At 45.9% G+C, this 144,179-nt stretch overlaps 4 protein-coding genes across 6 annotated transcripts in view; 1 reads left to right on the top strand and 3 right to left on the bottom strand.

Annotated features, from left to right (window-relative positions):
* Positions 1 to 24,176, bottom strand: part of ITPRIP (inositol 1,4,5-trisphosphate receptor interacting protein) — a 24,973-nt gene extending 797 nt beyond the window's left edge. Inside the window, exons 1-2 of one of the 2 annotated variants that reach the window (XM_068257577.1) lie at positions 24,092 to 24,176; positions 1 to 2,138 (exon numbers count right to left, since the gene is read on the bottom strand). The exon at positions 1 to 2,138 is cut by the window's left edge and continues 797 nt beyond it. In XM_068257577.1, the coding sequence (XP_068113678.1) occupies positions 452 to 2,131 (1,680 nt within the window). In that variant the 5' untranslated portion in view covers positions 2,132 to 2,138; positions 24,092 to 24,176 and the 3' untranslated portion in view covers positions 1 to 451. Of the gene's footprint in view, positions 2,139 to 12,131; positions 12,212 to 24,091 lie in introns of those variants that run through there. The other variant, XM_068257578.1, reaches the window with a different exon arrangement.
* Positions 1 to 60,765, bottom strand: part of LOC137535707 (uncharacterized) — a 213,913-nt gene extending 153,148 nt beyond the window's left edge. The window contains exon 1 of the mRNA XM_068257570.1: positions 60,564 to 60,765. Coding sequence (XP_068113671.1) covers positions 60,564 to 60,594 — 31 coding nt within the window. The 5' untranslated portion in view covers positions 60,595 to 60,765. The remainder of the gene's footprint in view (positions 1 to 60,563) is intronic.
* Positions 60,766 to 77,486: 16,721 nt separating this feature from the next.
* HELLS (helicase, lymphoid specific) lies at positions 77,487 to 130,648 on the top strand. Its single transcript, XM_068255199.1, has 22 exons — positions 77,487 to 77,683; positions 81,368 to 81,486; positions 84,067 to 84,189; positions 96,326 to 96,385; positions 98,165 to 98,192; positions 98,290 to 98,351; positions 98,442 to 98,483; positions 98,591 to 98,815; positions 100,635 to 100,817; positions 105,503 to 105,646; positions 105,734 to 105,930; positions 106,529 to 106,625; positions 108,199 to 108,360; positions 109,784 to 109,929; positions 110,004 to 110,142; positions 111,398 to 111,481; positions 122,234 to 122,353; positions 123,245 to 123,361; positions 125,271 to 125,430; positions 128,765 to 128,861; positions 129,537 to 129,613; positions 130,273 to 130,648. The coding sequence occupies exons 1-22, from the start codon at positions 77,653 to 77,655 to the stop codon at positions 130,356 to 130,358; spliced, it is 2,499 nt and encodes an 832-aa protein (XP_068111300.1). The 5' UTR covers positions 77,487 to 77,652; the 3' UTR covers positions 130,359 to 130,648.
* A 9,374-nt stretch (positions 130,649 to 140,022) lies between these two features.
* The window catches only part of PDLIM1 (PDZ and LIM domain 1), a 99,398-nt gene continuing 95,241 nt past the window's right edge, over positions 140,023 to 144,179 (bottom strand). For both annotated transcript variants that reach the window (XM_068259408.1, XM_068259409.1), the window contains one exon: positions 140,023 to 140,440. In XM_068259408.1, the coding sequence (XP_068115509.1) occupies positions 140,254 to 140,440 (187 nt within the window). In that variant the 3' untranslated portion in view covers positions 140,023 to 140,253. The remainder of the gene's footprint in view (positions 140,441 to 144,179) is intronic.

Raw genomic sequence — 144,179 nt, 5'->3', positions numbered from 1 at the left:
ATGCACATACAATGGAAGACTTCCAAGCCTCAGGAAACCATGGGACAACTTCAGATATCACTTTTTCAGGTACCGAACAACTGAAATAAAATGTATCTGGAAAGAGATCAGAAGGCACAGGTACTTTTACAACACATCGATTGAGTTATAGTTTAAATGACCTGAGTTTGAGTGGATTACGAGTTTTCATTATAAACTACAGAACAATATTTTGTATAAACAGCAGCTGTAAGAACATATAAATAAAACCAAGCATTTTATGGCAAATATTTTCACCGGAGAAAATCAGAAAACAAAGTCTGTCCTCTGTGGAAACGGAAGAATTGAATTGGCCTGGCCAATAGTAACCCCCATTATTCCAGCTCAGCATTTAGTTCTATATCTGTAACAACTGAAACCCTTTGCGGGGTGGTTTGTACAAATTAAATTCAGGTTGAGGAACCTGTCGTTGCTAATGGGAGTTCTTGATGGATGTCCCTCCAGGAAGGTGAAAACTGTTCTTGTTGGCTGTCCCTCCAGGAAGGTGAAAACTGTTCTTGTTGGGTGTCCCTCCAGGAAGGTGAAAACTGTACTCATTGATGACAACTGAAGCATTCTTCAACATCTCATAAAACATGGACAATGTTTTCTGGTAAAGGTCTCTGTTGAGGACAAAAGATCGAAAGAGATTGAGAGGTTCCACTAGGCGGAAGTGTTCCGGGATGTTGACAGAGTTCGGAAGTTTGGGATTTCCAATCATAAAGTGTTGGAGCTTTTTCTCCAGCAGACATTTTTCCAGGTGCTTGAACATGTCCCGCAACCTCTCCTCCAGCATGACGTTGCACCAATCATAGCAGGCCCGGGTGAGCAGAAGGTGCAAGAGAACAGTCTTTAGGTGATAACTTGTGAGGCCACTAGGACCAGTTAGGTGACTCTGTTTGGAATGAAGAAAAGTCATAATCTGTAGGCAACTAAGGTGGCATGAACTGTCTGGTAAGCTTTTAGCAAACTCCTTAAGAAACCTTCTCTCATACACTGCAAAAGACAAGTTCCAGTAAATGCTGGAAGATGCTTCTTCTGACCCATTGTTATTGGGGAAATGAGAAATAAAGTAGAGATCAGAGTCTTCATACTGAACCACTGGACTAATATTGAAGCTGATGACTTTCCCAGATTTGAATTTGACTCTCAAAGCTCCAGGAGAGTCCAAATGGCTGAAAGTGAGTTCAAATTCATACTTGTGGGATATCCTGCCCCAGGCCTTGGTTATAGACCTCTGGAACCATTTCATGACCTGGTCGGTGGCCAGGTGGTTGCTGTTCTTGGCACACAGTAAATTGACATCTTTGATTACTTTCTTCTTGTTGTTGGGGTTGTGTAGAAGGCAGAGCATATCTTCTCCAAGTTTCTTCTTGTCACAGACACAACCTGATTCGTCATCGGGTCCACGGACATGAATTTCACCATAATTTTGCTGGTTGGGGGCAATGGGAGGTTGGCAGCGAAAATGGTAGGGTTCCGGAGGAGCAAACGGTACAATCAAATCACAGATCAACGGCTTGTTGACTCTCCAGTTTTCATACATACTTCCAATGCAGATGCTGTCTTCAACTTCCATATCAGTATCACGGTTACAGACACTCCTTAGAGCCTCCAACAAGTCGTCAGCAAAACCTTCTACAAACTCTTTAGTACGAGCCACATCATTGGTAGTTGTTCGAATGTACTGATCATGAAATATGGCCAACTTTGCCTTGCTTGGAAACGGAGCACCATGGCAGCTGCTTCCGATGAATGCAAGGTCATCCTCTTCTTTTGGTGGTTCATGAGAATTGTTGGAATCTAGAAAATCCTGCCGCCACACCTCAATCATCAGGAAGATGATCATGGACATGACACTCCAGAAGTCCCACAAGGACCCGTCCTCTGTTGTCTTGCTGTCGGCATTGGTTTCGTCTTCTTGGGTCGTCTCCGAGTGAGAGAGAAGCTGCTCGAGTTCCAACTGCTGAAGCTTTAGATTTTCCTCTCTTTCCTTTAGCTTTTGAGCAATCACTTCTTCGGGGACAGTGGAGCCATTGTTTGGGAAGAGAAGCGGGTGGTTGACGATGGCCGTGATGACCACAAGGCAAACCTTGAAAATCCCAGCTTGCATTGTGGTTCTGAAAGGCAAAAAAATAAAGAGTTAAAAGGGTGTCTGCAACATGCATACCAACAATATATTTGAGGACATATTTTCAGTTAGTCAGTTTCAGAGGTAAAAGTACCCTGACTTTATCAAGCTGGAAAGAAAGGGGGAGAACCGAGAGCCCGATATGGTGTAGTATGTTAATGAGGTGATGTCTGATGCAAACACACACAATGGTTATACTCACAAGGACGGGTCGCCTCCAAGGCAACCACTGGATAAGCAGGCGGGGAGAATTGTAACCTGACCCCACTCAGGGTTAAGAAGTCGCTCTCTGTAGATAGAAGGAGATGGGGATACACCCCTCCACCCGGGGTGGACTCAACAATTATGTGGTATAACAACAGAGGCGCCAAAGAGAGTAAAATTTGTTAAAATTGTTAAAAAGGGGGAAGTGGGTGGACTCACCTCCCTTCTGAAAAAATGGCCAGACAACGGGCAGGTTACTTCAAGTTTAAAGTAACATTTATTATGAGCTCCAAAAGTGCAACGCGTTTCACGGGTAACAGTCCCGCTTCTTCAGGCAAACAATTTTTGGAGGGAGCAAAGTCGGGTCTACAGAGGCGCTATATCTGGCTCTTGACCCGACTTTGCTCCCTCCACAAATTGTTTGCCTGAAGAAGCAGGACTGTTACCCGTGAAACGCGTTGCACTTTTGGAGCTCATAATAAAATGTTACTTTAAACTTGAAGTAACCTGCCTGTTGTCTGGCCATTTTTTCAGAACTAATTTTACTCTACTTGGCGCCTCTGTTATACCACATGCCTGACTTTATCAAGGCAGTAATATCAGCATGGCCTTTATTCTTTATAAAGACACTTCCTGAAAAAGATTTATATAAAGATGCTGGCCAGCCTCCCTGCTCACTGCACACTTTTTTTGGCAGTTGGACAGAGCAATTGAATTGCCATTCACTAAGTGCTTTTAAAAATAAAGAAAACCCTGAGAACACCCCCCTATGAGAAGATGGGCTAGTCCAAAATCTGTCGGTAACCTCAGAATTCTACTACTTACTGTAAGTTACAGCAACATAGGAGAAAAGTAATTTATGACTCATTTTACTCAGGAAGAAATGGACTTCTTATTTTATGTGTTTACAAGTATTTTAAATGTTACGATTTCTGCAACAGTGGTCCTTTAAATAGGTTGACAGTTTTCAGAATGTGCACTTTACAGACATACCTCTCAGCGACAACTGTGCAGCTCGTCCTGTAATATGGAAAGGGGAGAGGATAACAAGTGACAGTCGCACTCATTTAGTGATTGCAGAAAAACTATCAGCAATGTCACAGGACAGCTGCACCGGTGCTAGGTTTTAGACAAACATGAATGAGTGTGATGACAAAAATCTGTCTTTAGGGCCCTTTTCCACCAGCGCGTTTGCGCTGGCTGAATCGCAAAGTCGCGAACCGCTAGCGATTTTACAATCGCTACGGTTTGCTTTTTAACATAGGAATCGCGGTAGGTCATTTCCACTACCGCGATTCGTTTTTTTACGCGAACGCGCGGCGGAGCGATATTTGCCGCGATTTTGCTATGCAGTGCATAGCATAGCAAAATCGCGGCCGCAAAACGTCGGGGAATCGCCGGTTTTGCGATTCAGCAATCGCTAGCGTTCAGCGTGAACGCTAGCGACTGCAGGTGGAAAAGGGCCCTTACAGTCACAGAAGGGTGCTTTCTTATCAGTTCAGTGTTTGCTGAAGGGAAATAAAATTCTGACCTCTAAAGGTATGTACACACACACAATTAAAGTTGTCAGCAGGGATTGGGGTGCAATTTAGTGTACCTGTAGGAGAAAAAGGTGCCCTAAATGGATACTCACCTGAATAGAGGGAAGAGACTGGTTAAAGTGAACCTCCAGACTAAAAATCGACTCAGCAGCACTGAAAAGGCTTTGTGTTTCTTCAGTTTCACAGCATCAGAACTTTGTTTCTCTTATACAAACCTCATTTTTACCTGCACAAAAGAAAACTGCCCGGGCTTTTTCCCCCTGATGCTGTGCAAAGCATGATGGGATTTCTGATTTTGTTTTTATCGTTCTGCTGTTTTGGTGCAATTTTTTTTTTTTTTTACATTTTGAATTTGACATTTGAAGCCTAGCGTGTGCAGCTGGGAGGGGTAATCAGGACACAAGACAGTTGGAACTGTGTCTCCTGCTCCTTGTCACCTCCTTTCAACCAAAAAGATGGCTGCCCCTATGACAAAGATGGCAGCCCCCATGAATCACAAACATTTGCCTGTTCTTTTAAAACAGGGTGGGTAAGAGATTATATTACCTATCTATTGTAATTAACATAACTAATGTAACTTGATGACAGTATGTTTGTTTAGGCTGAAGTTCCCCTTTAATCTAGAGGCCTCCCCTATCATACTCCACCTAGCCATTCCAACGTTGTCCGCGCATGTGCAGTAGCACGAACCTAATTGGGCATCAGCAGAAAAAGCAAAACCTGGTCAGGCCTATGCTACTGCACACGTGCAAGCCATCTGCACAAGTAGCACGGACCTGATCGGCCTTGGCTTTTCCACCTAAGCCCGAGCGGGTCCGTGCTACTGCACAAGCTCAGTGCGGCCACAAGCTTTGTGGAACGACCTGGCGGAGGACGAAGGGGAAAACCTCTGAAGGATGTCCCGAGATAAGTATATAGCTTATTAGTTTTAATTTAATGGCTGCCTGTGCTGAGTGCCACCTAGCGGGTGCATCAGAGATGGATGAACCTCCTGATCAGCTTGTCGTTTCTACACAGAGAATACAACAATAGTAAACTGGACCTCTCTGTCTAATCTACTGATTTATGTGAATAGTTTATGATTAGGAGAAGGCGTACTGTCAGCTGAGTGTGGTGTCAGGTGGCTCTGCAGGTTTAGGTGCTGATCCTGATTGGTGGGGTTCCCCTCCAGTGCTGTGTTCTCTGTCAGCTGATGTAGAGAGCCGTGCTACGCCCAGCGTTTCCTAAGAGCTCACTGTACACATAACAACAGCTTCTCCCTCCGTCTCTAGGAAGGGCGAGGCCACACTATCTGCATAACACACCTGGCAGACAGGCAGCCAGACACACATCCATGTTCCAGGGCTGGGCTGCTCTTCAGTTCTATAATTAGTCATCAGACTCCTTCATGGCTTTTTTATTTTCTTCCAATCATACATCATTACTTTCCTAGGAGTTTAGAATCAGGATAATACCATTTATTGGTTAACTTGGAGATGAATAAACCTTTATTCCTGCAAGCCTTTATTCCTGCAAGTCCGACCAAGGCTTATTATTAGTGGAAAGGTTACGGTTTATTCATCTCTAAGTTAGCCAATAAATGGTATCATCCTGATTCAAAACTCCTTGAATTTACTTATGGTTAACACAGTACAATACTCTACTGCTTCTACTTTATCAAAAGTCTTGTTTATATATAAATTTACCACTATGGCAATTTATTATTGCAAGGTCAGTTTGCAATGTTATATAAAATTAAGGTGCGTACACACGTCCAACTTTACGCCTGACTGCTGTGTAAACTGGTTGTTTGAAGTCGTTCAGACGTCATGTACACTGACCAACAAAGCAGCCGATATGCTAGTTTACATGTCGTTTAACCAACTTGATAATGGACAATGGACTGGATACAACAATGGACTAAATTAAATGACTCATCAAACGACTTGTTTGAACGTCTATTAGTTGGACAAATGACTAAAAGTCATTTGTACACATGTACGGACCTAACGGTAGCCATACACTGGTCGATTTGCCATCAGATTCGACCAACAGATAGATCCCTCTCTGATCGAATCTGATCAGAGAGGGATCGTATGGCTGCCTTTACTGCAAACAGATTGTGAATCGATTTCAGCCTGAAACCAATTCACCATCTGCTGAGCTGCCGCTGTCGCCTGCCCCCCCGCATACATTACCTGAAGCCTGGTCCCGGACATCTTCTCCGCATCAGCTCCCGGCTGGCATCTTCTCCCACCACCTTCCGCATCACGACATCCGGCATCCGCGTATAACTTTCTGTCACTCCAGTGACAGCAGAAGTTCAAATAGAGCGCCCTCTATTTGTACTTCCGCTGTCACTGCAGTGACACAGGAAGTTATACACGGATGCCGCCGGATGCCTGCCGTGATGCGGAGAAAATGCCAGCCGGGAGGTGATGCGGAGAAGATGCCCGGGACCAGGCTTCAGGTAATGTATACATGCATCGACCGTACGCCGCTAGCGACGTGCTCCCTACCCGCGGGCGATCGACGGTAATTTCCCGCACGGAGCGATTAATCTATTTCGGGACGAAATAGTTTGAAGTTTAGCGTGAACGATGTGACGGCAGATTCGATTCCAGTGATCGAATCTGCTGTCGAATGGCGGGTAATCGGCTAGTGTATGGCCGGCTTTACAGTCGTTTGAAAGACAGTTGGTCCAACGGATCCACTAAGCTGATCAGGCAAACCAGCTGTTATCAGTCACTCGGCAGTGCGTACACACGTCCAACTTGTCGTTCAAACGACAAGTCGGACAACAAGTTGTTCGAAAAAGTTGGACCTGTGTACGTACTTTTAGGCATTTACATAGTACTGAGATCCGCTGCAGCACTTTACAGAGTTCATAGTCATGTCACTGACTGTCCAGACAGAACGTCAAAATCTAATCCCTACCATATATTATGTATTTAAGTAGCACTAAAGTCTTCTGCAGCACAGTTACTGAGTGAATCACCCGAATGGCCTCAGAAGAGCTTACAATCTAATCCCTAAAGCAAACCTGTAACTTTAAAGGACAACTGAAACAAGAGTACATAGTCATGTCACTGATGTGGAGGCTGCCATATTTATTTCCTTTTAAGCTACACCAGTTGCCTGGCTGTCCTGCTGATCCTCTGCCTCTAATAGTTTTAGCCATAGACTCTGAACAGTTATGCAGCCAAATTTTAGGCCGAAACTGGTCGCATGTATGGATCGGACATTGCTGCAAGATGTAGGGCTGACCTGCTCAATTGGTAAAGCATACCTCCCAACTTTTTGAGATGAGAAAGAGGGACACTTAAGCCACACCCCTAGTCACGCATATCATAAAGATTTCATAAGAAAAATATGTGGTTTTATAATTCAAACCACACTGGTCCTCTCTATCCTGATTCATTTTCCTTCATATTAAAATTTTAAAATTAGTAATTTATCAATTTAAAGGATGGGAATAAAGTTTAGAGACAAACACATTTTTAGTAGAGAAATATATATATTTACATAGAAAGAGGGACAAAGTCCTGAAAGAGGGACAAATGAGGAGGAAAGAGGGACACGGCTCCCAAAGAGGGACAGTTGGAGCTAAGGGTAGGGCAGCAGGGTGACGTAGTGGTTAGCGCTCTCGCCTTGCAGCGCTGGGTCTCTGGTTCGAATCCCAGCTAGGGCAACATCTGCAAGGAGTTTGTATGTTCTCCCTGCGTCTGTGTGGGTTTCCTCCGGGTACTCCGGTTTCCTCAAACATCCCAAAAACATACAGATAAGTTAATTGGCTTCACCCTAAATTGGCCCTAGACCAGTGATGGCTAACCTTGGCACTCCAGCTGTGACAAAACTACAAATCCCATCATGCCTCTGCCTCCCCGAGTTATGCTTAGAGCTTTCAGAGTATTGCAATGCCTCATGGGACTTGTAGTTCCACCACAGCTGGAGTGCCAAGGTTAGCCATCACTGCCCTAGACTATGATACGTGCACTACACGATATAGACATATGACTATGGTAGGGATTAGATTGTGAGCCCCTCTGAGGGACAGTTAGTGACAAGACAATATATAATCTGTTCAGCACTGCGTAATATGTCGGCGCTATACAAATACTTAAAATAAAATAAATAATAACAATAAGGGTAAAGTAGGAATGTAAGTAATCTAATAACTATAGTAATCATTAGAGTATGAGCTCCTCTGAAGACAGTCAGTGACACGACTATGTACTCTGTAAAGTGCTGCAGAAGATGTCACACTAAATAACAATAATAATAATAAGTATGTCTCTGTACAATTAGTACACCACACGGGCACACTGTGCACTGCAGTGGTTCTGGATGTGTCTCGGCCTTTCAGGAACATGAAGTCATGATTGTCCTATTCACCAGTGATGCATCATGGGAGATGTGTCTTGCTCACCTCACATAAAGATGAATAATTACAAAGCTCTTCTGTTTTAAGAAGGCAAATTGATGTTTAGTGTTCAGTAATCAGGGTAATAAGCAGAAGCAATGGATGTGGCACAGTTCTGATTGCTGGCTGCTCCTCTCTGCCACGCTCTGCCCATCACCTGCAGCAACTCATTATGCAGACAGGAGTGTCTATTACATGCTGGAGAGCAAAACTGAAGGCACATATTGACAACAGGCCAGCACACAGCAAAGTCACTGTGGGAATGCTTAAAGGACAACTGAAGGGAGAAGAATATGGGTGCTGCCATATTTATTTCCTTTAAAGAGAACCCGAGGTGTGTTTAAAGAATGTTATCTGCATACAGAGGCTGGATCTGCCTATACAGCCCAGCCTCAGTTGCTATCCCAAACCCCCCTAAGGTCCCCCTGCACTCTGCAATCCCTCATAAATCACAGCCGTGCTGTGAGGTTGTGTTTACATCTGTAGTGTCAGTCTCAGCTGCTCCCCCGCCTCCTGCATAGCTCCGGTCCCTGCCCCCGTCCCTTCCCTCCAATCAGCAGGGAGGGAAGGGATGCAGGCGGGGACTGGAGTTCTGCAGGAGGCGGGGAGAGCAGCAGACTGACACTATAGAGATAAAAACAGCCTCACAGCACGGCTGTGATTTATGAGTAATTGCAGAGTGCAGGGGGACCTTAGGGGGGTTTGGGATAGCAACAGAGGCTGGGCTGTATAGGCAGATCCAGCCTCTGTATGCAGATAATATTTTTCAAACCCACCTCGGGTTCTCTTTAAAACAATACCAGTTGCCTGGCAGCCTGCTGGTGTATTTGATTGCAGTAGTGTCTGAATAACACCAAAACAAGCATGTTTCTGGTATTATTCAGACACTACTGCAGCCAAATACAGCTAATCCAGTCAGATCTGACAATGATATCAGAAACACCTGATCTGCTGCATGCTTGTTCAGGGTCTATGGCTAAAAGTATTAGAGGCAGAATATCAGCAGGACACATCCAGGCAACTGGCATTGCTTAAAAAGTAAATAAATATGGCAGCCTTCAAAGCCCTCTTCCTTCAGTTGTTTTTTAAAAGGACAAGTGAAGGAAGAGTTATATGGAGGCAGTTGCAAAGTCACTGACAAAATAGTGTGCAAGTGAGTAGGGAGGCCGGCTGGTATCTTACTATTTTAGCAGTTAAACTGCTGTTCATAAAATGCTGTTGAAAACAAAGAAAACTATGAAATTCCCTATGAGGAGATGGACCGGCCCAAAACCTGTCGTTTCTGCCAGATTTTAACTGCCTCTTTTTTGTGACAGTGGTCCTGTAAAGAAAAACATTTATTTGTTACAGCTGATACAAATCCTGCAATAAATCTGCAGTGTGTATACTTCCTGCTTTCATGGAAGCAGACATATTAACATCCTGTGCTTTCAAATGAGTTTATCTGCCATATCTGCCATGGCAGTCAGCTGACACAGCTAAGAGATCACATTACAATTTGTGATTAGTCACATATGAGGGGGAATTAAACAGGCTAAACTCTCTAAATACATGCAGGGTGCATTTCTGTTTTCCTTCTGTCCTGTGCAAGAGTTCAAGTCCACTTTAATATATGCCATTCAAAATCCAAATCTGCTAATTATCTGAGATACTGCAGACTCTGATTGAAAATACATCATATACACCTGCTTAACAAAACCAAGAATTCCCCAAACAATCTTTTTCAAGCTTCATTAGCCCTTAAAGAAAATCTGTAATGAAAAAACTCCCCTGGGGGGTACTCACCTCGGGTGGGGGAAGCCTCCGGATCCTATTGAGGCTTCCCCCGTCCTCCTCGGTCCCACGGCGGCAGCGAAAATCCTCCCGGAATGGCGGCGATCGGCTGTCGGATTTGCCGCCTGTACATTCCGGGGGCTACAGCAAGACCACCGTGGGACACAGGAGGACGGGGGAAGCCTCGATAGGGTCCAGAGGCTTCCCCCTACCGAGGTGAGTACCCCCCAGGGGAGTTTTTTTTCAGTACAGGTTTTCTTTAAAGAAGACCTGTAACTAAACAAAGTTCCCCTGGGGGTACTCACCTCAGTAGGGGGAAGCCTCTGGACCCTATCGAGGCTTCCCCGTCCTCATCAGTCCCACGGCGGTCTCGCTGTGCCCCTCTGAACAGCGGGGATGTAAATATTTACCTTCCCGGCTCCAGCGCAGGCGCCGTATCGGCTCTCCGCTCAGAGATAGGCGGAAATAGCCAATCGCTGTCGGTCCGCTCTACTGCGCAGACGCTAGTCTCCTGCTCCTGCACAGTAGAGCGGACCCGATGGAGATCGGCTATTTCCACCTATCTCCGTGCTGACAGCCACAATAGCGCCCCCGCTGGAGCCAGGGAAGGTAAATAAATCATCCCTTGACAGGCTTGTCGGAGGAGGATTGCTGGAGGCTTCGGGGGAGCCAGCGCTGGACTGCCTGCAGCTACAGGGGAGGGGGAAGCCTCATTGGGACCCTGAGGCTTTCCCCTCCAGAGGTGAGTACCCCCCAGGGGATTTTTTCTTTTGTTACAGGTTCTCTTTAAGCCTGGTACACACTTTCACACTACATAGATGTGGTAAAATTGATCAGAGATTGGCCAATCATGATTGAAAGTGTGTACCAGACTTTATTTCACTTTTTCTCCTAAAGCCTCCTACACACTTTCAATTATGATTGGCCAATCACTGACCAATTTTACCACCTCCAGGAATTATGAGGATTAACAGATATTGAATAGTGTAAGGAGGTGGTAAAATTGGTCAGCGATTGGCCAATCATAATTGAAAGTGTGTAATAGGCTTACGTTTTCTCCTAGGAGATACTTTTTCATCTTCTGCTTATAATCACTTTTAGTACTTTATAATTGAAAAAAGTAGCACAAAGTAGAAGGAAAGTGACACCTGAACTGGAGATATGGAGGCTGTCATATTTGTTTCCTTATAAACAATGCACATTGCCTGCCTGTCCTGCTGATCCTCTGCCTCTAATGCTTTAAGCCATAGACCCTGAACAAGCATGCAGATCAGAGGTTTCTGACTGAAGTCTGACTAAATTAGCTTTGCGCTTGTTTCACGGGTGTGATTCAGACACTACTGCAGCCAAAGAGATCAGCAGGACTGCCAGGCAACTGGTATTGTTTGAAACTAAATAAAAATATCCCTCTTTGTTCGGGTGTCCTTTAAAGTGAACTTGAGGTGAAAGTTATATGGAGGCTGCCACGTCTTTTACCTTTTAAGCAATACCAGTGGCCTGGCTGTCCTGCTGATCCTTTGCCTCTAATACTTTTAGCCATAGCCCCTGAACAAGCATGCAGCAGATCAGGTGTCTCTGACAGTGTCAGATTTGACGAGATTAGCTGCATGCTTGTTTCTTGTGTGATGCAGACACTACTGCAGCCAAATAGATCAGCAGGACATCCTGCTGGTATTGCTTAAAAGGGAAAAAATATGACACCCTCCATAGTCTTCTCACTTCTTTTTAAGGAGTCGGAATATAATACAGGAAAACGCTTAGGAGAAAAAACGAAATGAATAAGTGCCATGATGTACAGCCAGATCACATGTAAATGCGTAGAGTCAGTCACTTCCTACACGGAAGACTGCAGCAGGAGGAGAGAGACTGTGTACAGAAGAGCAAAGCTCTGAATATGGAATCGTCAGAGATATCAGAATCTGCAGAGTGATTCATCAGCACAGTACCCACAAATCCCTGTGGGTGGAGTCACCCTTTAAGTCAAACATACAGAAGTCCTGATTATTATTATTATTATTATATTACAGCATTGTGACATGCTGACCCCCCGCCAGAGTCCTACCTGCTCCGCGCTGCCTGTCTGCAGAGTCCGCACGTGAGGCTCCCAACTGCTCCCCGTAACAGAGCAATTATCAGGGCGGAGTCACCTCCACCCAGACATACAGAGAGCTTCTGCCCTTCTGGAAGTTCCAGCTGATCTCACCTTCCATGCCAACCCCGAGCCTGCGCTGTGCAAGTGACATTACACCCTGCAGAAAGGTATACCGAGGAGTGATCCCCTCAGCTGACAGATTACCCCCTCCCCGTGTTCATATTCAAGCACTGAGACATGCCTACATTAGGTTTGGCGTCAGGGCTTTTCTATGCATACAGAAGTAGTTTTTTTGTTCCTGAACAGATTTTCCAGACAGTAATTACAGCTTATAGTGTAACCTGGAGTGACACGTGGCGTGATGAGATAAACATATGATCATAGACTACTAATCCTGCTTAGAACTTGTCTGCGTTCAATTTGCAAGAGTGAATGGTCTGACTGCAGCAGCACTCCTGAAAACTAATTAGGGGTCCTAAAACTTCTGTGTGGCTGTGCCAACACTTCTGGTAACAATGAAACACTCAACAGGTCATCATTTCTCTGTGTGGGAGCTGAACAATGAAACACTCAATAGGTCATCATTTCTCTGTATGGGAGCTGAACAATGAAACACTCAACAGGTCATCATTTCTCTGTATGGGAGCTGAACAATGAAACACTCAACAGGTCATCATTTCTCTGTATGGGAGCTGAACAATGAAACACTCAACAGGTCATCATTTCTCTGTGTGGGAGCTGAACAATGAAACACTCAATAGGTCATCATTTCTCTGTATGGGAGCTGAACAATGAAACACTCAACAGGTCATCATTTCTCTGTATGGGAGCTGAACAATGAAACACTCAACAGGTCATCATTTCTCTGTATGGGAGCTGAACAATGAAACACTCAACAGGTCATCATTTCTCTGTGTGGGAGCTGAACAATGAAACACTCAATAGGTCATCATGTCTCTGTATGGGAGCTGAACAATGAAACACTCAATAGGTCATCATGTCTCTGTGTGGGAGCTGAACAATGAAACACTCAATAGGTCATCATTTCTCTGTGTGGGAGCTAAACAATGAAACACTCAATAGGTCATCATGTCTCTGTATGGGAGCTGAACAATGAAACACTCAATAGGTCATCATTTCTCTGTGTGGGAGCTGAACAATGAAACACTCAATAGGTCATCATTTCTCTGTATGGGAGCTGAACAATGAAACACTCAATAGGTCATCATTTCTCTGTGTGGGAGCTGAACAAAGATCTGTCTATTGGTCGGCCATACGCCAAAATGGCTAGATGTATAGGCACCCTAAAGAGAACCTGTATAAAAAGGGGGGGGGATGCCTCAGGGTCCCAATGAGGCTTCCTCCATCCCATTAGCTGCAGGCAATCCAGCGCTGGCTTCCCCGAAGCCTCCCGCGATCCTCCCCCGACAAGGCTTGATAGATTTACCTTGTCGGGATCCAGCGCAGGCGCAGTAGCGGCTCTTTCTTCGGGCTAGGCGGAATTTGCCGAGCCTGATTGATCCGCTCCACTGCACAGGCACAAACAGACTCGCGCTTGCACAGTAGAGCAGATCGATTGGGGTGTCTCTAGGCTACAACCACGTGATGTATACTGTTTCTATGGAGACAGGATGATGACACCAAGGCCAGTGCTTCCATTAAGACAAACCGGGCAATTGCTCAATGTCCTAGCGAGAGGAGTTGAGGCGTGGATTGGGTGTGACCATCACAGAGGTGACACCCAGGGGTTAACGCAGAATCAGCAACGCGGAGCACAATACATCACATGAGTTACGCTGCTCCTTTCTTCCTCAGTGGGCTCTTTGCTTACCGCAACGATATCTGTGACCCAACGCCATGTTACACCAGTGTATGCCATTTCAGATTGGTCCAATTTCAGCAGGAAATGCATTTGATTGGCCAAATACTGATCTGCATACAATTTGCATGAAATCTGCATGCAACCGAAAATTATTAGCATCTCATTGAAGATCTCTGAAGTTTCAGTGAGGTGGCGAGAGATCTGCTTCTTAGCGGATAAGGCATAGGAAATGCTGGTCAGTAGAGGACAGCGCCCCCTCTGGCTGGATCCCTGCTCTGTATTTAGGGATAGACCTCTTTTCTCCAGCACACAGGTATTGTGCAGCTCTTCTCAGTGCTCGACTTCATCTACCGTCTGCGCTGTGATGAAACCTTCCTAAGAGACCACAAATGATGCCGGCCGGCTGGACACACTGCGCAATGTGTGCTACTCCCTGTGCACATCACTTCCTTGTCTGGTCTTCTGATGACATTACCAGCACCACAGGGCAGAGACACCTGTACTTAGGCCCAGTGCACACCACAAACCTCTAGCAGATCTGCAAAACGCTAGGAGGTTTCTGAAGCAGTTTTCAGAGCGATTCTAGGCATGTTTAGAGACATTTTCTAAACATGCCTAGCGTTTTTTGGAGCGTTTTTGTGTATCAGATTACCAATATTGTTACAGTAAGCTGTTAGGGCCCATTCAAACTTGCTGATCACAAAGCGCTAGCGCTTTTGCTAGCGTTTTGCTATGGCGATTTTTTTGCGTTGACTGCAAAAAAAATCATCATTCACACTTGTCGATTTTTTTAGCGATCGCGTTTAGCACTTCTATAGCACTGAAACGCGATCGCCGGGAAATTGGCTGAAAATGGTGCAGGTTACGCGTTTGCGTTTAGCATTTTTGGGCGATTTGCGGCGATTAGCGCAGAGGATCAGCAGGACAGCCAGGCAATGTGCATTGTTTAAAAGAAAATAAATATGGCAGCCTCCATATCCCTCTCATCTCGGGTTCTCTTTAAAGGAAACCTAAGGTAAGTAAATTGCCCATTTACTTACCTAGGGATTCTTCCAGCCCCCTGAGGTCTTTCTGCTCCTTTGTGGTTCCTCCGGTGTCCCCCCTCCGATGTTGGATGCGCGGCCCCATGACGCACACATTCTCTATCACGCTTCCACGCCAAGGATCACTCTGCGTTTGTGCAGTAGGCAAAAATTGCTACTGGGCATGTGCAGAACACTCCCGGCTATGGGGGCGGGGTAGGGGGGGCGCATGGTCAGAGCCACTCATGCGCAGTGGCCGTCTGATTACGGATGGGAGCAGCGGAGGAGCGGCTGAGCGCAGAATGGCGGCGAGGGACCAGGAAGACTCCAGGGTGCTGGTAGAAGCCCCAGGTAAGTAAATGGGCAATTTTTTGTTTTTAAATATATTACAATTTACGTTACGTACTGATCGCTTTATTTTGTGAATAATAATGTTTTACAAACGGTAAGGGATAACATTTTGAATAATGTTTTAGTTAAACACGATAAATAGCATTTTTGTAAACGTTATACGTCACGGGCGCATTTTGTAAACTTAAATCATCACAAGCGCCGAATCTCCAGCACCCTTTTTTCCTGTTCAGCGCCCATCAAACGATATTTATTATAGGAGTGAATGGCGGCGCCCTTTTTGTCCGCTTGCCTTATGCACCCAAATTTCCTGCTTCTGCCAGTGTTGTGTCTGATTACGCTGCCTTTAGATTTGCGCTGCCCCGCATGCGCAGTAGACTGTGCGGCCATAGTTCCTTTTTAATTATGCTGCTGATGGTAAAATACTACATATCTCTGCTTCTTCACATCCTACACTCCCCAAATTTTCAGGGTAGGGAGGGGACCCCCCGAACTACCTCTATGCCAAATTGCAGCCCTGAGCCCTACTGGTTTCTGAGATAGGTTTCTCTAATCTATCTCCTGAACCAGCGGGTCTCTGGGGCTGCAATTTGGCATAGAGGTCGTTCGGGGGATCCCCTTCATACCCTGAAAATTTGGTGAGTGTAAGAGGTGTGGAAGCGCAGATATTTATTATTTGACCATCAACAGCATAATTAACTTCACACTGAGCATGCGTGCTGCTCAGTGTGGAACGGAGCTTCCGGGCAGCGCAATCAGACATTACACCAGTACCACCCTCTGCTGGCCCACTCCTGGTGACCCACCTCATCTGCCTCTAAAATCAGGCCTGCCTCCAACCCACTCCCACTATGCTGCCATCACTTTCTGAACAGAGCCTCAACGTTCAAATATTCAAAGTTCAGTTGCATTGCAGAATAATTTTGCATGTCGACTCACTGCCCATCCAGTTCTATGGGCCTGTTCACAGTAAAGGCCCGTACCCACCTCGCAATTTTTACGATGATTTTCCCAGTGACCAGTCAGGGCCTACTGCGCAAGCTTGGTAATGGAGCTCACCGCGGCTGAACGGCAGACCGCGGGAGGACGGCGTGAGACGTGTTTATGGGGTGGGAGAAAGCACCAGGTAAGTATCAGAGCTTTAGTATTATTTGTCTTTGAGCCTCTTTAACCTCCTTGGCGGTAACCCCGTGTGTGACACGGGGTAAGCCGCCGGAGGGTACGCTCAGGCCCTGCCGGGCCGACTTACATAATTTTTTTTTTGCTATACGCAGCTAGCACTTTGCTAGCTGCGTGTGCATAACAATCGCCGCCGCTACCCGCCGATTCGCCACTATCCGCCCCCCCCCCCCCCCTTTCGCTGCCTGGCCAATTAGTGCCAGGCAGCGCTGAGGGGTGGATCGGAATACCCGCTGACATCATGACGTCATCGTGACCGTTGCCATGGCGATGGGGAAGCCCATACAGCGGGATTCCCTGCAGGGTAAAAGCGCCGGCGGCGATCGGAGGGGTAAGAGGGATAGCGAAGGGAGGGGGGAAGCATGTAGCTAGCACTAGGCTAGCTACATGCTTTAAAAAAAAAAAGATGTAGTTTAAAGTGGTGCACTGGCGGATTTATTGTACCGCCTGGGAGGTTAACAGATCACGTTATTCAACTCGCTGAATGCAGTCTTTGTATAAGGCCCAGTGCACACCGAGCGGTTTTTGGAGCGATCCGCCGGCCGCATCCGCCTATAAAAACGCTTGTCTAATGTATTGCAATGGGATGGTGCACACCGGCGGTTTGCGTTTTTTGCCAAGCCGCAAACGCGCCTCCTGCTGTGCGTTTGCGGTTTTCGGAAGCGTTTCGTCCTCAATGTAAAGTATAGGAAAAACGCAAACCGCTCTGAAAAACGCTACTTCAGAGCGGTTTGCCAGGCATTTTTGTTACAGTAGCTGTTCAGTAACAGCTTTTACTGTAACAATATGTGTAATCTGCTACACAAAAACGCACCCAAAACCGCTAGGTATGTTTAGAAAACCTCTCTAAACATACCTAGAATCGCTCTGAAATCAGCTCCCAAAACCGCTAGCGTATTGCGGATCTGCTAGCGGTTTTTGTATGCACTGGGCCTAAAAGTCTGTGGCCAGTCTCCATTGCAGTTCACAGTCATTGTAATGCGTGTGTTATGCAACGGACCACTGTGGACCTAGCCTCTAAGGCCTGGTGCACACCAGAGGAGTTTTTCTGAGCATTTTGAGTTTTTAAATCTGCTGCTAATGTTATCCTATGTGTCTGTGCACACTGGAGCAATGAGGTTTTGTAAAAAAAAAACCACAGCATAAGGCCCAGTGCACACCAAAACCGCTAGCAGATCCGCAATACGCTAGCGGTTTTGGGAGCTGATTTCAGAGCGATTCTAGGTATGTTTAGAGAGGTTTTCTAAACATACCTAGCGGCTTTGCGTGCGTTTTTGTGTAGCAGATTACACATATTGTTACAGTAAAAGCTGTTACTGAACAGCTACTGTAACAAAAATGCCTGGCAAACCGCTCTGAACTAGCGTTTTTCAGAGCGGTTTGCGTTTTTCCTATACTTTACATTGAGGACGAAACGCTTCCGAAAACCGCAAACGCGCAGCAGGAGGCGCGTTTGCGGCTTGGCAAAAACCGCAAACCGCCGGTGTGCACCATCCCATTTCAATACATTAGACAAGCGTTTTTAGAGGCGGATGCGGCCGGCAGATCGCTCCAAAAACCGCTCGGTGTGCACTGGGCCTTACATTGGGAAGAGCTTTTAGAGGTTTCAAAATCTCTTCCCAATGTAATGCTATGGGGTTTTTTACAAAACCTCATTGCTCCAGTGTGCACAGACACATAGAATAACATTAGCAGCAGATTTAAAAACTCAAAACGCTCAGAAAAACTCCTCTGGTGTGCACCAGGCCAAACATACATTTATTCATGAACATTATGGTACAGACCTGATCTAGAGTTCAGCTTGCCAATGTCTGTGACATGACTGTATGGATTTTGCAAAGTGCTGCAGACAATGTCAGCGCTATAGAAATCATGTATAATATTAGTGATGAAACTCACACAGCTTCACACTGTGCCGCTTGTCAGTGATTGAGGACAGGAAGAGGAGTTTGGCTGAACCTCACTTCCTGTTCTGTAACCGTTCCTGCAAATAACCTCTCAAAAGAGAAACAACTTTTTATACTAAGAAGCGGAGGTAAAGCCAGGGAGTTTGCTGAAGTGAGAGGAACATGGTGGTGCCATTGCTGGCTTTTCTGACTCTTTATAGGCTACATGCCTGGCTGTTATACTAATCCTCTTACTTAAAAAAAAAAAGAACAAACCAAAAAAAACCCAGAACAAACCAGTATGCAAATCAGGTGCTACCACTGGCTGCATGCTTATTCTAGCCTAGTGTGATCCCACTGCCTGCATGCTTGTTCCAGGTGTGACTCCACTGGCTACATTCTTGTTCCAGGTGTGACTCCACTGGCTACATTCTTGTTCCAGGTGTGACTCCACTGGCTACATGCTTGTTCCAGATGTGTCTCCACTGGCTGCAGGCTTGTTCCAGGTGTGACTCCACAGGCTGCATGCTTGTTCCAGATGTGTCTCCACTGGCTACATGCTTGTTCCAGATGTGTCTCTACTGACTGTATGCTTATTCCAGGTGTAACTGCTCTGGCTGCATGCTTGTTCCAGGTGTGACTCCGCTGGCTGCATGCTTGTTCCAGATGTGTCTCCACTGGCTACATGCTTGTTCCAGATGCGTCTCTACTGACTGTATGCTTATTCCAGGTGTAACTGCTCTGGCTGTATGCTTATTCCAGGTGTGACTCCGCTGGCTGCATGCTTGTTCCAGATGTGTCTCCACTGGCTACATGCTTGTTCCAGATGTGTCTCTACTGACTGTATGCTTATTCCAGGTGTAACTGCTCTGGCTGTATGCTTATTCCAGGTGTGACTCCGCTGGCTGCATGCTTGTTCCAGATGTGTCTCCACTGGCTACATGCTTGTTCCAGATGTGTCTCTACTGGCTGTATGCTTATTCCAGGTGTAACTGCTCTGGCTGTATGCTTATTCCAGGTGTGACTCCGCTGGCTGCATGCTTGTTCCAGATGTGTCTCCACTGGCTACATGCTTGTTCCAGATGTGTCTCTACTGGCTGTATGCTTATTCCAGGTGTGACTCCGCTGGCTGCATGCTTGTTCCAGATGTGTCTCCACTGGCTACATGCTTGTTCCAGATGTGTCTCTACTGGCTGTATGCTTATTCCAGGTGTAACTGCTCTAGCTGTATGCTTATTCCAGGTGTGACTCCGCTGGCTGCATGCTTGTTCCAGATGTGTCTCCACTGGCTACATGCTTGTTCCAGATGTGTCTCTACTGACTGTATGCTTATTCCAGGTGTGACTCCGCTGGCTGCATGCTTTTTCTTTGGCCTCAATCATTAGATGCCTTACTTGTGGCAATGTGTCCCTGCATCATATTCTTTTTGTAAAAATCTACCTAGTCTCCAGTGGGCTGGTAGCCATCGCTGACTCCAAGCAGCTGAGACACAGTATATTGTGGTGGGAGACAGACAGTCCCTGCCAGTAGACACTAGTATGAGCTTCTATTATTAGCCACAGATCGCTTCCTGAGAACAACTTCACTGACTTGTACTGCGGCCGCTGCACAGAAACTCCATCAGCAGCTGCACCAGTGAGAGACCTGCAGCAATGACAAGTCTCCTATACAAGTCCCTGGTCTGCTATAAAACTAGCCATACACACCCTGACCAGGTAAACAATCAATATGTCCCTAATGCCAACTGTTCAGCACTCGATATTAGGTCAGATCCCAGTACTTGTCTAATATTGATCACAGCGCTGCTGTCTCTCCCCCCCCCCCCCCCCCCCCATATCATCACTCCCTTAGTTCTATAAGGCTCCTTTCAGATTGTTGCAGTGCGGTTGTGATGCGATTTGGAACATTCGCACCACACATTATAGCCATGGTGCCACCGAAGAAAAAAAATGCACTTCCGGGATGATCATGGGAGACACACAGTAATGCACTGCAGGTGCATCGCAGACAGTGGGTCATTTGTTTAATGGCCACTGTGACAAGCTGCGGTGGAGGAGAGTGCCACGATACAGCTCATAGCGGTAGCCGCGCCAGTGGAATACCGTGCTCACACTATGACTGCATCGCTCGGCACATAGGAGCGCACGCTAGCTGACAGGACCCCGAACTGTGTGGGCACGCTAATAGTAACCCGCGATATGTGTCTGCCGTACATTTACCTCCGCTTCATGCACCCAGCTGAAAGATCTATAACAAAAATCAGCACTACAAATCTCTACTACAAGTCTCTGCCACAAATCTACTTAACAAGTCTATTCTACTTTACAAGCCTCTGCTACAAATCTATGTAACAAGTCTGCTACAAATCTACTTTACAAGCCTCTGCTACAAATCTGTTACAAGTCTGCTGCAAATCTATGTAACAAGACTCTGCTACAAATCTATGTAACAAGACTCTGCTACAAATCTACACTACAAGTCTCTGCCACAAATCTACTTAACAAGTCTAATCTACTTTACAAGCCTCTGCTACAAAACTGTTACAAGTCTGCTACAAATCTATGTAATACGAGTCTGCTACAAATCTATGTAATAAGACTCTGCTACAAATCTATGTAACAAGACTCTGCTACAAATCTATGTAACAAGACTCTGCTACAAATCTATGTAACAAGACTCTGCTACAAATCTATGTAACAAGACTCTGCTACAAATCTATGTAACAAGACTCTGCTACAAATCTATGTAACAAGACTCTGCTACAAATCTATGTAACAAGACTCTGCTACAAATCTATGTAACAAGACTCTGCTACAAATCTATGTAACAAGACTCTGCTACACATCTACTTAACAAGTCTCTGCCACAAATCTACTTAACAAGTCTATTCTACTTTACAAGCCTCTGCTACAAATCTATGTAACAAGACTCTGCTACAAATCTATGCTACAAGTCTCTGCTACAAATCTACGTAACAAGACTCTGCTACAAATCTCTGCTACACATCTATGTAAACAAGACTCTGCTACAAATCTACGCTACCAGTCTCTGCTACAAGTCTCTGCTACAATTCTACGCTACACAGCTCTGTTACAAGTCTGCTACAAATCTACGCTATATAGTCTCTGCTACTAGTCTCTGCTACAAGTCTACGCTACAAGTCTACGCTACAAGTCTACGCTACACATCTCTGTTACAAGTCTGCTACAAGTCTCTGCTACAAGTCTACGCTACACATCTCTGTTACAAATCTACGCTACAAGTCTCTGCTACAAGTTTCCGTTACAAAACTACATTATCAGTCTCAGGTACAAATCTATTTAACAAGTCTCTGCTACAAATCTATGTTACAAGTCTATGTTACAAATCTACTTTGCAAGTCTCTACAAATCTCTGCTACATGTCTCTTCCACAAATCTATACAAGTCTCTGTTGCAAATCTACATTACTCTTACAAATCTATGCTCCATGTCTTTGCTACAGATCTACATTACAAGTCTCTGCTGCAAATTTACTCTACAAGTCTCTGCTACAAATCTACACTACAAGTCTCTGCTACAAATCTACACTACAAGTCTCTGCTACAAATCTACACTACAAGTCTCTGCTACAAATCTACACTACAAGTCTCTGCTACAAATCTACACTACACGTCTCTGCTACAAATCTACACTACAAGTCTCTGCTACAAATCTACGTTACAAGTTTCCGTTACAAAACTACATTATCAGTCTCGGGTACAAATCTATTTAACAAGTCTCTGCTACAAATTATGTTACAGGACTCAGCAAATCTATGTCACAAGTCTATGCTACAAATCTACTTTGCAAGTCTCTAAAAATCTCTGCTACATGTCTCTTCCACAAATCTATGCAACAAGTCTCCTTTGCAAATCTACATTACAAGGCTCTTACAAATCTATGCTCCATGTCTTTGCTACAGATCTACATTACAAGTGTCTGCTGCAAATTTACACTACAAGTCTCTGCTACAAATCTACGTTAACACGCAAGTACCTGCTATAAATTTACACTACAGGTCTCTGCTACACAACTATGACTAATAGTCTATGCTACAAATTTAAGTTACATGACTACTACAAATCTATGTTACAAGTTTCCATTACAAAACTACATTATCAGTCTTTGCTACAAATCTATGTTACATGACTCAGCAAATCTATGTCACAAGACTCTACAAATCTCTGCTTTGAGTCGTATGGGAAAAAGCGCTATAGAAATGTTCTTGTCATTGTTACATGCCCATTCCTCAAATCTGTGCAACACGTCTCTGTTGCAAATCTATGTTACAAGTCCCTGCTGCTAATCTATGCTAAAAGTATCTGCTACAAATCTACATTACATGTCTCTTTTACAAATCTATGCTCCATGTTTCTGCTATTAGCAGTTGGCTGATAGTGTAATGGTTAAGGGTTCTGCCTCTGACACAGGAGACCTGGGTTCGAATCTTGGCTCTGCCTGTTCAGTAAGCCAGCACTAATTCAGTAGGAGACCTTTGGCAAGTCTCCCTTACACTGCTACTGCCAATAGAGCGCGCCCTAGTGGCTGCAGCTCTGGCGCTTTGAGTCCGCAAGGAGAAAAGCGCAATATAAATGTTATTTGTCTTGTCTTATTTGTCTTGCTACAGATCTACATTACAAGCCTCTGCTACAAACCTCTGCTACAAATCTAAGTTGCAAGCTTCTGCAATAAATCTATATTCCAAGTCTCTGCTACATCGTTTCCACAAATCTACGCTACAGGTCTTTGCCACAAATCTACACTACAAGTCTCTGCCACAAATCTACACTACGGCTGCATTTCCACTTGTGCGGTGGGAATCGTCGCGGGAAAAATTTGCATGCGGATGCAAATTTCGCATGCAGGACTATGCGAATTTTCATGCAACTTCGCATGAATGACGATGTATGCGAAGTTAACCATGGCAGTGCTGGTGTGATTTTTCCATTGTTTCTATGCAAATTCGCATATCCAAACCGCATGCGAATTTCCTATTAAATACATTGTGTGCGATTCGCATAGCGGTATGCGGTATGCGAATTCTGATGGCTCCGCCATGCGAATTTTTTCTGCACAGAAAAACGCAAATGAATCCTGACAAGTGGAAACAGTCCTATTCACTTGTATTGCTATGCGAATTCGCAAATCTACAATACAAATCTTTGCTACTAATCTACACCTACGCTTCAAGTCTCTGCTACAAATTTAAGTTACATGTATCTATGTTACAACTCCCTGCTACAAATCTACGTTACAAGTCTCAGCTAATCAAGCGCGGATCACTCCCTGTATTCCCAGCATTACAAGTCTCTGCTACAAATCTACTCTACAAGTCCACGCTACAAGTCTCTGCTACAAATCTACATCACATGTCTCTACTACAAGGCTCTGCTACAAATCTACATCACATGTCTCTACTACAAGTCTCTGTTACAAATCTACAAGTCTCTGCTACAAATCTCTGTGGGAACTGTCTTTGCTAGAACTCAGGTCTTCCTTGCAGCCAGCCACTGATCTCTCAGCACATGTCGCAGTCAGGCTCCCTGTAAAGTAGGCAGACTTTAATTGAGAAAGTTTCCTCCCTCCCTTGTTCAGTGTTATTTATAGAAGGTGTAAAGTTATAGAGAGGGGACAGAGACAGTGACATTACCTGGGCACAATGTCCCGGAGTCAGTGCATGTCCCAGAGGCGGTATGGGAAGGCTGGCAGTCACTGGGCTACCCCTGTGCCCGCTCTCCTCCTGCTCTCACTGCTTCCTGCATGTCATCACTGATGCAAGAGAAAAAAACTAGCTGAACATTTTACATGGTCCCTTCTTAAGGTGGACCAGAGAGATGTCACAGTCATGAAATACAGCACTGCTGAAACTTTACCAGAACACCCAGCAACAAGTCTCCGCTCAGAGGAAACCTGTAGTGACAGGAGTACAGAGTCTGACAAGTTCCTATTTAAATACCCTTTGTCTGTCTAGCTGATCTTTTGGCTTCAGAAATGTCACACCTAGAACACTCCCCTTAGCCAGTGATCTGTATTTTTCATTCTCGCATTTCTGATAGGAAATCGGCATTTAGGATCATAATTCAAAAATCAGGATTCTGCAGAAATTCTGCAATTTTAGACCACATCACAGGATTCCGTTTTCCCAATTTCCGATTTTTGGTCATTTTTGCATTCCCTGATGCAAAAAAATTAGAACTAAAATACCTCTCTGGAAATTGGAAAAAAAAAAAAACAGAAAACTGCATTGGCAGAAATTGGAATTTCAGTGGAATCGGACATGGGCGTCTCCGAGCATCTCTACTCACACGTGTGAGCAGGAAAGGGGCGGGGCGGCCTGATGAATTTTGCCAGGGGCACGACCTATGCAAGTTACACCCTTGCTCATATGTATTGGTCATGTGCAGTAAACTTTTTTTTATACACAGTGTAAGGGGGTGGGGCCCATTAGAAATCACAAAACGCAAACGCTAAACACTTTTTGGCCTAGTGCACACCAGAGCGGTTCGGCTGCAGTTTGTGATCCGCTTGCGGGTGCGGATCCGCTAGGGTAATGTATTTCAATGGGCTGGTACACACCAGAGCGGGAGGCGTTTTGCAGAAACGCATACTCCCGGGCTGCTGCAGATTTTGGATTGCGGATGCGTTTCTGCCTCAATGTTAAGTATAGGAAAAACGCAAACCGCTCTGAAAAACGGCACTTCAGAGCGGTTTGCCAGGCGGTTTTTTGTTACAGTAGCTGTTCAGTAACAGCTTTACTGTAACAATACATGAAATCTACTACACCAAAAACGCTACACAAAAACGCAAAACGCTAGCTGAAACGCTGCAGAAAAATAAGAAAAAGCGTTTCAAAATCTGCTAGCATTTTGCGGATCTGCTAGCAGTTTTTGGTGTGCACTAGGCCTTTGTAGTGTTTTTGGCCCAGTGCACACCAAAACCGCTAGCAGATCCGCAATACGCTAGCGGTTTTGGGAGCTGATTTCAGAGCGATTCTAGGTATGTTTAGAGAGGTTTTCTAAACATACCGGCCTGGTGCACACCAAAAAACACTAGCAGATCCGCAAAATGCTAGCAGATTTTGAAATGCTTTTTCTTCTTTTTCTGTAGCGTTTCAGCTAGCATTTTGCGGTTTTGTGAAGCGTTTTTGGTGTAGTAGATTTCATGTATTGTTACAGTAAAGCTGTTACTGAACAGCTACTGTAACAAAAACCGCCTGGCAAACCGCTCTGAAGTGCCGTTTTTCAGAGCGGTTTGCGTTTTTCCTATACTTAACATTGAGGCAGAAACGCATCCGCAATCCAAAATCTGTAGCAGCCCGGGAGTATGCGTTTCTGCAAAACGCCTCCCGCTCTGGTGTGCACCAGCCCATTGAAATACATTACCCTAGCGGATCCGCACCCGCAAGCAGATCGCAAACTGCAGCGGAAACGCTCCGGTGTGCACTAGGCCACCTAGCGGTTTTGCGTGCGTTTTTGTGTAGCAGATTACACATATTGTTACAGTAAAAGCTGTTACTGAACAGCTACTGTAACAAAAATGCCTGGCAAACCGCTCTGAACTAGCGTTTTTCAGAGCGGTTTGCGTTTTTCCTATACTTTACATTGAGGACGAAACGCTTCCGAAAACCGCAAACGCGCAGCAGGAGGCGCGTTTGCGGCTTGGCAAAAACCGCAAACCGCCGGTGTGCACCATCCCATTGCAATACATTAGACAAGCGTTTTTAGAGGCGGATGCGGCCGGCGGATCGCTCCAAAAACCGCTCGGTGTGCACTGGGCCTTTGTGATTTTTTGCAGTGTTTTCCAGGGGGATTTCTGGTGATTTCGAGGTGCTTTTGAATTTAATGCTAGTGATTTGCACAGTTATTGCGATTTCCTTTTTTGTGGTTCTGGGAAGTAAAATCTCTGCAAAATCACTTTTGTACACTGATTGAAAAGTGATCCTATATTTTGGATTGCAATTGCTTCAGAAATACAGCAGGAAATTACATCATTTAGTTATTTTGTATTGCAATTGCTCCAGCAATGCTAAGCAGGAAGTACGTCACTGGGATTCCCGTCGGTCCGTGCATGTGCGCTGCAACGCACCACGCTCTGTCGTCTACACTACGTGCGTCGTCCATAGACTTCCATTACATCACGCACCATGTATTATGCGCAGTGCCGGCAGCCTCCTATGTCACATCAGGCCACATCACTCCTGCATCATATCAGGCCACATTGCACACTGCTCCTGTGTCACATCAGGCCACATCCCTCCTGCATCATATTAGGCCACATTGCACACTGATCCTGCATCATATTAGGCCACATTGCTCCTGCATCATATCAGGCCACATCGCTCCTGCATCATATCAGGCCACATTGCACACTGCTCCTGTGTCACATCAGGCCATATCGCTCCTGCATCATATTAGGCCACATTGCTCCTGCATCATATCAGGCCACATCGCTCCTGCATCATATCAGGCCACATTGCTCCTGCATCATATCAGGCCACATCGCTCCTGCATCATATCAGGTCACATTGCTCCTGCATCATATCAGGCCACATTGCACACTGCTCCTGTGTCACATCAGGCCATATCGCTCCTGCATCATATTAGGCCACATTGCACACTGCTCTTATGTCATATCAGGCCACATCGCTCCTACATCATATCAGGCCACATTCCACACTGCTCCTGTGTCACATCAGGCCACATCGCTCCTGCATCATATTAGGCCACATTGCACACTGCTCCTGTGTCACATCAGGCCATATCAATCCTCTGTCATATCAGGCCACATCGCTCCTGCATCATATCAGGCCACACTGCTTCTGCATCATATCAGGCCATATCGCTCCTGCATCAAATCAGGCCACATTGCTCCTGCATCATATCAGGCCACAGTGCTTCTGCATCATATCAGGCCATATCGCTCCTGCATCATATCAGGCCACATCGCTCCTGCATCATATCAGGCCACATTGCACACTGCTCCTATGTCACATCATGCCACATCGCTCCTGCATCAAATCAGGCCACATTGCATACTGTTCCTGTGTCACATCAGGCCACATCAGTCCTGTGTCATATCAAGCTACATCGCTCCTGCATCATATCAAGCCACATTGCATACTGTTCCTGTGTTACATCAGGTCACATCGCTCCTGCGTCATATCAGGCCACATCGCTTCTGCATCATATCAAGCCACATTTCACACTGCTCGTGTGTCACATCAGGCCACATCGCCCCTCTGTCATATCAGTCCACATTGCATACTGCTCCTGTGTCACATCAGGCCACATCGCTCCTCTGGCATATCAGTCCACATTGCATACTGCTCCTGTGTCACATCAGGCCACATCGCCCCTCTGTCATATCAGTCCACATTGCATACTGCTCTTGTGTCACATCAGGCCACATCGCCCCTCTGTCATATCAGGCCACATTGCATACTGCTCCTGTGTCACATCAGGCCACATCGCTCCTGCGTCATATCAGGCCACATTGCATACTGCTCCTGTGTCACATCAGGCCACATCGCTCCTGCATCATATCAGGCCACATTGCATACTGCTCCTGTGTCACATCAGGCCACATCGCCCCTCTGTCATATCAGGCCACATTGCATAATGCTCCTGTGTCACATCAGGCCACATCGCTCCTGCATCATATCAGGCCACATTGCATACTGCTCCTGTGTCACATCAGGCCACATCGCTCCTGCATCATATCAGGCCACATTGCATACTGCTCCTGTGTCACATCAGGCCACATCGCCCCTGCATCATATCAGGCCACATTGCATACTGCTCCTGTGTCACATCAGGCCACATCGCTCCTGCATCATATCAGGCCACATTGCATACTGCTCCTGTGTCACATCAGGCCACATCGCCCCTGCGTCATATCAGGCCACATTCTGTGCACGGCTACAGTAAAAAGAAGCTATCTGAATGCCGCCTCTTGAGGATTCCCACCAATCTGGCTCCACCTTAAGAGACGGCAGTGTGTGTAACATCTGTATTTCCCTCCAGAAAACAAGCAGATCCTGTGCCCAGACAATCCCCACTTTGTACGCCCAGCGCAGCTGCTGCGAATGATGGGAACCCGGCCGATCTGGGCTGCTAGGGGTTAATACGGCGATGGCAAAGTGACCGCAGAGCAAATAGACACAGTCACCCATCAACAACGCTTCCTGGATGTCTTACAACATTGTTATTCATGCTCTGAGACCTGCTGCAGGGATGATCAGTGACATGCAAATTGCTCTAGCAGCAATTGCTGGATCTCAAATTACTTCTCCCTCCAAGTTGCTGCGGGTGGAATAGTATTTAAAGTGTAGCTGAGATGGTACACTAGCCCCTATTTATACTTACCTGGGGCTTCCTCCAGCCCCATGAGTACCGTGGCTTCCCTTGTCTTTTTCTTCGGCCCCTCTGTACTGGCGGTACGACTCCCAGTAATCTGGTTAGTTGTGGGCTTCTGCGCGAATTGCACCACTCAGCCGTGCGCGCACCGGGCCGTGCTCCCATCACCTGTAGTGTTCTTTGCCTACCCAGAATGCTCCAGGCCGCAGAAGTGTGATGAGGGGTGCGCACGCATGCCAGGAACCTGCGACTAGCAGCAGAACGGAGGGGCCACAGAGAACGGCAATGGGGGCCAAGGCTTGAGGAGGCCCCAGGTAAGTATAAATACAGGCCAGTGAACCATCTCAGGTACAGTTTAGCACTGCCAGGAATTTGAGCGGCAGCCGGGTGAACCGTCATTCAGTTTACTTTATGGTTACATTCACATTAGTGCTAAAACCATCGGGAACAGAAAGCTTTACCAACATTCTCGCATGTTCAACTCAACGCAAGCAAGGCCCTAGATATAAGCACAGTGGCGTAGCTGAGGAGCTGTGGGCCCTGGTGCAAGCTTTACATGGGGCCCCCAAGCACTCTATACCTAACAATTGATACGGCGCACCAAAACCTGCCAATGGCAACCACAGTGTCAGAGGTGCAAGCAGGGGAGAGGTAACGGTGTGTTAATGATTACCACTATTCAAAGTATCTATAGAAGTGATTATTACAAGCACAGGACCAATAGAGAGATAATACTTTAGTTGATGGAGGGCCCTTCGGGGCCCCTCTGGCCCAAGGGCTCCGATGCGGTCGCTACCTCTGCAACCCCTATTGCTACGCCACTGTATAAGCACCTGACCTGATTATGACATAGTGGTGTAACTTGACTTAATAGAGCCCCCCCCCCCCCCCCCCCGCGGCAAAAATGATACCATGGGGCCCTGTTGGTCCCGGAACCTCATGTGGGTCACATGATCGGGAGGCGGCGAATGGCAGCAGAGAGTGTTCTGCTGTGAAGCAGCGCCTGGAAGCAGGAAAACAGATTATAGTTGCTCCTGCACGCCATTTTTGTGAGCGAACAGGGAGGGGTTTTTTTGTTAACTGGCTGCACTTGTGGTTGGGGAAAGGGATGAGGAGGGGGCCCCAAAGCCTCTGGGCCCCCCTGTGATGGCGGGGGTCGCAGGGGTGATTGCTACGCCCGCGTTATGACACATCTCAGGCAGCGTGACGGTCCAAAGCTAAATGGCCCCAATAAAGGTAGCCATACACTGGTCGATTTGGCATTAGATCGACCAGCTGACAGATCCCTATCTGATCGAATCTGATCAGAGAGGGATCGTATGGCTGCTTTTACTGCAAACAGATTGTGAATCGGTTTCAGCCTGAAACCGATCACAATCTGTTGAGCTGCTCCTGCCGCCTGTCCCCACTGCAGTGACACAGGAAGTTAATGTACGGTGGGATGGAAGCAGGAACAGAGCGGTGCAGCGCGGAGAAGATGCCCGGGAGCCAGCCTCAGGTAATGTATACCTGATCGGATCGGCCGCCGCTAGCGACGCGCTCCCTACCCGCGGGCGATCAACGGTATTTTTCCGCACGGCGCGATCGACGGACCGATCCGATTTCGGGAGGAAATCGGATCGGCGGGTGCGTTTAGCACGAACGATTGGCAGCAGATTCGATCCCAGTGATCGAATCTGCTGTCGAAACGGCCGCAAATCGGGCCAGTATATGGCCAGCTTTAGATGGCTGATATACAGTAGATGCAGTGAGATGATGGAGGGCGTGGTCATGAAACTAATGTTGGAGTGGCCACCCTGCCCTGGTGAGTTGCCAGCTTGCATGCTGCACAGTGAGGGGTCTGTGAGACCTCTATACACATGCAAAACAAAAAAAAGGAGTGGCTTTGAAAGTGACAGATGGCTAATTAGGCATGGACACCGTCTCCTCCCGTGGTCTCTGTGTTGTTGTATGACAGCTTCTCCAGAAATAATCAGCCCAGTCCTGTGCACAGTGACATTTCTGGTGGGGCAGCTAAGCAGGATACACGGCAAATAACTCTGTATAAATATATATTTCCTTTCCTGAAGATGTGAACCAGCGGGGAAGAGTATCTCCAATATCATCCGGATATCTGTGACCTTCCTGAGACACTGCTGTACTACAGACACACACAGGCACAGCGCGCACACACACACTGCTATACACATACACTGCATACACACAAACACACACTGCTGTACAGCAGACACACACACACTGTATGCACACCATACACACAAACACACACTGCTGTACTACAGACACACACAGGCACAGCGCGCGCACACACACTGCTATACACATACACTGCATACACACAAACACACACTGCTGTACAGCAGACACACACACACTGTATGCACACCATACACACAAACACACACTGCTGTACTACAGACACACACAGGCACAGCGCGCACACACACACTGCTATACACATACACTGCATACACACAAACACACACTGCTGTACTACAGACACACTGTCATACTCACCGGGTCCGTGACCCTCAACGCTTCCAGGCAGGGGTCTCTACGCGTGCGCGCGGAGGGACGCTGAGTCTTGTAGTCCCTTTCAAGTCAAGATGGCGCACGATGTTGCGCGCGCAGCGCGCATGCGCTGCGCGCTGGGCGCGCGTGCGCGGAGCTGTGTGCGCGCACGCGACGCTGCGCACTGCGCTTGCGCAGGGTGGTGCGCGCGTTCAGCACGGCGCACTGCGCATGCGCAGGCGTTAATTCTGGCGCCAGATTCAATTGCCACCAGTATTTAAGCAGCACTGCCCTTCACTGCAGTGCTGCTTGTTCTGGCAGTTTGGCTAGTGTTCCTAGTGTGATACCTTGATATATTTATCTCTGATCTCCTGTTGTGACCCGGCCTGTGTACTCGACCATCCTTGAACTCCGCCTGCCCCGACCTTCGGCTTGTGACATCGATCATCCTTGAACTCAGCCTGCCCTGACCCTTGGCTTGTGACCCCGACCATTCTTGAACTCTGCCTGCCCTGACCCTTGGCTTGTACTGTGGAATACGTCTCTTCACCCCAGTCCTTCACTCAGTAGTATCCTCCTGTTCTCCGAACCACTGTGGAGCTTCCTCTGGCGCAACCTGGTGGGCACTAGGCAGCGAAGCGCGGCATCCCCATTAGGGGGGTGTTCCGGCATCTCCATTAGGGGGGTGTCGGTGAAGACCCGTGGTCACTTAGACTCTGCGCTGGAGTGGTTCTATATCAGTGGTGAGGTCAACAGTCTCCTGATCCTAACACACACACAGGCACAGCGCGCACACACACACTGCTATACACATACACTGCATACACACAAACACACACTGCTGTACAGCAGACACACACACACTGTATTCACACCATACACACAAACACACACTGCTGTACAGCAGACACACACTGCTGTACAGCAGACACACACTGCTGTACAGCAGACACACACTGCATACACCCACTGCTACACACACGCACACGCATGGTATGTTCACCAGGGGCAAACCCAGGATATTCAAGAGGGGGAATTCTGAAAGGTCTCCCTCAACCACGCACAATACAGTATAATTATATGCAGGGCCGGATTTCTGGCAAGGCCACATAGGCCATGGCCTAGGGCACCAGAAATTTAGGGGCGGCTCAGTGAGGGGCAGTAAAGCTGTTTTATGCAGCCATCCCTTTATACAAGGACAGCTTTCACCTTTGAACTCTCTGTCCTGTACTTGTGTCATCCCTGCAAGTCCTGTAAGTGCTATCCTGCAGGTACACATCAGCCTAACTCACATGGAGACACAATGGGTGCATCATTAATGAGATGGCAAACATAACATAAAAGTTGTTAAGGAAAATATAACTTATAATCTATACGCATATTACTGAAATAGCTATTGTCTGTGACATCCAATGATAGAAAGTAAGTAGATTTCTCATTGGGGCACACAGAGACAACAACCATACAGATGGTATACTGTAGTTGGCCTTGGGCGGTAAAAAGTACAAATCCGGCCCTGATTATATGGTAGGACATCATGCTGGGTACACACAATGCAATTTCCCGTCTGACCAACCGACAACGGGATTGATCAGTAGCAGTTTGGATAAAGATAATAATGAGGACAGCTGACTTGCTAATGAAGTGGAAAGTGAACCGTTCACACAGCAGGGGCACAAGGATGTGCTCATACCTAGCTCTGTGCTCTGTTCCCCAGAGCTGCTCCATGCTCTGTACACACACTGCTGCTACACCCAAAAGCAAAAGTAGCAGAGAAAGAAAGGGGGCGGTGCTGTGAGCTGCAGGATGCCTGCAGATATTCTGGTGTCTCAACTTGTGCCTGTTCCCAGACACTGCACCTGCCCTGGTCTGAGGGGGGATTCTGGCTGTAATCCCCCCCTGTGTTGGTCTATGGTGCACTATACACTCACACTACAAACACATACCCACTGCTATACACACACACACACTCACAGCATGCACAGTTTATACACACACTGCTGTATAGTAGACACACACTGCATACACGTACGTACACACACACACAGACACCCATATGCACACCATACACACACACTGTATACACATTCTACACATACTGCTACCCCCCCCCCCCACACACACACACACACACTGTACTCAAAAATACACACACACATCAAATACACACACACTCTATACCCCATACACTGTACACACACCTGAGTACGCGGCGCCTGGAAAATTGGGCGCACAAATTTCCTGCTCCCTACTCTATATATATATATATATATATATATATATATATATATATATATATATATATATATATACAGTGGTTTGCAAAAGTATTCGGCCCCCTTGAAGTTTCCACATTTTGTCATATTACTGCCACAAACATGAATCAATTTTATTGGAATTCCACGTGAAAGACCAATACAAAGTGGTGTACACATGAGAAGTGGAACGAAAATCATACATGATTCCAAACATTTTTTTACAAATAAATAACTGCAAAGTGGGGTGTGCGTAATTATTCAGCCCCCTTTGGTCTGAGTGCAGTCAGTTGCCCATAGACATTGTCTGATGAGTGCTAATGACTAAATAGAGTGCACCTGTGTGTAATCTAATGTCAGTACAAATACACCTGCTCTTCGATGGCCTCAGAGGTTGTCTAAGAGAATATTGGGAGCAAAAACACCATGAAGTCTAAAGAACACACCAGGCAGGTCAGGGATAAAGTTATTGAGAAATTTAAAGCAGGCTTAGGCTACAAAAAGATTTCCAAAACCTTGAACATCCCACGGAGCACTGTTCAAGCGATCATTCAGAAATGGAAGGAGTATGGCACAACTGTTAACTTACCAAGACAAGGCCGTCCACCTAAACTCACAGGCCAAACAAGGAAAGCGCTGATCAGAAAAACAGTCAAGAGGCCCATGGTGACTCAGTCTGGACGAGCTGCAGAGATCTACAGCTCAGTTGGGGGAATCTGTCCATAGGACAACTATTAGTCGTGCACTGTACAAAGTTGGCCTTTATGGAAGAGTGGCAAGAAGGAATCCATTGCTAACAGAAAAGCATAAGAAGTCGCGTTTGCAGTTTGCCACAAGCCATGTGGGGGACACAGCAAACATGTGGAATAAGGTGCTTTGGTCAGATGAGACCAAAATGGAACTTTTTGGCCAAAATGCAAAACGCTATGTGTGGCGGAAAACTAACACTGCACATCACTCTGAACACACCATCCCCACTGTCAAATAGGGTGGTGGCAGCATCATGCTCTGGGGGTGCTTCTCTTCAGCAAGGACAGGGAAGCTGGTCAGAGTTGATGGAAAGATGGATGGAGCCAAATACAGGGCAATCTTGAAAGAAAACCTCTTGGAGTCTGCAAAAGACTTGAAACTGGGGCGGAGGTTCATCTTCCAGCAGGACAACGACCCTACATAAAGCCATGGCAACAATGGAATGGTTTGAAACAAAACATATCCATGTGTTAGAATGGCCCAGTCAAAGTCCAGATCTAAACCCAATCGAGAATCTGTGGCAAGATCTGAAAACTGCTGCTCACAAACTCTATCCAGCTAATCTGACTGAGCTGGAGCTGTTTTGCAAAGAAGAATGGGCAAAGATTTCAGTCTCTAGATGTGCAAAGCTGGTAGAGACATACCCTAAAAGACTGGCAGCTGTAATTGCAGCAAAAGGTGGTTCTACAAAGTATTGACTCAGGGGGCTGAATAATTACGCACACCCCACTTTGCAGTTATTTATTTGCAAAAAATGTTTGGAATTATGTATGATTTTCGTTCCACTTCTCACGTGTACACCACTTTGTATTGGTCTTTCACATGGAATTCCAATAAATTTGATTAATGTTTGTGGCAGTAATATGACAAAATGTGGAAAACTTCAAGGGGGCAGAATACTTTTGCAAACCACTGTATATATATACATATATATACATACACACACACAATACACCACATACAGCGTGGAATGCTGCATTATCGTGCTGCTATCTGTGGAATGCGGCTGTGTGACTGGACAGTATACAGCACGGTCACATGCACATATATAGCAGTGTGTATGCTTGCACATCCACACACACAGCTGCCTGGAGGTCATACTTCTGTGGTAAATATTATACAGAACAGGAAATAATATTTATAAAAGTTTCTGAATAAAAGAGAATCTGGAGTGTATTTTTCCTGACAGACCATTTATGGCTTTATTTGCCAGATTTATGTAATATACAGTATATCATACATTGCTATACATGGGCCCATTCCTTACACAGGAGCTCACGCTCTAATGTCTCCACCACAGCCTGGTCAGATGCTCTATTACTAGGAGGAATCCCACCCAGACACACTCTCTCCAGGCAGACTGTGACCATGATATTTCCAGGGTATCTCTCACAACACTTCCTGCTTTGTAATTCTGTCAGTTGTGGAACTTCCTAATAAATATGTTTTTAGGCCTTTTTGGACACTGTGGAAGGATTGGAGGCTCCGTTCCCTTCTGGTCAGTTTTGTTCTGTTGCAGAAATGTTCCCCTGCGCACATTTTTCAGGACAAAGGGATTAAACGTAATCAAAGTCAACAGCACGGCAGGACTCGAGCATGTTATGCTAAGAACGTAAAAACGTGCACTGCTGCACCGGCCATTAAGCCCGGGACCCACTAACGATTGCAAAACTATTTTAACACTTAGGGGGACACACTTGACTGTTTTCCTGTGCGTTTTCTGCACAGAAAAACTGAGAATTCATGTTATTTAATGGGCTACGTCACACTTAACGTGTTTTATTGCATGTACATAAAAAAACCTGACATCTTTCAGGATAATTCTGCACATTTTTTAAGTTTTTCTATCAATTTACATAAGCTGGTGTGAAAAAACGTGTGCTTTTTTTCTTCATACCAACACACATGATGTGCAGAAAACACACGCAGGAAAATGTGCACAGAAAACTGAAAGACAAGTGTGTCATCTGCCTTGAAGAATCTGTAAAAAAATATGAATAATTGCCTCTGGATCCTAATGAATGAAATGGCTCTTGGGAGACCCGGAAAGTAGTTTAAACTTTATTTACATCAGATACAAAAAGACAAAAAAAACAACAACCGCAAATCGTAAGTGCTGTATAATTGCCAGCAGTAGATTGTACAATGATTCCAATTGCCATACAAATCGTGTATGAAATTGCTGTAGCAAATGCTAGATAAAACAGTAGGCCTTAAAGGGAAGGTCCAAGCAAAAAAAAAAAATGAGATTCACTTACCTGGGGCTTCTACCAGCCCCATGCAGCCATCCTGTGCCCTCGTAGTCACTCACTGCTGCTCCAGTCCCCCGCTGGCAGCTTTCTGACCTCGGAGGTCAGGGCCAAATTGCGTACATTTTTACACATTCCCGCTAGTGCAGGAACATTAACACATACATTTTTACGCGTTAGTGGTGAAACGCGTAAATTTTTGTTCCTGCACTAGCTGGAATGCGTAAAAATGTATGCAATGTGGCCCTGACCTCCGAGGTCAGAAAGCTGCCAGCGGGGGACTGGAGCAGCAGTGAGTGACTACAAGGGCACAGGATGGCTACATGGGGCTGGTAGAAGCCCCAGGTAAGTGAATCTCATTTTTTTTTTTTTGCTTGAACCTTCCCTTTAACCCCTGATCCCACCTCTTTATCAAAGTGGCCAAATGATTGCATTGTTACATTGCCTTAAAGTGGGTCTGAACTCTTGCACAAGACAGAAGGAAAACATATTAACCGTAGTCAATAGGCACCCAAGTGAGGGTAATGTGTGCTCACGGAGATGTATTTAAAGAGGAACTGTAGCGAAAATCTTAAAATTTAAAACGCATACAAATAAGAAGTACATTTCTCCCAGAGTAAAATGAGCCATAAATGACTTTTTCTCCTATGCTGTTGTCACTTGCAGTAAGTAGTACAAATCTGACATTATCTTTATAAAGAACTAGTGACCTTAGCCCATTTAAAAACAGGCTAGGTCTGTCACTGTTCATACGTGCCCGCCATGTGTGTGCGCGCGCACGCCTGCCACTTCTGCCCCCGTCCTCCCTTGCAAGCCTTCCGTGTCTCTGCGTCCCTGCACATGCGCAGTGCAAAAAAAAAGCACTGACACACGGACAAAGCAGGATGCAGGGATGCTTGCAAATTATATATAGAGAAATAAAGGCCATGCTGAGTATCACCCATCAAAAGATGGACTAGCCCAAAACCTGTCGGTAATGTCCGATTTCTACTACCTCTGTAAGTGACAGCAACATAGGAAAAAAGTAAAATATGGCTCATTTTACTCTGGAAGAAATGTACTTCTTATTTATTTATATGTGTTTTTAAATTTCAAGATTTTCGCGACAGTTCCTCTTTAAGCTCTTTATTGCATAAAAGAGATAAAGCCCAGGGACAGTGACTGACAGGAGTGAGCCTAATCAGCTTGAGGAAGTTCACCTCCGAAACTGCGTCTGTTGCTATCCCTGGGCTTTATCTCTTTTATGCAATAAAGGCCTGGTGCACACCAAAAACCGCTAGTAGATCCGCAAAATGCTAGCAGATTTTGAAACGCTTTTTCTTCTTTTTCTGCAGCGTTTCAGCTAGCATTTTGCGGTTTTGGTATAGTAGATTTCATATATTATTAGAGTAAAGCTGTTACTGAACAGCTACTGTAACAAAAACCGCCTGGCAAACCGCTCTGAAGTGCCGTTTTTCAGAGCGGTTTGCGTTTTTCCTATACTTTACATTGAGGCAGAAACGCATCCGCAATCCAAAATCTGCAGCAGCCCGGGAGTATGCGTTTCTGCAAAACTACTCCCGCTCTGGTGTGCACCAGCCCATTGAAATACATTACCCAAGCGTAGCCGCAAGCGGATCGCAAACCACAGCCGAACCGCTCTGGTGTGCACTAGGCCAAAGAGCTTAAATACATCTCCGTGGTGCTGCTGATCTCTAGTCTTCAGAAGGAAAACATACTGTGTGTACAAATGCACCCTATATGTACTTAAAGAGTTTAACCTATTACCCCCTCTTGTGTGACTAAGCACAAGTTGTAATTTGATCCCACAGCTGTGTCAGCTAACTGCCACAACAGAGAACTCATTTGTAAACACAGGATGTTAACAATATTTCTGCTTCCATGAAAGCAGGAAGAAGAAACACTGCAGATTTATTGCAGGATTAGTATCAGCTGTAACCAAAAAATGTTTTTACTGTAAAGTTTATTATGCTGTTGCTTATGTTTTAGAGCAGAGAGAAAGTTATGAGTTTAGGTCCGCTTTAAAGGGGAATTTTAACCAAGGATTGAACTTCATCGCAATCAGTAGTGGACACCCTTTCCTGAATAAATCATCAGGGGGTCTGTATGGCCAGGCTGATAATGTGGTGAAACCCCTTCCACAGTATGATGTCATGACCACGATCCTGACAGTTTCCTGTCTGTGAACCTTGTTGCATTATGGGAAATACCGGAGTGGGGGTAACAACAACGCTAATAATGCAGTGCAGAGAGGCCCGTCTTCGGGGAACACTCGGGCTCCTGAAAATTGCCGAAGCCTCCTGCAGCGGCGGAAGTGAGCAGTCTCTGACCCAATCGGTTAAAGACTGCCAATGGTGGATGCAACGTTGGAACGCCGGGGCCATAAGTGGAACAGGAAGGCTCTATAGGACCCAGAGCCTTCGCTCTCCTTAGATGAGTAACTGTTTTTTTTTACCTTCTCTTCAGAATAATTTGAAGTCCCATTTTGCCATAATCAGTCTCAGCTTTATGACATTTGCAGAAAACACTGCCTGTATTTGTAATGAGCAGATGTCAGTGGAAAGTGTATGTATTTTCATTGCTAGTGAAATAAATGTCAGTTCATAAGCTTGAGGCCCGAGGCAGACAACGGTATCCTCCACCCAGAATTCCACAGCCACCGCTAGGATTGGTGGAGTCGGCAACCTCTCAGCCAGCCTCAGTGCAGTCGGTGGTGACCTCTTGTGTAACGTAGGTGGAGTAGGTGACCTCTGGTTATCAGGCCTGTCCTGTCTCCGCTAGTAACTCCCTCACTTCCTGCTCGTCAGCCTCACTTCCTGTTGCTTGCAGAAACTATAAAATATATTCTTTTCCCTCAGCTATTCCTGTCTCCGCTCTGTGGGAAGAGGCCGTCACAAGTGTGGCCAGAGCACTACTGAAGAAACTGAACGCTACATGATGGACCCTGGGGGGAAAGACACTGAAAATGTCTTTCATCCAACTTTATTAATGGTGTTCTATTTATAAGGCTCCCACATATTTATGCAGCTCTGCACACTAACTAATAGTGGCTAAAATGACAGGCTTACATAAGATTACAAGAACCAACTCTGACACAGGAGGAAGACTTGTCCGACCTGGGTACAGCCTATGTTTCTGGTGTTATTCAGACCCTACTGCAGCCAAATAGTCCAGCGGGGTTGCCAGGAAACTGGCATTGTTGAGAAGGCAATAAATATGGCCGTTTCCATATCCCTCTTACTTCAGTTCTTTAAAGGACAATAATATCTATCCTCCTCCTAAAAATGACTTTTTTTTAGATATCCCACATTTGTTATTTAATATTTAAATCTAGTTTTTAAGATTTTACTGTTTTCTTTTTTTTTGTCTCTGCTCAGTGACACCTTCAATGAAGTATGCCAGACCTAAAATCCATGAACTATTGACCCGTTTTATCTCCCTCCTGCTCTCAGAAGCCATTTACTGACAGGAAAGTGTTTTATGGCTGTAATTCCTTATCAGCGAGGGTTATGTTATAGATCGACCCAGTCAGAAATTGTTACTTGCATACCTGATTTTTTACTTTTTCAGGCATAGAAAGAAAAAAGGGAACACAGCCTAGTTATTTGTGTGCTAGGCACTGTACATACACATGTCTATCTCATCATGTCACGTCACCTTGGTTGTCCTTTAAGACTCGTACACATCAGTGTTCTCCCCAGGCCTCTTTTAGCCGGGTGCACCACCCGGCTAGTTTTGATGAGCACCCGGCTGTCATTGGCTCACCTCCTCCTATGCTGTAAGCAGAGTTGATCACAGAAGCACCGGCCCTGCATTCTCTCATCTTGCTGTGCCTGGCTACTTTTTCATGCCACCTGGCTGGAAAAAAATTCTGGGGAGAACACTGCGCATGACCAAAGTCATCTGAGATGGGTGACAATGACCTCCTCAACCCATAGTCATGCATGTCCAGCATCCCCCTACCGGCGCTCCACTAGTGATCTGCCCGGTGGATCAATTTGGCTGAGCGATGGCCAACTCCATTGTCCTTGCGCCTCCCTGCCCCCTTTGTGATGTCTCTCTGCCCCCTGCATAGCAACAGATCGTGTCGTCAGCCCAGGGGCGCCTCTAGCCATTTTGTCACTCCAGGCGAGAAAACCTGTGGCGCCCCCCCCCATACCCCATGGTACCCCCCATGAAAATAATCATAATGCGTCAGCGGTTCACCAGGAAATAATCGTAATGTGGCAGCATTTCACTAGAAAATAATCGTAATGCGTCAGCGTTTCACCAGAAAATAATTGTAATGCGGCAATGTTTCACCAGAAATTACACTTATTTCAGCAGCATTTAACCATAAAATACGCAATGCAGGCAGCATTTCACCAGAAAATACACATAATGTGGGCAGCGTTCACCAGAAAATTCACATAGGCAGGGCTCCTCTCCCCCCCCCCCCCCCCCTCCCCATTAGCCCTGATACCTGCCTGCACTTATAAGAAAAAAAAATGTTCTCACCTGCAGAAGACACCTCTCCTGGCCTCCCTCCGGCACGCAGCAGCTCCCCCAATGATCTTTGTGCAGCAACTCCGGCTGCAAAACTCCCGCGTTGACAGGCAGAGCAGGGCTACGGGAAAATTGCACCCAAAAGCTCTGCACTGGAGACACAAATAGTCTCCAGTGCAGGGCTTCAGACTCCATTTTCCTATAGCCCTGCTCTGCCTGCCGGAACCCACAGGCTCCGCAGACTGCAGAAGTGAGCTTACAAGCTGTGGTCAGTGAACTGGTGCGGTGTCTTTGAGATGCGGCAAGCCAGTTCACCACCTGAGGGGACACCATCTGGTAGGGGGTGGCCACGGTCTACCCCTGCCCTGCACAGCACTCGTGCCCGCCTGGTTGGCCTGGCGGACCAGGCGCCTCTGCACGAGGGTCAGAAGGAGGCACAAAGGGGGACACAAGGAGTCACAAAGGAGGACAGAAAGAGTCACAGGGGGACTAAAGGCGGCACAATGGGGGACAGAATGAGGCACAAAGGGGAACAGAAGGAGGCACAGGGGGACTGAAAAAGGCACACAGGAGGACAGAAAGAGGCACGGGTGTCAGAAAAAGTCACAAAGGAGGATAGAAGGAGGCACAAGGGGACAGAAGGAGGCACACAGGGGGACAGAATAAGACACAAAGGCGGACAGAAAGCGGTACAGGGGAAAGAAGAAGGCATGAGGGCCAGAAGGAGGCACAAAAAAAGACAGAAGGAGGCACAAAGTGGGGCAGGAGGCGGCACAATGGGGACAGATTGAGGCACAAAGGGGACAAAAGGAGGCACAGGAGGAAGGAGGCACAGAGGGACTGAAGGAGGCACACAGGGGACAGAAAGAGTCACAAAGGAGGGCAGAAGGAAGCACAGGGAGACAGTAGGAGGCACAAAGGGGGACAGAAGTTTGCACAAAGGGGGACAGAAAGAGGCACAAAAGGGGGACAGAAGACAATAGAGGGAGATATAAGGAAGCGCAGGGAGACAGAAGGAGGCAGAGGGGACAGAAAGATCCACAGGGAGTCAGAAGAAGGCACAAAGGGGCACAGAAGGAGGCATAGGGGGACAGAGGAAGGTGCAGTGGACAGAAGTGGCAAATGGGCACTGAAGAGCCACAGGGAGACAGAAGGAGGCACAAAGGGAGACAGAAGGAGGAACAGGAAGACAGAATGGGGCAGAGTGGGACTGAAGGAGGAACAGAGGGGCAGAGGTAGCACAAGGGGAGAAATAAAGGCAAAGGGGGACAGAATGAGGCACAAAGGGGTACAGAAGGATGCAGAGGTGGCAACTGCCTGCAACTTATGCTAAGTAGATGCAGCAGAAGCAAGTAAAATAAGACCCATGGGGCGGAGCTTAGTCCAGGGGTGGGGGTTAATTTGTGGGTGGGGCTTAATCCAGCAACATGGTGCCCCCCAGGACCAATGGCACTCCAGGCAATGGCCTGTACTACCTATGCCTAGAGGCGCCCCTGCGTCAGCCATCTCTCAGTGTTGGCCCGTGATGTCACCCCAGGGATCAGGTCCCTATTCCGATGGGTGACATTAGTCAGCAGTGCGTACAGGCCTTCAGTTGTATCAACAGACAGGAGACAGAGGACAATATTCCTCTCTCCAGCTTCCATGTCATGTCTCTGACATACGCTGTATCAGATTTGGGTGGAGGGATGGATGTTACACTCACTGGCCAGGAGAAGCTTACCCGCAGACAACAAAATAAAAGTCTTTAATGTCACAAGCTACGCACAATTTGTTCTGTCTGCTGAGCAGTGAAAAGAAACGACCAAAACAAAGAATAATGATGTCAATGTGTAACACAAGAGGACAAATATGTCAGCCACAACTTGTTACATACTTTAGCTGTGAGTCAGTGGAAAAGTGAGGTTTACTACTATTGAGATTGACTGCCACCTGCTGGATACTTGCTAAACTGCAGCAAGGGAAATAAACGAGATGGTGCATATGAGGTGAAACCTCTGATCAATAAACGGATACTCCCCTAAGAAGAAGGCCAATTGCAGCCCAGACCTGCACCGATTTGGGTGACGCCATAGGACGTAATGTGAATTATGGCTATAGTGGTGCTCAGTGCCTGAATTACATGTTGGTTTCTACAACTCGGAGGGAGAGTCAGTGGCGTAGCTAAGGAGCTGTGGGCCCCGAAGCAAGTTTTACAATGGGGCCCCCCAAGCACACTATATGTAACAATTGATATGGAGTACCAAATCCTGCCAATGTGAACTACAGTGTCAGAGGTGCAAGAAGAGAATGGGGAACAGTTTGTTAGTGATTACCACTATTCAAAGTATCTATAGAAGTGATTATTATGAGCACAGAACCAATAGAGAGCTAATACTGTAGTTGAGGGAGGGCCCTTCTGGGCCCCTCTGGCCCAAGGGCCCCGATGCGGTCGCTACCTCTGCACCCCCTATTGCTACGCCCCTGGGGAGAGTAGCATTAACGCCACCTTTCAGCAGGCACAGGATGAGCAGTCTATCGGCCTTTACCCTGCGACGAAGTTTGGCAGCGGTGATTTTGAATGTGTGCTGGTTTAACAGGGCTGGATTTCCAACTCAGAGGCCTGTAGGCACAGGCGTTCTGGCGCTATAAGCTCTGCCCCTGAACACAGACCCTACACCCAAGTAAAAATATTCTGAACTCTAATTTCTGTTTCAGTCACTAACTGTCCGTAGAATCTTACACTCTACTCCATTGCTGGGACAAGGTCCTCCACCACCCAAGGCTGAGACACCAAAGACCGCCCCGCCTCTCCCTCCCCAGCCATCACACACTGATTGTTATTAGAGTAAGAGCCGCCCCAGGGCCCCCAATACCTTAATCTCTAGTTATCTAGCTTGCAGTCACTGCTATGTATCCCCTTTTGTATTTCTCTCTGCTTCAAACTCAATAGGGAAGTGATCTGCAAACTTGGCTCTCCAGCTGTTAAGGAACTACAAGTCCCACAATGCATTTGCCTTTATAAATCATGACTTTGGTTGTCAGACTCCTGCAATGCATTGTGGGACTTGTAGTTCCTTAATAGCTGGAGAGCTAAGTTTGCAGATCACTGCAATAGGGGAATGATAGCTGAGTAGGTTGAGTGCCCCCTCCTACACTGCGCCCTGAGGCTGGAGCCTCTCTTGCCTCTGCCCTGCTTTAATTGCTGGCTCATATCCTTAGTGACATAAGACAAGGAGTAGGGTGCTTGAGATCATTGAAATGAGGCAGGTATTAAACTGTAAGCTCTTGAGGTCAGTGATCCAAGGAGGGGGTGCCTCTCCCACATAGGGCACCTGTAGGCAAATGCCTACAGTGCCTTATGGAAAATCCAGCCCTATGACCTTCGGACAACCAACAAGAGCTTGTCAGATTTCGAATCATGCATTAAGAGGAGTTGCGGCCCCTCTGGAGGGATCCGGGGAGTGGCGGTAGAGGGGATGAGAGTCCGGGAAGCCTCTGGAGGATTCTGTCAGAAACATCTTATCTGCATATGCTTGTTCAGGGTCTATGGATAAAAGTATCAGAGGCAGAGGATCAGCAGGACAGCCAGGCAATCTTAATTGTTTAAAAGGAAATAAACATGGCAGGCTCTCATTCCAAGTGTGCTTTAACCACTTACCGAAATTAAGACAGTATATCTACGCCCCGTGGGAGAGTGTTCCCATTCCGGGGCATAGATATACGCCTCCCACCGCGATCAACCCACGCACGCACTCGTCGACGCCCATCAGTACACAGATTAGTTAATGGAAATGCAGTTCCCTTTCACCCATCTAAAAGCCTGTGATCAATGATCACCAGCATCAATGAGATGCCAAAGGTCATTGACTAAAGTGAAAGTAAAACAAAAACGCATTACTTCCTGCAACAGGTGTATGCAGTAAACAAAACAAACTAAGAATAAGGTGGGAGAACATCTAGTGGCCACATAGTAAAAAGACACCTACATTACATTAAATAAAAAAACATATAATACCCCATTAATCCCTTACCTCCTTTCCCATAGTTACCAAAATAAATCACTTGACCAAAAAGTGACATTTAAAACAAAATACATACATAGTTACCTTAGGGGCTCAATGTTTTTTTAATATGTACGTCATGTGGGTATATTGCTGTTATTTTTGCAAATAAGGGCTTACAATTAGTAAAACTGAAAAAACAGACCTTTATTTCCAAGTAAAATATTGTCGCCATACCTTGCGATAGGGACATATTTTAAATTTTGTAATAACCGGAATACAATACGTGGTTTAATTACAGTATTTTAAAACTAGAATGGCCAAAAACTGAGAAATAATGCTGTTTCCATTTTTTTTATTATTCCTGTTAAAATGCATTTAAAGTAAAATAATTCTTAGCAAAATGTACCACCCAAAGAAAAGCTTAACTGGTGGCAAATCGTTTAGTTGTGATAAGTAGTGATAAGGTTATTGGCGAATGAAAGGGAGGAGTGCTGTAAGGATAAAATTGCACTGGTACAGCAGGGGGAAAAACCCTTATTGGTGAACTGGTTAAAAGGAAAAAAAATAGGCAAAGCCTAACTGCAGACAAAGATCTAACCCTCTTGCAGCATAATTCTGCTAAGACTCATGGGTGTATATCCCCAACGGATGTTAATACTTCCTGTACTGTTTATCTCAGGAAGATAAGGTATGAATTTGGTGACCATGCTGGAATCTGCCTGCTATCTTAACAATGCTGGCACAGAGAGATCTGCTCTTCGTCTGTGACTCAGACACGAGTCGTTACTTGTGGGATTCCCCACCCACTGGACAAGATCTGCCGCAGCAAAGGCCACTGATAAGTAGTGGAATTTTCCATGGAATTGTTCTCCTAAACCTCATGTGCATCATCTCACTGGGAACACTACAGAACAGCGCTTACCTGCATCACCACTTCCAGTGTAAACCACACACCTCGAGTGACTCATGAATCCTGTATCCGCTCTGCCATCCAGTTTAGGGAACTCGGACTAAGACACCTGAAATGAGAGGTATCTGGAGGCTGCTATATTTATTTTCTTTTAAGGAATGCCAGTTGCCTAGCTATACTGCCGATCCTCTGCCTCTAATAGGTTTAGCCATAGACCCTGAACAAGCATGCAGCAGATCAGGTGTATCGGACATGGTCAGATTTGACAAGATTAGCTGCATGCTTGTTTCTGGCGTGATTCAGACACTACTGCAGCCAAATAGACCAGCAGGGCTGCCAGGCAATGTGCATTGTTTAAAAGGTTATAAATATGGCAGCCTTCATACACTTCTCGCTTCAGGTTCCCTTTAAGGAGATATTGTAAGGGAAAAAAAGTGCCCCTTTTGGGTACTTGCCTCAGGAGGAGGAAGCCTCTGGATCTTAATGAGGCTTTCCCCATCCTCATCATCCTCTGGGATCCAGCGCTGTCAGCCCCTGAAATTACGACTGGCAGTAGGGGCTTCAGCGCGTGGCAATATTTACCTATGCGCGCGCCTGTGCAGGCCCAGTGCAAGCATCCATCAGAAGCCCAGCCATTTCTGACTCACACTGTAACCCTCTAAAAGAGGGTCCCAAAAGTTTTGATAATGTATCTCTATGTGTGAAGTAACTTTAGCATCGAAGGCTAAGTTTCGCCTTAGATGCATGTCTGTGGAACCAAAACGGCGCATGGGAGAGGAGTGGAGGCGTTGTAATGGTTGCTTATGTCACACGCCCCCTAGTGGCCAGAGCGCACAATGTCTTCCAATCAGTTCCAGCACACAGACCATGCAATCTGTGGTCGCAATCGGTGCACAGAAACCACTAGAATTTTGGCAGCAGACAGGCTAGAAGGGAGCTTCTGAGTTACATTAACACAAATTACACACTATTTCAGGGTATAGAACTGCCACCACTCCTGCAGAAGGTCAGGAGACCTAACCTCACTGATGCTAATATCTGAAAATAAAAAGGTTTAAACACACTGTATTTTATCTAGCTATCAACAGTAGTAGCGACTCTTCAGAAGGCTAGGATTCATTTTGTGTTGCTGAATAGTAGCCGAAAAATAAATGACTTTTAGAAGTCTTTTATTATAAATGCAATATAAATAATTAATATATACAGAAAATCATTAAAATCAACAATTATGGAGACAATAGTAGCTCAGTATAAAAATAAAAAGGGAAGAAAATACGAATACTTAAGCTCAGGTGAAAATGTCCTTCTGGGTATGCACATTAAGTTTCTTTGTTTCTGGAGCAAAGTTCAAACAAATATGGCCTCTTCTCAGTCCTCAGAGCAACAGCATGCTTTTGTGACGATGGCATTTGGAGGACTCAAGTGAGGAGTCCCTGTCAAGTTCTTTTTAGTGACCCCCATTTTTGGGTGGGGTCTCAGGTTCAGCCCAGGGGCTGGACAGGGTGCGGTTAACCTTCTGGGTGGGTTTCTTGTGCCCACCAAATATGACATTTTCCATACCTCAGCTTACGCTTCCCGCACACACATAACAGTCACAGATTCAGAATCCTCCGTTTGATGCCATATATGTACTGTCATATTCTTAGTTGGTGTCGCAGGTTCTGTCATGAAGTAGCGGCTTACCTCGGGCTCTGGGTATGTCAGTGGCATCAATTTAATAAAATATTCACCAGATCCGGAGCAGCAGAATGGTATTACTTTCATACCTCTCACATAAACGGCATTCCTTAAACAGACTAAAATCATATACTACATTTATGTTTAATGCTGATGGGATGGCTCCGCCGTGGCTGGAGCCCTGCTGTGTGGAAAGCTCGCTTTTGCTGGGATCACCAAATGATATCCTTTCAAAGGGTATGTTCACACTTGGGTGTCACTGGCCCATGAAGGAACTTCTTTTGATCAAGTTAATTACACAAACAGGTCTTATCAGAGAGCATACTTGGCTCTCATGAAAAGAACTCTGCTAACAGCTATGAAGAAAACGGAGACCCCCAGGCTTGGACCTACACATCCAATTATGATCTGGCACGCCAACGACAATCGGGGCAGAAAACCTATTGCGATTGCGTTTCCTTTTCTCACGGCTCCTCCGTGACAGCATAGACTGTTGCTAAGCGACCAAAGCACACAAAGCAGTGGAACTTTCTAGAAGCCCTGTGCGGCCTGTCGGAAGCTACAGCGCAGTCACGGAGGGGCAGAGCTGGAAGGGTGTAGCCGGAGGGAACTGGCCAGAGCCAGCCAGAGCGCACCAGAGAGCGAGGAGAGCGGAACTTAGGAGACAGGAGCGGGAAAAGGGAGGCCACGAGTAGAGGAAGGCCGCAGCAGTCACCCCGGAGACTAAGAGGGGACCCAGCGGCCATGCAGAGACTACAGTGGAGCAAGTAAGGCAGAGGCAAATCGGCCAGACAGTGACCGGAGACCAGAGGCAGCGTGCACAGAGTCCATCTGAGCTAGTCCGGACAGAAAGGACCCCAGCAGCCAGATGAGTATCAGGCCTGAGAGCCATCTACAAGTTACAGTGTGTGTTCAGTTAGTATCCAGTGTTCAGCGGAGGCTTGCTGAGATAGAAATATAGCAACCCAGAACCTGAAGAGGCCAAGTCTGTTCAAAGTGCTGTTACTAGAGACTGTTTGTGTGCAAAAGCTTTAAAGATACAGAGACCTTGTGTTGATGATACAGTAGTTGATGCAAGATAGAGCTGCCCAGCTAAAGTGAAGAAATCTTCTGCCGCTTATATAAAGTGTATTGAGTGTAAAGGCCCTGTGGTCACTAAGAGACACAAACAGCCTCCATAAGTACCACGCAAAGCTGATAAAGACCCCCCCCCCTCCCCCACTTGCATTAAGTCCTGTTATAGAGACATTGTTCCTGTCAAGTTTGTACCAAGTCAAGAGTTAAAGTTCATCTGTTCCTCTTTGCTATTGTCACAGGCATGAATGGAGGAACAGGGTTTTGACCACAGTTTGCAGTATAGAGACACTGAACCAAGGAATATGGTGCAAATATAACGTTTCAATACTGCAAGCATACATACAACCGTAAATGCAAATATCATGCAAACATATGCACAGCACACAATATATACAAATAACCCGGGAAGCCGTGACAAATATTTACAACACCTGACTATCAATATATATACAGAAAGTAGCAACATACAAATATATACAATCATACGTGGTAATAAGGAATCAGACAGAGTATCAGAGTCAAACAGGACAACAAGGTCAGTAACAGGTAATCAGATAAGTACAGTACCAGGGATAAGGCAAAATCAAGGTCTCAGACAGAAATAACAGGGTTCGGTAACAGGAAGGCATAACAGAGATCAGGGCCAGGATCAGGAACCAGGATGTCCAGAAACTCAGACCAGAGAGCTCAAAGTTCTGGCAATCAGTAGGGGGAAGAGGCAGGTCTTAAAGAGACTCTGTAACACATTTTTCAGCCTTAGTTCTTCTAGCCTATAAGTTCCTATGCCTGTTCTAATGTGCTCTGGCTTACTGCAGCCTTTCCTAATTGCACTGTCTCTGTAATAAATCTTATCTCCTTTCCTCTGTCCTGTCTGTCGGGCTAAGGCTTGAATGTGTGGAATGTGCAGGGCTGCTTGTGATTGGATAGAAGCGATACAAACCCTTTGCAGGCCCCCTGCACACTCTGTATGACTCACACACTCTGTTTATGTTAGCCTATCACAAGCTGGTTAGTTTGTTTGTAAACACTGCCTAAAACTGTTAATTACAAGCCAGGATTGCAGCAGAGAGTGGCAGAAACAGCACAGAGGGGCACAGGAGAAAATAAGGAATAGAATGGTATGCTTTTTAGTGTAAGAATATTAGAGTACAGATTCTCTTTAAATAGTCCATGTGAAAGTGAATACAGGATGCAGCTGGTGGTGAGTAATTGCAATAAACAACTGAACCACCCACAGGCCAGATCAGGAACTGCAAGTCTTGGTGAATGAACAGCCACCTGCTGTTGGATTGTAGAACTACAGGTCTGTTCAAAAGTCCATCGAGCTCTCTGCTGGTGACACATTGAAAGTTCCAAGCCAATACTGTCACCAGCAGGCAGGAGCAGGCAGTACACAGTTCCTAACAGCTATGTTCTGAAGTGTTACTAAAAATTGTATACAAAAAATGAACCAAAGTGTGATTTATGCATATTACCGAAGTACATGGTCCTAAAGAAACCAGAAATTACTAAGGCCGTGAGAATACAGAGAACCTATCAGTATTAAAGAAGATAAGTGAAAGAGGAAGAGTTGCATTGCGTCTTGTGACACTAATTGTGTGCTACAGTAAGAAGTGACTTGACAAGTAATTTGGGTGGCAGAGCTGGGTGCATTGGTCACTTTATATTTTATTTTGTTTACTTTTATCTTCCTAATCCTTTTTGATTATTTATCTTTTATTTTGTTTGTTATTTTGAGAGGCCCTATCCAGGTGTGTTAAGTGTAAAGTGGGATTGTGGTAGATTATCAAGAGTAAAGAGTCTAATGCTGGGCATCCACGGATAGATTCTTCTTATCAATCGAGCCGCTGATGGCTCGATTGATAATTTCAGACAGGTCCGATTGCCCGCCAGATCGATTCCACGCTAGCGGAAAACGAGAGGAAGATAAGGAAGCGCCCGCGGGGACGAGCGAGAATCGATCCAGGCGCGCGCGGGGACGAGCGGGGACGCGGCGGGAGTCGATCCGGCGGCTAATCGAGCCGAAGAATCTATCCGTGTATGCCCAGCATAAGAGATCTTTGAGCAAGGTAAACATCCTTTTTGAGATTAACCAATGAACTGTGCAACTATACAGTACCATTTATTTATTTATTGTATTTATAAAGCGCCAACATATTACGCAGCACTGATACCATCTTTAAGAACTGTCACGAGTTCCCCCAGGGTTTTGCTGAGCAATATAGCTTGGACTTGGTTGCAAGGGACTGAGAACTGTTTAGGAACTGAAATTGCTCAGTAGACCATTCCCTTCCCAGACCACGCCCCAACAGTGGTACTGTGATGTAAACATGCTGTAAAGTGATTGATTATCGTACAAGAAGACCTTTGTAGCTCGAATCTATATAATTTGGATGTAACTTAACCTTTTTATTCCGCAGCATTTACCGATGCACCGGCTGTGAAGACTAGGAGATTGTGTATTTTGACCTGTGATGTGCAAAGGAGGTGTATTGTGTTGTTGAGGTTTTACGGGTTGATTGAAATTACAGTGACCACCATTAGGTCACAAATAAATCTTTGATAATTTCATCCGAGTCAGTGTCAGCCGGAGCCCAGTGCTAACGGATAAATCGGGTTACAACACCTGTGCAGGGATGCTCGGGTAGTGCTTTTTATTACCCGCCCGGATCCGACCTTGCGGATATCCGGATCCGATCCGGATATCCGACCAAATTACCCGCGGGTACCCGACCTATTCGGGTATCCGGATAGAAAACCAAGAAGTGCCCTTTAAATAGCTTTAAAAAATGTTTTTTAGGGTAAATGATGCATGTAGCATCATGTTTTTTTAAAGGGAAATACTAATTATTTATTTGGTGGACATAAAATGAAAAAAAAATAAATAAAAAAAAAGCTGTCAATTAACATCAGGACTAGGTTCCAGACAGCAGTCGTGCAGCCCACATTGGGCCTGATTCACAAAGCGGTGCAAACGTTTTCGTGGACTTTTGCGCGCGCAAAGTGCCGCGATTCGCGCGATCGTGGACTTTTGCGCGCGCAATTTGCCGCGAATTGCGCGAATCGCGGCAAATTGCGCGCGCAAAAGTCCGCGATCGCGCGCATTGCGGCACTTTGCGAGCGCAAAAGTCTGCGAAAAAGTTTGCACCGCTTTGTGAATCAGGCCTATTGTGCCCAAAGTCCAATCGCACAACTGGGACATGACATTTTTCAGCCCAGACACCTCCAAAAAAATGACACCGCAATTGTGTTTTGGGTTGAATATAGGTGGCGGTATCAGCAGCAGTGGCCTGTGGCACCGTGGCGGTCAGATTGGGGAGGTTAAGATTCTCCTGCAGCCAGAATGGGATGCTGCGGCTTTTCTCCCTGTGGTGGTTGGGGGTTGAGTGGTGGGGCTGGTGGTAGCGGCAGAAGGATGTGGTGGGTCCCGCATTCCACGGCCACTGTCTGCAATGCTGATCCTTCGTGCCAAACCCACCGACACATCCTCCTCCTCCTCCTCAGAGCTGACATCCCCATCCTGTGGATGGTAGTCACGGTCCTTCATCCCATCATCAAAATCATACCCCCCCCCCCCCCCCTCAAAACCCAGAACATCCTCCTCAATCTCCTTGCGGCTAACAGCCCTGAGTTCAATCGCGGCGCCTGGAGCAAAAAGCTCGCTGACTGAGGGTAGGCTGCCTGCTGGGGTCGACACTGACACGGCAGACCTTCTGAGGGTGGCCATAATGTTGCTCCCTGTCCTCTTGCCCTTGCTGCCCCTCCCCCAGCTGCCGGTGCCAGCAGACATAGTACAATTTATACGTGATGATGTCACCAGATGATGTGGAGTACTTTTACTTTAATAAAATCGGGGTTGGACTTTACATCAAATCAGCACGGAGTGACAGACCACAGAGTAGAGGACAGACAGTGCACACTGTGTTATGGTGGTGGCCTGGCGGGTACACGCGGTGCGTTCCTGCACTCAGTTTCCAGCTCCAGCCGTCGACTCAATTATTTCCGACATGTCCGATTTGCGTTTCGATGGATCGTTAGGACGATTTAATATACTTTACATGCGAATCGACCTAACGATCCATCAAAACGCAAATCGGACATGTCGGAAATAATCGAGTCGACGGGAATCGAGCGGGATATTGAGTGCGGGAACCAGGCCCGGCCCTAGACTTTTTGCCGCCTGAGGCAAAATTCAAAAAAATCGCCGCCCCTCCCCCCCCCAAGCCGTGTGTGGGGGGCCGCCCGAGCTGGAGGGGATAGCGGGCAGGAAGGGGGTATTGGGCCTAGCGGCGGGGAGGGGGGTCGGCTACGCTACGCTGCAGGAAGTGACGTCAGTGGAGCGCAGGCTCGGGCTGGAACGAGGAAGAGGTGAGTGATCCCCGCCCGTTGCCTCTTACAATATAGCTGCAGCCAGCGACCTCACTTTTAAAGCTGGAGGGGAGCGGAGGACGGGGGACCCAGGCGAGGGAGGGGGGGGGGGGTCCGACCCCCCTCCCCGCCGCTAGGCCCAATACCCCCTTCCTGCCCGCTATCCCCTCCAGCTCGGGCGGCCCCCCACACACACAGACGGGCGGGTGCCGCCCCTCCAGAAGTGCCGCCTGAGGCAAAAGTTTCACCCCGCCTCATGGGCGGGCCGGCCCTGGCGGGAACGCACCGCGTGTACCCGCCAGGCCGCCGCCATAACAACTAACTGCAGTACTAACTACAATACAATAACACAGAAATCCTCCTATTCCCTATACTGTCCTGCTGGCCTGCACAGACACAGACACAGACAGGACCTAACTTAGTGAATGAAAGCAAACAATTACAAGCTAGCTAGCTAAAAAAAACAATAGAACAATAGTGCAGTGAAGATGTTTAGCACCCAAAGCTTTATCACTGTATACAGGATGTCAAACACACTTTCCACACACTTAGGCCTCTTGCACACTGCAAGTGATTCCGATTCAGATTCCGCTTTTTAATCAGTTTTTACATCCGATTCAGATTCCGATTTGCAGTGTGCAGAGAGCAAACTGCAAATCGGAATCTGAATCAGATGTAAAAACTGATTAAAAAGCGGAATCTGAATCCGAATCACTTGCAGTGTGCAAGAGGCCTTAAACAGGCCTATCCATCTCCAGGCCTGGAAGCAGGTGCCGCTCTCCCGCAGGTACACCACTCCTGCACACTTTGTACTATACGAAAAACAGGAGACAGCACACCGTTTGCTTCTTCAAGTAATCTGTATTCAAACCATACAGTTACAGAGCACACAAGGACACGACATGTTTCGGGCGTAGACACCTGAGGAAGGGCTACACCCGAAACATGTCGTGTCCTTGTGTGCTCTGTAACTGTATGGTTTGAATACAGATTACTTGAAGAAGCAAACGGTGTGCTGTCTCCTGTTTTTTGTTTATCACTGTATACAGCACTTGCTAAGCCAGCACTGGAGCAAGTCTGTCAGTGAGCAGCCAGCCAGCCACACAAGCAAGGATGATCTGTCTCATCATGCCAGCCCTCCTTGCTATACAGGGGGGCTGGCCAGGGTTCCCCTCTGTGATTGGTTGCTAGGGCTTCTGCTGGGAGCCCTCTGATTGGCTGAATGACATCCTTACTAGTTACACTATCCGGATCCGGATATCTGGACGGATACCCGCGGGTATCCGGATTATGCAGCTAGCTATCCGGATAGAATCCTGATAGTGCTATCCGGATTGTGGCCCAGGTATCCGGATCCGGATCCGACCCAGATAGCGGAAAAATGGTCGGATACCTGGGTTTACCTGGGTACCCAGATCCGGATGAGCATCCCTGCACCTGTGCAGTAGAGCGGACCCAATCGGCCTCAGCTATTTCCACCGAATCGCAAGTGGAGGCTTGTACAGCGCCTGCGCAGGAGCGTGGATAGGTAAATATTCCCCCTCTTAAAGTACCCACCCCCGGGGCACTTTTTGCCTTACAGGATCTCTAAGTCAGATAGACAGGGAAATCCGCAGAGGTGAGTGACACAAATGTGTGCAGGCTTCATACTTTTTCTCCTGCCAGGCTTTCTGCCTGAAATTGTAGAATTACTTTTATGGGATATTCACACTTATCCTGATTTTGGCATGCGATTTCTCACATGCACAAATTTGTAAGGTCTTTTTCGATATTTTTAATTTTGCATTTGTTTGTGAAAACCAATGAAGGTGATTTACATGAACACTTGATTTGCATAAAACGCATATAAAAAAATGCATACAAAATGCACAAAAACACATATGACATTTATATGTGCGAAACGCAATAAGCATTAAAATGCGAACACACTCCAAACACATCAAACGCATATGCAGCAAAATGCAATCTTTCCCTCAACGCCTACTGTGTTCCCACCCACAGTGTAGCTCTAAATTGTAACCTGCATAATAATTCCACTGTCCCCTCCCACCGGCCGGTGGAGATCTGGCTCTAGCGGGAACAGAGTCTAAGGCCTCAGGCAATTCAAAAGCACTAGGTAAATTAAAGTTAAAGGTGCACTATGGTGAAAAATTGTAAAATTTAAAATATGTGCAAACATATACAAATAAGAAGTATGTTTTTTTTCCAGAGTAAAATGAGCCATAAATTACTTTTCTCCTATGTTGCTGTCACTTACAGTAGGCAGTAGAAATATGACATAGGGGATTCTCAGCAAGGCTTTTATTCTTTATAAAAATATTACCTAAAAAGGATTTAAACAATGATGCTGGCCAGCTTCCGTGCTCGCTACACAGTTTTTAGGCAGTTGGACAGAGCAACTGCCATTCACTAAGTGCTTTTGAAAATAAATAAATCCCTGACAATCCCAAATGAAGAGAGAGTAGAAATCTGACAGAAGTGACAAGTTTTGGACTAGTCTATCTCTTCATGGGAGATTCTCAGGGATTTATTTATTTTCAAAAGCACTTAGTGAATGGCAGTTGCTCTGTCCAACTGCCTAAAAACTGTGTAGCGAGCAGGGAAGCTGGCCAGCATCATTGTTTAACCTCCCTGGCGGTAAGCCCGAGCTGAGCTCGGGCTATGCCGCCGGGAGGCACCGCTCAGGCCCCGCTGGGCCGATTTGCATAATTTTTTTTTTTTGTTACATGCAGCTAGCACTTTGCTAGCTGTGTGTAACCTCCGATCGCCGCCGCTACCCGCCGATCCGCCGCTATACCCGTCGCCGCAGCCGCAATCCCCCCCCGACCCCGTGCACTGCCTGGCCAATCAGTGCCAGGCAGCGCTGTGGGGTGGATCGGATTCCCCTTTGATGTCACGACACGACGTCTTTGAACGGGATCTCTTGATCTCCGTTCGCCGAAGGGGGGATGCCGCGACATTGTCTCGCTACATGAAAAAAAATAAAAAAAATAAAAAAAAAAGGTATTTGCTGCCCCCTGGCAGATTTTAACAAACCGCCAGGGAGGTTAAATCCTTTTTAGGTAATATCTTTATAAAGAATAAAAGCCTTGTTGAGAATCCCCTATGAAGAGATGGACTAGTCCAAAACCTGTCACTTCTGTCAGATTTCTACTACCTACTGTAAGTGACAGCAACATAGGAGAAAAGTAATTTGTGGTTCATTGTACTTCTTATTTGTCTATGTTTGCACATATTTAGAATTTTACATTTTTCGCCATAGTGCCCCTTTAATGTGGGAACCCATAGAAGTGACCGCAATTTCCACAAATCGCAATTTCTGATTCTGCAGCATTTTTGGAGCAGTTTTGCACCAATTCAAAATATAGGATCGTTGCAAAATCGCTTTCCAAACGCTGTACGAAAGCAATGTTGCTATCCACTAGTGAAATCCATTGTGAAGCTCCTAAACATGCTGTCATCACCAAAATCGACCTTATGGCAGTCGCTGCTTGCAGTATTTTGAGAGCGATCGCTCTAGAATCACGTTTAAAATCACGCCATTTACACGATTTGCACTTTTGCAATTTACTGCAAAGCGTCGCCAGCGAGTCCCAAGCTTTAAAGGTGCCTATCAATTTTGATTACATTATTTTACCGCCTCCATGTACTGAGGGCAAACAGATTTAGAATACTACAAGCAGATTGTGTAGTTAAAGGGCACCCGAAGCGAAAATAAACAAATGAAATAAACGATTGTATATAGCTTCCTTCTCCGAAAAAACGACTTTTTAAGATATTCAACAGTTTTATGTTTAAATCTACTTTTTAAGTTTTAATTGTTTTCTTGTTTTTGCTCAATGACACATTCATTGAAGTATGCCAGAGCTAAAATGTATGAACTATCGATATCTCTTTCCTGCTCTCAGAAGGCATTTTCGGTTAGTAAAGTGTTGTATAGTTGGAATTTCTTATCAGTGAGGGTCACACTGTAGTCACTTCCAGTCAGGACTGAGTCACCCACTTACATACCTGATATTTAACTCTTTCAGGCAGAGCAGGAAAAAAAGGAACACAGCATAGTTATTTGTGTGCTAGGCACTGTACATACACATGTCTATCTCATCATGTCACATGTCACCTCGGGTATCCTTTAAGCCCTCATACTACATGGAGGTGGTAAAATTGCTCAATGATTGGCCAATCAGAATTTGATATATGTACCAGGCCCAAAGCTTGGTAATCACCTTCAATTTTGAATGGCCAATCACTGATCTGCTTCACCACTTGCTTCATTATACAGTGGCTTGCAAAAGTATTCGGCCCCCTTGAAGTTTTCCACATTTTGTCATATTACTGCCACAAACATGAATCAATATTATTGGAATTCCACATGAAAGACCAACACAAAGTTGTGTACATGTGAGAAGTGGATCGAAAATCATACATCATTCCAAACATTTTTTACAAATAAATAACTGCAAAGTGGGGTGTGCGTAATTATTCGGCCCCCTGAGTCAATACTTTGTAGAACCACCTTTTGCTGCAATTACAGCTGCCAGTCTTTTAGGGTATGTCTCTACCAGCTTTGCACATCTAGAAACTAAAACCCTTGCCCATTCTTCTTTGCAAAACAGCTCCAGCTCAGTCAGATTAGATGGACAGCGTTTGTGAACAGCAGTTTTCAGATCTTGCCACAGATTCTTGATTGGATTTAGATCTGGACTTTGACTGGGCCATTCTAACACATAGATATGTTTTGTTTTAAACCATTCCATTGTTGCCCTGGCTTAATGTTTAGGGTCATTGTCCTGCTGGAAGGTGAACCTTTGCCCCAGTCTCAAGTCTTTTGTAGACTCCAAGAGGTTTTCTTCCAAGTTTGCCCTGTATTTGGCTCCATCCATCTTCCCATCAACTCTGATCAGCTTCCCTGTCCCTGCTGAAGAGAAGCACCCCCCGAGCATGATGCTGCCACCATCATATTTGACAGTGGGGATGGTGTGTTCAGAGTGATGTGCAGTGTTAGTTTTCTGCCACACATAGCGTTTAGCATTTTGGCCAAAAAGTTCCATTTTGGTCTCATCTGACCAGAGCACCTTCTTCCACATGTTTGTTGTGTCCCCCACATGGCTTGTGGCAAACTGCAAACGGGACTTCTTATGCTTTCTGTTAACAATGCCTTTCTTCTTGCCACTCTTCCATAAAGGCCAACATTGTACAGTGCATGACTAATAGTTGTCCTATGGACAGAGTCTCCCACCTGAGCTGTAGATCTCTGCAGCTCGTCCAGTCCAGAGTCACCATGGGCCTCTTGACTGCATTTCTGATCAGCGCTCTCCTTGTTCGGCCTGTGAGTTTAGGTGGATGGCCTTGTCTTGGTAGGTTTACAGTTGTGCCATACTCCTTCCATTTCTGATTGATCGCTTGAACAGTGCTCCGTGGGATGTTCAAGGCTTTGGAAATCTTTTTGTAGCCTAAGCCTGCTTTAAATTTCTCAATAACTTGATCCCTGACCTGTCTTGTGTGTTCTTTGGACTTCACGGTGTTGTTGCTCCCAATATTCTCTTAGACAACCTCTGAGGCCCTCACAGAGCAGCTGTATTTGTACTGACATTAGATTACACACAGGTGCACTCTAATTAGTCATTAGCACTCATCAGGCAATGTCTATAGGCAACTGACTGCACTCAGATCAAAGGGGGCCGAATAATTATGCACACACCACTTTGCAGTTATTTATTTGTAAAAAATGTTTGGAATCATGTATGATTTTCGTTCCACTTCTCACATGTACACCACTTTGTGTTGGTCTTTCATGTGGAATTCCAATAAAATTGATTCATGTTTGTGGCAGTAAATGACAAAATGTAGAAAACTTCAAGGGGGCTTAATACTTTTGCAACCCACTGTATAGTATGAGGGACAACAGATATATTATACCATGAGCAAATTATGTGGGTAAGCTCTCATACTACATGGAGGTGGTGAAATTAACTAGTAACAACAACAACACTTTTCTCCCACAGAACTCAAATCTCTAAGATTCAGTAGTTGGTAGTAGGATGAAGTATTAACACAGGATGAAATTATATTTCTGAAAATTCCAAACTGAACAGGAAGGTTTTCAGTCTGGAATTAAAGGACAACTGTAAGAAGACAGATATGGAGCCATATTTATTTCCTTTTAAGCAATACCAGTTGCCTGGCAGTCCTGCTGATCCTCTGCCTCTAACGCGTTTAGCCATAGACCCTGAACAAGCATGCAGCAGATCAGGTGTTTCTGACATTTTTGTCAGATCTGACAAGATTATCTGCATGCTTGTTTCTGGTGTTATTCAGACACCACTGCAGCCGAATAGATCAGCAGGACTGTCAGGCAACTGGTATTGTTTAAAAGGAAATAAACATGGTAGCCTCCATATAAGTCTCACTACAGTTGTCCTTTAAACACGTCCAGAGATGGAGCTGTCCTGATCTGCTGAGGTAAGGAGTTCCATAACGTAGGAGCAGCATGACAGAAGACTCGGGGAACAAACAGTTTCAGGTGGACTCTGGATATGATTAGATTATTAGAACCTGTGGATCTGAGATTGCAGGGATTGCTTCTGCAGCTGCAACATTTCTTTCATGTATCTGTTACGGCCAGAACCCGAAGTGTGGCCACTTCTAGTTCTGGCCGGCCACTTCGGGTTCCGGCCGGCCAATGTGCGAAGTGGCCGCAGCGCAGCGGCCAATGTTAGAAATGGTATGTTTCCTTTGATTATTAATGTAGTTTTCCGGCCGTCTCTGGCCGCAAATGTAGCAAAACAGTTAGATCATTGAATGAAATGAAGCTGGCGGCTCCGCCTCCTCTCCTCCGCCCCCGCCTCTCTCTCTCTCTTCTTCGGGCAGCCGGCGGGGACACGCGTGTCCCCGAGAGTCGTTCGTGGCGGCAGGAAAGCAGAGCGGGGAGGCTGCAGACATTGCTTCTGCCAGCACCCGCTCTGCAGGGACGAACGACAGGATTGCCTGCCGCGACGAACGACTCTGGAGGGGACACGCATGTCCCCCGCTGCCAGTATCGGGGAGGAGAGAGAGAGGCAGGGGCGGAGGAGAGGAGGCGGAGCAGAAGCCGGGCGGCTTCATCCTTCTACATTGCCGCCAGTTTCATTTAATTCAATGAACTAACTGTTTTGCTACATTTGCGGCCAGAGACGGCCGGAAAACTACATTAATAATCAAAGGAAACATTCCATTCCTAACATTGGCCGCTGCGCTGCAGCCACTTCGCACATTGGCCGGCCAGAACCCGAAGTGGCCGGCCAGAACTAGAAGTGGCCACACTTCGGGTTCTGGCCGTAACATATCCAAGGCCCAGATTGTGTAGGGATTTAAAGGTCAGCAGGCCGTCAGTAGACTAGTGATTGGCCAATCAAATTTTGATGTGTGTACCAGGCTTTAGATTGGAATGACTCATTCAGAACAACATAAAAGGCAACAAAGACAGAAAGACAAAGCAAAACAGGAGAGAAAGAACTCACCAATCACCGGTGTCCAGCCATAAGAGGACATGAGCGTTATGGCGGAATAAGACAATTAGCTGAAAGCCGGATGAACCCTCTTTGTGCCAGTAACATGGTTATTCCTAAACCTATAGGGATGCGGAGTCCAAGCTGTAAGAGCAAAGCACATGGATCAGCTTTGAAAACACAAACTGCGACTTAATTAGCTGCATCTCTTCCAATATCTCCTGTCCAGCTTGTGATGGTGAATGCAGCAGGATTAAGCCGCTTAGCACGGAAAGAAATGGTTAAACGGTTGTCACTGAGAGGATTACTCCTTCCGGTCACAGGTGGCTTTATTCTTGGGATATGTCGGGGAAGAGTCTCATCCTGTGTACATTCAAAAAGGGTTCTGCGGTAATTTGGCCGCAGGGGAAAGCTGCTAGTAAAACTATTCGGCAGGGGTTAAAGCGGACCTGAACTCCTATCTTTCTTTCTGCTCTAAAAGATAAGCAACAGCATAACCACCTTTAAAGGGCAACTGAAAAGAGAGATATGGAGGCTGCCATATTTACTTACTTTTAAGCAATACCAGTTGCCTGGCAGTCCTGATGATCCTCTGCCTCTAATACTTTTAGCCATAGACCCTGAACAAGCATGCAGCAGATCAGGTGTTTCTGACATTATTGTCAGATCTGACAAGATTAGCTGCATGCTTGTATCTAGTGTGATTCAGACACTATTATAGCCAAACAGGGGCGTAGCTAGAAATGACTGGGCCCCAGAGCAAAAAAAAATGTATGGGATTACAATAATTAAAAAAAAAAAAAAAAGTTCTCTGACTGAGCTACGGGCCCCCTGTGACATAGGGCTGCCGCGGGCCCCATAGCAAGCGCTATGGTTGCTATACTGATTGCTACGCCCCTGCCTGCAGATATTCTGGTGTCTCAACTTGTGCCTGTCCCCAGACACTGCACCGGCCCTGGTCTGAGGGGGGATTCTGGGCAGCTGTAATCCCCCCTGCGTTTGCCTGTGCCATGATCACGAGCTGTTTTTCCTGATCACAAGGTCAGATTCCAAATTCGTGATCGCCTCTTGATCACGGATTCAGTTCTGAATGCACTCGTGATCGTGGTCCAAATCCAGCTCGAGAGCACGGGCGTGATTATAACCTGAAAACCCGCCGACTTTAGCGGTTAATAGCAAAGCCCCCTTACATGATATAAACACCAAATTTGCAGGATATGAACAAGGGGAGAAAGTTTTTTCAAAAAGACCTTATAGTTTTTAGGAAAATCGATTTTAACGTTTCAAAGGAAAATAGTATACATTTAAATGCGGTAAATGACAGTTAATGTATTTACCGCATCTACATTTAAACTTTTTTCCTTTGAAACTTTAAAATCGATTTTTTAAAAAACTATAAGGTCTTTTTGAAAAAAATGTTTCCTCTTGTTCCCACTGTTCTTCTGTTCTTAACATATCTGGCAAATTTGGTGTTTCTATCATGTAAGGGAGCAAATTTGGTGTTTCTATCATGTAAGGGGGCCACCTTGCTGCCCCCCTCCCATTTGCAATGGTCGCCACTGCCCCCCCTCTCATGCCCCATGCGATATACATTACCTGGCTGCCGCTTGTCCTCCGCTTGCTCCTGGCTCCCTGAGCATCCATACATGCACCTCACATGGTTGCCTAGTAACATGGGGCGCGTGTGTGACATAACACACGGGCCCCGTTACTGAAGCAACAACATGGGTCGCCTATATGAAGCAAGGAGTGCTCCATATAGGTTGGGGGTACATCATCGGGTTTTCTTGCGTTCGTCTGTCGTCCCGATATCGCACGCTGTTTCCACTGCGCACGCGATCGAGCAAATCGGCCCGACATCTTGCAGCATGTCGGATCAACTAATGCGACCATTTCGGCTCAAAATTGGTCGAATTGTTGATCATACATGCACTTGGCTGCACCAATTTTCATAGAATCAGATGGTCGATTGGCCACAGAGTCGCCTTATGTATGACCACCTTTAGCCCTAGACCCTGATGAAGCACATGCAGATCAGGTATTTCTGACATTATTGTCAGATATGACTACATTCGCTGCATGCTTGTTTTGGGTGTTATTCAGACACTACTGCAGCCAAATACATCAATAAATATGTCAGCCTCCATATTCTTCTCACTTCAGTTTTCCTTTAAAGTAATCGGGTAAGGAACAAAGTGCCCCTCGGGGGTACTGACCTCAAGAGGGGGGGGGGGGGCTCTAGATCCTAATGAGGCTTTCGTCCTCTTCAGCCTCGGGGATCCAGCACTGGTCAGGCAGCCCCTGAACAGCGCGCAGCAATACTTACCTATTTCCGCTGGAGCCCAAGGGGAAGCTTGTTCTGCGTCTGCGCAGGTGTGTGAATTGGTAAATATTGCTGCACGCTGAAGCGCTTACTGTGCCTGAGCTGCTCAGCGGATTTTCAGGGACTGGCAGCACCAGATGCCCAAGGATGAAGAGAATGGGGGGAAGCCTCTTTAGGAGCCAGTGGCGTCCCCTTCCCGAGGCAAGTATCCCCTGGGGGCATTTTTGTCCTTACAGTTTCTCTTTAAAAAGTAAGGCAACAAAATCCACCAAGGGTGAACATGCCAAATAAGACGGTTGGTTTTGGTTACTATGCCATGTAAAGTGTCTTAAAGTGAATGGGAACCGCATTTAAAAAAATGAGACAGATACTTACCCAAGGAGAGGGAAGGCTCTGGGTTCTATAGAGCCTTCCCGCTCCTCTCCTGGTCCCCTCGTTCCGGTGCTGGCTCGCCCGGTAGCAGTATTTGACTAAATTAGTCAAATACTGCTTTATCCAGCCGAAGGAGGCTTCAGAAGTCTTCAGGGATCCCGAGTGCTCCTGAAGAAGGACGGCCCTGTACTGTGCATGCGCAAGCACGCTCTCTTGCACGCTCACGCCTGTGTAGTATGGAGCCGCACGTCTTCGGGAGGACACGGCTCCCGAAGACTTCCAAATACCCTTTTGGCTGGAGATTGAAACGGGGGGGGGGGGGGGGGGGAGGGAGCCAGCACAGGATAGAGGGCACCGAGAGAGGAGAGGGAAGGCTCTATACGACCCAGAGCCTTCCCTCTCCTTAGGTAAGTATTTGCTTCATTTTTTTTAAATGTGGTTCCCATTCACTTTAAAGAGAATCTGTAACAAAAAAGAGCTCCTGGGGGGTACTCACCTCGGGAGGGAGAAGTCTCTGCATCCTAAAGAGGTTTTCCCCTTCCTCCTCAGTAGAGGGGATCCAGCGCTGGGACCCCCTGAGGTTCTGCACATGCACAGTAGTGGCTCTCTGTTCGCACTTCAGTGGGGATACCAAACGCATACGTCTTGGGCCTGCGGGGTAGAGCAGACCCGATCCGGAACCCGAGCAGAGAGCCACTATTGTGCATGCGCGATGCGGCAAATGTAAATATTATTGCTGCTCTATGTCCGGGGGAGCCAGCGCTGGATCCAGATGGCTGAGCAGGAAGGGGGAAGCCTCTTTAGGAGCCAGAGGCTTCCCCCTGCCGAGGTAAGTACCCCCAGGGGCACTTTTTTTTTATTAGAGGTTTACTTTAAAAAGAAGATAACAAAATCCACCAGGGGTGAACATGCCAAATAAGACTGTCGGAATATGTCCAAAAATTCCATTAAAAACGAACCTGGCTAAATCCAGCGATAGTTAACATAGCACCGTTGGATCACCGTTAAAAAATCCTAAAAAACAAATGTAGCTCAATCCGCCAAGGCCAGTTGTAGACTTTTTGCTGCCTGAGGCAAACTTGTGAGGATACGCCCCCTATTTGGAATGATCGCAGAGCACCCCGACAATCTGCACCACTTAAGCTTCTGTGCCGCCTGATGCACGCCATTCACCTGGAGTCATAGGTGGACCGCCCCTAGCCAAGGCTTTACATGCCAGTTTGCCAAATATATTGTGTTCAGAAACAGTGCCCTACAAACAAGGGAATAAAAAGCAAACGATATTAATGTGAAATTAAAGACATAAAATAATGACTCTGAAACAATTACCTAACACTTAACCACTTCCTGACCGCCTACAGGCAGTGGAAAGTGTACGCACTCCCCCCCCCAAAAAAAAACCCCGCAGGCCTAATGCTATCCTCTCTCCTGCAAAACAAATTGTTATCAAACGTCTGTTTTAAAGAGAACCCGAGGTGGGAATCTTAGAGTTAAATCTATACACAGAGGCTGGGTCTGGCTATAGTGCCCAGCCTCTGTTGCTAGTTGAATATTCCCTAAATCCCCCCTGTGCTCTGCACGAGCCCATAAATTACAGCCGCGCTGTCTGGCTCTGTTTACTTTTCGAGTGTCACTCAAGCTGCTCCCCCGCCTCCTGCAGAGCGCAGTTCCCTGCCCGAGTCCCTTCTCTCTAATCAGCGGCGAGGGAAGAGACGTGGGCGGGGATCGGCGCTCTGCAGGAGGCGGGGGAGCGGCATGAGTGGCACTAGAATGGTAAACCTGCTCAGTGTCGCCAGCGCGGCTGTAATTTATGGGCTTGTGCAGAGAGCAGGGGGGATTTAGGGAATATTCAACTAGCAACAGAGGCTGGGCACTATAGCCAGACCCAGCCTCTGTGTATAGATTTAACTCTAAGATTCCCACCTCGGGTTCTCTTTAAGGCGGAATATAACTCAGAATTTCTTCTTTGCTCTAAAAGATTATTTACAGCATATAATATACTAACACAATGTTTTTTTTTGTAAAACAGCATTCAAAGGGTTACATCACAGAGCTGACTCTTCTGCAGTGAGAACCATCTGCTTATAATCTTATCTTGTGTACACATTCTTTACTTGATACATTTATGTAAACATTCTCTGGCTGTGCAGGACTTCAGCTGATGAGTCCTGGGGTGAAACACAGGTCAGAAATCACCGCTGGCAGCAGTCACAACAGAATGACAACAGTTATGAATAAAATGCACCAGCAACTTTCAAAGTAAATTAACTGAACTTTGGGAAGTTATAATATCTAAATGAATATTAATAATTGCGCACAAAAGCAAATATGATAATTGTATGGGTTATAAAAAGTAGGAAAACACATTTTTGTTGAAAATTTTGTCAGAGTGTTAAACCGCTTTAAAACGTCTGTTTTGCACTGAATACTGCAAACCATGGAAGTTTTAAAACGTACGTTTTGCAGTAAATGTATAAAGGAAACATCCGGGATACCTAAAAAAATTAGCTTTACGTACCTGGGGCTTCCTCCAGCCCCTGGCAGCCGGTGTCCCATCCCATGCTGCAGCTCCGGTCCAAGCGGGTCTCCTGGGGTCCCCTCCATAGCAGCCACCAAGGTTGGGGGTCACTGCGCATGTGCAAGCCTGTGGCCGTGCCGCTCATGTGGTTGGGATTGTTCTGTGCGCAGTGGCTGCCAACCTCACCGGGTCGGCGGCTGCTACGGAGGGGATATTTTTTAGACTTCCCGGATGATTCCTTTAAAGGAAGCATCAGCCAAATAATGCCGCCCCATGATATGCTTACCCACGGCTTCCTTCAGCCCCTTGCAGCCATGTCCCTCGCAGCATCTCCGCTTGCAGCCGCCGGACTGGGATCCCCGCTGATGCAGAGGCCGACCTCCTATATTGCTTCTCAGCAAACTCCGCTGTCAATCAAGTCTACATTGCATACCTCCCAACATTTTAAAATTAGAAATCGGGACACAGGCCACACCCTAGCCACACCCCCAAACCACACCCCCAACACACACCTTAGTCACGCCTACCATAAAGTTTTTTGAAGATTTTTTTTTTATATTGATGCACTTATATTTTTTAACCACTTCACCACTGAGGGGTTTTACCCCCTGACCACCAGAGCAATTTTCACCTTTCAGCGCTCCTTCCATTCATTCGTCTATAACTTTATTATTACTTATCCCAATGAAATGAACTATATCTTGTTTTTTTGCCACCAATTAGGCTTTCTTTAGGTGGGACATTATGCCAAGAATTATTTTATTCTAAATGTGTTTTAATGGGGAAATAGGAAAAAATGTGGGAAAAAATTATTATTTTTCAGTTTTCGGCCATTATAGTTTTTAAATAAAGCATGCTACTGTAATTAAAACCATGAAATGTATTAACCCATATGTCCCGGTTATAAAACCATTTAAATTATGTCCCTATCACAATGTTTGGCGACAATATTTTATTTGGAAATAAAGGTGCATTTTTTTCAGTTTTGCATCCATCCCTAATTACAAGCCCGCAGTTTATAAAGTAACAGTGTTATACCCTCTTGACATAAATATTTAAAAAGTTCAGTCCCTAAGGTAACTATTTATGTTTTTTTTTTTAATTGTATTTTTTTTTTTTTTTTAATTACAAAAAAAAATAAAAAATTGGAGAGTGTGGGAGGTAATGAGTTAATTTATTGTGTAAATGTAATGTTTGTATATGTAAAATGCTTTTAGGGTGTAGTTTACTATTTGGCCACAAGATGGCCACAGAGTGTTTGTTTACATGCGACCTGTAAGCGTCCGGAAGGATGCTTACAGGAAGCAGTAGGAGGCTGGGAGACGCACAATGATCTCGCTGTTTCTGAAAGAAGCAGCAGATCATTGCGGGGGCTAGATCAACGAACGGGAATGGATTTTCCCGTTCATTGATCTCCGGGCGAGCGGGCGGCGACGTGCACGAGCGGCGGGTGCGCGCGGACAGCGGCGGTAGCGCGGAAGGTACGGATTTCTCCGTCCCTGGTTTTTTAGGAGGGAAAAAAGGGGCGGAGAAATTCGTACCGCTGGGGGTAAAGTGGTTAATATATCCCTCATATACCCTGCCCGTGGGTGGGGCTAACTGTAATGTAGTTATACCAGCTAATGTAGTTACATAAAAAAATATGAAGTAAATGCACACAATGACAGACAGCGTTTCCCCAGTAAATGCATGTAATGAAAGACAGCATTTCCCCACTAAATGCACATAAGAGACAGCGTTTCACCAGTAAATGCAGGTAATGACAGACAGCCTTTCAACAGTAAATGGACGTAATGAGAGACAGCGTTTCCCCAGTAAATGCACATAATAAGAGACAGCTTTTCACCAGTAAATGAGCATAATAAGAGTCAGCTTTTCACCAGTAAATGCACATAATAAGAGACAGCTTTTCACCAGTAAATGCACATAATAAGAGACAGCTTTTCACCAGTAAATGCATATAAGAGACAGCTTTTCACCAGTAAATGCACGTAATAAGAGACAGCTTGTCACAGGAGCCCTCAGTGGCTGACCGCACTTAGCCTTCTAAACGGTGCCAGCGCACAGATCGTGCGAACTCTGGTCGCAGTCAATGCGCAGGAACCGTTAAGAATTAGCCGCAGACAACTCAGAAGGGAGCCTGTGAGACACGGGTGATTACAACTTCACCCACTGGTTCAGAGTAAACTGCCACCACCGCGGTTACTATGGGACCGTGGGGCCCACTAACTGACTGACTAATCCTGCGAATAAAACGGTTAACACACGATATTCTGTCTAGCCAACAACAAACAAACAGTAGCGTATCTTCAGAGACCCGGGATCATTTCTGTGTGTGCTGATAAGCAGGGTAGCGAAACAGTGAATGACTTGGGAAAAGTCGTTTATTCACAGCAATATAAATAATTAATATATACAGACAATTATGAAAAGCACCAATTAGTAAAACAGTAATAGCCAGTATGAAAAATAAAAGAAGGGAGAAAAATACTTAGTTCCTGGAAAGATGTCCTTATTGTGGGAAGAATCATAAAGTTCTTGGTTTCAAAGTCCAGAGTTCAGACCAGGTGGATGCCAGCATATCCTCAAGCTGGCATCTCATGAGTTCAAGATGTTTCAGAGTGGAGGACCCTGAGTTTTGGCTCCTCTCCCATTCTTATGCCCCTGATTCAGTAGGAGGAAGTGAGGGCGGGCCCACACACCCCCTTAGAACATGAGATGAGTCCTGCCCTTGTCCTGGAGACCAGAAATCATGCCTTAACCATATATGGGCTCTATCTCACAGAACCGTACAGGTCAGGGCAGATTTACTAATATTTTCAGGTCTGCCTCGATGTACCCAGCAGTCTGATACCAAACATGAGGGGTGGGACCCCTGTGGTACCATTAGGGCACTGTTGAACTGCCTAACGGGCAGTCTTTACCTCAGAAGGTTCTGAAATGTTCTCAGAACCAACGCCAGGCAGGGCCCTACCTGCTCTGTTAGTTTGGAGGGTCTGCCAGCCTGGCAACACAGAAAATATGATACATATAGCAGTTTATGGAATATGAGAGACCCCTGGGATTTATACCAGGTCATTCCCAGGCAAAGGTTCTTTGAAGTTGGCAGCAGCAAGCCACATGTCGGCTCCCTGCTGGGAAAAGGAGTCGGAGTGTCTGAGTTTCCTCACTCTAAATTGGTTCTGTCATGGTGTTTGTCACCTTATACCTGATGGATGGGCCATCAGCACAGCTTGAAGCCAGGGACTCTCTGGGCCCAGGCTCATTAGCATATCAAAAGGGCCAACCAGCATATAGGCTGGGGCTCTCTCTCTGCTGAGAAAAGACTGCAGCTGCCCCTACACACTCAACCCGGATTGTATCGATTTGAAGCGTAATCGATGCAGGAATCGAGTGCGATCGTTCTTTTCTTCACGGGCGGTTCCAGGACGCGCCTGCGTCCCCGCAATCGTCCGTGACAGCCCTCCCCCTTGTCCGTGGCTTAGCCACTCATCCGCAAGATGTGTGGCGGCGCCGCTAACCTGGCTGACGGGCCTCGAGTTGCCGGTACGGCGGGAAAACCTATTGGAGCCTGTGGCTCGGTTCCCCTGGACCGGTCGCGGTCTGCTACCCGCAGGGTTGACCCAACATGGACCGTTCTGGACAGGGCGTTTGCGCCACTGCAGTTGGACGTGGTGCCTGCCGGGACTGCTGACAACGGGCAGTGGGTTGGTTAGGTCAACAGCCAGCCCACGCAGGGTTCCCCTGCTGAGTGGCTGTGGACCTAAGGGAACCCCGCGGGAATCCCTGGACCTTCCCAGCTCCTGACAGACGGCACATGCCCTGCAGTAGTTTGCTACATCCCTGTTCATCCGGGGCCAATAAAACTGGTTCCGAATACCGGCAAGTGTCTTGCGGACCCCTGAGTGCCCTGTCAGAGGATTACCATGTGCGGATTTCAGCACATGTCCCCTGAACGCACTCGGGACCACAAGCCATTTGGTATTCGCGTGGGATCTACCTGTAGGGGGCTGTACAGACTCACTGTACAGTCTCCCACCTTCCCAGTACACCTTGAAAGCGGCCCCGTCTGCGAGGGGCTCAGCGGCTTGCTTCCTGAGCACCTCCAGGCTTGGGTCACTTTGTAGTGCGGCTGAGAATACGGCGCTGTCAGTTTCAGCCAACTGGCTCATGTCACACGAGGCCAGCGGCTGAAAGGTCTCATCCCTGCGGTCAGAGGAGGGGGAGGAGGCCGGAACCCCCTCCACCTGTTCTGAGCTCGGGTTCTGAGCAGTGCAGCTGCGCGGTACTGCTAGCACAGGTACACTGTCAGAATGGCACAGACGGGCATTACTCAAATCATCATTGCATGCAGTAATGACATTGACAGGTATAGACATTTTTTCATTACAGACAGGTTGTACAGTAAACTCAGGTACAGTTACAGCATCATCACAACAGACAGTCTGTACATCAAACTCAGGTGCCTTTGAAGCAGGCACTATTGAACCTGGTACCCTTGAACTGGGCACATTCAACCCACCTCCCCCTGGTGCTCCCCCAAGTGTATAAAGTACCTGGTGGTGGGTGGAGAGTCCGTGTCCTTCCGTGAGCGACAAGGCGGTCGTGGCAGGTTCATAGTAGGACACAAGCTTGCCCAAATCAGTCCCTAGCAACACAGGGACTGGGAGATCCTTCATAACCCCAACAACCCTTTCGTGGACCCCTCCCACTCCCCAATCCAGCTTCACTCTGGCGTGGGCTATGTGGAAAAGGGTGCCCTCTACTCCAGTAAGGGCAAGGGATCGGCTGGAGCTGATGCTCTCCTTTGGCACAAGATGTGAGTGAACTAACGTGATGTCAGCTCCGGTGTCTCGAAATCCGGTGACAACTTTGCCGTTCACTCTAACAAGTTGCTGCTGGTCGGTTCGGTCGCGGATTTCCTTTCCGCGGGCAAACAGGACAAAATCTGATGATCCAGGCTGTGGTTCGCTGGCGGGCTGCCTCTGCTGTGGGTGAGGTGCAGGTGATGCAGATGATCCAGGTGCTGGTGGTGTCTGTCTCCGCTCCGGACAGTCGAATTTCATGTGTCCGGGCTGGCGGCAGTAGTGACAGGTGACCTCTCCAGGCGCTGCAGGCCTGGGTGCAGCAGCTGCGCTGGGTGGCCTCTGTGGCGGACGGCTCACAGGGGCAGGAGGGTCTGCCGAGGTATTGGGCTGACCTCCTCTCCAGCTGGATGGGACAGTTCTGCGGGTATCAGCCACCCGGGTAGTTGCAAAAGTCTCAGCAAGGTCTGCAGCGACAGTGGCTGAAGCCGGCCTGCGTTCTAACACAAACTGTCGTACATCAGCAGGGCAAATGTTCAGAAATTGTTCGAGGACTATCAAGTCCTCCAGGACGCCATAAGACCCTTTGGTGAGGCCTAGAGTCCACTGCCGGAGTGTGGTGAGCAAGCTGCTGACCACATCTCGGTACGAATCAGAAGACTTTTTCTGCCAGGCCCTGAACTTTTTGCGATAGGCTTCTGGCGTCAGCTGGTACTTAGTAATGATAGCGTCCTTTATAGCAGCATAATCATTATCCTTCTCCGCAGGCAATTCTGCGAAGGCATCAAGCGCTTTGTAGCGCAGCAAAGGTGTCAGATGTCTGGCCCACTGGTCTTGGGACAGACGATACTGACGGCATGCTTTTTCAAAAGACCGCAAAAACAAGTCAATGTCTGTGTCTTTTTCAATATTAGCAAACTTAAATTTTGCACTTACGGGTGCTGCAGCTCCTTCAGCAGGGAGGCTGGGCGGTGAACTCCGGCTGGCCTGTTGAACCTTTGCCATGTTGAGCTCATGCTGTCGTTGGCGCTCCCGCTCAGCGGCATCCCTCTCCGCGTGGCGTTCTGCAGCAGCAGCAGCAGCAGCTTGCCGCTCCCGTTCCTCCTGCATTTGGCGCTCTGTCCGCGCTTCTGCAGATTGGCGCTCCTCACGCATGTACTGCAGGTACTTGTCCAGGTCAGTGTCCATCAGCTTTTGTAATGCCTGCTGCATTAGCGGATCAGTACAAACGGACAGTCCAGTACTGGCCGGTTCCAGGCGAGTACTTTCAGAAACTCTGGGATTGGGGTCCATACTGACAGTCTCTGGCGTAACTGTTGCAACAGGGCCCGCAGGATGCTCAACCTCTGTACGCCTAGGATCTTCAGCCTCTGGTTCCCCTTGCCTTGAGTCAGATGGGGCAGCGTCTACCTCAGCAGACACATCCAGCTCCCGCGGTTGCTGGGTATCCCATTGAAACAAGTCATTTACCATGTCCTGTTTGTTCCTGCGGAGGGTGTCAATGCCCCGCAGCTGACAAAGATTTTCCAGGTCGGATACGGCCATGAGCTTGTAGTTCCCGGACATTTCCATGCCAAATAAAATAAAACTTTTGGGGAGGGGTACTGGCTACACAGTCTCTCTGTATATATAAAAAATATATTGCCTTCCAGCTACACCAACGAATTAGTTCGTTTCTCGATAGCGCTAGCGCTATCGCAGATACTTTCAGCACAACACAGGTCCCAACCGCTGCCTAACACTGTCACAGGAGCCCTCAGTGGCTGACCGCACTTAGCCTTCTAAACGGTGCCAGCGCACAGATCGTGCGAACTCTGGTCGCAGTCAATGCGCAGGAACCGTTAAGAATTAGCCGCAGACAACTCAGAAGGGAGCCTGTGAGACACGGGTGATTACAACTTCACCCACTGGTTCAGAGTAAACTGCCACCACCGCGGTTACTATGGGACCGTGGGGCCCACTAACTGACTGACTAATCCTGCGAATAAAACGGTTAACACACGATATTCTGTCTAGCCAACAACAAACAAACAGTAGCGTATCTTCAGAGACCCGGGATCATTTCTGTGTGTGCTGATAAGCAGGGTAGCGAAACAGTGAATGACTTGGGAAAAGTCGTTTATTCACAGCAATATAAATAATTAATATATACAGACAATTATGAAAAGCACCAATTAGTAAAACAGTAATAGCCAGTATGAAAAATAAAAGAAGGGAGAAAAATACTTAGTTCCTGGAAAGATGTCCTTATTGTGGGAAGAATCATAAAGTTCTTGGTTTCAAAGTCCAGAGTTCAGACCAGGTGGATGCCAGCATATCCTCAAGCTGGCATCTCATGAGTTCAAGATGTTTCAGAGTGGAGGACCCTGAGTTTTGGCTCCTCTCCCATTCTTATGCCCCTGATTCAGTAGGAGGAAGTGAGGGCGGGCCCACACACCCCCTTAGAACATGAGATGAGTCCTGCCCTTGTCCTGGAGACCAGAAATCATGCCTTAACCATATATGGGCTCTATCTCACAGAACCGTACAGGTCAGGGCAGATTTACTAATATTTTCAGGTCTGCCTTGATGTACCCAGCAGTCTGATACCAAACATGAGGGGTGGGACCCCTGTGGTACCATTAGGGCACTGTTGAACTGCCTAACGGGCAGTCTTTACCTCAGAAGGTTCTGAAATGTTCTCAGAACCAACGCCAGGCAGGGCCCTACCTGCTCTGTTAGTTTGGAGGGTCTGCCAGCCTGGCAACACAGAAAATATGATACATATAGCAGTTTATGGAATATGAGAGACCCCTGGGATTTATACCAGGTCATTCCCAGGCAAAGGTTCTTTGAAGTTGGCAGCAGCAAGCCACATGTCGGCTCCCTGCTGGGAAAAGGAGTCGGAGTGTCTGAGTTTCCTCACTCTAAATTGGTTCTGTCATGGTGTTTGTCACCTTATACCTGATGGATGGGCCATCAGCACAGCTTGAAGCCAGGGACTCTCTGGGCCCAGGCTCATTAGCATATCAAAAGGGCCAACCAGCATATAGGCTGGGGCTCTCTCTCTGCTGAGAAAAGACTGCAGCTGCCCCTACACACTCAACCCGGATTGTATCGATTTGAAGCGTAATCGATGCAGGAATCGAGTGCGATCGTTCTTTTCTTCACGGGCGGTTCCAGGACGCGCCTGCGTCCCCGCAATCGTCCGTGACACAGCTTTTCACCAGTAAATGCACATAATAAGAGACAGCTTTTCACCAGTAAATGCACATAAGAGACAGCTTTTCACCAGTAAATCCACATAATAAGAGACAGCATTTTTACCAGTAAATGCACATAATGACAAACAGCCAGTGTCCCCAGTATATGTAGCCAGGGATATACAGTGGCTTGCAAAAGTATTCGGCCCCCTTGAAGTTTTCCACATTTTGTCACATTACTGCCACAAACATGAATCAATTTTATTGGAATTCCACGTGAAAGACCAATACAAAGTGGTGTACACGTGAGAAGTGGAACGAAAATCATACATGATTCCAAACATTTTTTAAAAATAAATAACTGCAAAGTGGGGTGTGCGTAATTATTCAGCCCCTTTGGTCTGAGTGCAGTCAGTTGCCCATAGACATTGCATGATGAGTGCTAATTACTAAATAGAGTGCACCTGTGTGTAATCTAATGTCAGTACAAATACAGCTGCTCTGCGATGGCCTCAGAGGTTGTCTAAGAGAATATTTGGAGCAACAACACCATGAAGTCCAAAGAACACACCAGACAGGTCAGGGATGAAGTTATTGAGAAATTTAAAGCAGGCTTAGGCTACAAAAAGATTTCCAAAGCCATGAACATCCCACGGAGCACTGTTCAAGTGATCATTCAGAAATGTAAGGAGTGTGGCACAACTGTACACCTACCAAGACAAGGCCGTCCACCTAAACTCATAGGCCGAACAAGGAGAGTGCTGATCAGAAATGCAGTCAAGAGGCCCATGGAGACTCTGGACAAGCTGCAGAGATCTACAGCTCAGGTGGGGGAATCTGTCCATAGGACAACTATTAGTCGTGCACTGCACAAAGTTGGCCTTTATGGAAGAGTGGCAAGAAGAAAGCCATCGTGAACAGAAAAGCATAGGAAAACCCATTTGCAGTTTGCCACAAGCCATGTGGGGGACACAGCAAACATGTGGAAGAAGATGCTCTGGTCAGGTGAGACCAAAATAGAACTTTTTGGCCAAAATGCAAAGCGCTATGTGTGACGGTAAAAATAACACTGCACATCACTCAAAACACACCATGCCCACTGTCAAATATAGTGGTGGCAGCATCATGCTCTGGGGGTGGTTCTCTTCAGAAGGGACAGGGAAGCTGGTCAGAGTGGATGGGAAGATGTATGGAGCCAAATACAGGGCAATCTTGGAAGAAAACCTCTTGAAGTCTGCAAAAGACTTGAGACTGGGGTGGAGGTTCACCTTCCAGCAGGACAACGACCCTAAACATAAAGCCAGGGCAACGATGGAATGGTTTAAAACAAAACATATCCATGTGTTAGAATGGCCCAGTCAAAGTCCAGATCTAAATCCAATCGAGAATCTGTGGCAAGATCTGAAAACTGCTGTTCACAAACGCTGTCCATCTAATTTGACTGAGCTGGAGCTGTTTTGCAAAGAAGAATAGGCAAGGATTTCAGTCTCTAGATGTGCAAAGCTGGTAGAGACATACCATAAAAGACTGGCAGCTGTAATTGCAGCAAAAGGTGGTTCTACAAAGTATTGACTCAGGGGGCCGAATAATTACGCACACACCACTTTGCAGTTATTTATTTGTAAAAAATGTTTGGAATCATGTATGAGTTTTGTTCCACTTCTCACATGTACACCAGTTTGTATTGGTTTTTCATGTGGAATTCCAATAAAATTGATTCATGTTTGTGGCAGTAATGTGACAAAATAAGGAAAACTTCAAGGAAGGGGGCCGAATACTTTTGCAAGCCACTGTATGTGCCCAGTATATGTAGCCAGAGGTATATTTCCCTAGTATATGTAGTCAGGGGGTATATGTCCCCAGTTTATGTAGTCAGGGGGTATATGTCCCAGTATATGTAGTCAGGGGGTATATGTCCCAGTTTATGTAGTCAGGGGGTATATGTCCCAGTATATGTAGCCAGGGGTATATGTCCCAGTATATGTAGTCAGGGGGTATATGTCCCAGTATATGTAGTCAGGGGGTATATGTCCCAGTATATGTAGCCAGGGGTATATGTCCCAGTATATGTAGTCAGGGGTATATATGCCCAGTATATATAGCCAGGGGTATATGTCCCCAGTATATGTAGCCAGGGGTATATGTCCCCAGTATATGTAGCCAGGGGTATATGTGCCCTGTATATGTAGCCAGAGGTATATGTCGCCAGTATATGTAGGCAGGTGTATATGTCCCCAGTATATGTAGGCAGGTGTATATGTCCCCAGTATATAGGCAGGTGTATATGTCCCCAGTATATAGGTAGGTGTATATGTCCCCAGAATAGGTAGCCAGGTGCCGCCCCCCCCCCCCCCCCCCGCAGGAGGGGAGCAGCGCAGAGAAGAGGGAGAGCTGTGATCAGCAGCGGAGAAGTGGGGCCATCTCCCCCCCTCTTCCCTCACCTTAGGGTGCTCTCCCTCCCTCGCTCTCCCCTCCGAAACTAAGTGCGGTGGCTGGCAGAGGGGCAGAACTTACCTCCGTCTCGTCGCAGGATGATTTGCCGCTACTCTGGTCTGATCCAGACCAGAGGCACCAGAACTTCCGGCGCTTGGAGCGACACGGAAGGTAAGTCCCGCCCGCTGCCAAACGCCGCCACTTTGTTTCGGAGGGGAGAGCGAGGGAGGGAGAGCACCCTAAGGTGAGGGAAGGGGGGGAGATGCCCCCCCCTTCTCCGCCGCTGCCCACAGCTCTCCCTCCATTGCGCTGCTCCCCTCCTGTTACAGGCGGCTGTTAACACTGACAGTCGCCTGGGACCTGGGGGGCTCATACCGGTATAGCGGGAGAGCCCCCAAAATCGGGAGAATCCCGACGAAAATGGGACGGTTGGGGGCTATAATTCATTGTCCACAGTGTACTGCGCAGGCACAGTAGTTTTGCGCCTTCGCAGTACACTGCATACAACGTGGAATTGATTGACAGCAGCGCAGGCGCAGTAGAGGACAACCTCGAGGTCGGCCTCCACACCAGCAGGGACACTGGGCCGGCGGCGAGTGGAGATGCTGCATGGGACACGTCCGCTGTAAGGGGCTGGAGTAAGTATAATATCATGGGGCAGCAGCATTTGGCTGACAACTCCTTCAAGGTAAAACAAGAAACGTTGGCAAGGAAAAACAAAAAATATTGGCCAGGGCCGGGCCGAGGCATAGGCTGGAGAGGCTCCAGGCTCCAGCCTCAGGGCGCAGTGTAGGAAGGGGCGCAGAATTCATTCAGCTGTCATTCCTAATTGTGTATGAAGCAGAAAGAAATAAGAAAAGGGGATACATGGCAGTGACTGCAAGCCAGATAACTAGACATTAAGGTGTTGGGGAGGTTGGGGGCCCTGGGGCGCCTCTTAGTCTAATAGCAATCAGTGTGTGACGGCTGAGGTGGGAGGGATGGAGGGGCGCACTTTGGTGTCTCAGCCTTGGGTGCTGGAGGACCTTGTCCCGGCTCTGATATTGGCTACTATACAGCAAGATTCACAAGACAACTTTTTCTGACACACTACAGTCAGATTTTGCTACTGGTAGCTAAATCTGACAAGGTAGCCTTTTCTGTCATGACTTACATGTCATGTAGTCAGTCAGAAAAAGCTACCATGACATGTCAAAGGTTATCCTACGAATCTGCCATATAGCAGCCAATACGAGTACGGCTGCTTGAAAAATGCGGCGCAGGATTGATGACGAGCCAGCGATCACACCCACCATCCCGCCGAGGCCAGTACGGGCCAATGATGCGCGTGCACACACACTCCCGCCACGGCCCTTTCGCGCCAGAACTTTAAGAAGGCGGAGTCCGGCGTGTCACTGAATCCGGCAACTTTTGCAAGTCCAGACGCAGCCGAACATCTTCCCAACAAAGAGAACGCGCGTGGATAATTATGAAATCGGAAGAGTTATCCACTGTTTTGGGTGGGTTTGCATAATACGTGTTTCTAGCAGCGGGGATTGTTAGTTCTATGGCGACAGATGTGTGACTGCAGTGCAGGCGGGAGGAGGCTGTGTGGTGCCTGTGATGATGGGGTGGCTGGTCAGTGTGTGGACATGCAGTTGCTGAGTGTCATACAGTTATGGCAGTGTCACATCGCGTGCTCATAGTGAGAGAGGCTGTAGAATTCTGACAGTGTGAGGAGAACTCTGTCTCGTGGCTTGTCAAGGCTGCCAGCGTTGTGTAACCTTGTAGTACTGAGAACTTTTAAGCGAGATTGAATAGAACTATGTGGATCAAAACTGTATGACTCTGTGCAGCAGTGGTTGTTTGCGAAAGTGTGATAGTGCAAGTGAATATTTGATAACATGTATTTATTATGTGTGCAGAAGACTTGTACATAATGTACTGAGGTATTTCTGTCACCTGGTAGGACTCGTTAGCGCTTCAGTGTTCTCCCGAGGCTCTTTAAGCCGTGTGCTCCACCCGGCTAATTTTGGTGGCCACCCGGCTATCATCGTCTCAACTCCTTATTCGCCTCCTATGCAGTTAGCAGAGTTGCCCAGAGAAGCATCAGCCCTGCTTTCTGCTGTCACGGCCCACCCGGCTACTTTTTCATGCCACCTGGCAGGAAACAAAATTCTGGGGAGAATTAATTGTGCTGGTTAAGATTGGTGCTGAACCCTTAAAGGTTGATCACTGCATCATTATTTTTTTTCTTTAGTACTGATGGCTCTGCCTGTTCAGTAAGCCAGCACTAATTCAGTAGGAGACCTTTGGCAAGTCTCCCTTACACTGCTACTGCCAATAGAGCGCACCCTAGTGGCTGCTGCTCTGCTCTGGCGCTTTGAGTCCGCAAGGAGAAAAGCGCAATATAAATGTTATTTGTCTTGTCTTGATCATTAAAATGAATGTATAGCTGTTGATATGACTGTTTACTGTTCATGCCAATACTGTGCTCAATCCTGCCCTTTCCTGTCATCTTGTTTCATCCTGGGTGCTACATGTACATCAGCTAACTGTGGGGTTTCCATGTTGTCTGGGGGGATGGGGTTCAAAATCTGATGCATTTGCAGAATGAGGGGAAGTGTTACTGAAGATTGTCAAATGCTTGCTAGCCTGTCTGAGCCAGCCCTTACTTGATCCCATCAGTGACAGTGCAGTGGCGATGCTCTATAGATGTCACTAGCCTTCAGGCTAGTGACGTGTCTTGATATGTAGGAGGTTGGAGGTTCAGTGAGTGAAATAGCTTTTTGTGGGATCTGGCTGTGCTTGAGCGGTATATTTGCAGTTTTGTGTGCGTGCAAGCGCACACCACTCCTGTCTCTGTGTGTGTGCAGTCTAGGAGTTTACATAACTGTTGTATGCAGTTCTTACTATCTTTGGGTTGGCTCACACTATGCTGCTGGACTATGGCCCAGTGCAAATGCTACAGTTTTTTGAATTTTTTTTTTTTTTTTTTTTTTCAGAGCGATTCAAGGCATGTTTGAAGCGATTTTCTAAATATGCGAATTGTTTTTTTTGGATTGTTTTTGTGTAGCATTTTTTAAATATTTTGTTACAGTAAAGCTGTAACTGAAGAGCTTCTGTAACTAACAAAAACGCTTGGAAAACTGCTTTGATCTAGCGCTTTTCAGAGTGATTTTCCACTTTCCTGTACTTTAAAGCAGAAATTTCTCAGAAATGAGCAAAAATGCTGCCAGACCCATGTTTGGGGGAAAAACAAACCACTCTGGTGTGCGCCATCCCATTGAAATACATTAGCCAAGCGGTTTTCAACGTGCAAGCGGTTTTAAAAACACTCAAAACTGCTCTTGGTGTGCACCAGCCATATCTTCCAGAGCAGATGAAAGGACAAAGGGTCCGTGCTATTCTGTGTACCTGCTTTTTACTGACCCTAGATGTAGTGCCATTCAGCTGACATATAGCATGCATGTAGACCCAGAGTATTGGAGTGGGTACAGTATATACATACTATTCCGAATACACCAACTGTGGCAGATGGGACAGGTAACTGGTCTGTAGTATGTGTCAAAATATTGCAAGAGGAGTTCTTACATAGAGGGCTGTGCCCCCACAGTGTGTAGGGTTATACAACATGTTTACTTCCTTTGTTTCTATATGTAGTAGGAGTGTTTAGGGGTGTAGACGGTGTGAGTGGCATAAGTTTGACGTGTAGTTGCTAACCAGGTACACATTCCACTTAAACAATGTAGCAAATACGTAGATCAGATGTAGGTAAATGGGTAAATCCTAGATGAATGACCTTTTTAACAGTGCATTCTACTGCAGAATCCTTTTGGGTGCAGCCCCTGTGCCCTTACTTGTTGCAGACAGGATTTATTTGTCAACATTGCTGAAAATCTGCAGCTTGTTTAGGAAATCTGAAAACAGGATTTCTTATGCCATACGCCTGCACTGAGATGTCACATGGGGTATTCCCTATGTGATCACTGGCTGCAGTGATTGGCTGCAAATAGCAGGCAGTGTGCTTCTGAGCCATGTAGAAACAAGCACGATTGTCTAATAAATATTTTCTCTGCCTAGGAGTTCAGAAAATGTTTACAAAACTTCATTCAAATAAGTTGCGCATATCTCCGCCTTGTGGTTTTTTTTTTTTTTTGGTTTTTTTTTTTAAAGGGAACCGTAGATGAAGCACCCTTGTGTATTTTACCATATATATCAGTAAGAACATTAGAGAAAACACCTATTCTGCTCTCTGTTTCATCCTCACTGCTAAAAGTGTCTGTTATCAGCTGTGATAAGAATCCCGGACTGAGCATTGAGTCTGGCTTTGCAGGGAATAATTATAGCTGAGTCATTATAGCAGAGCCACAAGGGGGCAGGCTTGGGCTTGAAAAGACACTAGAGAAGACAGACTCGGCTATAATCTTTCCGTAGCAAAGCTAGACTGAGTGCTCAGTCGGGGATTCTTATCAGAGGTGATAAATCAGATTAAACAGAGAACAAAGAAACAAAGGGCAGATTAGGTGTTTACTGTCATGTTCCCACTGATTTATAAGGTAAAATACAAGAGGGTGCTTCATCTCTGGTTCTCTTTAAGTGTAAACCGACCCTAAGGGCCCTTTTCCACCAGCGCGTTTGCGCTGGCTGAATCGCAAAACCGCAAACCGCTAGCGATTTTACAATCGCTACGGTTTGCTTTTTAACATAGGAATCGCGGTAGGTCATTTCCACTACCGTGATTCGCTTTTGTCGGGAACGCGAACGCGCGGCGGAGCGATAATTGCCGCGATTTTGCTATGCAGTGCATAGCATAGCAAAATCGCGGCCGCAAACGTCGGGAATCGCCGGTTTTGCGATTCAGCAATCGCTAGCGTTCAGCGTGAACGCTAGCGATTGCAGGTGGAAAAGGGCCCTTACAACACTTTCCTGTCAGTAAGTGGCTTCAGAGAGCAGGAAAGAGATGAAAACGGGTCAATAATTCATGGATTTGAGCTCTAGCATACTTCAATGGTGTCATGGAGCAGAGACAATGAAACGGTAAACTAGATTTAAATATAAAACTGGATATCTAAAAAAAATGTCACTTTTAGGAGACTGAGGATAGATACAGTTTATCTCAGTTTTATTTTATTTTTTGTGAATGCGTGCCTTCCAATGAAAGTGCCAGTAGATTTACAAGCTTGTGTCTGATTTCCTTGCAGTTACACCAGAAGCAGCCATGGATCAGCCTCTGGATGGACTAATAACTGCAGCAATGCTGAAGGAAGAGGAAAAACTTGAGAAAGCGGGTGAAGCGAAGGAGCAGAAAATGATGGAAGAGGTAGATATCTGCATTCATGTATTATCAGTGGGATGTGTTTAAATTAAGTAAAAGAATGATCGTTTCTTCAGTCGTCCTCCGTGAGGCTCGGTTCACATTAGTGTTAAACAGCTGACCGCATGCTGTACAAATGGAACAGATCCAATGGAAGCGTTAACATCCGTCCGCTCAAATGGACCGCAACCTTGCTGCAGCACCTATTTTTCCGGACCGCTGAGCCCAGCGGACTGGAAACAGAAGATAAAGCCCAGCGTTGGGGGCAGTGGGAGAACGGAACGTTTCTTCACACTAGTGAAGCAGCAGACCAGACCTTTCTGAGGGTTAATCGGGGGGGGGGGAGGGTGGGGGGTGGTTGTATGTGGGGACGCTCATCTGGGAGTGAAGGTCTGGGGGAACACTCCATTGGGGGTGTTGGTCTGTGGAGATTTTCCACTGGGGGTAGGGGTCTGCGGAGACGCAAGTGAGAGCGGGCTGGTGAGAGGGTTTCTTATCAGGCTTCCGCCTCTTCTCTATTGTCCCACGTTGCATCATGTGACTGCCACACTTCCTCCTTCCGGGTTGGAGGAAGTGTGGTAGTTATGTGATGCCACGTGAGACACAAGGAGAACAGAAGCCTGGTAAGTTAACCTTCCCTCCCCACCCGCTCAGATGCACGGATCGAAGTGAAAACGTATCCGATTGACTGGAAATAGGATCCGTTTTAACGGATCCTTTAGTCACTATGAACGAAGTCTTAGGGATCCAGTGAAGCGGAAACTAGATCCACATTACCGGATCCGTTCGGCTTTAAAATGCAATGTGTACCGAGCCTTACCGGTGAAAAGGAAAAAAAATAGACTCCAAGCATCTAAGGCCCTGTTAACAGTAGTCAGTTACATTGCATAATTCTATATGTCAACTCACTGCCCATACCATTCTGTCGGCCTGGTCACAGTACTGTGTTGTAACTGATAGCATTATTCTAACTTGCTGCATGCAGGCTTTGTATTGGTCTTTGTCCAGTCTCCATTGCAATTCACACTCATAATGCATCTGTCATGCAACTGACCACTGTGAATCCAGCCTAAAAATTTTTCCCCATAGTGCAGGGGTGCCCAATGCGTCGATCGCGATCTACCAGTAGATCGCAAAGGACTGTTGGGTAGATTGCGGGCAGTAGTGCAAAGTAGGGAAGCCACGGAGACTGTGCTCTTGCGCTGTGATTGGCCTATGATGCACTGTCTGCGTGTGGTGCCGGCCAGTCACAGCGCAAGGGAACAGTGTCAGTCTCTGTAGCCACTCCCTGCAGTTCACAGGCAGCCAATGAGGGATGCTCATGTGTCCATCCCCTCCAGCAGTTGGCTTGGGAGTAGGAGGAGTTCTCCTCGGCTGCTACTTCCTGAATCTGGGAGCAATGGCTTCGTTTCTGTGCCCTGTCTCAGGCTGCCAGGTACTTGCTAATTATGTGGTGGAGGTCGGCATAAGTCAGCTTCGAGTGTGTGGTAAGGTGGTGGTGCTGGCTGTGCTGTCCTTTGGCGTACTAGTGATACTAATCAGGATGGCTGCTGCAGTGAGTGGAGTGTCAGCTCTTCTGCCCAGACATCTCCTGGGAATGTATAGGCTGGCAGTGTGGAGTCTGGCTAGTATCACAATATTTATAATAGTCCACAATGCAGGTACGAGTTGTCAGTGAGCATAGTGCGAGTGTGACAGCAAGCAGTGTAGGTTTCACAATTTGTCAAGGGACTGGGGGGTAGTAATGATAACTGGGAGCAGGGGTGTCTGCCTACTTATGTGGTTTTTTTTTTTTTTTTTTTTTTTTGGGGGGGGGGGGGGGGTGTCAGATCACTTAGACTCGGAAGCTTTTAACCACTTCACCCCCCCAGTGCTAAATTTCTCCGTCCCTCTGCGCACCGCTTCACCCCCAGGGACGGAGAAAGGCGCACTTGTTTATTTACTGGCTGGGAGTGGGCGGGGAACTCTCGCGCACACGCCAGCCCGCACAGCAGGTGACTAATTGGATGTTAGGAACGAGCGTTCCTAAATCCAATTAGCCTCGCCGATTGCGAGTAGAATGAAGACGGCTTTAAACAGAAGCTGTCTTCATTCAAAACAATGTAACGTAAACAAATGTGCAGCGCGCGATCCCGCGACCCGCGCGCACACACACCCCGGCTCTGCAGTACAATGATTGGTTATGGGGACTCTCCAGTCCCCAATAACCAATCATAGTACATACTAGAATGGAGGCAGCGCTGTAAGGTAAAAATAGCGCTGGTGTTTCAGGGGTAAAACCCCTCAGTTGTGAAATGGTTAAAGTAGCTTGCGAGTCGGAAAAGTGTGGACACCCCTGCCATAGTGTATGGCCAGCATCATGACCCTTGTGATCTAATTACTGCATGTTCAGAGACTACTTTGTTTAATATGCATGCCATCTCCATGTCCTCACACAAACTGGCTGTGTCAATCCCTGAAGGCTTGTCTCCCATTTACACACAAATCCTGAAAATGAATTGCATGATCTGCTAAAATCTTTAAATTATAGCACTTTTAATCTTTTTTTTATTTTTTTATTTATTTATTTTTTTTTATTTATTTTAGGCTCGGATGTCTTGGGAAAGAGATTCAAATGAAATGCGGTATAAAAGGCTTCAGCACTTACTAGAGAAGAGCAACATTTATTCAAAATTCCTTTTAACAAAAATGGAGCAGCAGCAACTGGAGGTATTTTTCAATGCTTTACATTTTAAAGAGAGCCCGAGGTGGGCAGGCTACCTGATCCGCGGGGCTGAGTGTATTAGGTAGCCACAAAAACCGCTGCTCCCGTGGGCCGCAATGGCTCACTTTCATGACCTGAGACTGTCTCTCATAGCGTACAGGGAGGTGGGGGAGTGGCAGCGGTGTGGCCGGGGTGAGAGCTGCCCAATGGCAGTGCAGGAAACTCTGGCAGGCGTTTTGAATAGGGAATCCCTCTCCCCTGTGTTCACCTCTGTTAGTGACAAATATTTAGCGCTGTGTTAAAGTTTGACTGCAAATAAGTTGTTTAGAGCCTTGGGTTTTTAACCCTTACAGTAAGAAAAAAAAGCATCATAGCCTAATTGTATGTAACGTCCCAGTTCTACTCTACCTGTATTTACCTCGTGTCACTTCAGGTACCCTTTAAAGAGACACTGAAGCGAAAAAAAAAGATATTATGATTTGTATGTGTAGCACAGCTAAGAAATAAAACATTAAGATCAGATACATCAGTGTAATTGTTTCCAGTACAGGAAGAGTTGAGAAACTCCAGTTCTCTATGCAAACAAGCCATTAAGCTCTCCGACTAAGTTAGTCGTGAAGAGGGCTGTTATCTGACTTTTATTAAGCTGGCCATACACTGGCCCGATTTACCGCCGTTTCGACAGCAGATTCGATCCCTTCTGCTGCCAATCGTTCGCGCTACACGCCGAATTTCGATCCATTCCGTCCGATCGCGCCGTGCGGAAAATTACCGTCGATCGCCCACGGGTAAAGAGCGCATCGCTAGCGGCGTTCGAGTGCCCGACGACCGACGCAATAGAGCCGCATACATTACCTGCTCCGCCGGCGCGTCTACCCCCGCTCGTCTCCGCTCTTCTCCGCTCTGGTCTCCGTCATGCTTCAGTTCCTCCTGCCCGGCAGGAAGTTTAAACAGTAGAGGGCGCTCTACTGTTTAAACTTCCTGCCGGGCAGGAAGAAGTGAAGCATGCTGGAGACGGAGACCAGAGCGGAGAAGAAGAGCGGAGAGAGACCCGGGAGTCGCGCCGGCGGAGCAGGTAATGTATGCGGCGGGGGGGAGCGGCGGCAGCACCACCACAACAGATTGTGATCGGTTTCAGGCTGAAATCGGTTCACAATCTGTTTGCAGTAAAGGTGGCCATACGATCCCACTCTGATCAGATAGGGATCTGTCTGTTGGTCGAATCTGATGGCAAATCGACCAGTGTATGGCCACCTTTCTCTCAACTGTTCATGGACTATTTACTTTTCCTCTGCTAGAGGAGAGGTCATTAGTTCACAGACTGCTCTGAAAGACTCATTTTGAATGCTGAGTGTTGTGTAATCTGCACATATTATAGAATGATGCAATGTTAGAAAAAACACTATACCTGAAAATAAAAGTATGAGAATATTTTCTCTTTTCGTCTTCCAGTACGGCCCCCACATTGAGAGTACACAGGCTCCCCTCTGCAGGAAACACAGACTGAATAAACATTCTTAATTAGAACCACCCCACCCTCCATAAATAGGTGCACCACCCATCATGCCTCACTTTTCACTGTGTTTCCTGTTCTCAGGTACACAGGCTGTTACAGGGAAGTAGGTGATCCTGTGCTGCAGTCGTTAGGATACCTAAGTCTTCCAGGCTACTTCACTGGGCATGAGAAGCGTCAGTGTGCTGGCCAGCATGGTGTTGCGGCTGGCAAACACACCGGGGAAGAAAGCGGCTCAACTTTCCGGTGATTTTGAGGTTTGAGTGGGGCAGTGGCCCTGCTGGAGTCTCCACTGACAGGCATTCTCATGCGCGCGGCGATGGAGGGTGTCCGGTAGTTGGAAGGTACGGGCAAAGTATGTCATGCTTCCGCGCCACTACTGATACCGCGTACCAGGAAGAGCCAGAACTTTCTCAATCTGCCACTCTATATAGCGGCTAGTCCGCTTTTGAGGAGGTACCAGCCCTGGACAAAGCAGCCTCACTGAGGGTTTGCAGCTTAGACAACGGTTAAGATGACCAGAACTGGAAGCTAGCTGCAGAAGGGTTGGGGCCAGCAGACAGGAATCTGTTAAAGCAGTTCCTTAAGAAAGATTGTTCAGAGTGAGGATGAAGCATTAGACCATACCTCCATCTGAACCTATGGAAAGGACTGTCTGGCCAGTCTACGCCTAATGCGGTTTCTACAGCGCCAAGGACAGGTTTGATATAACTGTTTCCCCTTATAACGTTATGTGTACTCTGTACAGATTGGAAGAAGTCAGATACCATAGGTGAAGCAAATGAATTCTAGGTGTTTTTATATGCATTTTCTTCACATTCCCTGCTAACCTTGCAGCTTGCTGCATAGGCGCAAGGGTTTTGGCTGCTTACCTTTATAAAATGTTTTACTTTAATTGTAATGCTCATTAGTTCTAATTGTTCAGTTCACATCATATGCATACTAAACTGAAATTGTTTCTCAATGCATTGCTATGGAAAAGCTAATCTGTTAAGACATCCGTTTGTTTTCAGCTGATTTGTTCTAATTTTATGCATAAGGCCTGCACCCTCTCAATGAATAGAACGCAGGTGTCTGTAAAGTACTGCATTCCTGGATGGAAGCTGATCCATCGGGTTATAATATAAAAACCTATTGGTCAAATAATAATAATCAGATAGGTTGATAGATACTTACCATGGAATTCATATGCTCAGTTACGCCACTAATCAGGCTTATGCTGATTGAGGCTAACTAGTCTGATGTGCAGGTGTGTGGTAATTAAGTCCTAACATGTGAGTTACCTAGTTACTCATGGAAAGTGTGAAGAAGCTGAACTGGGCTGTCTGACGAGCTGGTTGTGACCCAGAGCTGATTTCAGACTGAATTATTAAAAGGTAACTTTTAATAATACTCTGAGGCTAGGCTCTCAGTAAGCGTTCTGTTCCCCATTACAGCGGAAAATAGCACTGCAGGTTGTTCGCAGGTGGTGTACGGTCAATGAACAGCGTACTTAACTAGTGATGCGCATGGGCGCAATAACTCACTGCAGACAGTGCTGCACACCCTTCTCAAAGCGCAGCCACCGTCACACTGTGAATGTTGCTTTGGCACAATGCGCTAAGCGGCGTTACAAACTGGCTTACCTGATGCAGATCTTCCGTATATTTTTTGGTTGGCCATGTAACACTGAAGTCTATTGTCTGGGAGTTACATTGCTTATGGATAAATGGATGCACTGGCTGAACACCTTTTGGAGGGTCACCTGGAAGGGTGGCATATTAAAAGCAGCCAACTATCCTTTTGTGGGATAGAAAACAGCCTAGTTGGTTTTAGCCTATGCTAACTGAGGCTAGTGCATGTCATGTACTTTTGCTCTGTTTTGCTGCCATTTGAAAACTATTGGGAAAGGTCACACTGCACATAATGGGTGCAATGTTTAAAAAAAAAAAAGTATTACCACAGGAATGCAATGCAGGTCTTGCATTATTTAGATGGTTCCCAAACCACTTTGCACTGCAAGCAGTGTGTCAGGTCACATTGTCCTTAAGGACTGGGACCCACTATAAAGCGCAAATCACTGTTGCAATCACTAGCGATTTGTGGTAGCGCTTTCGGAAGCTGTTTTCCTGCTCCTATATAATGCATTGGAAAGGACACGCTTCCACAACGCTGCATGTCCCGCAATTACTATTTGCCGAATCTCAATCCCTCTAAATGGAACCTGTCCCATTAAATTTACATTGGTAAAGTGTTCAGAGTAGTCGTTAGCGATTTAAAGCGTTCTCTAAACGCTCTTGTGGGTTCCTATCCTCATGATTACTACACCAACCGGTGGTGGCGGAGTGTGCCAAGGTACCCTCCGTCCATGGTAACTGTAAAAGAGTGGCCCTAAAGGCTTCTTCCTGCAGCCAGGTGCTACTTCCTCTGAACATTAGGGGTGTAGCAATACTCATAGCAGCTGCTATGGGGGCCTGGAGCATTGGGGGCCCAGATAGTACTTAATGTATTCACCATTAACTTTTGGGGGTGCTTCTCCCCCACAAGATGTTATCTCAGGGCCCATGAACTAGGTACAGTGTTGATTACATGATAATGCAAAGTGCCCATTTACCTCATATCCATAGGGAAGGGGCAGGTGGCATTGCTTAAGAGTGCCTACATCTGAGGGCCCCTTGATAGTTTTGCTATGGGGCCCCGTAATCTCTAGCTATGCCACTACTGAGTATTGATTGTTTTTGGCTGGAATCACTCTGCCCTTTACATATTGCATGAATTGATGTGGGAACTGCAATGGAGACTAGACATAGAATGTAATACAAAACCTGCATGCAGCAAGTTAGAATTATATGATCCATTACAACAACTGACGTGTGAACAGGCTCATAGAATTGTGTGGCCAGTGATCTTGACATGCAGAATTACTCGGCAACACAATGGATGAAGTGTGAAGGGGTCCTTGCCTGTTACATGAATGCAAAGAGGCCAGGTATTGCTGCAAGACTGTCAAACTACATGAATAGTTACTGTGTTATGCTAACCAGCTGACCTGCCTTACAGTGATTGGCAGGAGTTTACAATGTTTACAATGTCATGGACATTCTGAAGACATTCAGTTCCACCTGATAGTGATCCAGGCCACTGTCTGGAATATTTAATTCAGAAATACTAGCCCTGCTCAAATCGCTGAGATTACCTGGTAATATCCAGATCTCCATACCAGGATAGGTATAATGCCTCAAAGCTGAGGCTGAGGGCCCGTGCACGCGGCAGGTCGTTGGGGCGTTCCGTCGTTTGCGCGCCTGGCCGGGCGTGTGTGCGGGCTGTCGTTCGGGTGGTGGGACTGCTTTTGAGCGATCCGCCAGGCGGGTCGCTCGGGGGCGGTCTGTGCGGGCGCCCGGTTTGGTGTGCGGGCGGCGGGGCGTTCGGGCGACCCGTCCGCGGGAGTCCGCCGTATGTATGGGCCTTAACTGGCATTGTCCCGGAGCGGATCAATCCAATCCGTCAGTTCAGAGCTTAAAGGAGTGCTGTCGATACCTAAGTGAATCAATAGTATTCCTTTGAGGCTGGTAGAAGTGATAGTACTGTACATATGCTCAGTTACTTCATTCTTTGGAGCAGAGTTTTCCAATCTAACCCATTATGTGATCATTAAAATGGCTTTTTGTCAGTTCTGGGCAGCTAGTTAACACAATCCTCACGTTGGGTAGCGGAGTCTGTATGGTACTAGCTTGTAGGACACGTTTGGCTGTTGATGGTGCTAATAATATTTCACCTATCAAGGATCCGGTGTAGAATGAAATCTGAATCAGAAACTAATCAATCAAGCTAACAAATCCTTGTGAGTGGTTATGGGATGCTTGCTCAATGAATGGCTAGGTTCACAGGGTTACAGGAATGTGTTCCTGGGTTACAGGAATGTAATGAAACTAAAGTTACACTGCACATTATGCAACCTTTGCCTTGCATACAGTAAAGCACCCAGCCAACGAAAAGTTGCTGTACTGCTTCTGACTCACACGTAAGGTGATCATGCACATCGAGCTACTGTAATCCGTTGTAATGCTTCACATTGATCGTGCTCTGAATATTGCATAGACTTACTATTGCAATAGAATTTGCCGTATCAGGTTGCGTCTGTAAAATTTCATCTGTGTTCCACGGAACGGGGCCAAACTCAAATCTGGCATAGGTTATAGAATTGTTTTCTGAAAAGCAGTGTAAGCAATGAGTCATTAGTCGCAGGCTGGCTCATCCAATGGTCCATTACCAGTGTCAGGCCCGTCTAATAGGCCATTACCAATGTTAGGCTCGTCTAATAGGCCATTACCAATGTTAGGCTCATCTATTTTGCTTGCTGCCAACTGGGTGTATACAGTACACCATTACCATTTTCAGACTTGATCTATCTGGCCTTGGTTTGGCCAACATTTCTACAAGGGTACAATAGGGAATTATGCACCATTCTTCTGCATAGGCTGAACTCTAAGAGTAGCTTAATAATTCACAAAATGTTGAGATGAGCAGCTTTAGGGTACTTAGAGAGTTATAAAGACTGGTGTGGATCAAACAACCTCCTCATTGTTTGCAGGGCAAAGATATGGCCTTTACATACACCTTAAAGCTCAGTGGCAAGGGGGTTTAGACAAACCATACAGCATGTCTACACCCCAGCAGGTAGAAAACTACCGAATGATGTTATAACAAATTCCACCAGAGTAATTTCAGAAGACACAACAGGATTGACGTTTTGAATCATGTTGTAAGAAAAATCCTGAAAGTGTCACCCCGCCCTATGAACTAGAGACTAGTTTTCTGTGGTCTCTCAATGTGGGGGCAGTACTGGAGGACGAAAAGAGAAAATACCTGTTAGACCTACCGGTAATGGGTATTTCTAGGAGTCCTCCAGGACGGCCCCCAGGATACCCTGCCCTACTATTCACAAAAGGGAAAGCAATATACCGTATTTTTCGGACCATAAGACGCTCCGGACCATAAGACGCACCTATATTTAGAGAACAAAAACGGGGGGAAAAAAAATACTAAATATGGTGCATCCATGGTACAGGGGCATCTTGTGGATCTTCTCCCCTCCCCAATTATGTCCTCCTCGTACCTCCTTTGTCCTTGTGCCCCCTTTGTATATTTAGTGTCACCCTCGTGTCATCCTGTGTCCCTTGTGTTCTCGTTTGTCCCCGTGTCCCTGTCCTCCTGTATCATGTCCCCGTGTTCTGTCCTGTTCCCCTGTACTCCTCTATCTTGTCCTCTGTGTCCTGCTGCTGTCCCTCTATTCCATGCCCATTTTTGTCCTCCTCTCTCTTGCCCCTTCCTTCATTCCTCCTCTATCTTGCCCCCCTGTGTCCTGTTACTGTGCTGTGCCGTTCCTCTGTCCTCTATTATGTGTCTGTTTCCTCGTATCCTCCTCTATCTTTTCCCATGTCCTGCTGATTTTCAATCCCTCTGTCCTCCTATCTTGTCCCCCGTGTCCCCGCAGCCCGTCCCTCTCTGACTCTGAATGTTGTGCAATGGGCTTACCGCTACAGATGATCAGCGGTAAGCCTCCGGGAAAAAGCCGCGGCAGAAGTCCGTGCAGCTGTTGAAATTTCCATCCTCTTCACTCGTGCTGGCAGTCCAAGTTCGTGGCTTACCGCTGCAGGCTACAGATCACAGCGGTAAGCCTTCGGGGAAAAGCCGCGTGGGTGTCCGTGCACGCTGCCTAATGTTTATCTAGCGTCACTTCCGCTTACATCACCAAGGCGGAAGTGACGCTAGATAAACATTAGGCAGCGTGCACGGACACCCACGCGGCTTTTCAATGAAGGCTTACCGCTGATCATCTGTAGCCTGCATCGGTAAGCCACGATTTTGGACTGCCAGCACGAGTGAAGGGGATGGAAATTTCAACAGCTGCACGGACTTCCGCCACGGCTCTTTCCCGGAGGCTTACCGCTGTGATCTGTAGCCTGCAGCGGTAAGTCACGAACTTGGACTGCCAGCACGAGTGAAGGGGATGGAAATTTCAACAGCTGCACGGACTTCCGCCGCGGCTTTTTCCCGGAGGATTACCGCTGATCATCTGTAGCGGTAAGCCCATTGCACAACAGAGGGACGGGCTGCGGGGACAAGATAGGAGGACAGAGGGATGGAAAAGCAGCAGGGACAGAATAGAGAAGGACAAGGGAGGCGGAATGCCTGGGACGCATTACCACGGGGATTCCCCGTGGATTGACACCTGGTGACGGCTAGCATTTGGACCATAAGACGCAGGCACTTTTTCCCCCTATGTTTGGGGAAGAAAAAGTGCGTCTTATGGTCCGAAAAATACGGTATTAATATATAAGGGGTGTACACCCATGATGGTTTGTTCTCTGGGAAAAGTGAGGCATGATGGGTGGTGCACCTATTTATGGAGGGTGGGGTGGTTCTAATTAAGAATGTTTATTCAGTCTGTTTCCTGCAGAGGGGAGCCTGTGTACTCACAATGTGGGGGCCGTCCTGGAGGACTCCTAGAAATACCCATTACCGGTAGGTCTAACAGGTATTTTCTTTGCTGCTAATCTTCTAGTAATTATTCATAGTACACAACCAATTCACTATATCATATTTTTTTTTTCGCTTCAGTGTCTCTTTAAAGGGTCGGCTGCTAATGTCTTGGTGCTAGATACAACAGGTACACTATAAGGAGATATAACCACTCTGTACTTAGCTATATTGTCCTGGAGGGGAATAAACCAGCAGCCTGCATCAGCCTCTTGCAGAGACACAAACTTCTCCCCAGAGCATACATGTACTGGGCACACAGCAAAAGTAAGGGACGTGCAACCGGTGTAAATCGCATGGAAAGAGCCAATATGAACATAGTACATCAAAACAAGCCGGGTAACTGTCACTCTAGACTACGTTATTCCATCTTCATGCTGCACATAGTACATACATGTAGGTAACACTTCAGTGTTTCAAACCTGCTTCAGGTGTTGGTGCTGGGGTGTAGCAGGGTTCAGGTGACCCGGGTGAGAGGACGGCACTACAGCAGCTTCGCGCCTGACATCTATGTACTATCTGCGGCATGAAGATGGAATAAAGCAGTCTAGAGTGAGTTGCCCAGCTTGTTTTGATGTACTATATCTAGATACAACAGGACTTCTTCAAAGGACTGATGGGAGTCTGTGTGACGTTGAGGCTTTTTGTGGTACAAGAGGGAACTTTGCCGTATTGGAGAGGTGGATTTAACCACTTGAGGACCAGAGGTTTATACACCCCCCCCCCCTAGTGACTAGGCACAAATCTTGTGAGAAAGCCACTCTGCGTCTGCCATCCTGCATTAGTCAGTTGCAGTGAAAATAACGTAATGAAAAAGGGCTTAATTTTTACAATCATTTAAGAGTGATTTAGTCAGTGTTTGCCCGTAGTACAATCTTTCCTCTCCCTGATTTACATTCTAAAATTTTATCACAGGAGACTGTCAGGAACCGGCCCGCGGCACGCCTGCGTATACGGTTCCCGACTGCGGGTTTGACCAGATTAAGCGGGAAACAGCCTTATTTAAGCTACAAACAAGGCTGGAACCCCTCAAACACTTCCCACTGCCACCACTAGCGTTGCTAGACACGTCCCCTCAGCTGTCGAGGGCTAAACACGCAATCTGCGTTTTCGTATTTGGGTCAGCTTTGCGCTTAGGCCGAATACGAGAACGCCACGCATCCACACACAGTACAGTTGTACAGTAACACAGCACAATTAGACAATGATTTGTAATGCAAGTTACACTGTCGTGCAGCAAAACCACTAACAGTCGTTCCGAACTATACTGTTAGACTTCCCACTCGGCTGTCGAGCGCAGAAGTGCCTCATACACACAATGCAATTACAATTTCATATGGTAGTGTTGCTCAAACATACAATTAGGCACGAACTTATACACAGCTACACTGCAGTCTCCTCTAGGCTATGAGTGTTAGTTTAGTACGGCAGAAGTCAAGCTTAATAAATAATAATTTAATATTCCAGAAAAACATGGAACAATGCAGAACAGAATATATACAAAAGATTACAAAAAAACAAAGTAAAAAAGTTACAAAATTAAGAGTTACAAAGATAACACACATGGATATTTGCGTAAAAATAAACGGGGGAAAAAAGAACGTTACCAGCTTAGGTTAGAACTTGTTTGACGGGAGGACGCCGTTTCGACCAGGAGTCGCGATCATCCCTAGCTATTCGCTACCTCCGAGAGAAGATGATCACTAGGTATCTTTCTCTGCTTTTTATACTCTGAAGTGTCCCCTGGGGCATTTAATGTCCAGCCCCCAGGAACTAATGCAGTTTCCCCGTTTGTGACATCACCGAACGCTTGTCATAATCTTTCCTGTGACATGCAAACTTCAAAGGGGTTCCTGTTTTAGCTTCTTGACGTTTGCAGAATTCAATTGGTGAGATTGTATCCTACCAGACATCAAAAAGCTTCCTCCACATTATTTCCTAGGTCAACGTGTATTTTAGCACATCCATGAAAAGATTGCATTTTGGTTACAGGTAGCAGTTTGCCTGTAATTGCCTGTAGACAGACGCAGACAATCACACCTGGGACAGCAGATCAAAAGTGACTGCTAGTTGCCTAATGAGCCGCTTCCTTGCCTATTGAAGGTGACTGGTCTTGGGCCACATACACACATCAGACCATAGTCTTTGGAAAATGAAAGATCACAGACCAATCTTACCACCCTTCATGTAGTATGAGAGCCATACCTACACAGTCTTTTCTATGGAGCTGAACTCCACATCAGACAGAAATCTTTGCAAGATGCTGCACACAAACATGCTGCACACATTCAAAAGATCAGTATCTGCAAAAGATCTGTTCCTGCCAAAAATCCATTCCTGCAAATTGCAATGATAGTCTATGAGATCATCATACACACATGATTTAACTGACATTCATCTGCAGATCAGATCCACCAGGATGGATTTTCAGATCTGCGGATGATTGCTTGATCTGCAGATGAATGTCAGTTAAATCATGTGTGTATGATGATCTCATAGACTATCATTGCAATTTGCAGGAATGGATTTTTGGCAGGAACAGATCTTTTGCAGATACTGATCTTTTGAATGTGTACAGCATGTTTGTGTGCAGCATCTTGCAAAGATTTCTGTCTGATGGGGAGTTGAGCTCCATAGAAAAGACTGTGTAGAGTATGGCTCTTATACTACATGAAGGGTGGTAAGATTGGTCTGTGATCTTTCATTTTCAAAAGACTATGGTCTGATGTGTGTATGTGGCCTTATTCACTGAAGACCTCTTTAGATGCAAATGTAGGTCTAGTGACCCACCCACACAAATACATGAACAGTCCATGAATCTAGCCTGCATATCTACACCTTTGACATACCACAGCAGATATGAAAATATATTACTGTATTATCCTTAACAGCATCAGCACCCCAATATATTCCTGACAAGATTTCTTTACTGCTGGCAGGTGATGTCTGTGGAAGGAGATGCTGTTTTGGCAGTTGGAAACGGTTATTTCCTACAATGCAACAAGGTTCCCACAGTGTGATGTCTGTACCTAGGTCCTGACATCACACTGTGGGAGGGGTTTCACCACAATATCAGCCATACAGACCTCCCTGATCTGTTTAAGAAAAGGAAAAGATTTCTCATGGGAAAGGGGGTATCAGCTACTGACAGGGATGGGCTCGAATTCGCCTCCCACGATGCGGTCCAATCCAGCGTCATGTGACTATACACTTCCTCCTTCAACCCGGAAGGAGGAAGTGTTTGTAATCACGTGACCGCCGCATGGACCGCATCGTGGGAGGCACCGAGTGACGGACCGAAGGAGACGTCGGATAGGTAAGCTTGACCCCCGCCCACCCCGCACAGGTATCTGGGTGAAATCCGGATAGCAACTATCCAGATTCATTCTAATCTGAGCCCATCCCTGGCTATTATTGGGATGAAGTTCAATCCTTGGTTACAGTTCCTCTTTAAACTTTGCCTGATCTGTGTACAGTATTAGAAAAAAATGCACATTGGCTTTTTAAAGGGGAACTTCAGCCTAAACAAACTGTTAAGTTACATTAGTTATGTTAATTAGAATAGATAGGTAATATAATCTTTTACCTACACTGTTTTAAAAGAACAGGCAAATGTTTGTTATTCATGGGGGCTGCCATCTTTGTCATGGGGGCAGCCATCTTTTTGGTTGAAAGGAGGTGACAGGGAGCATGAGACACAGTTCCAACTGTCCTGTGTCCTGATCACCCCTCCCAGGTGCACACACTAGGCTTCAAATGTCAAATTCAAAATATAAAAAAAAATTGCACCAAAACAGCAGAACGAGAACAACATCAGAAATTCCATCATGCTTTGCACAGCATAAGGGCAGGCAGTTTTCTTCTGTGCAGCTAAAAATGAGGCTTGTATAAGAGAAACAAAGTTCTGATGCTGTGAAACTGTTAAACACCAACCCTTTCCAGTGCTGCTGAGTCGATTTTTAGTCTGGAGGTTCACTTGTTTTAGGTTGCTGAAGTAAATTGTTCAGATTGTTTATTACCCGTTTTTGTTTTCCTTTATAGACTTATACTTTTTCCCTTTTGTCATACTAATGTAATTTTAGCTGTTCTTTTTATTTTTTTTATTCAAGGAAGTGAAAAGAAAAGAGAAACTTGAGAAAAAGAAGCAGAAATTGACTGACTCTGATAAGGTATGCTCATTTATCTTTTGTTACATTGGGAAGTGCAGTTTACCTATTCTCTGAATGTAACAAATCCAGAACTTCTGCTGATACAGTCCAAGTTTCAGACTATTTTGACCAACAGTGTTCATATGCACCTGGGGGTGGGGAGGGATTTGCTAGCAAATCTGTTACGTTTAGGTTTGCCTGTTCCTATCAATCCAAAAGATGCTCTGTGTTGTCTCCAGTCTAACTTTCAAAATGGCAAGATCTCAGCAATCCTCCCTACTCATTTATTCTGGCAGTTAGACTTTGCAACTACTATTGGCTGAACCCAGAGAATCCCCCATGAGGAGATGGACTAGTCCAACTAGTCTGTCTGATTTTAAATGCTTACTTTTTTCACTGTAGTGGTCTTTTTTTTTTTTTTAGTGTACCAGAGATCTTACAAACTAAAGATTTGATACTTACCCGGGGCTTCCTCCAGCCCCGTAAGCACCACTGAGTCCCACGCCGTCCTCCTGCAGTCCCACGCTCAGTCGGGTCCAGTCTGGGACTTCTGCACATGTGTGGACCTCCCGCGCATGCACAGTAGACCCGGACTGATGCGACTGAGCCAGTTAACAGGGCTGATCAGCAGACCATGGGACTCGCATGTGTTTGAGGCGGGAAAAAGCCCCGGGTAAGTATCAAATCTTTAGTTTGCGAGATCTTTAGTTTGCGAGATCTCTGGTTTACTTTAAGTTGTATTAAGAACTTAACAATTGTCTTGAGGTTCTGCTGCAGTTTCTGTTGAGTGCCTTCCACTTATAACCTCTCCATAAAACTGTGGAGACTGTAACCTCTCAGCAGTTTCTGTAACTGTCACCTGAACGGATTCCCCAAAGCTTAGGGCCATTTTCCACTAGAGCGTTTGCGGAATCGCAAATCGTTAGTGATTTTTAAATCGCTAGGGTTGTTAATCATAGAGATCACAAGAAGTATTATCCACTACAGTGATTCGATTTGGAAATCGATAATGCAATGAAAATCGCATAACAGAATTAATGAAACATCGCAATAGCTGGCATTTGTGATTACGATTGCTAGTGGAAAAGGGCCCTCAATGATTGCGATTTTTCAGAGCAGGCAGAATAGTTCTGAAAAAATGGTAAATGCAAGACTTCTATTTCGATAAAGAAAAAATGAAGGATATGGATTTTTCCTTTTAAAATATACCAGTTGCCTGACTCCCCTGCTGATCCTGTGTCTCTCATACTTTCAGCCACAGCACCTGAACAAGCATGCAGATCGGGTGCTCTGACTGAAGTCAGACTGGATTAGATGCATGCTTGTTTCAGGTGTGTGATTGTTACTACTCCAGCCAGAGATCAGCAGGACTGCCAGGCAACTGGTATTGTTTAAAATTCCTCTCTGGCTCGACGAGGCTTGACAAAGAAAAGATTAGATATATTAGAGACAGTGCAACTAGAAAAGGCTGCTGTAATCCAGACCACATCAGAACAGGTATAGGAACTTATAGGATAGAAGAAATAAGGCTGAAAATGTTGTTAGTCTCTTTAAGTCTTCACAATTGTAGGGGGGGGGGGGGGCTTTGCAGTCGGCTATGTTATTGGGGGGGGGGGGGGGGCAGTGACACACTGGAGGGGAACTGGATGACTCAGAGGAATCCAATAGACTGTACGGGGCCTGAAGCCCCAGACAGGTACAACTCCACTTTTTCTCCCTGCCTGTGGGTTCTCCTTGAAGTTGCATTGTTTTTAGATAAAATGCTAAATCTTCTTCTTTTGCCCCACCTTTTTGTTTTAGGCACAAAATGAAAAATCAGCCAAGTCAGGTGAGCTTATTTAGACATGACATTTTCTTAAGTGTATTTAAATCTCCATATTAAAGGGGGTGTTCTCTGTGCTTGACTGTTGGTTTTTGCTTAATAGCTCCATCGAAGAAAAGACAGCGTGAAGAAGTTTACAGTATCTCGGATGTTATGTCCAAAGAAGTAAGCTTTGTATGAGTCTGTAATGGCTGTAGTTTGTATTATGTAGTGCTGCAGTCTGAGAACACTTTTTTTTCCATTTTGTTTCTGTAGGATATATTATCTGCATCCAAAAAGTCAAAACCGGATACTGAGGTGTGTATGAACATCTCACACTGTGTAATATGTGTGCTCCTGTTCAGTTGTTTCAATGCTGCATACGCTGCTTTGTTTTAAAGCCTTCTCTATCCCTTCGTGTCTAGGGTGGCGATTCAGCCTGCAAGCTGACTGCAGAAGAGATTGAGCAGAATGGAGATTCTAATACAGTTATTAAAGATCGCTTGTCTCAGGCTGTAAGGCACAGTGCTAAGCATATGCTTGACCCAGTCAGGAAAGTCGAAGGCCAGCCAGTTCCGTTTCAGCAGCCCAAATATTTCACGGGAGGCGTGATGCGCTGGTATCAGGTGGAAGGCATGGAGTGGCTGCGGGTGTGTTTTCTTTATCTCTTGTCTGTGTAGTTTGTAGTGTGTATGTAGTATAGTACCCCAAAAGGGAGCCCCCTATTTTTTTTTTTTTCTGTAAAATATCCATCCAAACTCTAGCGATACTGGCGTTTTGGGATAGTCCGTGTGAACGGGGCCTAAAACCGACAAGAATTGCAAGGAAAAATTCAGAATCATTTTGACTGTACTTTTTCTCCTACTTTTGGTACATATCTAATTTCAGTTACCTGTTCTGGTATTTCTGTTGTAATGTGACTCCTGCATCTTGAGACTGAGAGGGATATAGTATTTGCCATTATTTTCAGTTGCCTGGCAGTCCTGCTTATCTCTCTGGCATCCGTGTCTGACTCCCACACATGAAGCTACCATGCAGCAGACCTTGTCAGATTTTTCTCAAACTCTTGATCTGCTGCATGCTTGTTCTGGGGCTATGACTAAAGGTATTATAGGCAGAGGATCAGCAGGGCAATGTACGTTGCTTAATGAAAGAAATCTGTCAGCCTCCAAATCCCCTTCATTTCAGGTGTGCTTTAAAGCTGCGGTTTGTACCGGTAGTAAGTATGAAATGCAGTGTTTTCAGAATACAAAGGTGGTGGCTTTATAGCTTTGTTTGACAAAGGAAATGCTTAGCATAGGGTGGAGCCCTTTGGGTTGGACATTTTAAAACAGGATGTTTACATGTTACTGAATATGCAAAGCCTCATACACTTTTAAAGAGCCTGGAACAGTAACAGAACTGGAAACATGTACTTGCTTTGTCCTTTAGTTCTATTTGTAGTGCTCACTGCTGGATCCATGTGGCACTTCTGCCGGGTCCCCCGCTCTGCTCCAGACCTTCACTGCTCGTGCTCTCATTTCAGATGTAAAATGGGTGTCGGAGCTCAAATCTATGCAGACTGCGCAGCTCTGGGGCTCCTCTTGCCGCTTCTTTGCTACAGGCTGTCTCCTGTGTGTGGCTCAGGGAGGGGGGGGGGGGAAATGGGGAGGCCCTAGAGCTGCGCAGCTGCACTCGCGTCTATGCGGACTGCGCAGCTGCTGCAAGCTCCGACGGCCACTTCACATGTGGAATGAGAGCCGGAGCGGAGGACCCAGCTGAAGTAAACAGTGGGAGTGGATGGCATCCTTCGTGGATACAGAATAAACACAGGTAGTTTTTCTTTCTTTTTTTTTTTTTTTTTTCCTCCCCCCCCCCCCCTTCCCCCCCCCACTCATTAGACATCGTAAGTCCTTTAACCTCCCTGGCGGTATGATTTCCACATTTCAGAGTCTTTTCTGAACATTTCAGACCCTAAAATCAGGAAACGTTCTGCCAGGAAGCCAGAAGCAGCCCCTGCAACCCACTCGTGCCTCCCTGGGCTCCAGTGCTGCAATTGTACCTCCATCCACTGGGTGGCGCTGTAACACTTTGGTGAGATAAATGAATGGTCTCACCAGAGTGACTCAGAGCCTCCGAGGACAGGAAATAGATGGGCTACTGACGTCTGGATCACCCGGGAGGTATGTAAAAGCTCCCTGCTGCCTCCATTCACTTCAATTAAGCCTCGGGCGGCTAGCCCAAGCTCACCTTGGGATACCACCAGGGAGTACCTGCTGAACTTCCTGGCATGCAGCTAATCCAGTCATACTTTGGCTAGAAACACCTGATGCACATGCTTGTTCAGGGTGTATTCATTAAGTGAGCATAATTAGAAACCAATCATGAGAAATTGTGGTGCAGCTTCGTGTATAGCATGCGTGTGGAAATTTAAAGTAAAGGTAACACTGCAGATCTAATATGTATACATTTGTTTTGTACCCTCTCCAGATGCTCTGGGAAAATGGGATTAATGGCATATTGGCTGATGAAATGGGTTTGGGGAAGACGGTCCAGTGTATTGCTACTATAGCAATGATGGTTGAAAGGGGAGTGCCTGGACCTTTCTTTGTTTGTGGTCCTTTATCTACCCTACCTAACTGGATATCTGAATTCAAACGCTTTTCTCCTGAGGTAAGTGGTGTGTTAGTCAAAAAAAAGTGTGCCTTAACCACTTCCCCTTCCCCCCCCCCCCCCCCCCCCTCCCCCGGGACAAGTAACTACATCCCTGCAAAATGCCACAACTCTGTGCAGGTATTTAGCTGCTATGTCTCTCCCCCGCTGCGCATTCCCGCTCACACCCCCCTCCCATTGGTTACCGCCGATCAATGAACACAGTTCCCATTCATTGATCTAAATCCCCGTGTGAATGACCGCTACACGTGGCCAAAAAGTAAAATTACAATTTTTTTTTTTTTTTCTTATTTTTTTTTTATTCCTTCAATAAAAAGACCTTAAGTTAACTTAGGGACTGAATGTATGTAGAGGTTATATTGCAGGTTATAAATTATGGGCTTGTAGTTAGGGATGGACACATCTGAAAAAATGCACCTTTATTTCCAACTAAAATATTGGCGCCATGGTGTACTAGGGAAAAATTTTAAACGTTGCAATAACCGGGACAAATGGGCAAATTGTGTGGGTTTTAATAATGGTAGCATGTATTATTGTAAAGCTATATAATGGCCAAAAACGGAGAATCCTCCTCTTATTCCCCTTACAATAAAATAATTCTTAGCAAAAAGTGCATACCCAAAGAAAGCCTAATTGGTGAAAAAAAACAAAGATATAGGCCTCAATTAATTAAGCTTATCTCCTGTCTTTAATAACTCTTCTAGAGTTGTTACCATGGTGATAAGGCATGTAGTATTCAGGAAACATTTTTCCTCAGGCAAGCCTAAAGTCTGTCTTAAGTTAACTCTCCAATCCTTAAAATAACTGCAGAGTTAAAGACAGGCTGTTAACTGCGTGTGAAAATAACTACAGAGGAGGTAACTTAAGGAATGAAGAGATAAGATAACTCTCTCACTGTGTGGAGGTAAGTTTTCTCTTCCCTTATCTCCAGCATGATCTTAGTGAATTGAGGCCATAGATTGTTTCGTTGTGATAAGTAGTAATAGTTATAGGCGAATGAATGGTAGGGGCGCTGACAGGTGAAAATTGCTCTGCTTTTTTTTTTTAAGGGGAAAACCCTTTGAGGTGAAGTGGTTAAAACATCTTGTTTTGAGGATCAAGACAAAACATGGGCAGCGAATGCAAACCAGCTTCTGTCATCTGGTATTTTTAGGTGACAGTCTGCTACCTGTACAGGCGTCCACCATCCTTTGCAGACCATGCAGTCTGCCCTGATTGCTATTGTAAGTGATGTCTCCCTGCTATTCTTAACCACTTAACGACCGCCTAACGCCGATAGGCGTCGGCAGGTCGCAAGTGGTTTCCCATGGAAACGGACGCCCCCCCCGCTGTTTACATCATACGGCGCTGCTGCACAGCAGCCCCGTAAAAGAGATCGCTGGCATCTGATAGGCTAAAGCCTATCCTAGGTGGCGCAGGACGGATTGCCGTCCTGTGCCCCCCACAACAAAAGGGAGGAAATTGCTGCGGAGGGGGGCTTTGAGGAGCCCCCCCCCCCCCCCGCGCAAAACAGATAGCCGGCAGTGATCAGATGCTGTGTTGCTGCCATTTTGAGGACAGTTTTGTCTTCTCCTGTGTCAGCATCTGTTAGTGTGAACCCTAGGTTTGAGGATGAAGAGGGTGGGGGCAGCCTCATAAGGATTCAGACTCCCACTGCCTAAGGTAAGTACCTTCAGGGGCACTTTTTTCCTTTCAGTATTCATTCATTTTATCCAGGTATGTTTATCATGTGGTGTACATCCGTTTGAATATTTCTTCCCTGAAAAAAAAATGTGCATACACAGATCCAGTTTTGATTGGCCAAGTCTTACCACTTCCATGTAACATGAGGGCCCACAGATTTTGAATACTATGAACAGATCGTTTAGGTAAGCTCTCATACTAAATGGTGGTGGTGAAGTTCGCAATAGAAATTGTCAAAATTGGTTGTGTGTGTGTACACCCTTACTCTGTGGATACACATTCAATTTTTATTTGGGAATGATTGGGCATTCCTAACCCTTCCATGTGATCCACAGTTTAGAGAGACTCCAGGAGCAACTCACTTGTATCATTAAAAACGTCAATACTTTAACCACTTAAGCCCTCGGTCGTTTTCACTTTATGCATCTGAGCAATGTTCACCTCCCATTCATTAGCCTATAACTTTATCACTACTTATCACAATGAACTGATCTATATCTTGTTTTTTTCGGCCACCAATTAGGCTTTCTTTGGGTGGTACATTTTGCTAAGAGCTACCTTACTGTAAATACATTTAACAGTAAGAATAAGAAAAACTGAAAGTTCATTTCTCAGTTTTCGGCCATTATAGCTTTAAAGGGACACTTAAGTCAATCAAAAAAAATGAGTTTTACTCACCTAGGGCTTCTAATAGCCCCCTGCAGCTGTCTGGCGCCCTCGCTGTCTCCCTCCGATCCTCCTGGCCCCGCCGGCAGCCACTTCCTGTTTCGGTGACAGGAGCTGACAGGCTGGGGACGCGAGTGATTCTGTCACCGAAACAGGAAGTGGCTGCTGGCGGGGCCAGGAGGATCGGAGGGAGACAGCGGGGGCACCGGACAGCTGCAGGGGGCTATTGGAAGCCCCAGGTGGGTAAAACTCTTTTTTTTTTTTTTTTTTTTTTTTTTTTTACTTAAGTGTCTCTTTAAAATACATGCCTCCATAATTAAAACCCACGTATTGTATTTGCCCATTTGTCTCGGTTATTTCACCATTTAAATGATGTCCCTATCACAACATATGGCGACAATATTTTATTTGGAAATAAAAGAGCATTTTTTCCGTTTTGCATCCATTACTTTTTACAAGCTTATTTAAAAAAATCATCTTTACTTAGATATTTAAAAAGTTTAGATCCTTAGGTAAATATTATATTGTAATTTTTTTTTTTTTTACATTTAGATGTAGCTTTACTTTTTGGCCACAAGATGGCAATCTTGAGTTTGTTTACATGTTACTCTAAGCGTACAATGTATGCTTAGACCTGGTCCACACTAGGTCCGGAAACGTATCCGTGGCTGCGTTTTTTCAAACCTGATGAAAAACTGAATCCCGGATACTGTTTAAAATAGCAGCCAGCCTCACCCAAGTAAAAAAACGGATCCGTCTGCGTTTGCGGGGACCAGTTTTCAAAACCTGAACGGAAGGTCCGGACCTGCTGCATTATCACGCAACGGATCAGGACCACGGATACACGCAGGGGTAGTGAAAAGCAATGAGAAAACGCATCTCCAGCTCCACAGGCAAAAAACTGATGTGAAAACGGATAGCCTGAGCTTTATGATTGGCCCAAAAAAATCCTCCCACTCCTTCCTAATGATAGAGACGTTTTCTGTCAGGGAAAAATCTGAACGGAAACTGATGCACTTTCATCAGTTTGCAGTACGGTGGTACTTCCCCTAATCTTCCCCTGATCCGGACTGCAGTGTCCGTCCTGCAACTGTCTAGTGTGGACCTAGCCTTAGAGGGACATACAAGACAAAAGACAAATAACATTTATATCGCGTTTTTCTCCTGGCGGACTCAGCAGCCAGTAGGGAGCGCTCTATAGGCAGTTGCAGTGTTAGGGAGACTTGCCAAAGGTCTCCTACTGAATAGGTGCTGACTTACGGACATAGGAGACAGAAAAAGCGAAGCTTCCAAGAGGAGCTGTCACTTTTTCTGTGGGGGAGAGGAATCTGTGATCATGCACCATGGCCCGATTCATTGATGCCTGGGCTAACGATCCGCGGCCGGGAGCGCACGTCCTCGGACGTATAACTATGTCGAGGACAAAGTGGTTAATCAGGAATCTTGTTAAGTGTGTGTGTGTAAAAAAAAAAAAAAAAAAAAAAAAAAAAAAAAAATTATTGTATCCACAAGATAGTAATGCAGCATGGTGGGACAGGTCAGCAGGCGGTGCAGAGGAATAGCAGTCATTAAACCTTCCATGTATTGTGTGGGGGGGCATACATTTTGAAATCGGCACGGGATACAGCCGTTATATGGCTGATCCTGCTTCTGCACAATCTGGGCCGGATTAATTACTATTCCCCCTCCAGGCCGCCATGGATAGTGGGGGAATGATATAATTCGGCTACCAGTGATTGCTGGAGACCAAATTATTGTGTTTCTTAAGCAACCTCTGCTCTGTCTTCTGACGGCGCCGATGTTACTCACTAAGCACTGCTCAGTTGTGATTCCCTTTGTAGTCTATGGTGGCGCCGGCTGCGCCCAAATCTAGCAGTTCCGAAAAGCACTGCTCCGGCGGGGGAGGGGCTGGAAGGCCGGCCAGTAACTTGCTCTTGCCACCTTGTCTGTCCACTGCATTCCATGCCATGTTGCACATAATTCTTTATACTTCCTCCTTTCAAAGCTGGAAGTTGTGATGTTTAGCTCAGAGGTAGCAACGAGATTGAGTTTACACCCTTGTGTTCTGACCCCCCCCCCCTCCCCTCCCCCCAAACGCCAACCACACACACCTTACCCGCTGCTACTTGCTCACATGTTTAAAAACACTCATGCGGAACTCTAATTCGGAAGCTCAGCAGGTTCACAATGCGCAGAATGGGGTAATGACTGGAAAAATCTAATATGACACAGTAGTTCTGCAATGACACCATTGCTGTAACCTTTTTTAATGCATAGTCTTACAGTACTGTGGTAGTCATGGAAACCAGCCCAATAATCTGTTAAATGTGTTGCAGATTCCAGTGCTCCTTTACCACGGGAACCCACAGGAACGCCGTAAACTAGCCCAGAAAATTAACAAACGGACTGGAACTCTGCAGATTCACCCTGTGGTTATTACATCTTTTGAGATTGCCATGATAGATCGTCAAACCTTGCAGGTACATTTCTGCACTGTTTAGGTTTTGTTTTTGTTTTTTTTTCCATTGGTTAGTTAAATAAAAAATATCTCGACATCCACTCTTCAGCACAGATCCTGGAAATACATGATTCTGGATGAAGGACATAGGATTAAAAACATGAACTGTCGCCTTATAAGAGAATTAAAGCAGTTCAAGTCTGACAATAAGCTGCTCCTTACTGGGACACCGCTACAGAACAACCTAGCAGAGCTCTGGTCTCTCCTCAACTTCCTGCTGCCTGATGTTTTTGATGATTTAAGAAGGTATTTAAACTGAACTGCTTTAGGGTCTGGTCACACTGGCTTCTGGTGGCATCTTGATGAAATGCTTTTCTGCAAGAGCACTTCAAAGCATTTGGCATCTTTCAGTGGCAATCAACATTTTCAACCCAATTTGGGGGGGGGAGGGGCAAGGAGGTGCAGCGGTAAGCAACCCAGCTGCTATTGTCTGCTGAACCAATAGGAAAATTAGGGCTAAAAACGTGGCTTTTGCACAAATGGCAGGTAACGACCGTACCAGCGCTGCCCATTCAAGTGTACCTGAAATGGCTGTGCAGACGGAGAATGCTTTTGGCCGGGCAACGCCTGAGCTACAGAACACGAATGACCAATATACCAAGATGGCAAGTAAATGATCTGAGCAGCCCGGGGAGATGGCAGGGGAGCCCGTGGCCTGAAGAGGCCTGGAGGAAACCCCAGGAAAGTATACTTTTGATATCCATTCTTGGGTTTCGATGAGCGCCGTGGCCGTCGGGGAAAGGAAGTGCAGGTGCCTGTGTGAACCGGCCCTTAATTTACCGTTTGGTTCTTTTCAAGCTTTTGTTGACTCGATGAAAATGAAACCCTATCTTCCCTTTTTTAGCTTTGAATCCTGGTTTGATATAACGGGCATCTCCCAGAACGCTGAGAATATTGTAGCCAACGAACGAGAACAGAACATTCTGCATATGTTGCATCAAGTAAGTTCATCTACCTGCTCTTGTAAAGGGGAGATGTAATGAGGAATAGGGAGGCTGCCATGGTCATTCCTTTATAAACAATGCCAGTTGCCTGACTGGGCTGAGCTTTTGGCTTTAGATGTGTTTGAGTCACACACCTGTAATAGTGAAATCTGCATGCCTATTACTGGGTCAGTGACTTGTAGGCAGAACATCGGTCCAGAAGTCTGGTAACTAGCATGGTTCCCATTAGATGGTGCAGAACATAAGAAGAAACGACCCAGGAGCTGGATTTAATGATCTAAATGGAATATACAGAATTTTTTTTTTTTAAGTAGTTGGCAACTGCTAGGATATTTACTGTGCATGAAAGCTTCAGACATCAAACCCCAGCACCCCCCCCCCCCCCTACAGTTGCATGTAATTACTCAGGTTTGGTGCTACTGTGGTAAAAGGCTGGAATGTTGTAAAGCCCATGTGTTTCCATAAGGCCGGTTCACATTACATGCCTGGTGCTGGCTAGCTTCTGTAAAGGTCCTGCTGCCGGCATTTTGGTGCTGCTGACAAGTGATTTAAAGCAGAGCTGAAGTCAGGACTGCTTCTTTGCTCTAAAAGATATGCAACAGCATAACCTTTAACGAGAACCTGAGGCAGTTTGTGTGTGTGTGGGGGGGGGGGTAAATTAGAGCAGAGGGATTCCCTGCTCAAAACACCCGCCACGAGAATTCTTGCAGGGTTTCCGGAGCTGCCATTGCGTCTTTCTTCCCCCCCCCCCTCCCCCCCGGTTTAAATTGATCGGTCCATTTTCAAGCTGCATAAATTTGCATCAAGTAATTTGCAGATCTGTGATCATCCCAAGTGGCACCTCGGACTCTTTAACTTTATTAGCGGTTATCAGGAGTCCAGCTCGGACAAGCTAGGCGCGGTTATCCCAAGCTGAACTTGTGGCAGCCGCCGGGAGCTCTATGCAGGGAAAGAGCGGGAGGATCCCGACATCGGCTGCCATTCTTCTTTCTCTCCTCCGGGGCTCCGCGTTCCCCTGGTGAGATCTGTCTGTCGTTCGTCATGACAGCCGGCAATCTCACTCTAGGCTTACAGCGCCACCCGGAGGGCAGAAGGGAGAACTGCAGCGCTGGCTCCCAGGAAAGTGAGTGCTGCGGCTGCTGCAGATCTCGCCGCTTGGGGATCAAATTACAACTTGATTAGACACAGATGAGTGGGAATTAAACGGGCTAAACTCTATAAATGTGCATTTGTCTGTCTTCTGTTCTGTGCAAGAGTTCAGGTCCACTTTAAATACACTCAGGAGTCTTTGGAAAATGCCTTTTTGTACCATTTAATTAACTTGGCAGTGCCAAGCAACTCCTGCTAAAGTACCTGTCAACACTACCTTTTATTACATTGCTTCCTTTTATTACATTGCTTCCTTTTATTACATTGCTTCCTTTTATTACATTGCTTCCTTTTATTACATTGCTTCCTTTTATTACATTGCGTCCAATGTAACTATGTCCTCAAGGGTGTATCAAGTTTTCTGGAAAAGCAAAGTATATTTTAAAAATTGATACTTAATTGGTGTTTATTTAATCCCTAGATTTTAACACCATTCCTTCTACGAAGGCTGAAAAGTGATGTTGCACTGGAGGTTCCCCCAAAGAGGGAAGTTGTAGTTTATGCTCCATTAACCATGAAACAAGAGAAGTTTTACTCGGCTATAGTGAACCGGACAATACAGAAAATGCTGGGCCAGGATAAGGTACGGGAGAATAGAGGCTGTGTCCTGCGCAGTCTTTGTACACTTCTTATTTTGAGATGCATTATGCACTTTGTATGTAGCTGCTAAGGGGACCAGTCAAATGCCACCCTTGCATGATTTAAAGAGTCCATTTTTAATGTGTATTTGCATATTACTATGCATAACTCTGGAAAGGCTTGAATTTATTTGCATCTTATTGACTATCTCTAGCTTTATATTCTATATCTCCACCCTGTACATCAAAGGCCTGTTTTAAAGTGTACTAGAGATGACATGTGAGGCCTGGTGCACACCGAACGATTTGCAAACCGCTTCCGCCTGTGAAAACGCTTGGCTAATGTATTTCAATGGGATGGTGCACACCAGCGGTTTTGAGGTTTTTTTAGCAAACGTGGGTCCTGCAGCACGTTTGCGGTTTACAGAAGCGTTTCTGCCTCAATGTAAAGTATAGGAAAAACGCAAACTGCTCTGAAAAACGCTAGATCAGAGTGGTTTTCCAGGCATTTTTGTTAAAGAAGCTGTTCAGTAACAGCTTTTACTGTAACAATATTTGTAATCTGCTACACAAACGCTCAAACGCTAGGCATGTTTAGAAAACGTCTTTAAACATGCCTAGAATCGCTCTGAAATTTGCTTAAAAAAACCTCTAGCGGTTTGCGGATCTGCTAGAGGTTTTTGGTGTGCACTGGGCCTGAGATAAACAGGTCTATATACAGTGGCAAGCATACAGACACTTATGCTGTGCTCCTTTCCATATTTCATTGCCTGAGTTTATAGTTTGAGTCCTGACTGGAGAAAAACTGTCAGTTCCATAGCAGTCAGCTCACCAACAAATTACAGCTATAAAACACTTTCCAGATACCTAGGCTTTTTACTGTGAGAGGAAAAGGTAAAAAAGGTCAATAGTTCATGTATTTCCACTCAGGGACTCTTGAGAGACTGCAATTGAGCAGAGACTATGAAACATTAAATCCACCTTGTAAATGTTTATACATAAAACCTTGAGATATCTAAAGTCATTTTAGGAGTAGAAAGACAGATCCAGTTGTTTATATCGTAGTTTTTCATCTCTGGTTCACTTTAAAGATCTGGCATCCCTCCTTAGCTGCTGAAAGCTGTTCCACTGTGTGCCACCCTCGTTTAATTTTGCCCTCCAGCTCTATCCTGATGGGCAACGAGTAATGTTTTTGTATGCACCACTGCTTGCCTTTCATGGCGTAGTTCATGTTTCATGAAGTGAGGCCCACAGTCTGAAAACTGGCTTATTTAGCGAAATGGAACTAGATTTGACACTAAATTGTGCTGCGGAGTCGGACTGGTTTCTGTCACCTGCAGGAATCAGGCCAGTTTGCACAGAACTTGCTCTGTTGGTGGGCCTTGATGCATATACAAAAATATATATAATGGTTGTTCCTTCCTTTAGGCTCCAGAACTAATAATCACTCAAAATGGAAGAGGAAGGAGAAAAAGTCGGAGAGTGGTAAATTACAGTGAGCTGGATAAGGATACTCCAGATGATTTTGAAAAGCTCATTAATAGTCTTACCAACCAAGAAGTTGAGCAAGAAAGGTATTTGTGCTTTAGACCACCTCTTCTTGAGACTGTTAAACAGCTGTAACTAAGTTGTTCTGTATGTCTTGCAGTACTGAGGTAGAAGTGAACTTGCCTGCCAATGCAGAAATAAATCTTAAAATGAAGAACATAATGATGCTGCTAAGAAAGTGCTGTAACCACCCATACTTGATTGAGTACCCTCTGGATCCAGGAACTCAGGATTTCCAGGTAGGATCTCGGGAAATTCGTTGGAACACTTTTCAGGAACGCCTCAAAACAAACCATACTTGTCATTCGTCAAAGTAAATCCCTGAGCTAAATCCTCAATCGCCAGTGTTCCTATTAGTAAGGTGAACATCAGATGTGCTGAAGTTTGTACTTTTAGGGTTTACTCACTATGCTGCAACTGATCACTGTGAAGAGGGCCTTATGCTGGAAATACACGGGTCGATCCGGCGGCCGATTAGCCGCCTGATCGACCCCAGCCGTGTCCCCGCTCGTGTGCGCGGATGGATTACCGCTCGTCCCCGCCGGCGCTCCTTATCTGAGCTCTATTCCCTGCCATTGTCCGCCAGCGGGGATCGAGCTGGAGGGAGTCGAGCAGCGTGATCGGACCAGCTGAATATTATCAGCTGTTCGATACACGGTACAGAAACGTACCTGTATCCCCAACATTATGGAAAGATGGATGCAAGATATACAACCCTCTCACTCTGTCATGTGATGCAAACCCCTCCCCTGCATGGGGGAATTCTCACTTTAAGTATAACTGATCCAAGTCAGTTACTTACCGTAAGCACAGGGGTATGTCTATGCTAGATCAGTATACCTCTGTGCATTGTCCATTCCTCTTCTTGCTCCGCTCAGCCCCTGTAATCAATCCTTGAAAAATTAGACTTTTGGTGACAAGTCACATTTTCAGACAGGAAGAGTTTTTCACAAAGTTTCCTCCCCTTTCCTGCCCATTCTCTACCAAGGATGCAGTGTGAACATGATTCTGTGTTTGCATTAGGTAGCCTTGTCTGGTCAGATATACTTGAAAGGGAACCTGAAGTGATAGGTAAATGAAAGCTGCCACATTTTATTACTTTTAAACAATACTAGTTGCCTGGCAGTTCTGATCTTTGACTGCAGTAGTGTCTGAATCCTACACCTGAGACAAGCATGAAAGCTACACTTGTCTGATTTAGTGTTAGAAACCTCTGATCTGCATGCTTGTTCAGGGCGATGATCAGGACTGCCAGGCAATGTGTATTGTTTAAAAAGGAATTCTGTCCGCCTCCATAGGTCGCACATGTAAGGTGTGCTTTAAGTTGCTACTTTTGTGGACACCTGCGTTAGCACTTCAAGGATTTGGCTGGAGTTTTAAAATCCCTTTGTTTAAAATTCATTTGAAAAGTAACCTTATCTTTAATTAATAAACCTTTATTTTCTTTTTTTTTTTTTTTTCTTTTTAATGAAGTTGTTCTCTTTACTGTTTTAGATTGATGAAGAACTGATTAATAGCTCAGGAAAGTTTTTACTCTTGGATCGCATGTTACCTGAAATGAAGAAGAGAGGTCACAAGGTATTAAACTGCATTCACATAAAAAAGCCTCTGGAATCTCCTAGTTTTATATTTTTCTAGTTGCTGCTTGTATATTTATTTGTGTATGTATTTTGCAAACCGTTGTTACTGTGAGCCCGATCCAATTCAGGGAAAAAAAGTGAAGTTTTCTCCTAGGTGATATTTTAACATCCGCTATAATAAAACGTGTGTGTGTGTGTGTGTGTGTGTGTGTGTGTGTGTGTGTGTATTGTGGGAAATAACAGCTTTTTCCAACTGCCAAGCAAGCAACATCTCCCTGAGCATATACTGCAGACAGTGGTGGACGGGCGAGCGGGATGCATCTGTGCTCTCGTTGTGGGGGAAGAACCTGTAGCCTAGTGCCCATTTTTAATGGGCAGGCTTTTTTACTAGTTTAAATTTGGGAGCTAGTCTACTTTAGGGGACCCACCGCAAATCCCCATAGACACTTTCAGCTGGTCTGCAGAAACGGAACAAATGTCCGCTTTCACCTTGTTTAAACCCCCACAAGCCTTATACCCACGGATAGGTAAGCATATCCTGTAACGAACTGTGAGGTTTTCGGTCAAAAAAAAGTTGAAATGGGCTGTGTAGGAGCCGCCGAACGGCCTTCATCTCGGTTCCGTCGGCCATCTTCCTTCTGCTGTGCAGGTCCTTTCTTTCTCATTGGAGGGTTCGTTAGCTGCCGACAGAAGCTGGCACGCCCCCACCTAACAATTCCCTCCAATGAGGAGGAAGAAACGACCTGCAGAGCAGAACAAAGATGGCTGACGGTCCCGAAATTGCGGCCGTTCGGCGGCTCCTGTACAGTCAGTTCCAACTTTTTTTTTTGACCGAAACCGCAAAATTCGTTAGAGGACCTGCTTAGCTACCCAGGGATATAAGGCTTGTGGAGGTTTAAACAAGCAAACGGAAGACCTTTGTTCCGTTTTGCAGCCCAGGTGAAATTGTCTATGGGGATTTGCGGTGGGTCCCCTAAAGTAGACTAGCTCCTAAATTTGTACCTGAGATCGAGGGAGAATAAAATGTATACATACCTGGGTCTGACTTCAGCCCCCTTAGGCTGGTTGCTCTCTCGCCATCCACCGCTGCCTGAATTGTCTGGCCTGGATGGGGGGGGGGGGGGGGGCTAGATATGCATTATATTTCTCTCTCGCAGTCTCTGGTTTCCTTTAAGCCATCAGGGAGCAATTGCCGAGTGCTGAAAAGTTAGCTTTTCATCTTCTATTTAGTATCTTAGGAGAAAAACTGCATTGATCGCCCCCTGTGTCTGAGATCTTTAAAGGTACTGGAGTTGAACCAAGTATATAAAGCTTTACTTACCTGGGGCTTCTTACAGCCCTTAGTCTGTGTTTCTCTCGGCACAGTTCCGCTGTGCTCCAGGCTACCGCTGCTATTACCATAGTGGTCGGCTTCTGTGCAGAATGCTCTTAGCAATGGGATCACAGGAGGCATGTGCAGAAACTGATCCCTGCGGAACTGTGGCAAGAGAGACTTCTAGGGGCCGTAACAATGCTCCAGGTAAGTAAAGCGTTATATGCATGGTTCAACACCTGTATCCTTGAGGGCTGATTCACATGAGATTTTAAAGAGAATCTGTATTGTTAAAATCGCTCAAAAGTAAACATACCAGTGTGTTAGGGGACATCTCCTATTACCCTCTGTCACAATTTCGCCGCTCCTCGCTGCATTAAAAGTGGTTAAAAACAGTTTTAAAAAGTTTGTTTGTAAACAAACAAAATGGCCACCAAAACAGGAAGTAGGTTGATGTACAGTATGTCCACACATAGAAAATACATTCATACACAAGCAGGCTATATACAGCATTCCTTTTGAATCTCAAGAGATCATTTGTGTTTCTTTCCCCCATGCACTGAAGTTTCAGGCTGCTCTTTTCTTCCTGCAAACAGCTTTGCCCTTGTTTGTAATTCCTCAGTATGTGAAAGGTCAGGCAGCTCAGAGGACGATTTATCCAGCTGATTAGAGCAGCTTCTCTCTTCTCTCTTATCTAAATAACACACAGGCAGTGTGCATAGAGGGGCCAGGAAGGGGGAGTTCATAGCAGAACCACAACACTGAAGAACTTGGCAGCCTTCCAGACACAGGCCGACAAGTCTGACAGGGGAAAGATACATTGATTTATTACAGAGACTGTCATAGTAGAAAGTGCTGCAGTTAGCCAGAACACATTAGAATAGCTTTTGGAACTTGTAGGATGATAAAAAACAGGATGCATTTTTTTGTTACGGAGTCTCTTTAAAGCACTTGTGATATTTGTTTTATTTTTTTTTAAAAAAGGCTTTTGCTAAGGCAAAATCTCACTATTAACTGTGATTTCCCAGAATCACAGCGCAATCGTTACTGAAGTTCTGCATGCAGCGCGTTTTGCGATTAATCGCAAATGCTGTAGTGAGAATGTATCATAGGGATACATTAGCAGCAGCGGTTTGCTGGACACCAGCAATCGGCAAAGCACTGAAAGCGCCAAGTGAGAGCCAGCCCTGTAGCATGGAACCCACTAGAGCGTTTTTGAGCGTTTAGGGAGCACTTTCGATTGCTAGCGTGTTTTTTTTTTTTTTTTTTTTTTTTTCCCCTCCTTCCCCCTTAACGCTCTGCCAATGTAAATGGATGGGACAGATTCCACTAGAGCGATTTTGAGGAAATCCCAGTCACAGAACATGCAGCAGTTTGTGAGCGTTTCCATTAAAGTAAATTGTATAGGAGCAGGGAAATCGCTCCAAAATCGCTTGCAAAGTGCTACCACCAATCACTAGCGATAGCACTTTCTAGTGGGTTCCAGCCTTTAAACATGAATCAGCCCCCAGGGTCTATTCCCATGGCTCCCATAGTGCTGCAAATCTTCAGTTTTCTGCATGCTGCAGAAAACTGCAGCATGCCGTCCAGATTCACTTCGCAGTGCAATCTAGTGGCAATCCATTAAAGAGGCAGTGGGGAAACACTGCAGACTTGGCTCTGATCTGCACGTAGTGGAAACTGGCACTTAAAGCAGTGTTCCCAAACCCTGTCCTCAAGGGCCCACCAACCGTGCATAAATCCAGAGATAGTTCATCAGCTCTGCTGAGACACTACCTCACCTGTGCAGGTTTGTGGTTTTCTGCAAAACATGTACGGTTAGTGGGCCTTGAGGACAGGGTTGGGGAACTCAGCCTTAGAGAGTCTGAAGCGAGAATAAATCTCGCTTCAGACCTCATAGATAGCAGGGGCATGTGTGCCCCTGCTAAAACGCCGCTATCTCGCGGCTTAACGGGGGTCCCTTCACCCCAAATCCCCTCGGTGCAGCGGGGGAGCGCTTCCTGGTTGGGGCAGGGCTAACCGCCGCAGCCCTGCCCCACACGCATCTGTCAGCGCGTATCTCCGCCTCTCCCCCGCCCCTCTGTCTTCCTTCACTGAGGGGCGGGGGAGAGGCGGCGATGCGCCGCTGATGGACGCGACTGGAGGCAGGGCTGCAGCCGTTAGCCCTGCCTCCACGAACGACCAACTCTACGACCAGCTTTTGCGGGGGTGGGTTTGGGGGTGAAGGGACCCCCGTTTAGCGGCGCGATAGCGGTGGTTTAGCAGGGGCACACATGCCCCTGCTAACTATGAGCTCTGAAGCGAGATTTATTCTCGCTTCAGAGTCTCTTTAAAGGGAACCTAAACTGAGGATATGGCTGTTTCCTTCTCAAAAAATACCAGTTGCCTGGTAGCCCTTGCTGATCTTTGGCTGAATCACACACCTGAAACAAGCATGCAGCTAATCTAGTCTGACTTCAGTCAGCACCTGATCTGCATGCTTGTTCAGGGGCTGTGACTAAAAGTATTTGAGACACATGATCAGCGGAAGAGTCAGGCAACTGGTATTTTAAAAGGAAAAATCCACATCCTTCTTAGTTTAGGTTCCCTTTAAAGGACTCGCAAGGCGACATTAAAAAGCTGCTTGCAGCCCCTAGATTTCTAAGTCCCTCGCTGCAGCTCCAGTGGTCCCCGCTGGCCGCCTGTAAAGCTAGTTTCTGCGCATGTGTGGGCACATGTCATCAGGCCCCTACTACGCCTGCACCGTCACAGTACATACCCGATGACATGGGCACGATACCGGCCGCACACACCCACACATTTACAGAAGCCAGCTTCATGGGTGGCCAGTGGGGACCACCGGAACTGCAGTGAGGGACTCAGAAGACATCTAGAGGCTAGAAGATGCCCCAGCCCAGGTAAGTATAAATTGCTTTTGAATGTTGCCTTGTGAGTCCTTTTAAGAAACACTGAAGTCTCCTAAAAATCAGCTTTTTATTGTAAAAGCCTCTAACATTATTGCCCTAACTAAAACGTTGCATCCCCGTGGCTGAAATCTAACTAAATCCCCCCCCCCCCCCCCCCCCCTTACTCACCTGTACCTCTCCCCCGCAAACTCCACGACTTTCTTGGTCGTGGATTTTGCTGCTGGAGGAGGCAGAGCTTTCAGCTGCAGCTCTTCCTCCACATGCGTCAATCAGCGCGTATCTCCGCCTCTCCCCTGCCCCTCTCAGTGAAGGAAGACTGAGAGGGGCGGGTGGAGGCGGCGATCAGTGCTGATAGATGCGTGGATAGGCAGAGCTGCAGCTGAAAGCTCTGCCTCTCATGGAAGCGCTGCCTGCAGTGTGCCCTGGGGAGTTTGGGGGGGGGATTTAGTTAGTGTTCAGCCACGGGGATGCAGCATTTTAGTTTGGGGCAATGATGTGTTCGACTTCAGAGTCTCTTTAAGGAAAACAAACGTTTGCCACTATTAAATTAATTCAGTACATTTCTGCTCCACCTCCTTGGCGGTAACCCCGAGTCAGGCTCTGAGTAAAAAAAAAAAGGTTGCAGGGAACGATAATCCCGGGGAAGTGAGAAATGTGCTGAGCTGCTGCAGATCTCTCTGCAGTATGTATTTTTAGTGCTTTGAGTCTTAAAGGGACACTTAAGTTAAAAAAAAAAAAAAGTTTTTCTCACCTGGGGCTTCCAATAGCCCCCTGCAGCTGTCCGGTGCCCTCGCCGTCTCCCTCCGATCCTCCTGGCCCCGCCAGCAGCCACTTCCTGTTTCAGTGACAGGAGCTGACAGGCTGGGGACGCGAGTGATTCTTCGCGTTCCTGGCCACAATAGTGCCATCTATGCTGCTATAGCATATAGCATATACCATATAGCAGCATAGAGGGTGCTAATGTGTCTGGGAACGCGAAGAATCACTCGCGTCCCCAGCCTGTCGGCTCCTGTCACCGAAACAGGAAGTGGCTGCCGGTGGGGCCAGGAGGATCGGAGGGAGACGGCGAGGGAACAGGACAGCTGCAGGGGGATATTGGAAGCCCCAGGTGAGTAAAACCTTCTTTTTTTTGTTTAAGTCTCCCTTTTAACCACTTCCCGACCGCCGTATGTACCATTGGCGGCCGGGAAGTGCACCCCGCAAGGACCGCCGTATTGACAATTGGCGGCGGTCCTTGTAGGGGCATGGGCGGAGCGATCGCGTCATCAGTGACGCGATCCTCCGCCTGGCGCCGCTCACCCGCCGCAACATCCCGCCGGCCATACGGAAGCGCCGGCGGGATGTTAACCCCGCGATCGCCGCATACAAAGTGTATAATACACTTTGTAATGTTTACAAAGTGTATTATACAGGCTGCCTCCTGCCCTGGTGGTCCCAGTGTCCGAGGGACCACCAGGGCAGGCTGCAGCCACCCTAGTCTGCACCAAGCACACTGATTTCCCCCCCCCTGCCCCAGATCGCCCACAGCACCCATCAGACCCCCCCCTGCCCACCCCCCAGACCCCTGTTTGCACCCAATCACCCCCCTAATCACCCATCAATCACTCCCTGTCACTATCTGTCAACGCTATTTTTTTTTTATCCCCCACCCTGCTCCCTGCCCCCTCCTGATCACCCCCCACCCCTCAGATTCTCCCCAGACCCCCCCCAGACCACCCCCCCTGTTTACTGTATGCATCTATCCCCCTGATCACCTGTCAATCACCTGTCAATCACCCATCAATCACCCGTCAATCACCCCCTGTCACTGCCACCCATCAGCCAGCCCCTAACCTGCCCCTTGCGGGCAATCTGATCACCCCCCCACACCAATAGATCGCCCGCAGATCCGACATCAGATCACCTCCCAAATCCATTGTTTACATCTATTCTCTCCTCTAAACACACACTAATTACCCATCAATCACCCATCAATCACCCCCTATCACCACCTGTCACTTTTACCTATCAGATCAGACCCTAATCTGCCCCTTGCGGGCACCCAATCACCCGCCCACACGCTCAGATTGCCCTCTGACCCCCCCCTTATCAATTCACCAGTGCATTAATTACATCTGTTCTTCCCTGTAATAACCCACTGATCACCTGTCAATCACCTGCCAATCACCTATCACCCATCAATCACCCCCTGTCACTGCCACCCATCAATCAGCCCCTAACCTGCCCCTTGCGGGCAATCTGATCACCCACCCACACCAATAGATCGCCCGCAGATCCGACATCAGATCACCACCCAAGCGCAGCGTTTACATCTATTCTCTCCTCTAAACACCCACTAATTACCCATCAATCACCCCCTATCACCACCTGTCACTGTTACCCATCAGATCAGACCCTAATCTGCCCCTTGCGGGCACCCAATCGCCCGCCTACACGCTCAGATTGCCCTCAGACCCCCCCTTATCAATTCGCCAGTGCAATATTTACATCTGTTCTCCCCTGTAATAACCCACTGATTACCTGTCAATCACCTATCAATCACCCATCAATCACCCCCTGTCACTGCCACCCATCAATCACCCCCTGTCACTTCCACCCATCAATCACCCGCTGTCACTGCCACCCATCAATCAGCCCCTAACCTGCCCCTTGCGGGCAAACTGATCACCCACCCACACCAATAGATCGCCCGCAGATCCGACATCAGATCACCACCCAAGCGCAGTGTTTCCATCTATTCTCTACCCTAAACACCCACTAATTACCCATCAATCACCCCCTGTCACTGCTACCTATCAGATTAGACCCCTATCTGCCCCTAGGGCACTCAATCACCCGCCCACACCCTCAGAATGCCCTCAGACCCCAGCCCTGATCACCTCGCCAGTGTATTGCTTGCATCTATTCCCCCCTCTAATCACACCTTGAGACACCCATCAATCACCTCCTGTCACCCCCTAGCACACCTACCCATCAGATCAGGCCCCAATTTGCCCAGTGTGGGCTCCTGATCACTCGGCCAATCCCTCAGATCCCCCTCAGACCCCCTTCCGATCACCTCCCCAGTGCATTGATTGCATCTATTTTCCCCTCTAACCACCCCCTGAGACACCCATCAATCACCTCCTGTCACCCCCCTAGCACTCCTATCCATCAGATCAGGCCCAATACAACCTGTCATCTAAAAGGCCACCCTGCTTATGACCGGTTCCACAAAATTCGCCCCCTCATAGACCACCTGTCATCAAAATTTGCAGATGCTTATACCCCTGAACAGTCATTTTGAGACATTTGGTTTCCAGACTACTCACGGTTTTGGGCCTGTAAAATGCCAGGGCGGTATAGGAACCCCACAAGTGACCCTATTTTAGAAAAAAAGACACCCCAAGGTATTCTGTTAGGTGTATGACGAGTTCATAGAAGATTTTATTTTTGTCAAAAGTTAGCGGAAATTAATTTTTATTGGTTTTTTTTCACAAAGTGTCATTTTTCACTAACTTGTGACAAAAAATAAAATCTTCTATGAACTCGCCATACACCTAACGGAATACCTTGGGGTGTCTTCTTTCTAAAATGGGGTCACTTGTGGGGTTCCTATACTGCCCTGGCATTTTAGGGGCCCTAAACCGCGAGGAGTAGTCTAGAAAACAAATGCTTCAAAATGACCTGTGAATAGGACGTTGGGCCCCTTAGCGCACCTAGGCTGCAAAAAATTGTCACACATGTGGTACCGCTGTACTCAGGAAAAGTAGTATAATGTGTTTTGGGGTGTATTTTTACACATACCCATGCTGGATGGGAGAAATTTCTATGTAAATGGAAATTGTGTGTAAAAAAATCAAACAATTGTCATTTACAGAGATATTTCTCCCACTTAGCATGGGTATGTGTAAAAATACACCCCAAAACGCATTATACTACTTCTCCTGAGTACGGCGGTACCACATGTGTGACACTTTTTTACACCCTAAGTACGCTAAGGGGCCCAAAGTCCAATGAGTACCTTTAGGATTTCACAGGTCATTTTGCGACATTTGGTTTCAAGACTACTCCTCACGGTTTAGGGCCCCTAAAATGCCAGGGCAGTATAGGAACCCCACAAATGACCCCATTCTAGAAAGAAGACACCCAAAGGTATTCCGTACGGAGTATGGTGAGTTCATAGAAGATTTTATTTTTTGTCACAAGTTAGCGGAAAATGACACTTTGTGAAAAAAAACTATTAAAATCAATTTCCGCTAACTTGTGACAAAAAAATAAAAACTTCTATGAACTCACCATACTCCTAACGGAATACCTTGGGGTGTCTTCTTTCTAAAATGGGGTCATTAGTGGGGTTCCTATACTGCCCTGGCATTTTAGGGGCCCTAAACCGTGAGGAGTAGTCTTGAAACAAAAATGACCTGTGAAATCCTAAAGGTACTCATTGCACTTTGGGCCCCTTAGTGCAGTTAGGGTGCAAAAAAGTGCCACACATGTGGTATCGCCGTACTCAGGAGAAGTAGTATAATGTGTTTTGGGGTGTATTTTTACACATACCCATGCTGGGTGGGAGAAATACCTCTGTAAATGACAATCTTTTGATTTTTTTACACACAATTGTCCATTTACAGAGGTATTTCTCCCACCCAGCATGGGTATGTGTAAAAATACACCCCAAAACACATTGTACTACTTCTCCTGAGTACGGCGATACCACATGTGTGGCACTTTTTTGCACCCTAACTGCGCTAAAGGGCCCAAAGTCCAATGAGTACCTTTAGAATTTCACAGGTCATTTTGAGAAATTTCGTTTCAAGACTACTCCTCACGGTTTAGGGCCCCTAAAATGCCAGGGCAGTATAGGAACCCCACAAATGACCCCATTTTAGAAAGAAGACACCCCAAGGTATTCCGTTAGGAGTATGGTGAGTTCATAGAAGATTTTATTTTTTGTCAAAAGTTAGTGGAAAATGACACTTTGTGAAAAAACACAATTAAAATCAATTTCCGCTAACTTTTGACAAAAAAATAAAATCTTCTATGAACTCACTATACTCCTAACGGAATACCTTGGGGTGTCTTCTTTCTAAAATGGGGTCATTTGTGGGGTTCCTATACTGCCCTGGCATTTTAGGGGCCCTAAACCGTGAGGAGTAGTCTTGAAACGAAATTTCTCAAAATGACCTGTGAAATTCTAAAGGTACTCATTGGACTTTGGGCCCTTTAGCGCAGTTAGGGTGCAAAAAAGTGCCACACATGTGGTATCGCCGTACTCAGGAGAAGTAGTATAATGTGTTTTGTGGTGTATTTTTACACATACCCATGCTGAGTGGGAGAAAGATCTCTGTAAATGGACAATTGTGTGTAAAAAAAATTAACAAATTGTCATTTACAGAGATATTTCTCCCACCCAGCATGGGTATGTGTAAAAATACACCCCAAAACACATTATACTACTTCTCCTGAGTACGGCAATACCACATGTGTGGCACTTTTTTGCACCCTAACTACGCTAAGGGGTCCAAAGTCCAATGAGCACCTTCAGGCTTTACAGGGGTGCTTACAATTTAGCACCCCCCAAAATGTCAGGACAGTAAACACACCCCACAAATGACCCCATTTTGGAAAGTAGACACTTCAAGGTATTCAGAGAGGAGCATGGTGAGTCCGTGGCAGATTTCATTTTTTTTTGTCGCAAGTTAGAAGAAATGGAAACTTTTTTTTTTTTTTTTTTTCACAAAGTGTCATTTTCCGCTTACTTGTGACAAAAAATATCTTCTATGAACTCACTATGCCTCTCAGTGAATACTTTGGGATGTCTTCTTTCCAAAATGGGGTCATTTGGGGGGTATTTATACTATCCTGGAATTCTAGCCCCTCATGAAACATGACAGAGGGTCAGAAAAGTCAGAGATGCTTGAAAATGGGAAAATTCACTTTTTGCACCATAGTTTGTAAACGCTATAACTTTTACCCAAACCAATAAATATACACTGAATGGGTTTTTTTTTATCAAAAACATGTTTGTCCACATTTTTCGCGCTGCATGTATACAGAAATTTTACTTTATTTGAAAAATGTCAGCACAGAAAGTTAAAAAAATCATTTTTTTGCCAAAATTCATGTCTTTTTTGCTGAATATAATAAAAAGTAAAAATCGCAGGAGCAATCAAATGGCACTAAAAGAAAGCTTTATTAGTGACAAGAAAAGGAGCCAAAATTCATTTAGGTGGTAGGTTGTATGAGCGAGCAATAAACCGTGAAAGCTGCAGTGGTCTGAATGGAAAAAAAGTGGCCGGTCCTTAAGGGGTAGAAAGCCCTAGGTCCTCAAGTGGTTAAAGCACATAAGTAAATTTTAATACTTTTAGACACTAAAATCAGGGAAGAATCATACCGCCAGGGAGGTTTAAGCAAGTTTGAATACCAGAATCTCCTCCATAGTTCCTTATAAAGTGTAGAAACTTCTGTGATTGCATAAATAAGACTTGTCACATTTTGAGTTTGGAAGCTGTTTTAACGAGTACATTTTTTTGTTTTGTTTTTCCTTTAGGTTTTGATGTTTTCACAGATGACAATGATGTTGGACATATTAATGGATTACTGCTATTACAGGAAATTCAAATTCTGTAGGTTAGACGGATCCATGGCGTATGCAGAGAGAGAGGAAAATGTACGGGTCACCGGTTTGTCCTAATCAGTATTTCAGCATTGTTTTTGTCTTTACAAATACTCTTTTCCATTTTCTCCATGTTATGCTTGTACAAGAAATCAGTTTACAGTGTAGAGTAGAACTTCTTTATAGTAAACCTGGATATCCTAAACTCAGTCCTCTGTTCCCAGCAAATGCATCTGTATAAATGTATAGTATGACCAATTCTGATCTAGAAAACTTTTGATTTCCTGGTCCCACAGAGTTTACTATAAAGGGATTCTACTGTATTCTTTAGTCAACTCTTTGGCCTTGCATTTTTGTCCATGCCCTGTACTCCCTATGTGTCCCCATTTGCCTCTGTCCCCTTCTATGCCTCAATCTCGCTCAGTTTTGTCCCCTTTGTTTCTGCCCCCCTGCCCAAGGCAGCAGCCCCTACCTCTCCTTCCAGCCAGTCTAGCACTGTCAGACTATCCACTCTGCCTCCTGCTCTCTCGCTGTATGACACTACTTCCTGTATGTCACCTGTTATGAGGAAGAAATGCTGTGCACAGGAGCCAGCAGGTGGTGGAGAGAGGAGGATGGACAGCGCTGGACTCTAAGTGTGATCTGTGCTGCTGCTGTGGGGGACACATGCCAGGACACGGAGTTTAAAGCTGCTGCTGTTTCAAACATCCCCGTTGCGCACTGTACATTTCTGAAAACACAATCGGGAAGGGGCCAAATAAAGTGAATTTGTCACTCCAAAAATAGTTAGACTAATTGCGTGTTTTTTTTGTTTTTTTCCCCCAAAGCATTGCAAGTAAAGGGAAAAATAACTATACAGTAACTTACTTAGGGAGCTACTTAGCTGGAGTACTCGGGTCACTTATTTGGTAGGTCTGTTAATTTTGTGCTCTGTGTTTCCTGCAGATGAGGCTGTTTAATACTGACCCGGATGTCTTCATCTTCCTGGTTAGCACGCGGGCAGGAGGCCTGGGAATCAACCTAACAGGAGCGGATACGGTCATCATTTATGACAGTGACTGGGTAGGTGATTTCATAGAGCACTCTGTTTGCTACACTGTATCCATTCATGTATGTGTAGAATGTTTTCTGCTTCCCAAGAGATGCTAATCATTCTAATCACAGGTATCTTAAGGTTAAAGAGAACCAGAGATGAAGCACCCTCTTGTATTTTACCTTATAAATCAGTGGGAACATGACAGTAAACACCTAATCTGCCCTTTGTTTCATTGTTCTCTGTGTAATCTGACTGTTATCACGTCTGATAAGAATCCCCGACTGAGAAGTCAGGCTGCTCCGTCTAGCTTTGCTACAGAAAGATTATAGCTAAGTATGTATTCTGTGGTGTTATTTCAAGCCCAAGCCTGCCCCCTTGTGGCTTTGCTATAATGACTCAGCAATAATCATTCCCAGCAAAGCCAGATTTAATTGCTCAGTCTGGGATTCTTGTGACTGCTGTTAACAGACACTTTTAGCAGTGAGGAGGAAACAGAGAGCATGGTAAGTGTTTTCTCTAATGTTCTTACTGATATACATGGTAAAATACACAAGGGTGCTTCCTCTCTGGTTCCCTTTAATGAGATTAAGACTGTAGATTTTTTTACCTTGAATCTGTGTAGGTTGGCACAACTTTCTGTGCCCCATCTTTCTGTGCCACCCCTGTCTGTGTGTCCACTGCTCCGGTTGTGCTTTGTTCCCATTTTTCCACATTTAGACACATGGGGTATCATTCATAAAAGAGCAGTCGGTAAGGAGAATCAATGCGGGAAAACACCGCTGCTGGTACTTTAGAGTTCTGGGTGGTCATTCATAAAGTGTTCAGGTGCGATGGGGCCTGTTACGCGGCGGGTAGCAAAGTGCTAGCTGCGTGTTTAAAAAAAAAAAAAAAATTGTATTCAAATCGGCTCACCAGGGCCTGAGCGGTGCCATCCGGCGTCACTGGGAGGTTAAGAACCGGAGCCTTATTTTTTTGACTGGCTCAGTGATCAGGAGCCAATAAAAATGGCTCCTAACTGATGTATGGAGATGTGAGCTGGCAAAGATGTTCTATTGCTTATGCTCTGGAGCCATCTGACAAAGGGCCAGTGCACACCAAAGAGCGCTAGCGAAAAAGCGAACTCTTAGTGCATTTTGAAGTGATTTTTCTAAAGGCGATTCGAGGCATATGCCTAGCTATTTTCTAATCCTGTTCAGCGATTTGTGAAGTGTTTTAATGTAGCATTTTTGTTTTGTTACAGTAGAGCTTTAACTGAACAGCTTCTGTAACAAGAACCCTTGGGCAATTGCTCTGTTCTAGCGCTTTTCAGAGCGATTTTTCCACTTTCTGATACTTCATATTGAGGCTGAATCGCCTCAAATCTGCAGAAATGCTGCAGGACCCGCGTATGGGGAAAAAAAGCACATGGCTCTGGTGTGCTCCATCCCATTCAAATACATTAGCCAAGGGGTTTTCAAAGCGCTAGCATTTTTCAAGATGCTCAGTAAAGCTCTTGGTGTGCACCAGCCCTTAGACAGCCACAAGTGTGGCTTAGTGTTAACTATCGGTGGTCCCGATCCGGGTAAAATTACATTAATGTTTGGGTTATGCATAATACAACTTTCCGACCGATTGGTGGAATTAGAGCGATTTCTGACATGTCTGGTCTCTTCCTGATAATTAACTTCACAAAACCTATTGTTGTTCAGAAAATGGATCCCATTATCGATGGGCAGCAGTTTGGGCATGTACACAATACTTACCGTCAGATTACCAGTCGTTCGAATGGGAAATTGCATTGCGTGTACCCAGCATTAGGCCAGGTATCAGTCTTTAGAATTCGGTCATACCATTGTTTCTGGGCCTTTACATTGGATGAACTGATAAAGCAGATCATTTTATTTTTTAGTAGCAGTTTATATGACTTTTTGACATGCCATAAATCCCTCCAAACAGAATCCACAAGCTGATCTGCAGGCCCAGGACAGATGCCACCGAATTGGTCAGACAAAGCCAGTTGTGGTGTATCGACTGGTGACAGCAAATACTATTGACCAGAAGATTGTTGAAAGAGCAGCAGCCAAAAGGAAGCTGGAAAAGTTGGTTATTCACAAAAGTAAGTCATGAGTGATGTACATCTTACACTTAGAGGCACTGTAAGGAGATGTGTGTTTTTTTTTTTTTTGTTTTTTTTTTTTTTTTACAAAACCAGAGGGAAAAGGGTTATGAGGAAAAAAACAGATCAGCAAAGAGGTGAAAAAAATCTTCTTACCTTGTCAGTGTAGTGATGAAAAAGTGCCTCATGCAGCATGGGAAGAATCATGTTTACGTCTGGCATGCAGAGCTAAAGGGTTTTTTCTTTTATGCCCTCAGTTGAAAGCCCAATCTACACGATACGATTCTTTATAAGATTCCATTATGATTCTATTTACGATCTGATTAAATCCAACAGGTCTGATCGGGATTCGATTTGACATTGCAAAACAATGGCAAATTGAATCGAATCCCGATTGGACATGTTGGATTTAATCGGATCGTAAATAGAATTGTAATTGAATCGGATAAAGAATCGTATCATGTAGATTGGGCTGAAGACATGCCAATCACTGCTATTTTGCCACAATTCTTGTTTGCTCTTCTCATTCAGGGAGAGCTCCTGGTTCTCTGAGAATAGCAATTGCGGCAAAACTTTGCCACTAGTTATAGTATGAAACAGACTTTTTATCACGCTGTTGTTTTCTACAGTGTTCCATTGTGCTACTGATATTTAGTCCAAATATCTCAGTATTCATACCCCGTACACACAACTTTGAGAAGGGGTGTTTTTTTTTTTTCCTTTTTCCCACCCGCATATTGGTTATGTAATGAATGTCTGAGAAGGTTCATATCAGCGCGGGTCGTGCGGTGCGCGGACCATTTCAGGGGCGATTCCGCCTCAATGGAAGGTATAGGAGAAACGCAAAACGCTCACAAAATCGCTTTGTGCAGTTATTGTGTTTGCGTTTTTAAGAATACATTATATTTTTCCGGTTCAGAGTTCACTTCCTGACGTCCGCAATCGCTTGGCAAAACAGATTAGAAAAGCGTTTAAAAAAAAAAAAAAAAAAAAAACACACTGGTAATCGCTGGGAATAGGAAGAAAAGGCCACAAAACCTGCCCAACACGGATGGCCACGCGACTGGAACGCAATGTGAACGAGCCCTGATAAGAGTTGAATATTCATGTGTACAAGTGACAGTTTCTCTTTAGTTCAGACCTAGTCAGACGAATTGTGACCCTCACTGATTTAAGAAATAAAAAATTGCTGCTATATTCTGTCCTGACAGAATGGCTTGTGAGTTCAGGGGGATAGGGTAGGAAAGTCAGTAGTTCATAGGTTTTAACTTAGGACTTAGGACCTGCTCCCTTATAAATTGTGCATACTCGTCAAGACATGGAAGCAGACATATTGTTAATATCTTGTGCTTTCAAATGAGCGTATCTGCTGTAGCAGTCAGCTGACACGGGAGCGAACAAATTTCAACTTGTGATTAGACACAAATGAGGGGGAATTAGGGAAATGCACCCTGTATGTATTTAGAGAGTTTAGCCTTTTTTCCTTCTGTCCTGTGCAGGTCCACTTAAATTGCCATAAACAAGTGAATGTTTACCAATCTAAAAATAAGTCAGATACTCACCTAAGGAGAGGGAAGGCTCGGTCCTAATGAGCCTTCCCTCTCCTCTCCTGGTGCCCGGTCCCGCACAGGATCCCCCGTAGCAGTATTCGACCAGTTCGGTCAAATACTGCCACTTTCGCAGCTGAAGGGAGCACTCGGGCTCCCGAAGACGGGCCGTTCCATACTACGCATGCGCGAGTGCCCTCTATGACGCACTCGCGCGTACATAGTATGGAGCGGCCCGTCTTCGGAAGCCCGAGTGCTCCCGAAGACCTCCGAAGTCCCTTCGGCGGCGGACGCGAACGGGGGAGCCAGCACAGCACCGAGGGCACCGGGAGAGGGGAAGGCTCATTAGGACTGAGCCTTCCCTCTCCTTAGGTGAGTATCTGACTTATTTTTAGATTGGTAACCATTTGGCTTTAAAGAAAATCTGTAGCGAAAAAACCTCTCCTGCCCCCCAGGTGGGGGAAGCCTCTGGATCCTATTGAGGCTTCCCCCGTCGTCCTCGGTCCCGCGGCGGCGAAAATCCTCCCAGAGCGGCGGCAATGTAAATATTTATCGCTCCAGCGCAGGCGCAGTATCCGCTCTTCCCACGGAGATAGGCGGAAATAGCCGATCACTGTCGGGCCGCTCTACAGCGCAGGCGCAAGTCTCCGGCTCCTGCGCTGTAGAGCGGACCCCGACGGAGATCTGCTATTTCCACCTATCTCCGTCAGAGCCGCAACAGCGCCCCCGCTGGAGCCTGGAAAGGTAAATATTGAACAGGCTGTCGGGTCTGTCGGGCTGCTGTTCGTCCCCTCCCTAATTTTTTTTTTTTTCAGTTTATTATCCCTAGTTACCTTTTTTATTATTAACCCCTGACCTCCCACACTCCCCTAAAGTTAACTTTTTTTTTTATTTTTTTTAATAAAAAAATTACAAAATTAAAAAAAATACATAAATAGTTACCTTAGGGACTGAACTTTTTTAATATGTATACAAAAACTGTATACTATTACTTTATAAATTATGGGCCTGTAATTGGGGATAGACGCAAAACTTAAAAAATGCACCTTTATTTCCAAATGAAATATTGGCGCCATACATTGTTCTAGGGAAAAAGTTTAAACGTTGCAATAAACGATACAAACGGGAAAATAAAATGTGTGGGTTTTAATTACGGTAGCATGTTTCATTTTGAAAATGGCTGAAAACTGAAAAAAAATTTTCAATTTTTTTCTTATTCTTTTTATTAAAACTGAGTAAGAAGAAAATAATTTTTAGCAAAAAGTACCCCCCAAAGAAAGCCTATACAGTGGCAAAAAAAAGATATAGATTGTTTCGCTGTAATAAGTAGTAATAAAGTTATAGGTGAATGAATGGAAGGAGCGCACTGACGGGTGAAAACTGCTCTGGTTTTTTGAGCAGAAAAACCCTTTGAGGTGAAGAGGTTAAAGAACAAGCGACACCCATGCTAACCTAGAAATAAAAAGACACAAGTAGATAAATACTACTTCTACTTACATAACAGATGTATTGTGCTATCCACGTAATGATTCCTGTGAATGAATTCTATAAAGGAAAAGCAGAAAATCCTAGTCTAGGCAGTGGCCATCTTGCCAAGCTAATGCTGACATCCTATCCTCCCCGACTTTTTTTTTTCCCCCTCCTTTCTCTTGCTCATTGTGTATTCATTAGCTGCCCTCCCAGTTTTTTTTTTTCTTATTATAATTATAAATCAAGCTAGATGGCAGATTTAGTTCAGCATTATTTGCCTTTCACAAGGATATTTAAGCTAATGTTTTTCTTTCCAGATAAGTTCAAAGGTGGGCACAATGGAATAAATCAATCTAAGAGCTGTCTTGACCCTCAGGAATTGCTAGAGCTGCTCCAGTCCCGAGATCATGAAAGGTGAGAAGTTTAAAATTCTGTATGGAGTAAGGAATGTAAAGGTCTGTAGCCACTATACAAATTTTTTTTTTCCAGCGGTTTAACCTTTTTATTGTGTCGTGTGAAAAAAAAAACTAACAGGTATAGTGTTATATGGAAGTAGACACTGTTCACATTAAGTATGTTTTCTGTGAGTATACGGGGGAGGGCCAATAGAGCATGGAGTTGTGACGGCGAGCAGGATGAGAGGGAAGAACAAAGCAATCAACCAGGCGGGTCGCTGGAAAAAGGGGGTCCGTGGGGTTGCTGTATCAGGCAAGTTTTATCTAGCCTGTGTAAGGAGCAGTTTTGTCATAAGGATTATAAAATGAATGCACTGAATCACTCAGGTTTGTCAAATCTAACAGATCAGTAGCAGCTATTTTAAAGCAACATCAATGGAATGAAGTCCTTTGATGCGTCAAGTTTAATGCATTCGTTCTTTTAGTTTTTGTTTCCCCCTCTTTTGTGATGGTTTAATTGACTATTTATAATTTCATTAAAAACTTCCAATATATGGCTACTATCAGATTGCAGCCACCCTAGAAACAGCTTTAAATCCTGATATATTTTAAGGAAATTTGGGCTACATATGCCGGCCTAGCCATTTTGATGCTCATTTTGAATACATTGACATTGCATTTTTTTTTTCTTCAGAGAAATAAATGCATCCAATGGAAAAGTTATTAGTGATAAAGACCTAAAGATATTACTGGATAGAAGTGACCTCATTGGTAAGTACATTTTACAATAGCTGGTTTTGTTTTTGCTTGCTTGGGGGGGGGGGGAGGGGTTTGGGTGTGTGGGGGTAGGGCATGTGACTGCTTTGACAGGTTTGGGGGGGGTGAATGATGTCCGTTAAAGGTTCCCCAACAGACATTGGTCCAGCTGTGCCTGTTTTGCTGCTGTAATACATTGTATTGGGGCTCATTCACATCAATTAGCGCAGATGGGCTGTGTGATAGGAACATAATTCGTATGATCGCACACCATCTGCACCACTATGCGCTGCTGATCCTATTCACTACAGTGAATGGGTCAGCGCTGCGCTTTACAAATAATGCATGCAGCAGTGCGATAGCGCATCACACTGCTGCACAGCGCATGTGATAAGAACTCTACTGTTTTTGCGTGTCGCACAGCAGCGCGTATGATGTGGACGAGGCCTTACACTGCACCTTGATCATAAACTGATCTGCTAATTATGGAAAGGCGTGCAAATTTGCCTTAAGTTACTTGAGCCATACTGGTATCATGAGTTTGGTTTTTCAATGCCCTTTAGAAATTGCAAACTGACTTTCTACTCTGTAAGATGCCTTATGCCAGAAAACAAAGATCCTGTTATTAATGTTGGGAGCCCAATATATACTTCTGTATTCCGTCTTTATCCTAGCACAAATGAAGAAAAACAATCCACCTTCTAAAGAAAAACAAGAGGTCTTTATGATGACAGACGAGACGGAAGAAATTGAGGTTTGAGGCATCTGGACACTTGATTTGCGCTGCTTACTGTAGATAGAAGGCGATGAGAAACGTTTGTCACATTAGAGGCTAACTTAGAGCTCAGGAGGCTTTAATAATGTGCCAATAGCTTTATAGATCTTGACAATGGTTTTTGAATTATGATATACGTTCCATGCCTATCGCTGCACTTTTTACTTGACTTCAAGATTTTAATAATGAACAGTCTTCCTGTGGAAGTACAATATGTTTGTTTTCTATATTTGTTTTTGAAATCTCTAATAAAAGGTTTTGTTTTTTTTAACCGAGCTCTGCCTTTGTGTCTTTTGACTTCATGATCTTGAAAGACAAAATTTGGGGTTTAGCAGTGAGGATATTTCAGATCTCCTATCGCAACAGCCAAGATGCCAACTTTGCATGAAAGTGGGATAAAATGGCCCCAAAGTACTGCACTTGATGTAATTGAAACTCTTTTCATTTTTTAAAAGTACATGGGTTTTTTTTTTTAAGCACTTTTTTTTTTTTTTTTTTTTCCTGAAAAAGTATGCCTTGTTCAGTAGCACAGCTAACACTTTAATGGCCCATACTCACGAGGGACTTTTGTCGCCTCAACACGCGGCGCGCGCGTGTTGCGGCGACAGGTCGCCCGTGAGTTTGGGCCGTTGCATGCGCGCGCACCCCGAACTGTCGCCCGTCGCTCTTGTCGCCATGCGATTGAAAGTTTCAATCGCATGGCAACAGTCGCCGCCGCACCTCCGCCGCAACTGTCGCTAGTCCGCGTGATTACGCGGACTAGCGACAGCAACCTCCATAGAGGTAAATGGCGCTTCCGGCGGGGGGGAGGAGGAACGTCGGCGACAGCTTCCGTCTCGCCACTGGTCCCTCTTCCGCGTGTGTACGCGGAGGGACCTGGAGAGAAGCTGTCGCCGGCCTGTCGCTAGCACGCTCACGTGTGCTGGCGACAGGCCACTTCTGCAGCCCGTGAGTACGGGCCATAAGTGTTGTGTAGTATAAGCAGCTTCTTCCATACAGTATAGGGTACTGGGGAAAGCACAGACAACAGGAGCCCAAATTGTGAATTTTTTTTTCCTTTGGGCTTTCAGGGAAATATACTCTGTAGTCCTGATATGCAAAAAAACACTGGCTGTGCATTGAAACAGACACCCCTATGCGAATGATTTGTCCCAATAGAGCTAAACCCTACACAGTTAATTAAAGCTTTTGCCTCTGATATTTAACATGAAAAATATAAAATGACAATGTACAAATGTCTAAGTAGCTGTGTAAACCTTTTCCTAACACTTGGGTATTGATGGTATGTAATTATTTTATTGGCCCAACTATTTTGCCTTCACAACCGAATCAGAGACGTCAGAAGAATAAAGAGCACTGTGCAGGATAGTGGATAAATGCAGTGAGACAGGCAAGTTATATGTAACTTGCAGATTCAAAGGTAGTTTCACCTCTTGTGAAACTGCAGCTGCTGTGATGAAATTGGTTCAGTCTTAAGATCAATATTACAATAATCTAAAACGCCGGAGGAAAGTGAATTGCGTATGGGCCCAGGTGCACAATCAGGGATGTTGTTGCACTTTTACCAGGACGTACAGGATAATGTAGAGTTCTGATGGCTTTTATATTTTTTTCTTCTTCAAAATGATAGTTTTGTGTACAGTTTTATTATCCTCCTTTTTAATACACAAGTTTAACTTTTAAGCAGTATTTCTTGACATTTTTTACAGATTTATTTTTTTCCTTTTACATTTATTTGAATCTAGTATCAGCATGTAGCGTGGTGAAATTCACACGTACGTTAGACTTGAGCGGTATCAGTGAGCGCCTAGTGATGCTTGTAAGAGTTTAATTATATCTTTGAAGGGTGTGATCATCAGCAGCATATCACAGCATTACAAACCTTTTCACACATGAGCATCTGAGAACAGATGATTAGTGAATTGCACATATTTCTGAGTTGTTGCAACGCGTATGCACAATAAAGTGAAGCTGAACCAGTGCCTACGTCTTTAAAGGAACACTTCATGCAGGAAAATTTTTTTTTTTTTTTTTTTTTTTTTTTTTTTAACACTCATCTTGGGCTTCCATGAGCTTGTCCCCCGCCGGCAGCCACTTCCGTTTTCGGCGACAGGCTGGGAACGCGAGTGATTCTTCGCATTCCTGGCCGCAATAGCAGTTTAGAGGCCTGTAGCCGACAACTGAAGTGGCTGCCGGCGGGGGACAAAAGCGTCTGATGGAGACTGCGTGGGCACCGGACAGCTGCAGGGGGCTGGTGGAAGCCCCAGGTGAGTAAAACTTTTTTTCTTATTTGCATGACTTAAGTGTCCCTTTAAAGGCGCCCATTCATGATACAATTATGATTGACCAGGAACGATTGTTCAGACCTATTAACGGAAGTAAAACTGGTAACCAATCGAAACAGATTGCTGGAATTGATCTACAAATTTGATCAGACGGATCTGATTTTTTCTGGGGGGGGGGGGGGGGGGGGAGAAGGGGAACGTTTCCTTCCGTAAGTGGGCCAAAATGATCGTTTCTGATTGATCATCATGATCGAATCAGATGATAAATCATCCGAGGAATAGTATAATCATTGGGCACCATTAGAGGGAGTTAACACAACGCATGTTACATTGCCCCGCCCATTCAATTGTATGAGTGTTAAAGGGGAACTTCAGCCTAAACAAACATACTGTCATTAAGTTACATTAGTTATGTTAATTAGAATAGATAGGTAATATAATCTCTTACCCACCCCGTTTTAAAAGAACAGGCAAATGTTTGTGATTCATGGGGGCTGCCATCTTTGTCATGGGGGCAGCCATCTTTTTGGTTGAAAGGAGGTGACAAGGAGCAGGAGACACAGTTCCAACTGTCCTGTGTCCTGATAACCCCTCCCAGCTGCACACGCTAGGCTTCAAATGTCAAATTCTAAATGTAAAAAAAAAAAAAAAATTTGCACCAGAACAGCAGAACGAGAGCAACAACATCAGAAATCCCATCATGCTTTGCACAACATAAGGGGAAAACTGCCTGGGCAGTTTTCGTCTATGCAGCTAAAAATGAGGCTTGGATAAGAGAAACAAAGTTCTGATGCTGTGAAACTGTTAAAGAAACACCAAGCCTTTTCAGTGCTGCTGAGTCAATTTTTAGTCCGGAGGTTCACTTTAACATTGTCTATAAAAACGCAGAGATGTGATGTTACAGAGAACCTGAATAAAGGAATACACAGGCTTCCATCTACGTTCCCTTATGTACAATGCCAGTTGCCCGTCATGCTGAGCTTTTAGCTTTAGTTGATTTTGAGTCACACTTGCAACAAGCATGCAGGCGATGGAGTCAGCATCTGATCTGCATGCTCATTCTGGGTCTGTGACAAAGTATGCCAGGTAGAGCATCAGCACAGAAGTCAGGCAACTAGCATTGTGTATTACAGAATGACGATGGTAGCGTCCGTATACCTCTCACTTCAGGTTCCCTATTCATGCTATGAAAATAATATGCCCGGTTTAACATGGAGTGAACACTGAATAAAGCAAGCCTTGTAACATGCAGAACGCTCGTGAACCAAACCTTATGCCTGGTACACGCCATGCAATTTCCCATCAGCTCGATTATCAATGAAATTATCGAACCATCTATTTTCTGATCACTTCTATGCAAACCGATCTGAAATACGATGGGAAATCAGATTGGACCTGTCGGAAATTATCTATTCGACCAATCTATCTGATGGGAAATTGCATGGTGTGTACAAGGCTTTAAAGAGAAACTGTGACCAAGAATTGAATTTCATCCCAATCAGTGGAATAGATTTCTCATGTAAAAGGGGCATCAAGCTATTTCACATCAGGGGGCGCTGTATGACTGATATTCTGGCAAAGCCCCTCCCACAAGAGACTGCAGAAAATGGTCCTGGCAGTTTCCTGTCTGTGAACCTTGTTGCATTGTGGGAAATGGCGGTTTACAACTGCCAAAAAAGCAAACTGCAGATAAATCACCTGCCAGCAGTAAAAATGTTACCATGTAATGTCAGCACTTTCCCATTGTAAAATCTTCCCTCTCCCTAATTTACGTTCTGACTAAATCCCTTAAAGAGAACCCGAGGTGTGTTTTAAAGAATGTTATCTGCATATAGAGGCTGGATCTGCCTATACAGCCCAGCCTCTGTTGCTATCCCAAACCCCCCTAAGGTCCCCCTGCACTCTGCAATCTCTCATAAATCACAGCCACGCTGGGAGGCTGTGTTTACATCTGTAGTGTCAGTCTCAGCTGCTCCCCCGCCTCCTGCATAGCTCCGGTCCCTACCCCTGTCCCTTCCCTCCAATCAGCAGGGAGGGAAGGGATGCAGGCGGGGACCAGAGTTCTGCAGGAGGCGGGGGGAGCAGCAGACTGACACTATAGAGATAAACACAGCCAGCTCTGACAAGCTGTTTGTCAGCAGCGTGGCTGTGATTTATGAGGGATTGCAGAGTACAGGGGGACCTTAGGGGGGTTTGGGATAGCAACAGAGGCTGGGCTGTATAGGCAGATCCAGCCTCTGTATGCAGATAATAATCTTCAAACCCACCTCGGGTTCTCTTTAAATATAATTATTGTAAAAATGAAACACTTTTTTTTATTACATCTTCACTGGAGTTCCTCCTTTAATATCCTTTTTTGGGCTTGCTAGTTTGACCTTAAAGGTAGATTACCAATCACTTACAGAGATTGATTCTGTACCTGTTATGCCACTTTGCTTAGTTAAAGATTAGACAATGGCCTCAATTCACTAAGATCCTGCTAGAGATAATAAAGCAAGAGAAAACTTACCTCCACACGTGAGAGTTATCTTATCTCTTCATTCCTTAACCTTTTTGGGACCGGCCACCTACCCCCCCCCCCTTAAGGACCAGGCATTTTGCGTGGGAAGGGGGTGCACGCATTTGGGGGGGGGGGGCGCGCGCGTCAGGCGGCCGGATCCCATCTGTGGCTGCCTGGATTTGTGTCCCCCCCCATGGTGGCCTGGGCCCCCCCTTCTGCCAGCAGCCTTCACTTACCTTCCAGGCTCCAGCGATGAGCCGCACGGGACCCTCTTCTCCAGCCGGCATCTCCGTTCTGTCTGACAATCAGTTCCGGGTCGCGGCTTGATGACGTCATCAAGCCGGGACCCGGCGCTGATGTCAGACGGAGCGGCGATGCCGGCCAGAGCGGAGGGGGGCGCCGATCGTCGCTGGAACGGCAGGGAGGTGAGTGGATCCTCTTCTTTCTCCCCCCCCCCCCCCCCCCCCATGCCGCCACAGCTGTCAAACTGATCACTACGATCCGACGGCGATCGTAGTGATCATGTGATCAGCAGCCATACGCGATGGCTGCTGATCACTCGGGGGAGATGTCGGCTGTCATGACAGCTTAATATCCCCCTCCGGGTGCGCACGATCGCTTCGGGAGCGGAAACTGGGCCGGCGTAGATCCTACGCCGCATCAGGCTCGAACAGCCACAAGTGCGGCGTAGGATCTCATAGAGGCGGTCCTGAAAAGGTTAAGTTACCACCTCTGTAGTTAACTGCGTGTGAAAATAACTACAGAGGTGGTAAATTAACTAGAGGAGGTAAATTAACTCCCCAATCCTTAACAGAAGAGTTAACTTTAGGCTTGCCTGAGGTAAAATGTTTCCTGAATACTACATGCCTTATCACCATGGTAACAACTCTAGAAGAGTTATTAAAGACAGGAGATAAGCTTAGTGAATTGAGGCCAATATGTCTGTTGAAAAAAATTGTATAATTATCTCACAGCTGCAGATGCCAGCTTTGTACTGATAAATGCAATACAGAACTTTGGCTACGCCAGATTCCTGACTGTGATTGTATGCAAACTTTTTCTCAATGGATTAGACAGATTTAATGTACCATCTTCTATACCAAAACGCTCCTGACCAGAGCCGGGACAAGGTACTTCAGCACCCAAGGCTGAGACACCAAAGTGCGCCCCTCCATCCCTCCCACCCCAACCGTCACACGCTGATTGCTACTAGACTAAGAGGCACCCCGGGGCCCCCAACCTCCCCAATACCTTAATATGTAGTTATCTGGCTTGCAGTCACTGCTATGTATCCCCCTTTTCTTTCTCTCTACTTCAAACACAATAGGGGAATGACAACTCAATGAATTGTGCGCCCCTCCTACACTGCGCCCTGAGGCTGGAGCCTCTCCAGCCTCTGCCTTGGCCCTGCTCCTAACCATAAGACACACCTAGGTTTAGAGGACAAACTAGGATAAAAATAAAAAAAAGCCTGGTGCATCCATGGTGCAGGGGCGTCTTGTGGATATTCTCCCCTCAATCACCTCTAATTTCTCTTGTCTTTCTGGTGTCCTCCTGTGGCCTGTTTCTCCACTGTACCTCTGTCTCGTCTGTGTCCCCTGCATGTCTCCACTGTCCCCTGTCGTCTCCACTGTCTCATCACCATATCCCCATGTGCATCTCCACTGGCCACTTATCTCATCTGTTACAAATGTGTGTTTCTGGTCCCATCTCGTCTCCTTGTCCCTGTATGTGTCTCCACTGCCCCCCATATTTTGTTTGTGTCCCCTTGCATGTCTCCACTGGTCCACTGTCATCTGTGTCCCCTGTCATCTCTCTGTCCCATCTGTGTCCCCCTGCGTCCACTGTCCCATCTGTGTCCCCCTGCGTCCACTGTCCCATCTGTGTCCCCCTGCGTCCACTGTCCCATCTGTGTCCCCCTGCGTCCCCACTGTCCCATCTGTGTCCCCCTGCGTCCCCACTGTCCCATCTGCGTCCCATCTGCGTCCCATCTGCGTCCCCACTGGTCCACTGTCCCATCTGCGTCCCCACTGGTCCACTGTCCCATCTGCGTCCCCACTGGTCCACTGTCCCATCTGCGTCCCCACTGGTCCACTGTCCCATCTGCGTCCCCACTGGTCCACTGTCCCATCTGCGTCCCCACTGGTCCACCGTCCCATCTGCGTCCCCACTGGTCCACCGTCCCATCTGCGTCCCCACTGGTCCACCGTCCCATCTGCGTCCCCCTGCGTCCACCGTCCCATCTGCGTCCCCCTGCGTCCACCGTCCCATCTGCGTCCCCACTGGTCCACCGTCTCTTCTCCATGTCCTTTCAGTAGCTTACATACTTACCACGGCAGGAGTTGAGTATATACATTCTATAAAATTTGTGTGCAAAATACCTAAGCAGTAGCTGCCCATAGACTGCCATAAGTAGTGGTCATAGTCTTCTTTCTGTCTTCGCAGAATGTCTGTTGAGGCACATTAGTAAGCAGAACCAATTTGTGTACTGCATGATTACTAAGGTGGTAGAATATCTGGTGCTAGTCTAGTTTAGGGGACCCAGCAGGAAATCTCATAATGAACAGTTCTATAATCACAGTGCCCTCTACAGCACAAAGCGTTGCGATTGGCTGAAGTGTGGACATAGTTCAATACAACTTAAGAGTTCAAAAGAATGCTGTCCAACCAATCACTTTAGTGGAATTTCTCTGAGGTATTTTACTGCCTCCATAGAGGAAGAGAGTTTAATCTGTTGTCCCTCATACTACATTGAGGTGGTAAAATAAACAGAGCTTACCTCAAGCTTTTCATAGCCTGGTACACACCTTCAATTTTCATACTATGTGGTAGTGGTAAGATTGGCCAATCAAAATTGGATGTGTGTGTGCATTAGTTCAGCCTCCCATTTTTATAGTTAAAAGTTCCAAGCTGCAATACACTTCAAAATATACAATAACTAGCAAAACATTTTAACAGTTGCTGGTTGAATCCTGTAGTGTTATTTCCTATTGAGATAACTGTTCACTTTTACTGTAGAGAGAGGGTCCCATACTCCTCCCCAATCCTAAAAGTAGTTTAGCCTGCAATTTTCCTTGAGCGCAGAACCTCTCACCCCTTCCCTCTGCTAGTATGGATGGCCATTGAAATGTAAGATTTTGAAAATTATGTAAGCAAATCCAAGCAGCTTAATCCTGCTGAGATGGGATTGGTTCATTTTCAAGCTACATAAATTTGCATGTCCATTCCGAGTTTCTAGTACTGCGTATTGTAATTGTTACAAGACTGAGCAATAGTTGCAGTGCTGGTCAGCATTAATGTCTCAGCAACAGATGTTCTGGAAAGAAGAGATGATCTGAGAATAAAATCACACCCTTCATGCTAATATAATGCGAAGTGCATGCAGATTGGATTGTGCCAACAAATACATGCACTTCCTGTTGATTTTGATTGCCCTAGTTCCAAGCTGTGTGCAATTCAGAGATGGGCAATGTGATGCAAGCCACTCTGAAGTGTGAGATCTTCTCTCCAGCTGGGCATGTCCACTCTACTGCTGGCTGCATGCTTGCTGGAGAGATCACTGGGTCACATGACTCTTTCCCAAAGGCAATTTATCTAGAACAGCTGTATCAAATAGAAAAATTGTGTAATAATAGTCCCAAAAATTGCTGGCCCGAAAGTGTAAAATCGGCTGTTACAGCATACTGTATCCAAGATCTAATCTTTACATTTTAGTAGAGCTGGTCAACAAGATGCTAATACCTCTTGCTAAGTTCCTGCTGTTTTTGAGGCTGTATGCAGCTAGGACGTGCTCAGTGAATATCTTGAGTCTGCTTAGAAACACAGGCAGCATGTGGCTCCCTTGTGTCGTAAGCAGTTTTTATCCCACTAAAGCAGATTGTTTCACCCTAGGCCCTTGTGTCCACTCCTCATCCAAACCCTCTCACCACTTGCAGAGTTTGCAGTGGTGCACTGGAGAGGGGCTGCAATAGCAACCACTCATGGTTCAGGTCTTCTCTTTGGCCAGTGTCCTCTTACATGATCTTCAGGTCCTACCACTGCCTCTTGTAGGTCTGTCTTCCATCAGCTTTGCTCTGGGTTCTGCCTTCCATTGCCATTATGCTGAATATCAGAGCAGGACTCAAGGCAAGGCTGGATGATGATACCAGCAGTGGAGGGACCAGAAGACAGTGGCAAGACCTGGAGGATACACTGGGAATGGGTAAAGAGGAGACCTAGTGACTGGAACCAGGAGCAGTTGCTAGCACAGTGCTTCTACTGCACACACAGCATTAAAGTGAACCAATGCTATAAATTCCAAAGTGAAACAGAGCCAGAATGACACTATGAGCATCTCAGCATTTATTTTTTTTACCCAATGCAATAATGGATATTTCATTAAGCAGCAGAAAAGCATTGTGGCAGCTCTCTAATGCAACATACTGTGGCAGGCACTGGACTACTTCTCTCTGATCCTGGCACTGGTAGAAGCAGACTGCCACTTAAGCCACACTGAGGCTCCTCCCACCCACAGATGACACTATTTGCCATGGCAGTTTTTTTTTTAGAAAGGAGTTGGCTACCCAACAAAACCCTGGATTTTATGGTGTAAACTCGCAGTTTAACCATTTTTGCTATTATTCTATTATAACTTCTACGCTGATAGTGTGGGTTCTATTTTTACACCGGAGGTCCGCTTTAAGAGACATCATAATCCAAATATTTATGCCTTGGGGAGGGGTGTCAGCTTATATGTCAAAATGGCCTTGTCTTTTCAAATAGAATATACTTGTAACATCTAGAGTTGAATTGCAAGTCAAATATCAGTTTCTACTCAAGCTAATAAATGCTGTTGCTACAATAGTTAATCAATAAACAATACAGCTTTGTAATAAAGATTCTCTGTATTTAATATTGACATGGCAACAATGGAAAAAAACATCATAGATGTTGGTTTGAATTGACTATCTTGTAGAAAAGATCCACAGGTAATTTTCTCTAGAAGCGATTTCTGCAGACATTCGTGTTTTAGGAAAACGAGCCTTTTCTCGGCAATAAAACCGGGTGGAGCATTGTCCCTTTTTATACAGCAGTTGAGCGGAATGGACAGAACAGTTTATTTTGGGAAGACGGTCACCACATCGTACCCCTCCGGAGGGGCCACGCGCTCCCGGGCATGCTTTTCACAATACATCTTGTCCTCGACGAAAAAGTGCCCTTTTTGCTTGAGGTTCATTCCACAGTCGCTGCACACATAGCATTCGGGGTGGCGTGGCTTGTCACGGATCTTCACAAAGGCGCCACTAATAAAGGCAACAAAGCTACATTAGTCACAGAAGATTAGACCAACACTCGCCTTAAAGTGAACCCGAGGTGAAAGTAACCGGATGAGATAAACAATTGCATTTATCCTCTTACTCCTAAAATTGCCTTTTTTTTAAGATATCCCATGGTTGTATTTTATATTTAAACATTTACAAAGTAAAGTTAATGTTTTGTTGGCTCTGCTCAGTGGCAGCCTATTACGTGTCCCTGAGTGAAAACGCAAACTTTTGAACCTTTTCTATCTCCCCACAAATTGTATTCTGCCAGAAATTTGTTTATGGCTGTAATTTGCTTAAAGAGAATCTGTATTGTTAAAATCGCACAAAAGTAAACATACTAGTGCGTTAGGGACAACGCCTATTACTCTCTGTCACAATTTCGCCGCTCCTCGCCGCATTAAAAGTGGTTAAAAACAGTTTTAAAAAGTTTGTTTATAAACAATCAAAATGGCCACCAAAACAGGAAGTAGGTTGATGTACAGTATGTCCACACATAGAAAATACATCCATACACAAGCAGGCTGTATACAGCCTTCCTTTTGTATCTCAAGAGATCATTATACACAGGCAGTGTGCATAGAGGGGCCAGGAAAGAGGAGATGCATCACAGAACCACAACACTGAAGAACTTGGCAGCCTTCCAGACACAGGCTGACAAGTCTGACAAGAGAGAGATAAGTTGATTTATTACAGAGACTGTGATAGTGGAAAGTGCTGCAGTAAGCCAGAACACATTAGAATAGCTTTTGGAACTTGTAGGATGATAAAAAACAGGATGTAATTTTTGTTACGGAGTCTCTTTAAAGAGACTCCGTAACAAAAATTGCATCCTGTTTTTTATCATCCTACAAGTTCCAAAAGCTATTCTAATGTGTTCTGGCTTACTGCAGCACTTTGTACTATAACCATCTCTGTAATAAAATCAATGTATCTTTCCCTTGTCAGACTTGTCAGCCTGTGTCTGGAAGGCTGCCAAGTTCTTCAGTGTTGTGGTTCTGCTTTGCACTTCCCCCCCCTCAGGGGGGAAAGAAACACACAAATGATCTCTTGAGATTCAAAAGGAATGCTGTATACAGCCTGCTTGTGTATGGATGTATTTTCTATGTGTGGACATACTGTACATCAACCTACTTCCTGTTTTGGTGGCCATTTTGTTTGTTTATAAACAAACTTTTTAACACTGTTTTTAACCACTTTTAATGCGGCGGGGAGCGGCAAAATTGTGACAGAGGGTAATAGGAGATGTTCCCTAACGCACTGGTATGTTTACTTTTGTGCGATTTTAACAATACAGATTCTCTTTAACAGTGAGGTTTACTATATTCCTGACAAGGTACTGACATGAGAGAAGCGGCCATATTTATTTCCTTTTAAACAATACCAGTTGCCTGGCTATCCTGCTGATCCTCTACTTTTAGCAAAAGGCCCTGAACAAGCATATGCAGTTCAGGTGTTTCTGACAGATCAGAAACAAGCATGCAGCTAATCTTGTCAGGTGTGATTCAAACACTAGTGCTGCCTAACAGATCAGCAGGGCCGCCAGGCAACTGATATTATTTAAAGTGGGACCCAAACCAAACTTTTTTTTAATTCAAAATATTTAGTTGCACCACTGACACATACAAAGATAAATAAACACTCCTTCAAGCCTATGAGCATTTCAGTGCATGCTTTTCACCATTCTCTTTTCATAACTAGGGTTATACTGGGGGCAGCCATTAGCAATTCCTCCTTTGCTGGACACCATCCACTCCATCAGTTTGCCGGATTCTGTCCTGGCAATAGGAAGGGGAGGGGTTCCTCCAATAAATGTAAAATTTTATATTAGTCATCATGCAGCTGAAAAAAGGCTGCTATTTATTATAATTTAGAAAATATATTTTATTTCTGAAAACTTGTATTTTTAATTTGGGTCCACTTTAAAAGATAATAAATATGGCAGCCTCCACATACCTCACGCTACAGTTGTCCTTTAAAGTGAACCAGAGACGAAGCACCCTCATGTATTTTACCATATATATCAGTGGGAACATTAGAAAACACCTGCCTTGCTCTGTTTTATCCTCACTGCTAAAAGTGTCTGTTATCACCTGTGATAAGAATCCCAGACTGAGCATTCAGTCTGGCTTTGCTGGGAATGATTATAGCTGAGTCATTATAGCAGAGCCACAAGGGGGCAGGCTTGGGCTTGAAAAAACACCAGAGAAGACAGACTCAGCTATAGCAAAGCTAGACTGAGTGCTCAGTCGGGGATTCATATCAGAGGTGATAACAGTCAGCTTAAACAGGGAACAATGAAACAAAGCGCAGATTAGGTGTTTACTGTCATGTCCCCACTGATTTATAAGGTAAAATACATGAGGGTGCTTCGTCTCTGGTTCTCTTTAAAAAAAAAAAAAAAGGGTTTTAATAAATTATACATTGGGTAGAAACACCAAATCTAATTAACATTTACCTCAACTGTAGCATTTTAAATTGACATCGTGAAAGAAATATCTATAGACTGGACATGTAAGTTCTTTGTGGGCTTTGAACTGTAGCATCACACAGTCGAAGTTTCCACAGCTTCGAGTAGCATAGCCCAGGCTGCTTTGCACTGCATCAGTTTGTAAGGAGCTAGCCGTGGTTTCTGTTGAATGGTGATGGCGGAATAGAGATCATTTTACAGTCTTAATATCATATTAGGACAGTATAGATTTTTTATTTAAACCAGATAAACTTGTAGCTGCAGCAGGGAGGGTTAACTCACCTTTGTCACCACCTATAGCTGATGTGTTCCACATCACTCCAATACTTCCTCCTTCCGGGTTTGAAGGAGGAAGTGTTGGAGAGATGGAACACTATGTAACGTGCACATATGTAAAGTGCACTGCCCTTGCACTATACAGCCGGTACCTTCCACAAGGCTAACCTTGCTCTTCTTATGGACGCAGCTCTACTGTACTTTTATTGTTCTCTATAGAAGGAACACGTGCATATACGGTATTATGTTTTTACAAGTGGCTTGTCATGGTTCCTCTGGGTGTATTTGTATTCTGTACAGCAATTTTTTTATATACACATTTCACATACATTTATACACATCTTTGAGAAGCTTTGTTCATGCAGAGGGTATTTTTCCATTTACTCCTCCCAATCTCCAGCTGCCTGCTAGCTCCCAATCAGTCTGAAGCCATGCTAGACTTTATGGTAGCCTCCATATCCATCTCACAGGTTCCCATTAGTTATTTCCTTTTCAACAATACCGGTTGCCTGGCAGTCATCCTGATTCTGTGTCTAATACTTTCAGCCCCAGACCCTGAACAAGCATGCAGCAGATAAGGTACGCTGACTCAGGCTTACTGGATTAAGCCATATGCTTGTTCCAGGGTTTTGACTCAGACACTACTAATGCCAGAAGATTAAAAGGGCTGCCAGGCAACTGGCATTGTTTACAAGGAAATAAATATAGCAGCCTCTATATCCCTATCGCCTGGGGATCCGTTTAAGCAATACCAGTTGCCTGGCTGTCCTGTGGATTCTCTGCCTCTAATACTTTTAGCCATAGACCCTGAACAAGCATGCAGCAGATCAGGTGTTTCTGACTGAAGTCTGCTTGTTTCAGTTATGTGATTCAGACACTACTGCAGCCAAATAGCTCAGCAGGACTGCCAGGCAAATGGCATTATATAAAAGGAAATGCATAGAACGGCCTCCATGTTCTTCTCACTTCTGGTAT

The sequence above is a fragment of the Hyperolius riggenbachi genome, chromosome 10 (genome assembly GCF_040937935.1).
Source record: "Hyperolius riggenbachi isolate aHypRig1 chromosome 10, aHypRig1.pri, whole genome shotgun sequence".
NCBI classification, from domain to species: Eukaryota; Metazoa; Chordata; class Amphibia; order Anura; family Hyperoliidae; genus Hyperolius; species Hyperolius riggenbachi.
This window is presented reverse-complemented; position numbering and strand designations above follow the sequence as displayed.

What these genes read in the sequence shown, in the direction of transcription:
- HELLS (XM_068255199.1), top strand. Translation starts at nt 77,653, where the DNA reads ATGAAATCGGAAGAGTTATCCACTGTTTTGG. An exon ending in AGCAGAAAATGATGGAAGAG is followed by an intron (nt 81,487 to 84,066) that starts GTAGATATCTGC and finishes TATTTATTTTAG; the next exon opens with GCTCGGATGTCTTGGGAAAG. An exon ending in AGTCAAAACCGGATACTGAG is followed by an intron (nt 98,484 to 98,590) that starts GTGTGTATGAAC and finishes CTTCGTGTCTAG; the next exon opens with GGTGGCGATTCAGCCTGCAA.